Source organism: Salmo salar, chromosome 03 (assembly GCF_965601325.2).
Source record: "Salmo salar chromosome 03, fSalSal1, whole genome shotgun sequence".
NCBI lineage: Eukaryota > Metazoa > Chordata > Actinopteri > Salmoniformes > Salmonidae > Salmo > Salmo salar.
In genome coordinates this window covers 69,960,434-70,101,344 of record NC_138293.1, presented here as the reverse complement: position 1 = coordinate 70,101,344, position 140,911 = coordinate 69,960,434, and the positions used below count along the sequence as shown (strand labels likewise).

The window sequence follows — 140,911 nt, the reverse complement described above, 5'->3', positions numbered from 1 at the left end:
AAAGGTAAGTCAAGGCAGGCAAAGAGTCAGGCAGGATCAGGGTCAGGATAGGCAGAAAGGTCAGAATTGGGAGTCTAGGAAAAACAAAAACTAGAGCACAGGAAACACGGGAACACGCTGGTAGGACTTGATGGGACAAGACGAACTGGCAACAGACAAACAGGAAACAGGAGACAAAGGGCTGTGAGACGGGTTTAATCCTAGACACATGAAAAGTGGGATGTATACGGAGGGTGCGGGGCAACAGAAGACGAACAGCAGAGAGGCTAAGGATTTTAGAGATGCGGAATGGACCGATGAAATGGGGGGAAAGTTTACGGGACTCCACCCGGAGGGGCAGGTCCCAAGTGGAAAGCCATACCCTCTGCCCTAGCCGATAGCGGGGAGCAGGGTTCCGGTGGCGATCCACTTGTCGCTGATACCTGGATGTGGTCTTCAGAAGAGCGGCCCGGGCTCTCTTCCAGGTACGACGACAGCGGAGGACAAACATCTGGGCAGAGGGTATGCTGACTTCTTCCTCTTGCTCAGGGAAAAGTGGGGGCTGATATCCCAAGGAACACTCGAAGGGCGAGACACCAGTGGCCGAGTAGGGAAAGGTGTTGCGGGCGTATTCCACCCACACAAGTTGCTGCCTCCAGGTGATGGAGTTGGTGGAGCCGTCTCCAGGTCCTCATTGGCTCGCTCCAACTGGCCGTTAGATTGGGGGTGAAAACCAGAGGACAGGCTGGCCGACGACCCAATGAGGGTGCAGAACGCCTTCCAGAACTGGGACGAGAACTTCGATTGGAGACCATGTCGACCGGAAGTCCATGGATCTGGAAGACATATTGCTGAGCCGTCTCCTTGGCTGAGGGTAACTTGGGAAGGGGAATAAAATGGCCGGCTTTAGAAAACCTATCCACCACAGTCAGGATCGTGGTGTTGCCATCTGATGGAGGAAGACCAGTAACAAAGTCCAAGGATATATGGGACCAGGGGCAATGAGGAACAGGGAGTGGTTGAAGAAGGCCAGATGGAGCTTGCCGCGGAGTCTTATTTTGTGCACACAAAGTACAGGCGGCGACGAATGCGGAGACATCAGGAACCATGGAAGGCCACCAAAAGTGTCATCGGATGGCAGGTCAGTCTCGAGGAATGTGCCCATTCCAGGACTGGGGATCGGGCAGAGTCCGGGACAAACATCCAGCTGGGAACGCTGCACCTTACGGACAAGGCTTTCTATACCCCAGACGAGTGCAGCCGCTAGACAGGAGGTTGGGAGGCTGGTCTCGGGGTCAGATGGAGTAACAGCAGGGCTATACAAACGCGAGAGTGCGTCAGGCTTAACATTCTTAGACCCCGGGCGGTAGAAGAGAGTGAAATTGAAACGGGTGAATGACATGGCCCAACGAGCCTGCCTAGAGTTCAGGCTCTTGGTGGTGCGGAGATATTCCAGGTTCTTATGGTCAGTCCACACTAAGAAGGGCTGTTCTGCCCCCTCCAACCAGTGCCTCCACTCCTCCAATGCCATCTTGATGGCAAGGAGTTCTCAATTTCTCACACCATAGTTCCTCTCAGCAAGGGTAAGACGATGGGAGAGAAAAGCACAGGGGTGCTGGGCAGAACACTGGGACAGGAAGGCCCCCACTCCGACATCCGAGGTGTCAACCTCCACCACAAACTGATGGGGCAGGTTCGGGATGGATTAAGATGGGGGCTGTAGTGGATCGATGTTTGAGGTCCAAGAACGCCCAGTCAGATGCTGGAGACCACGTGAATGGAACCTTGGGAAAGGTGAGTGCTGAGAGAGGGGAAGCCAGGGTGCTGTAACCCCAGATGAAGCGGCAGTATAAGTTAGCAAATCCCAGGAAACATTGCAGCTGCTCTCTGGATGTGGGTTGAGGCCAATTCACCCCCGCTCTCACCTTGTCTGGATCCATCTGTATATGTCCTGCAGCGATGACTTATCCTAGGAAGGAGATGGTGGAGTGATGGAATTCACACTCCAGGAGACACTGAAGGATCTGTCGGACGTGGAGGACATGCTCTTGAGCTGAACAGGAAAAGACAAAGATGTCGTTGAGGTAGCCAAACACGAATCTGTTCAGCATGTCCCAAAGCACATCGTTGACCAGGGCCTGGAACATGGCAGTAGCATAGGTCAGTTTGAATGGCATAACCAAGTACTCATATTACCCTCTATATTACCCTCTAGCTGTCTTAAAGGCTATCTTCCACTCGTCTTCTTCCCGTATCTGAACGAGATGGTTGGCGTCCCGAAGGTCCAACTTTGAGAAGATGGTCGCTCCCTGTAGAGGTTTGAAAGCCGAGGAGATGAGTGGTAGAGGGTAACAGTTTTTGAGCGCGATGTCATTAAGGCCCCGGTAGTTGATACATGGGCACGGGGTTTTGTCCTTCTTCTCCACAAAGAAGGACCCTGCACTGGCAGGAGAGGCAGATGGACGAATACTCCCTGCAGCGAGAGAGTGTATGTACTCCTCCATAGCCTTGGTCTCCAGACCCGACAGGGAGTAAAGCCGCCCCCGAGGTGGTGTAGTGCCCGGGAGAAGGTCAATGGTGCAGTTGTAGGGTTGATGTGGAGGGAGAGACGTAGCGCGGGCCTTGTTGAAGACCTCCCGGAGGTCCAGGTACTCCCCGGAAATGCAGAGAGATCCGAGGCTTCTCCCAAGCCTGCAGGAAGACGTCCCGACTTAAGACATAACGGGCTCCAATCCACCATAAAACCAGTAGCCCAGTTGATCAGGGGATTGTGCTTCTGGAGCCATGAATACCCCAAAACCACGGGTACATGGGGAGATTCTATGAGCAGGAACTGCATACACTCACTGAGATTTCTTGATACTTGTAAGTTGATAGGAACCGTATTTCAGGTTCAATGAGCACCCGGAGAGATTTGGCCTGGTCACCCCACAACAGGGTGGCATGGAGAGGAGTACGAGTAATGGGAGATTGGAAAATCCCTGTACGGCTCACCAGAGTACTCAAACCTACTGATGAGCCTTGTCTTTTTAATGGACAGGTGGAAATATAATGTCCTGTTGTCCCGAAATACAGACAGCTCCTGGTGCTCAACCTGCGTAAACGTTCATCCGGACACAATCTAGCCCTTCCCAGTAGCTTGGGCTCTGGAGGAGGCGAGTTGACTTCCCCCGGTGATTCCCGTGGGCACTCTCGTGACCTACGATTCTCTCCATAAGTTGAACAGCGGGAACTTCCTGGATTCCTTGGAGGCGAGGTGGGAGCAGTGGTCAAGCGAATGTGACCGGGAACAGACCTCCTCTCCCTTCTACATTCCCGTAGCCGCCCATTGATCCGTAAGGTCAAGGCGATGAGTGAGTCGAGATCCATGTGACTCTCCCGGGCAAGCTCGTCTTTAACCTCCTCCGATAATCCGTGAAGGAATGTGTCGAAAAGAGATTCCGGGTTCCAGGCACTCTCAGCCGTCAATGTGTGAAAATCCACCGCGTAGTCTGCCACACTACAGGAGTCTTGCCATAGTTGGAGCAGCTTACAGGCAGCCTCTCTCCCGGACAATCGAACACTTTATGTACCTCCGTAGCCCAGGCAAGTGCCCTCCCAGACATCAGCGTTATCAAATATGCTATCTTCGAGCGGTCCTAGGGCAACGAAGAAGGCTGCAGCTCGAAGATTAGGGAGCACTGGGAGACGCCCAGCAGGTTCCTAGAATCTCCAGCGTAGCGCTCCGGAGGAGATAAGCGAGGATCTTGGGACACCGGGGTAGGCTGGGAAGAAGCGCTGCAGGTGGCGGGTCGTTGAGAGTCTGGGGGATTACTGTTGTGGCTTGGTGCCTAGTTGGGAATCCGCGGAATTGCTCCAGCAATGTATCGAACCGTTATGGTTATGGCATTCTACCAGGGTATAGATTCCCATCAAAAGGTTTTGAAGTAACTCCTTGTGTCTTCCAATGGTGGCTCCTTGGGAGGAGACAACATTGTGGAGTTGGTCCGAGTCTGTTGGGTCAGTCATGGCAGTTCATACTATCACGGCTCAGGCTAAGACCTAAATGCAGACACAGGAGGCAGATAGTACGAGTGTCAGAGTTTATTATAGTACAAGGGGCAGGCAAAAGGTCATGTCAAGGCAGGCAAAGAGTTGTGATCCAAATCAGAGTCAGGAGGTACAGGAAGGCAGGCAATCGGTAGGTCAAGGCAGGCAAACAGTCGTAATCCAAATCAGAGTCAGGCAGTTACAGGACGGCAAGCAGGATCAGGACAGGCAGAAAGGTCAGAACTGAGCACAGGAAACACGGGAACACGCTGGTAAGACTTGATGGGACAAGACAAACTGGCAACAGACAAAAAGAAAACGCAGGTATAAATACACAGGGGATAATGGGGGAAGATGGGGGGTGGAGACAAGCACAAAGACAGGTGAAACAGATTAGGGTGTGACAAGCAGACACTCGACACTCCATGGAATGAGTTTGACACCCTGCTGTAGGTTCTATTTGTTTCTGACTTCTCCTTCTGGAATCCTAGCAGAGGTGGATCCTCATATGGTGAATAACTTTGTATCACACAGTAAATGTCTATGTCTAGTGAGACAAGTAGATGTCTAGCGAGACAAGATGGCGCCGAAGAGGATGGCTGAAGTTTTACATGCTCCTGACCAATTGTTAGTTTTTTTGTGTTGTTTGTAACTTATTTTTTTACTTATTTTGTACATAATGTTGCTGCTACCATCTCCTATGCCCCAAAATAACTTCTGGACATCAGAACAGCGATTACTCACTACAAACTGGAAGACACTTTCCATTTAATGAGTCTGACGAGAAGGATATACTGCTCTCCCGGGAACAGGCCCAAATCCCTGTCATTTGCGTGAAGAAAAGACAGAGGAAAAGAGGATGCAGATCGGGCTGCCTTCTGAGACTCTGAAGGTGAGCGAGTAAATTCCCACTGCCTTCCGTTTTACTTGCTAACATGCAATCATTGGAAAATAAATGCGATGTCCGCGATGTCTAATATTAAAGAAGTCTCGAGGTATTGCTCGCCTGAGGTAGTGTACCTTACGATAAGCTGTAGACCACACTATCTACCAAGAGAGTTCTCATCTAAATTATTCGTAGCCATCTATTTACCACCACAGACCAATGCTGGCACTAAGACCGCACTCAACCAACTCTATAAGGCCATAAGCAAACAAGAAAATGCCCATCCAGAAGCGGTGCTCCTAGTGGCCGGGAACTTCAATGCATGCAAACTTAAATCAGTTTTACCACATTTTTACCAGCATGTCACATGTGCAACCAGAGGAAAAAAAACTCTAGACCACCTTTACTCCACACACAGAGACGCATACAAAGCTCTCCCCCGCCTTCCATTTGGCAAATCTGACCATAATTCTATCCTCCTGATTCCTGCTTACAAACAACAACTAAAGCAGGAGTTACCATTGACAACGACGTCCTCACAGTCACCGTACGTACATATCCCAACCAGAAGCCATGGATTACAGGCAACATCCGTATCAAGCTAAAGGCTAGAGCTGCCACTTTCAATGAGTGGGACACTAATCCGGACACTTATAATAAATCCTGCTATGCCCTCAGAAGAACCATCAAACAAGCAAAGCATCAATACAGGATTAAGATTGAATCCTACTACACCGGCTCTGACGCTCGTCAGATGTGGCAGGGATTGAAAACTATTACGGACTACAAAGGGAAACCCAGACACGAGCTAACCAGTGACGCGAGCCTACCAGATTAGCTAAATGCCTTTTATGCTCGCTTCGAGGCAAGCAACACTGAAGCATACACGAGAGCACCAGCTGTTCTGGATGACTGTGTGATAACGCTCTCGGAAGACCTTTAAACAGGTCAACATTCACAAAGCCGCGGGGCCAGATGGATTACCAGGACGTGTACTCAAAGCATGCGCAGACCAACTGGTAAGTGTCTTCACTGACATTTTCAAACTCTCCCTGACTGAGTCTGTAATACCTACATGTTTCAAACAAACCATCATAGTCCCTGTGCCCAAGGAAGCAAAGGTAACCTGCCTAAATGATTACCGCCTCGTAGCACTCACGTCGGTAGCCATGAAGTGCTTTGAAAGGCTGGTCATGGCTCACATCAACGGCATCCTCCCGGATCCCCTAGACCCATTCCAATTCGCATACCGCTCCAACAGATCCACAGATGACGCAATCTCAATAGCACTCCACACTGCCCTTTCATACCTGGACAAAAGGAACACGTACGTGAGAATGATATGCATTGACTACAGCTCAGCGTTCAACACTATAGTGTCCATGAAGCTCATCAATAAGCTAAGGACCCTGGGACTAAACACCTCCCTCTGCAACTGGATCCTGGACTTCCTGACGGACCGCCCCCAGGTGGTAAGGGTAGGCAACAATACATCTGCCACGCTGATCCTCAACACTGGGGCCCCTCAGGGGTGTGTACTTAATCCCATCCTGTACTCCCTGTTCACCCACGACTGCGTGGCCAAACACGACTCCAACACCATCATTAAGTTTGCTGACGACACAACAGTGGTAGGCCTGATCACCGACAACGATGAGACAGCGTATAGGGAGGAAGTCAGAGAACTTGCAGTGTAGTGCCATGACAACAACCTCTCCCTCAATGTGTGCAAGACAAAGGAGCTGGTCGTGGACTACAGAAAAAGGAGGGCCGAACAGGGCCCCATTAATATCAACGGGGCTGTAGTAGAGTGGGTCGGAGTTTCAAGTTCCTTGGTGTCCACATCACCAACGAACTATCATGGTCCAAACACACCAAGACAGTCGTGAAGAGGGCACAACCAAACCTTTCCCCCCTCAGGAGACTGAAAAGATTTGGCATGGGTCCCCATGGGTCTCCAAGTTCTACAGCTACACCATCGAGAGCATCCTGACCGGTTGCATCACCGCCTGGTGTGGCAACCTCTCGGCATCTGACCGTAAGGCGTTACAAAGGGTAGTGCGTATGGCCCAGTACATCACTGGGGCCAAGCTTCCTGCCATCCAGGACCTATTTAATAGGCGGTGTCAGAGGAAAGCCCATAAAATTGTCAGAGACTCTAGTCACCCAAGTCATAGACTGTTTTCTCTGCTACTGCACTGCAAGCGGTACCGGAGCGCCAAGTCTAGGACCAAAAGGCTCCTTAACAGCTTCTACCCCCAAGCCATAAGACTGCTGAACAATTCATCAAATGGCAACCAGACTATTACATTGACCCCCCATTTGTTTTGTACACTGCTGCTACTCACTGTTTATTGTCTATGCATAGTTACTTCACCCCTACCTACATGTACAAATTACTTCAACTAACCTGTACCCCCGCACACTGACTCGGTACCGGTACCCCCTGTACATAGCCTCGTTATTGTTATGTTATTGTGTTACTGTCACGTCCTGACCAGCAGAGGGAGTAATTGTATTAATATTGGTCAGGACGTGGCAGAGGGGTATTTGTTTCTTATGGTTCGGGTTGTGTGTGTTATTTAAGGGGTGTTTGGTTTATGTAGTCTGGGGTTTGAGTAATTGTTCTAGTGTTGGTTTTCTATGGTTTATCTAGTTGTTCTGTTTCTTTGTTAGTCTGTGTGGCTCCCGATCAGGAACAGCTGTATGTCGTTGTTCCTGATTGGGAGTCATATATTAGGAGTGTGTTTTTCACCTGGGGTTTGTGGGTTGTTGTCTTTAGCACTGCTGCTTTATGTTAGCCTGCTAAACTGTTCCTGTATTGTTTCTGATTTTCTTGTTTTTTCGTGTTCATGTTGTTTAATAAAATAATGATGAGCACTCAACCCGCTGCGTATTGGTCCAGCTTTTCCGACAGCGATTTCTCTATATCTTCAGACGAAGAGGAGCATTACAGAACAACCCACCAAACAAAGACCAAGCAGCGGAGAAAGGAGCAGCAGGTGAAGTACATGGACTATAGAGAGAGATGGACTTGGGAGGAGATTCTGGACGGGGCTGGACCTTGGCACCAGGCTGGGGAATACCATCGCCCACGGGAAGAAATAGAGGAAGCTAAGGCAGAGAGGCGGCGGTATGAGGCCATGTACGCGCTGAGGGAGAAGCACGAGAGGCACCACCAATCATTTTTTTGGGGGGGGGGCACACGGGTAGTTTGGCTAGGCCAAGGAAGAGCCATAAGCCAGCTACCCCGTGCTTACATGGAGGAACGTATGGAGTGGAGGGCGCTGAAGTTTGAGGAAGTGCGCACGATCTCGCCCATACGTTCGCACAGTCCGGTGCGAGCTATTCCAGCCCCTCGCAGATGCCGTGCTAGAGTGGGCATCCAGCCTGGTAGGAGGATTCCTGCGCAGCGCGTCTGGTCGCTGTTACGCCTCCTAGGACCAGGCTACCCTACGCCCGCTCTACGCACGGTAAGCATCAAGCCCCTGCACAGCCCAGTTTGCCCTGTACTAGCACCCCGCTCGTACAGGGCTGCTAGTTCCATCCAGCCAGGATGGGTTGTGCAGGAGGTGCGATCAAGGCCACCTGTGCGCCTCCATGGCCCAGTTTTTCCAGTTCCCGCCTCTCGTGCTGGCCCAGGAAGTGCGAACCTCTAGTCTGGCACGTCCAGTACCAGCACCACGTATCAAGCTTCCAGTGAGTCAGCCTAGTCCTATTCAGCCTGTTCCCGCTCCTCGCACTAGCCATGGGGTGCGTGTTCTGAAACTGGCAGTTCCAGCACCACGCATCAGGCTTCTAGTGCGTAATAGTAGTTCCTCTCGGCCGGTTCCTGCTTCCCGCACTAGCCCTAGGGTGCGTGTCTCCAGCCTGGTACCTCCTCTACCAGCCCCACGCATCAGGCTTCCAGTGCGTCAGCCCAGCCTCGAGAGTCCGGAGACAGTGCCCCGTCCAGAGTATCCGGCAACAGTGTCCAGTCCAGAGTATCCGGCAACAGTGTGCAGTCCGGAACCGAGTGTGTCTGCCTGCGATCCGGAACCGAGGGTGTCTGCCTGCGATCCGGAACTGAGTGTGTCTGCCTGCAATCCGGAACCGAGTGTCTGCCTGCGATCCGGAACCGAGTGAGTCTGCATGCGGTCCGGAACCGAGTGTGTCTGCCTGCGATCCGGAACTGAGTGTGTCTGCCTGCAATCCGGAACCGAGTGTCTGCCTGCGATCCGGAACCGAGTGAGTCTGCATGCGGTCCGGAACCGAGTGTGTCTGCCTGCGATCCGGAACTGAGTGTGTCTGCCTGCAATCCGGAACCGAGTGTCGCCTGCGATCCGGAACCGAGTGAGTCTGCATGCGGTCCGGAACCGAGTGTGTCTGCCTGCGATCCGGAACTGAGTGTGTCTGCCTGCGATCCGGAACCGAGTGAGTCTGCCCGCGACCCGGAACCGGGTGAGTCTGCCCGCGACCCGGAACCGGGTGAGTCTGCCCACGACCCGGAACCGGGTGAGTCTGCCCGCGACCCGGAACCGGGTGAGTCTGCCCGCGACGCGACCCGGAACCAGGTGAGTCTGCCCGCGACCCGGAACCGGGTGAGTCTGTCTACGATCTGGAACCGTGTGAGTCTGCCTGTGATCCGGAACAGAATGAGATTGAAAGTAACTGTGAACTATGTGAGTCTGCCTATAGCTTTGAACCGAATGAGTCTGCCTACGACCCGGAACTGAGTGAGTCTGCCTACGGTTCGGAATCAAGAGACTCTGTCTTCAGTCGGGAGGACAGTAGGCCAGAACCAGAGCCTTCTCCAGTATAGGTGGGTTGGGGAGGGGGGGTGTAGCACAAGTGCCGTCGTTGACGGCAGCCACCCTCCCTTCCCTCCCTTTAGTTTAGGGGGATTTTTTTGGGGGTGGTTTCTTTTGTGTGTTTTCTTTTGAGGTGCATTCCGGGGTCTGCACCTTTAGGGGGGGGGGGGGGGGGGTACTGTCACGTCCTGACCAGCAGAGGGAGTAATTGTATTAATATTGGTCAGGACGTGGCAGAGGGGTATTTGTTTCTTATGGTTCGGGTTGTGTGTGTTATTTAAGGGGTGTTTGGTTTATGTAGTCTGGGGTTTGAGTAATTGTTCTAGTGTTGGTTTTCTATGGTTTATCTAGTTGTTCTGTTTCTTTGTTAGTCTGTGTGGCTCCCGATCAGGAACAGCTGTATGTCGTTGTTCCTGATTGGGAGTCATATATTAGGAGTGTGTTTTTCACCTGGGGTTTGTGGGTTGTCTTTAGCACTGCTGCTTTATGTTAGCCTGCTAAACTGTTCCTGCCGTGTTCCTGATTTTCTTGTTTTTTCGTGTTCACGTTGTTTAATAAAATAATGATGAGCACTCAACCCGCTGCGTATTGGTCCACCTTTTCCGACAGCGATTTCTCTATATCTTCAGACGAAGAGGAGCGTTACAGTTACTTTTTATGATTTTTTACTTTAGTTTACTTGGTAAATATTTTCTTAACTCTTCTTGAACTGCACTGTTGGTTAAGGGCTTGTAAGTAAACATTTGTTGTCTACACAAATGTTTCAGCACCCCTTTCTGTATAACAACAAGTCTACACTTGTTGTATTTGGCACATGTGAGAAATAAAGTTTGATTTGATATCAACTGCTGGGGTTACTGTGGAAAGTGGTGCAGAAAGTGGTGGACATCACAAACTTGTAGCTACTGTCCATGGTTGGTTACTATTGGCCATGTTTTGTGGTGTGTGAACAAATACTTAAATCTCAACCCTCTGGTTTCCCTCCCAGTCTCTTAGATAGTTTGTTGGCAAATGGTTTTCCATGTTTATAATAACAACATCTTAAAAGAGTTATTATTTTGTCAAGATTAATTTAGTCATGAAAAACTAAACATTTAGTAAGGATTGAAAGCATTTTTATACATACTTGGCTTTTGTTAACATTAAATATTGCTTTGTTACTTTAGGCTCCCATTTTTTGGTGACACTTAACTTTCCTTTCAAATTTCTGTGTTGAGGGATGCGTTTCCCACCAGATGTAGTGTGAAACTCTGACAGATGGAACCCATGGGATGTGGACTGGAGATGTTTTAGAGGAAAATAAAAGGGTCACTAACCCTGCAATGAATAGAATGGGTTGAACCAAACAAAGAGGCAGCCAAAACAGCGAGGTGGTGTAACAACAACCAGGAATATTGTTCTACGTTCTGTGGAAACAGGACGGGTAAACAACAGGACTCAGCCACCCGCGCAAACAGATGATGACACTAAGATCAGGGGCCTTCTTTTGGACTGTGGGAGATGCAGTACCAACCTGACCAATCAACCAATCTGAGGGGGGGGGGGGGGGATGTGCAACTCAATGTTACGTGTTGGTATACTCTATATTTATTTATGAAAAATGCAGCATTTTTGTAAACAAGGAAATTATCTAACATTTTTAAATGTTGACATGTGAAGAAATATATTACAGGATGTAATTTGTCAGTTGACACATACTAGAGAAAGCTTTTGTATACATGATACATAAACAACACAATGAATCCTTCAACTTGCCAAATGCGTAAAAAGCCCATGTGATCAGATTTATTTTAGATTAATTCCTGGATATGTTTCATATCCAGGATGGGTAAACAACAGGGCTATCCAGCCACCCGCACAAACAGATGGTGACTAAGGTCAGGGGCCTTGCTTTGAATTGTTGGAGATGCAGTACCAACCTGATCAATCAATCTGACTGATGTCCATAGACTACACGAAGTCACTGTATCTGTCAGACAGATTACTTTATACTTGACGCCACACCTTACTCATAAATCTTTCTTCTATTGTATTTATCAAAAATTCAGCATTTTTGTAAACAAGGAATTATATAACATTTTGTAAATGTTGAAATATACAGAAATATATTACAAGATGTAATTTGTGAGTTGGCACATACTAAAGAAAAATGTTGTATGCATGATACTACATAAACAACAAAATGAATTGTTAATCATGCCAAATGTGTGAAAAGCCCATGTGATCAGACTAATTCCAGGATATGTTTCATAGAGCGTCTCCCAGAAAATTACAAATGCATTCTGTGTTGGTGCAGAAGGCAGCATTCCCAGCTAGCACATTTGGTTCCTTGGAAGTTGTAGGAACATAGATTTTTGGAATCACATTGATTGTGGTAATGAAGCCATAAGTTTCCTGACCTGTAAACCGGAACGTTTTTTTAAATGTTCTGAGAACAGAAGTTACAATTTTGCCTGTTCTGGGAATGTTTCTTTAGGTTGCAGGGAGGTTCTGAGAATGTTTTACTCTGGTTCCTTGAAAATGTATGCTCTCACTACTGTCAGTCGCTTTGGATAAGTGTGTCTGCTAAATGTAAAATCTTAACATTTAAAGTTTTCCTGGGAGGTTTTAGTAACAGTCAGAAAGGAAATTATAGGTTATTTGGAGGTTTTTTCAATAGCACTGCTAGCTTATTTTGGATGAACTTTTCTGAATTCAAAGCATAGATATGACATACAGAAATTAATTTCCTTATACATTAATCATTCAAACACATGTATTTTTATTGTGAGACAGCATTGGTGAAATTTAAACCTATAATCTTCTGTTTTCTATCCATGGACTTAGTCCTCTGGGCCACTAGCATGGAGCTAGCATGTCATGTTTTTTTATGGATAAAAAGCCGTTCATTTTTGTCTATTTAAACAGACCCCATTTCAAACGAAATAAGCACTCATTAAGATCAAGTGTGGCCAATTAGTGGCCAATTGCATTTCGCTATACCCGTAATAACATCTGCTAAATATGTGTATGTGACCAATAAAATTTGATTTGATTCAATTTTTTTATTTGATTTAACAAGTTAGAAGAAAGAGAGAGTTTTGTTGATGCTGAGAATGGAATGTATATGTTTTTAAATAACATTTTTAGAACGTTCTCTGAATGTTATTAAAGTTTTCTTGTAGTTTTTATGGAAAGTTTTCTTAAAATTCTCGGAACAGTTTGAGAGCATGATTTTAAATAGAACCATGAGGAAACATGTAGGAAACGTTATGCTAAAAAATTTAAATTCCCACAGAAGAACGTTGTTTCTTTACGTTCTCTGAACTATTTGAGAACATTCCTGGAACATTACCAAAATTGAAATAAAATGTTTGACATTTTTGGAAATGTTCTGTTAAAGTAATGAAATACCAAGAAAATAATTTTTTTTTTGTCAAGTTCCTTAAATGTGCTGAGATTGTTCCTAAACCAAGCAACTATCCTTCACCATTACTCGAAAGTTCCGGCAAGGTTGTACGGAAAATAACGATAGGACAACCACACTCTCACCAAGCTCCAAGAAATGGTTCTCAGAACGTTGTGTGCCAGCTTGGTTGTCCTCATGTGTACTTTCCCATTGACTGGATGGAACAAAGCATTGCTTGAATCAAGCTATGTAAATATAGCCCTATTATGTTTGAGGACATCTGAGATGTTTCAGCCTATTTACTGTGAAAGGAGGAACTGCAGAAAACTGATACCATCTCAAACTCCGATAAGAGATGTGAATTATTTGAAAGGCAGAACAAAAGAAAGGACAATCTACTAGGTACATTTGAAGCAGAAACTATAAAGGCCTAGCCTATGCCATGGCACGCGACTGCTACCTGATACCTACACAAGGTCTGCTTGTGACTCTACTTTGTCCCTTGTTAAAATAGCACACCCCATCAGTGAACTGAATGCACAGCAGATTGTCTGAGGTCGCTATCTGTTTTCACATGTCAGAGATAGTACACATATAAATGTACACAATTCATTAAATATGGCCTATAATTCCCACTTTAAGCTAACCATATAAACTCAGCAAAAAAAGAAACGTCATCTCACTGTCAACTGTGTTTATTTTCAGCAAACTTAACATGTGTAAATATTTGTATGAACATAAGAAGATTCAACAACTCAGACATAAACTGAACAAGTTCCACAGACGTGACTAACAGATATTCAATAATATGTCTCTGAACAAAGGGGGGGGGGGGGGGGGGGGTCAAAATCAAAAGTAACAGTCAGTATCTGGTGTGGCCACCAGCTGCATTAAGTACTGCAGTACATCTCCTCCTTATGGATTGCACCAGATTTGCCAGTACTTGCTGTGAGACGCTACCCCACTCTTCCACTAAGGCACCTGCAAGTTCCCAGATATTTCTGGGGGAAATGGCCCTAGCCCTCACCCTCCGATCCAACAGGTCCCAGATGTGCTCAATGGGATTGAGATCCGGGCTCTTCGCTGGCCATGGCAGAACACTGACATTCCTGTCTTGGAGGAAATCACACACAGAATGAGCAGTATGGCTGGTGGCATTGTCATGCTGGAGGGTCATGTCAGGATGAGCCTGCAGGAAGGGTACCACATGAGGGAGGAGGATGTCTTCCCTGTAATGCACAGCGTTGCGATTGCCTGCAATGACAACAAGCTCAGTTCGATGATGCTGTGACACACCGCCCCAGACCATGACGGACCCTCCACCTCCACATCGATCCCGTTCCAGAGTACAGGCCTCAGTGTAACACTCATTCCTGCGATGATAAACACAAATCCGACCACCACCCCTGGTGAGACAAAACCGCGACTCGTCAGAGAAGAGCACTTTTTGCCAGTCCTGTCAGAGTCCTGACAACTCACTTAGCTATTCCTGAGATATTCACTTACTAGAAACAATTTTAATATCAAACTCACAAAAATTATAATTAATAATTATACACACTTCTTTTAAAATGTCCATAAAATGTGAAAATGTTGACAGCAGCCATTTATTAAAGAACCATCAAGATACAGTTGTCAAGGTCACACGTGATATAATTGAAAAGTCCAGAATCCCAGAGTCCTCTCAAAGGGACAACAGGACTTAATACAGTGGCTTGTATGGCCTCTGAGATACAGACCAATAACTGATGTGCACAAGATCTGGGGTTGTATGATGGATGTCATGGGATAAGCTGGTCTCTGGTGTCTCCTCTCACATACAAGCCATCAGACATTTGATACCAGACATGTTTTAATCCACAGTGATTTATTCGTTTCATGACTTGGCTGCAGGTGTATTTTCAGCTCTCTCTGCTATGACTGAAGATTCTCTGGGATGCTGACAAATAGACCTCTTCTTTAAGGAATACTTTATCATGTGTTTTTATATTGATATTGAGTTGTTTAAAAAAAGTACTTGGATTGATTTCGCGAACATCTGCATCAATGAAATGTTTCTGAGTTATCTGAATCCAAATCTCAGACTAGTATACAGTTGTTTACTAGATCCCTTTTTATATGATGACTTACCTAGCTTTTGAGTAATCTTTTTTATAATGTTATTGGAATGACTAATAATGACAGTAGATGCAGAAAGAGTACTGCTTCAATAAACCTCTGGCCAAACTGTTCTAAACTTAGCTATTTTCCTCTGACTGTCTTTAGCCAGAGACTAGATATTTTGCTTTAAAATGAAAGTTAAGACATTGTAATAATACAAAATTATTAAACACAATTTATCTAGCTATTCAACAGGTTGTTTTGTATTAGCAATTCCAGCCATTTTGAAAGAATAATCTCCTCATCCTTGGTCCCATTTTCTCGCACGCAACCGTTAAACCAAGGTTCAGGGGGATTATACTGTATGTCTGTACTAATCCAAATGTTTCAATAAATGAATCCATTTCAGGACACACTTTGGGCCTTGGGACCTTCTTACCTTGATCCTCAGCCTCACAAAGACATTTGTTTCTAATCCAAAGAGCAAAGATTTTCCATGGTAATTTAAAACAACCAAGAGGAGTGAGAGAAAAACAGGAAGCGCATGTGTCTTTGACCGGACATCACAGATCTTAGGACCCCTGGGGCACTACTTGGGTTCCCAACTGGACCTATTGTTGAGTACCATGACCAGAGAGAGGCTGGCATACGGTACAAAGAAACAGTAACATCATTGGTTCCACATCAACAGAGAAAAAAAATGTATAGTATAATTTCACAATAATTTCTACAAAGAGACATAGCTTGGAATTAATTATTCTCAACTAATGTTGAGCTATACTTTATAATTACACCTGTCACTTAAACAAGAGAAAACAAAACCAAATCCAGTCTGTTCTATAACCCACTATATTCCTCTCTCTTGTGTAGTTGAGGTTTTCTCTTACCGAATGTACAACATACCTTAAAGATGATAATCATCCAAGGAACGGCTCAGTGGGATTCCTCAATATGGTACTTCATAAGGTAACGAGGACACAATGTTCTTGAGGTCAAACAGTCTGGGAACACAGTCTCTCCCGTGTTGAGTCTACTGACCAATGCATGTCAGCACTAGAATAGGAATCTGACATGGAATGAAGTTCTGGACTGAAGTTAGCTCTCCCTTCACGTCTGTGCTTTCTTACCATTCTCGCAGCTCTCAGCTCGTGCATTATTTATGTATAATGGACAAATATCCCTGTATTCCTGTAAGTACCTCTCCTCTTTCATCCTTTTCCCCACTATGAATATCAGACTGTTCCAAATGCCAGACAGCCTTCACACTGCATTCCTGCTGAATCAAGGAACATGGATGCATATCGGAGGAGGCATGATGAATTGAATTCTCTTGGATGAGCAAATCAGACACCAACATAAACATTTTTACCTGAAGAGTGTTACACAGGTATATAAAAGAATGGGTGTAGTCAGGGCCAGGTCAAGGTCATGTTATGTCTGACTGTTGTGTCTGTTCATCAGGTTTTTATAAAAAATAATCAAAACAATTGCCAAGAACAGCATCAACAATATGGCATGAATAGGGTCAAAAGTGTGGAGTGAACATGCTTCTACAAGTAGACTTAGTATGATTGATGTTGCCTCCCTTGTATACTGAACAAAAATATAAACACAACATGCAACAATTTCAAAGATTTTACTGAGTTACAGTTCATATAAGGAAATCAGTCGACTGAAATAAATAAATTAGACCCTGATCTACGGATTTCACATGACTGGGCAGGGGCGCAGCCATGGGTGGGCCTGGAGGGGGGGGGGGGGGCATAGGCCCACCCACTTGAGAGCCAGGCCCAGCCAATCAGAATCAATATTTCCACACAAAAATACCTCTCAGTTTCATCAGCTGTCCGGGTGGCTGGTCTCAGACAATCTTGCAGGTAAATGTGGAGGTCCTGGGCTGTAGTGGTTACACGTGGTCTGCGGTTGTGAGGCTGGTTGGACGTACTGACAAGTTCTCTAAAACGACGTTGGAGGCTGCTAATGGTAGAGAAATGAACATTGAATTATCTGGCAACAGCTCTGGTGGACATTCCTGCAGTCAACATGCCAATTGCACGCTCCCTCAAAACTTGAGACATCAGTAGCATTCTGTTGTGTAACAAAACTGCACATTTTAGAGTGGCCTTTTATTGTCCCCAGCACAAGGTGCACCTGTGTAATGATCATGCTGTTTAATCAACTTCTTGATATGCCACAACCTTCAAGCAGATTGATTATCTTGGCAAAGGAGAAATGCTCATTAACAGGGATGTAAAAAATAAGCTTTTTGTGCGAATGGAAAATTAATTCTCATGAAACATGCGACCAACACTTTACATGTTGCATTTATATTTTTGTTCAGTATATTATGTCAGCGTAATATTTAAACTTGCACCAGTACACACCCTTGTGCCAATACCACAATTTTTCAAGAGAAGAAGTCATTTATTCACCATGTGTGTGTGCAGATGTGAAGGATGTCCGAGAGTTGGTTTTAATTAAGCGATTAGAAGGCTGTGGAAAAGCGTGAGGGATTTTCAGTCCTTCTCTTGGCAACATTTTGGGAGAGAGTCCAAAAGAGTTTCCCCTTTGCTCATATCGGCTAATGAAACCTAAGCATTTAATGATAATAGAATAAATATTGTGAAATTATTTTCAAGAAATCTTAGTCAACATTCACTTAGCATGATATTATGTGTGGTTCACTGGTACAGCTTGGATAGGTTGAGATATTGTCACATATCGGCAACAAGCATCAAACATGCTGTCTCTGAAAAATATGTCCAATGAAATACTCTGTAATAGCAATTTGCCGAGATGTGGTTGAAACCTCATCTTAGACGTAGAAACTCTACTACTCAAAATCTCTACCAGTCCCCCTTGCCTTGCCACACTTATCTCAATAATTTGTTGACAGAGACCTACAGCATAGCGTTGGCGTGAAGAAGTTCAGCCGTGAGCCAGTCAGAGTTTGGCAGTGGTGTCTCCAGAGGCCCAGTGAGAGCATTCAACAAACATGATTATGTGAGTGGGCTGTCTGACAAGGCTTCTAAACAGAGAGAGTGTGAAGATGAAACCTTCAGGATCTGTTTGTCTCTTTGATGCGGTCCGCCTCCAGACAGTCCCAGAAGAGAAGGCCTGCTCTTTGTCACACGCTAAACCTCCACACCGTCAGCCTGAGCCTGTATGTGTTTCTCTCTCTCAGGATGTCTAGTTCTATTTTCTTCAGCATCTTCTCCAACTGAAGGTGTACTTGACATCTCTGGTGTGTTGTCTAATTGGACACACAAAACAAATATTTTTTGTGCCGTGCCTCCAACCTCTTTTCCTCTGCTTGAGCCAAGACACCCATTCAGTCTGAAAGGCACGCAAAAGCAACACGTTTGCCTGGAGTTCAGGACAGCAAGCTCACTGGCAAGGTAACTCACCATTAAATGGAAACAGGCTGTCCACTCCCCGGGACACGGCACAAGGACGCAAGGCCTTGTCTTCAACCTTTCCCCCAAAACACCCAACCAGGCACCAAGCGGAGGGAAGGTGAAGGGGATCTAATGTCGCAGTCATGACCTAGCTGCACCTCTCTCTCTCTCTCTCTCTCTCTCTCTCTCTCTCTCTCTCTCTCTCTCTCTTAGTTTGGCTCAGGAAGAAGTGTTTATGCTGGCCACAAGCTGGTCCTGTGACTTATGCTGAAAACACTACATTCTGTTTAGAGAAAAACACACTGAGGAGTTTTCTTGTCTCAAGAGAGCACATTTGTTTGGAGAGGATAGTCTCGTGTCTAAACAAACCTGACAGAGAAATAGCATCCACCTCAGTAAATTGTCATTCATCGCTTCTTCACTTTGTTAAATTTAGAAGGTGATAGTATACATTATCTCCTGCTTTTGGGGTAGAGAGATCCTCTGACATTAGTTTAGGTATGAGAGCTTTCTTTGCTTATTAAAATAGATTATGGAAAATGTTTTCGTTGGCCAAACATGATTGCGTACTCCTTTAAATAAAAAAAACTATGTTTCAATGAAAAGAACGTCCTAAAAAGTAACTGAAAATATGTTGAAGGAACCCATCAATTTCACATGAATTGCAGTTCACTGATTGTGAATTTTGCCTCAAAACATTGACCTCTTCTAGATATAACCCTTTAGGGAAAGACAGTAGTAAGGGACTTCTGATTAGGATCAGCAACCAAGGGACTAATAGTGAAGGAAATTGTTACGTCCTGACCCTTGTAAGAGGCCATTTTCTATAGTAGAGTGGTTAGGGCGTGACAGGGGGGTGTTTTGGGTGGTTTTCTTGTTTTCTGTTTCTATGTGGGTTTTCTAGATTTCGATTTCTATGTTGGGGTTATTGGGATGATCTCCAATTAGAGGCAGCCGGTTCTCATTGTCTCTAATTGGAGATCATATTTATGTAGGGTTTTCCTTTTGGTTTTGTGGGTTGTTAATTTTTGAGTAGTGTGTTTTCCTCTCTGCGTCACGGTTTGTTTTGTTATTTCAAGTGTTTGGTGTATTGCATTTAGTTTCACGGTTAATAAAGATGTGGAACTACGAACACGCTGCACTTTGGTCCGATCATTTGAACAGCCGTGACACAAATTATTTGTATTCCCACTATCAAAATGAACTGGCCTCTTCCAAGATGCAGAGGGGTTTAAAACATCTGATTGGGAGAGAAAACCCCGAAAGACCAGCTTTTTTCTGCGGCCAAGTCTCTGATCACTCGAGCGGAACATTAGAGCAACACATTAGTGTCTGAAATGTGGTTTTATGGTTCAGTAATTGTCACTTGTTCCATTAAGTGCAGCAGAGTTCAGATCTCTTTCTCGTAACTCTGATTCATGCCCTTGGCTCTCTGTACAGGAGTCAGAGGAATCCCTCTTTGATAATCCTTTTCCATATATCAGACCAGAACCTTTGGAACAGAGGACTGGAAGCCTTCAAATCATTGTTCTCTGCTCCATTGTTGTATAGTAGAGGAAATTAAGGCATATGTCATATTCAGAGACATACATCTGGTCATACATATACATGGACAGTGTATGTATGGAAAGTTCATACAATACAGATATTACTGATATGTGTGCTTTTGCTTCATCCATCACAGTTGGGATGGAGAGTTGGGTCAACAGAGGCTACTTCCTCATATCTCCTCTCTGCACATCAAACAATGAGTATAGAGTACATTAGCAGTATAGAGTACATCAAATCAAATTAAATCAAATTCTATTAGTCACATGTGCCGAATACAACAGGTGTAGACCTTACAGTGAAATGCTTACTTACGAGCCCCTAAACGATAGCACAGTTTCAAAAAATACGGACAAGAATAGATATAAAAGTAACAAGTAATTAAAGAGGAGCAGTAAAAAATAACAATATATACAGGGGGGTGCCAATACAGAGTCAATGTGCGGGGGCACCGGTCAGTTGAGGTAGTATGTACATGTAGGTAGAGTTAATTAAAGTGACTATGCATAGATGACAACAGAGTGGCAGTGGTGTGGAGAGGGGAGGTGGGGGGGGGGGGGCAATGTGAATAGTCTGGGTAGCCATTTGACTAGATGTTCAGGAGTCTTATGGCTTGGGGGTAGAAGCTGTTTAGAAGCCTCTTGGACCTAGACTTGGCGCTCCGGTACCGCTTGCCATGTGGTAGCAGAGAGAACAGTCTATGACTAGGGTGGCTAGAGTCTTTGACAATTTTCAGGGCCTTCCTCTGACACCGCCTAGTATATAGGTCCTGGATGGCAGGAATTTTGGCCCCAGTGATGTACTGGGCCATTCACACTACCCTCTGTAGTGCCTTGCGGTCGGAGGCCGAACAGTTGCCATACCAGGCAGTGATGCAATCAGTCAGGAGGCTCTCGATGGTGCAGCTGTAGAACCTTTTGAGGATCTGAGAACCCATGCCAAATCTTTTCAGTCTACTGAGGGGGAATAGGTTTTGTCGTGTCTGCTTCACGACTGTCATGGTGTGCTTGGACCATGTTAGTTTGTTGGTGATGTGGACACCAATGAACTTGAAGCTCTCAACGTGCTCCACTGCAGCCCCGTCGATAAGAATGGGGTCATGCTCGCCACTCTTTTTCATGTACTACACAATCATCTCCTTTGTCTTGATCACGTTGAGGGAGAGGTTGTTGCCCTGGCACCACACGGCCAGGTCTCTGACCTCATCCCTATAGGCTGTCCTGTTGTTGTTGGTGATCAGGCCTACCACTATGGTGTTGAACACTGAGCTGTAGTGAATGAATAGCATTCTCACATAGGTGTTCCTTCTGTCCAGGTGGGAAAGGGCAGTGTGGAGTTTAATGGAGATTGCATCATCTGTGGATCTGTTGGGGCGGTATGCAAATTGGAGTGGGTCTAGGGTTTCTGGGATGATGGTGTTGATGTGAGCCATGAACAGCCTTTCAAAGCACTTCACGGCTACAGATGTGAGTGCTATGGGTCGGAAGTCATTTAGGAAGGTTATCTTAGTGTTCTTGGGCACAGGGACTATGGTGGTCTGCTTAAAACATGTTGGTATTACAGACTCAGACAGGGAGAGATTGAAAATGTCAGTAAAGACGCTTGCTAGTTGGTCAGTACATGCTCGCAGTACACGTCCTCATACTCCGCCTGGTCCTGCGGCCTTGTGAATGTTGACCTGTCTAAAGGTCTTACTCACATCGGCTGCGGAGAGCGTGATCACACAGTCTTCCAGTACAGCTGGTGATCTCATGCATGTTTCAGTGTTATTTGCCTCGAATAGCGGGATAGCGGGATTTCTTTTAAGCTTCCAGGTTAGAGTCCCACTCTTTGTCAGCGGCAGCTCTATTCTTTAGGTCAGTGCGGATGCTGCCTGTAATCCATGGTTTCTGGTTGGGGTATGTACGTACGGTCACTGTGGGGACGATGTTATCGATGCATCGATGCACTCCAGTCTGTGCTAGCAAAACAGTCCTGTAGCTTAGCATCTGCTTCATCTGACCACTTTTTTATTGATCTAGTCACTGGTGCATCCTGCTTTAAGTTTTGCTTGTAAGCAGGAATCAGGATGATAAAATTATGGTCAGATTTGCCAAATGGAGGGCGAGGGAGAGCTTTGTATGCATCTCTGTGTGTAGAGTATAGGTGGTCCAGAGTTATTTTCTCTCTAATTTGAAATGAGGTAAAACTGATTTAAGATTCCCTGCATTAATGTCCCCGGCTACTAGTAGCGCCGCCTCTGGGTGAGCGTTTTCTTGTTTGCTTATGGTGGACTACAGCTCATTCAAAATGTCTTGGTGCCAGCCTCTGACTGTCGTGGTATGTTAACAGCTACAAAGAATGGAGATGAAAACTCTCTTGGTAGGTAATGTAGTCTGCAGCTTATCATGAGAAACTCTACCTCATGCGAGCAATGGTTCGAGTCTTCATTAGATATCGCCGCCCCTTGTCTTACCAGACGCCACTGTTCTATCCTGCTGGTACATCGTATAACCAGCCAGCTGTATGTTGATATTGTCTTCGTTCAGCCACGACTCCGTGAAGCATAAGATTTTACAGTTTTTAATGTGCCACACATTTTTCTGTTTCTGCCCTTCTGTTTTTCTTCACACCCCACTGGTGGTAAATCTAGTGTGTGGGATATAATATTCCCTGAAACACAAAATAAAAAAACACATAGATGTTATTTAAACATCATGTCTGTGAGGTTAAAAGCTTCTTTAATGTGTTTCCCATTGAAGACTTGGTGAACATCCATTTCTAACAGCAGGAATGGAGAGAGTAGGTTTTACACATAGAGATCCTAATTGTAATTCCTAATTATATGGTTCTACATACATCCCTATGGAGTAACACTACTGTAGTATAATGTGATTTTGAGTGTATTGATGATTCATTTATATGTCGTTTAGAAGCAATCATGTTTTCATTAAGAATATAAATCCACTCTAAGATCTGTTGAAAGGACAGGAAGAGAAAGAGTCACCAGACGTCTGAAGATGTCTCAGGCCACAATAGATAGTCTGACTCACGTCACTCCTGATCAATTATTTTTACAGCATCATCAATCAACTGTTAGTTCAGCAGATTACCTCCTATGTTTATGTGGATCACAGTTCTACATATTTCTATACCTCCTTTCTTCTCTAGAGTCCAATTCCCTAACCCCTTTGCCTCATTTTGTGATCTTAAAAACGACATCAACCATAATATCTATCATTTATTTCATACATGGAATCTGATGGAAGTGTTGTTGACGGCGCCACAGGGCATCAGAGCTACAGATGTCGGATCTTAATTTGATCACCATGTTGCAGGAGAACCTTCCTGCAATGCAGGGACTTTTAAAACTTATTTTAGGTTTAAAAAGGCTTCTGTAGTTTGTAATTTCCACTTTGAAATTTTAGATTAGATTTTCCCTAACGAAAAATGTATCAACCCGGACAAACATTTCCATTAATTATAATCCACATAATAATTCACATTTCCTGTTGCTTCAGGATTATTTTCCTGCTGTAGCAAACTGCCGCAAATTAAGATCCTACACCTGTCCTGTACATGTGCTGTGTGGGATAATGATATTTGCAATGTCCCTTGTAGGGATGGCAGCCAATGCACTCAGATGTCTCCATTGACAAGATGTTCAGAACGCCACCCTGTGTGATGCCTATTCTGGGAAAGCCCTGATTGTGAAGATTTGCTCAATTGTGTCCTCCATGCCTTTTTCCTCGAGGTCTCGTCCCCATCCCGTTTTAATTGCTGTCTGGGGCTCGTCCACACGGGACACCATCTTTTATTTATAGGCTGGGCTTCTTCCTGGCTGTGATGGGAATCAATTAGGTAGTTGAGCCCCATGGTAAGCTGCAATCTAATGAACTCCCATTGAGACATCATATAGTATCAGTGTTCCAGTTAGCTGCTGCTCTCATGAGTCCATGTCTCATTACCTCAACATGCATAATTGATAGTGTCGTATTTAGCAGCTACATTTTGCTGAATGCTGCATTTCAATGCTTATGAACGTTGCCTGTGAGCAAATTTAAATTGGGGCTGACTATGTTGTTGGCTGTAAGCACTTGTTTTGAGACATTTCACAACCCACTGGCCACAGACGTTAGTTCAATGTCAAGTTTTGATTTACGTTTGGCTGAGTTGTCAACCACTGTGGATTCAACGTGAAATCAACAAAACATGTCACTGTGTCATTGGATTTAGGTTAAAAGGTAGGTGAAAATAAATTCGAAATGCCCTTATGTTGATGAGTTTTTGCAAATCCAATGAGTTTCCACGTTGATTCAATGTCATCTCATAGAGATTTTGGGTTGAAATGACGTGGAAACAACGTTGATTCAACCAGTTTTTGCCCAGTGGGTAGGCTCATCGCCAATCAATATTTCTGTGGTCACTCACAGTTCGGCATGATTTAGTTGGGACTGTTCTAGTAGTGATGGTCTCTCTCATCACAGTCCAATAAAACAATATAAACTAAATCACCAGGATTATCATTTGCTTATTTTCTCCTATTTGACTGAAATAGCATGTTGGTTTATTTATGATAGATTTAATGATTCCACTAAATTCTCAACCTAACTCGCCTTTCCCTTTCCAGCCACCGTTGACCCTCATATTGCCTCACCACAAAGTTATTCTCATGCGCCTGATTTATTTAATCCCCCATAGGGAAATTCCTCTGCCTCATTACATTAAAATGTATTGGAGTCATCAAGGCCCAAACAGGTTGCTTAAGATATTGAGCCAAAAATGTATTCCATGGGCATGATTCTCTTATTTCTTTTACTGAGCCAAATGAGAAGAGTTGTCAGATTTCCGTCATAAAAACATTCTGACTACTGGTACGTCATATGTCGAGGTGCTTCCTGCTCTCACTGACTGACATAATCATACATTTTATTTAATGTTGGATTAATGTAATTTGTTTGATTGACAGGTCATGCCGTGTCCTCATCTAGTTACAATGTGATACATTTGTGTGTGTTTCATGAAATGATTGAGAAACTGCAGTAACTGCAGTTCCCCCCACCTCCTGGAGAGGATAGTGGGACATTGAGGCAGCTGGCAGTCAAATGCAACTAAATAGAGTGAACTAAGAGAAGCATTTAGTTTAAAGTAATGATTAAATATAAAAAATAATTGAAAATAACTGAATATCTTCAAAATCAAACCAGGAATGGCTCAGTATGCAACGTTTTGCCATGTACTGTATCCTTGGTTGAACCCAAATCTTTCCCTCAGGAAGGAATAAAAGCGGGAATGTATGGAAGTTCTGCTAATAACAGACTACATAAACCTTATCATTCCCTAATGGACTACTGCTACATCACAGTGACACATAGCGGGTGCCTTGGTTGAGACTTTAAACAGGACTGTACAGTTTTAAACACAGAGCGTAAAAATAAAACCAGTACAGGGGGTGATAAAATCTTCGTTAGAGTGCTGTATTTTGGGGTGTTTACTCTATCTTAACACAGAAACATTCCGCACAGATATGTAACACCCAGTCCCTACACTCTACTCTATTACTGTAGCGGAGTCTATTCAGAGAATTGCGTAGCCATTATTCCATCCTATATAGATACTGTACGTATCTTGATGCATGGTTAAATATAAACTCCCACATTGAAATAGAGGAATGCCAAAAACGAACTCAGTGGTTCTGAAGTAAGAAGGAATGTGAAAACTGAATCGCTACCTTCCAGCTCATTCACCCAGAGAGATAGAAGATAGTGTTCTGTCACTCGCTGTTTTGTGCATAAGACCTTTAGCCTGGTCTATTGGCTAACTGCCGACAGACAGTTGTAATTTAGGTGCAGTCATTGACAGTCGATGGATCTGAGGAGAGGAAAATCGGTTGTACGTGAGAGATAGGGAACAACGCGTGTGGACAGAATAGCCAGCCAAACTTTAAAGACCATTCAATCAAACCCTGTAACTAGTCCTATTTAGATTTTCTGTCACATTGTGAACATTTTTCCGTTGAGTATTTATATCCTCTTAATTTTGTCATTATTTTCACATGAATTATCTTGAATCTTCAGTTACAAAATGACCCAGATGTTGGCCAATGCGTGGTTGTTGATGAATGAAGTCCATATAAGGTTGCGCCGGAAAAGTATGATTCTAAATGTCTCTGTTCGTCAGTCCCCCCCCCGACTCAGAACACTGTGTGGGATGCAGTGTTAGCCTTCTGCCCTCTTTTTTTCCTTCATGTGCGGTTGCACAGAAGTCCGCCTGAATGACACTATCCAGCTGTGTGGATTAGTAGGGCCTCTGACCGCTGCCTGACCACAAAAGGACACGAGGAACACATAGTGAATGAGAGAAGGCTGATCACTGCAGATTTAGAGCCAGATTAGAGTTTTATCTGTGGTCTGTTTTGGTCTATACTCATATCAGGAGATCCAAAGATATGGATATACTGTATGTAATGACTCCCGTGGTGGATAGAAAGAACAGTGTGGGATTTCCCATGCCTCCTCTCACTTGAGACTTATCTCCATCCACGACTAACACACACACACACACACACACACACACACACACACACACACACACACACACACACACACCACACACACACACACACACACACACACACACACACACACACACACACACACACGAGCATTGGTGGTCACTATGAACCCATCAATCTCCAGAAAGGCTAGAATGATGCATTGCACCACAAAATCCAGATGGCGTCCCAACCTGCCTAATGTTGCCCATCTTTATGTCAGACTTTGTATACACTATGTACTGTATAGATATTGTGTATTATTTCCCTCCTCCATGCAAACATTAGTCTGTCTATTTGCTTTCCGACTTATAATTTTTTTTTCATTTTTAATTTCTTTTAGAAGGTGTATCTATTTCAAAGCTATCATTCAATAGGTTTCAGTGCTACTGTATGCCTGAGGTAACGGACTAAAGATGAATTATTTGCCGTTTTCACGATGACCCAGTAGTAGCCTCTGAACTCCAGAAGAGCACATACTCTACTGAATAATTTGACAGGATGATCTGGTATCATGCAATACTGAGTGAAAAGCTTTATGATGCCATGTTATTTACAAGGGACTTGGACATCCAATCGTTGAGCTCTTGAACAGACAGATGGAAGCCTATCGCTTATAAATCCAAAAGTATTGAAAACATGAAGTCATTGGGAAATATTGCTTTTAACATGTCATCCTCAATAGAAGTCTTTCAAATGGAAAATTCTTGTAAAGAATTTGATTTAAAGTAATACAAAGGGCTTCTTGTGCTTCATAAATGTTTTTCGGACTTAACAACAATAACAATGATGTAAATGTCAAAATTATTTATTTATTTGGAATTGAAATTTCAGATTTACATGACATAAGAGTTGGTAGGGTGACTTTTTAACAGGTTAGAACAAAACTTTCTTAGTGGTTTCTTTGAAGTTGCAACTTTCACTCCAAGCCATATCCTCCATAAACTCCACTTCTACACAGACTCCCCATTCCAGGATCAGCAGGTGCACGCCATTCAGAACGTGCCCAGCTTTAACGTGCACAGCTCTGCGGCTGAAAATGACAATTTTTGGGGACTTCAAATGGCAACAACTGATACATTCACATTATAGTAACTAGGCAAAACTATTTACCATCATGTTTCGTTGTACCAGAAATGTGTTCCCCATTAATAACATTACTCTCTTTGCTCTCTTTACTCAAAATAAGGAATAAAACATGTTTCCATTTAGTATTTAGCCTTTATCCAGTGCCAGTCGAGGCGCAGCTCGAGCTGTTGAGTGAAGTGTAGCCTAATGCACAGACCCACCCTGCTCTGTTTATCTCCATCTTTATCTCTGACCAAGGCTCCCAGGATCAGTGCTGTTATTGCTTCTGAGTGATCAAATTACCTGGGTGAGAGGAAAACAATGGAATGAGGAGATAAAGTAGGCAGTTATGTGTATACTGTATCTTAAGTGCATATTGTCTTCATATGATGTCTATTGTTTCACACTCTTATCCGTTTCCCATAAGGCCTTATGCTTACTAATGAGGTCACTGGGTTATGCAGGGTGAAGTCACATGTTGATTCATAAAGCTATGCAGGTGGGAGAGATGAGAATCATGACGGTTGAATGGTCAACGGTTTGCATGTCTTTTCAACATAATCATCGATACTGTTTTTTCCATGATTGGTTTGAACCAATTAAAGACCAATTATACATATCAGCTGGCTTTTGGTTTCAGTGGAAGTGCATGTGTCACTGTTTAAAACTGTGTGACACTAACCAGAACTCGGCAATATGCACATTGGATTTTGTGACCTAAATCAAAACAATTTGTTTTTGATAACAGATCTAATGGACTGACACCTGTGCTCTATTGTGAGTGTGCCTGTTTGTTGAAATCAGGGGATCTGGAAAGACAGATGTGGGTCTGGTCCAGAAGCTTAGAGAACAGTCGGCCTGGCCAAAGGGGATGGGCTGCAGAACAGAGCACAAATAAAATGATTCCACCCCTCATACTTTTGGCTGAGAAAAAGGAGCTAAATCCTGCAGGAAATAGTTTGGTATTTGACTTTGTTTAGTTTCCTTGATGTCATAATGATGGATGAAATCTTTGGGGTCCACTTCCTCAGCAGTGTCTTCCATTAGTTACAGTATATGATGTTTGTGTTGTCAGTTGGACTGTGATTTAAGGATTCATTAAGAAGTGTACTCTTTCATCAGGTTGCACTCCTATTATATGCCCTGCAAACAAAAACTGTTGTTAGGACGTCTCCGGAACCTCACGAAATGGTCGCCTAAAGTCGTCAGGACGTTGTTTCATGGGCCTGTGGAGGTTTTGTCTAGTTCCTGGTGTCACGTCCTGACCATAGTAAGTTGTTATTTTCTATGGTAGAGTAGGTCAGGGCGTGACAGGGGTTTTTTCTAGTTTAGTTTTTCTATGTTGTTATGTTCTAGTTTTGTATTTCTATGTTGGGTTGTTCTATTTTTTTTATTTCTATGTTGGGCTTTCTCCAATTAGAGGCAGCTGGTCATCGTTGTCTCTAATTGGAGGTCATATTTAAGTTGGTGTTTGTCCCACCTGGGTTTGTGGGAGATTCATTTTGAGTTGTGTATGTTTCACCTCTGCGTCATGGTTTGCTATTTTTTGTCATTCAGTTTATTTATGTATTACATAGTTTCACAGTATAAATAAAATGTGGAACGACACACACGCTGCACTTTGGTCCGCTCATTCCTACGACAACCGTGACACTTGGTTTGTTCCGGGGACGTCCCCAAAGATAATTTTAGAATGTTCTCAGGGCGTTGTGTCATGGTCGTGTGGAGGTTTTTGTATAGTACCCGGTTTGTTCCAGGGACGTTCCCAAGAATAATAATAAGACGCTCTTAGAACGCTCTGTCATGGTTTTTGTCTAGTTCCCGGCTCGTTCTGTGGATGTCACCTGATGGTCGCAAAGAAAAGTTCTCCCCCCCAATAAAAAAACATTCCAACCAGGGCACACGCACGCTAGTTTCATTACACATCACCCCTTGTTACTGTTGTCAAGCCCATCAAGGCCCTGCTGGTGAACCACTGATCCATTCACAGCTTTCTGTCTGTTGGCAATGTTAGGGACATCCCCCCCACACACACTTTGCTTTTAACATACATATTTGACACACATGATTGTTATTGTTCATTTATACACAAATTATTATTTAACATGTCGTAACCTGGGATTTGAACTCACAACCTCTTGGATCACAGCATTCTGATCTTCCTGCTACGCCACCATGTCTGTTTCAATTACTGAGTTCACCTGTATTCCTACACATTGCACTTCATAGTAAATCTCAGTTAAAAACACACTCAAGAAAGCCTATTACATTTATCATAGTGATTCAGGAGTAACATTAAAACAAAATCATATGCCTCACCCATACTAAACAACTATACAGAAACTCTCAAATTGCTGAAATAAGTCAATTCAATCAATGACGAGAGAATAGTCAGATTAACTGATAACTAAAATAGCAGTACAGAGAGCACTCTCCGGCTAAGTGCAGAGATGTATTATTAGTAATGAATATGTAGGGGACTTCTGGGAATACTCCAGACTTTGTGGTTCTTTGTTAAAAAGTCAGTACTAAGTGATCATGTCAAATGTAATTATTTTGTCATTGATTAAAGCTTTTTCACACTATTTTAATTGAACAGCATACCACTTACCTTAAAACCCCCAAACTATTTGCTTACTTTATTTATAATGGTTTGGGACACCTGGAACCATCACGTGACATTCTGAAGACTAATAAAATGAAAGTCCTGATAACGTCCTAAAAAGGTCCTGACATGGTCCTCAATGACGTCCTGGTTACTTTCAGGGAACTAAACAAAAATTCCCCATGGACCATGTCGTCTCATGGTCCAGAGGTTAATGTCATGTTTTAATGTTCCTAGAATGTTCTCAGAACGTCAGAGGGATGACGTCTCCCCGAAACTCTTAAAGGGACATAATGGGAACGGTGCATAATGTCTTTGTTTGCTGGGTCCTCTCTGGTCACAAGACAGACTGAAGTCTAGAGACACAGGGTGAATAACTCCAAACACTTAAGCCAAGAGCCTGTCAAAGCAACCAGTGTCTCACTTCACATCCAGAAACCTTTTCAACTCTGCTGTCAAGTTGTTGGCCGGCTTGCCCATCATCTCATAGGTACAGTATTTAATCTGGTGCCGCTTTGCTTCCAACGCTGTGCATGGGCCTATCCTTCCAATACTTCATCTGCAGCAATGCCGACAACAGAGCATCAGGATAACATGCCCTATGATGATGTTGCAGATTGAAGCATTAGTTACCTCACCCAAGTGGTACAGGGAAAATGAGCTCATCATCATACTCTGATTGTCTCTCAGCCGTTAGGTGATTTACTGCATCGCCGCTAAATGCCAAGGCATCTGGAGGCATGGCCAGTTCCCCATAGGAAAAATAGGCTCACGCCATGACGTGTTCCTCAGACCTAGTTAAAAGTGCGGTTCAAAGTGCAAGGCTGTGAGCCCCACCAGTATTTTTGCAAAAAAAGAACTCAGACACGCATTCCAATAGTAGAGATTTGTCAGATGATCTCTGTAAGCTAAGGTTTGGGATGGGACTGATGGTAAAGGAGCTTCTAGAGTCATTGGTGTTTTACAAGGGTTAAGTCAGTGGGGTAACTTAGAGAGCTTTACGGATATTTATAAAGTGCCTTAAGAAAGATCCCATCATGGTTAGCAACACACCAAGGAACTGTGACTGATACACCCGCTGAGCAGTCGTCTGTAAGACTCTGTTTCCCCAAATGACCTGCTCACACATTATGCTCAATGCTAATGACATTGATAAGTTATGTGTTTTCAGTTTGAGGTGTTTGATTGCCGAGGGGTGAAAATCTTCTGAAGTGGTATTGAAATCTGCAGTCACTCAGTTAGATAAGAGCCTTGAACGTAAACACTCTCTCACTCTGAAGCCTAAGTTTATTTAAGAGATGGGCACCGGATGCAGAACAGGGTTCAATATGTTCAGTATAAGGGCCTTCACTGCTGTAGACAAACCATATTTGATTGGTGGCATTAGCTCTCAAGGCGTTTCTGAATGGACCGAGTGATTGATTACACCTCTGATTACTTGTACACTTGTTGCGCAAGAGTCCTCCAGCTCCAGGTACCACAGAGAGTTTGTGGAGGGTGTCAGAACACTGTGATTGATCAATCAAGCCTTGGCTGCTGTTGACAGCCTTGTTCACAGCAGATTCCCAGGGACGGTGAATCAGTCAGAGGAGCTGCTGTTTGTTTGGGCTGGTTACCTCTTCACAGGCGTCCTGTAGCCTGCAGACTGCAGCCAGCATAATTTACTTCCCCCTGCTCTTGTTTTTATACAGCATTAGCCAACTGGAATAAACAAAGATGTAGCTTGCGTCCCTTGATACACAAACCCATGCAAATAGGATGTCCTGGAAGCTCCCAAATTATCCCATGATTGCGGCGCAGGATGAGTTGTTTACCCCCAATGGGGACGGCCCATTGACCTCGGGGATCGAGAAGAAAGGCCACTGCTAGATCAAATGAAAGATTATATTACATAGAAATGGAGAGTGACTGTTAATCAGACTTAGTGGTATTACAAGGAAAGTGAACTGTACCCTTCCCTTGATTATTTAGATATGCTTTTTTTCGTGCATTGTTCAAGCACTGAGGTTGAGCCAAAAATAGCCAATACGGATAGGAGGGTAACTTCACTTATCAAGCCAGGAAAACAGTCTGATTACCTCAACTATATCTGAACCTTTAAGTCATAGAATTGTCTCTGACCAATTTCATAGTACAATTTCATATGCTAATATTATGTCTTAGGCATATATGACAACTTATTTGGTTACATGATGACTTATGTGGACTAAAAGCAGGAATGAATAACCATGAAGATGTATCGTTGATTCATTGATGTGTCATTGAACACATCATTTAGAAATGCTATAGGACCCAGCTTTCCACTGGGGACTGAGGGAGTAGACTGAGGAAGTATCTACGTATCCCCAATGTTCAATCACTCTGCAATCAGGCACAACTTTGATAGACTGCAACACTCAGGACACGTCATCGAATGGTAAAAACCAGACAGTGATAATTTTGCCATTACATCTCTCTGGCATTGATTCGGCTAACCCCAAAACCCCCTCAGGTGCAGCCTCGATGTTGACCCAGCATTTTAATTCATTGTAAGGTACTGCAGGGAGTGATCCAATCACAAGGGATAAAGGGAAAATAACAGGCATGTGGGAAACACTTCAGAGTAGATGAGAGTGGACCAGGGGAAGTTTTACATGGATGCACAGTGCAGTGGAGGAGCCAGAGCATCTGGTTTGAGTTCAGTCTGTCCCAGGGACCCTGCAGGCAGGAGATGGCTGGCACCTGATGAATGGGGCTATTATTGGAGTCTTGGACTCAGCACAGCACAAACACCCAGTTCAAGCCACACTCTGATATATACAAATAAGCACTTCACCATTAACACGCATGCACTGTGCACACAGACACACACATACACATACCCTATACATCATATGATGCATGCAGTAGAAAAAAACATTCTGATATGCACAAATTTATAAACACAGCATGCAACAATTTCAAAGATTTTGCTGAGTTCCAGTTCACATAAGGAAGTCAGTCAATTTAAATAAATTCTTTAGGCCCTAACCTATGGATTTCACGACTGGGAAAACAGATATGCATCTGTTGGTCACAGATACCTTAAAAAAAAGGTAGGGGCGTTGGACCAACATGGGACCAACACTTATACATTTGTTCAGTGTACATTTGATATACACTCAAGCACGCTACATTCCCAACAACAGTGCCAATGATGGTAGTGGGAACTGTAGGTTGCCGTGTACATTCTACAGACTGAGGATGAATTGAGATATTATGGCCTATTGAGTGGTGATGTGTAAATGTGCTCCTTTCTGTCAGTATTATAAAGTGCGTTTTTGTTGTGTTGAATCCACAGTTCTGGTAATAGTCCAGTACACCCCTTGACCCTCACTCCCCTCCACTCATCAATCAATGCTAAAGCCAGATTTCTCTTATGATTCGACAAATGTACTTGCCTCATGGGGTTATCGAAGACCACCTACACAGTGCGTTGAGCATTATTCCAAGAAATTACATGAGCGATGCATTGTGCGCCAAACAAGCAGGACTGTGTGCACACCTGTGGTTTTAAATATCCTGTATGGATGCAGTGTCACACAAGGGAGTCAACAAGAGGACTTGCTGGGAAATACTGTCAAAATAGAGACTTTAGAGTAATCTTTCCTGCAGTTGGAGTCTATTAGAACCTGAAACTGAAAATGTCTGGATCATCAAATACTCAGCTGCAGTCTCTGTTAGTAAGATACCTAACTTGAATGTCTTGGTTGGTTTTAGTAAGATACCTTACTTGAATGTCTTGGTTGGTTTTAGTAAGATACCTTACTTGAATGTCTTGGTTGGTTTTAGTAGGATATCTTACTTGAATGTCTTGGTTGGTTTTAGTAGGATATCTTACTTGAATGTCTTGGTTGGTTTTAGTAAGATACCTTACTTGAATGTCTTGGTTGGTTTTAGTAGGATATCTTACTTGAATGTCTTGGTTGGTTTTAGTAGGATATCTTACTTGAATGTCTTGGTTGGTTTTAGTAGGATATCTTACTTGAATGTCTTGGTTGGTTTTAGTAGGATATCTTACTTGAATGTCTTGGTTGGTTTTAGTAAGATACCTTTCTTGAATGTCTTGGTTGGTTTTAGTAGGATATCTTACTTGAATGTCTTGGTTGGTTTTAGTAAGATACCTTTCTTGAATGTCTTGGTTGGTTTTAGTAGGATATCTTACTTGAATGTCTTGGTTGGTTTTAGTAGGATATCTTACTTGAATGTCTTGGTTGGTTTTAGTAGGATATCTTACTTGAATGTCTTGGTTGGTTTTAGTAGGATATCTTATGCACCGTTCCCATATCCTTATAACAGTAAATAATTTTAGTCAAGGCCTGAGAGGTATATTACAAAACAGAAGCAATGAGTTAGCCAGCTAACTTTCCTAAATATCCTGAAATAACTTTTTATTTTTCAAGAAAGATACATTTGAAATGGGCATGGTCTGTCACGCTCTGACCTAGGAGAGCTGTGTTTTCTCTGTTTAGCTAGGCCAGGGTGTGATAGGTGGGTGGCCATTCTATGTTTTGTTTTCTATGTTTTCGCCGGGTATGGTTTCCAATCAGAGGCAGGTGTCTATCGTTGTCTCTGATTGGAAGCCAAACTTAGGCAGCCTGTTTTTTCTTTGTGTTTTGTGGGTAGTTATTTTCCGTTTAGTTGTAAAGTACCTGACGTAACTGTCTGCTGTCATTTTTTGGTTTAATTTGTAAGTGTTTATTCTTCTTTCATTAAAACTACAAGAAGAACATATTCCACGCTGCACCTTGGTCTACTCATTATGACGCCTGTGACATGGTCCAAGTGACTCAACAACCAAAAACACATATCTAAGTTTAGTTTTGCTAATTAATCAGAAAATCTATAGTTATTTCTGGTTGTTTATCTAAGTCAGCTGGGTAGCTCGTTGATCCTGCTTTGTAGTATACCCCTCTGTAATATCCGTCCTGGGTTTTTATGTGCAGTGCAATTCATGTCCCTATCTCTTCTGAAGCTGACGAATATATCGAAAGAACAGCACACAATGTGGCCATTTGTACAGTATCAAGAGAAAGTCAAACAGGCGGAGAGATACATGGATCCCATTACAACAAGCCTAAACACAGAGTGTTTACTGAACACCGCAGAGGAAAATGCACCCATCCTGACACGTCTTCTGGTCCCGTATTTTATTGAAGACCATTCAAAGCTTATTTCCATCAATCAGACACAAGATGCCTTCATGTTGGAATGTTGTTCTCTGAAGGTATTTATAAAGCTACAGTTGAAGTCAGAAGTTTACATTCACTTAGGTTGGAGTCATTAAAACTCATTTTTCAACCACTCCACAAACGTCTTGTTAATAAAATATAGTTTTGACAAGTCAGTTAGGACATCTACTTTGTGCATGACACAATACATTTTTCCAACAATTGTTTACAGACAGATTATTTCACTTAAAAGTCACTGTATCACAATTCCAGTGGGTCAGAAGTTTACATACACTAAGTTGATGGTGCCTTTAAACAGCTTGGAAAATTCCAGAAAATGATGTCATGGCTTTAGAAGCTTCTGATAGGCTAATTGACATCATTTGAGTCAATTGGAGGTGTACCTGTGGATGTATTTCAAGGCCTACCTTCAAACTCAGTGCCTCTTTGCTTGACATCATGGGAAATTCAAAAGAAATTAGCCAAGACCTCAGAAAAACAATTTGTAGACCTCCACAAGTCTGGATCATTCTTGGGAGCAATTTCCAAAGGCCTGAAGGTACCACGTTCATCTGTACAAACAATAGTAGGCAAGTATAAACACCATGGGACCACACAGCTGGCATACCGCTCAGGAAGGAGACGCGTTCTGTCTCCTAGAGATGAACATATTTTGGTGTGAAAAGTGCAAATCAATCCCAGAACAACAGCAAAGGACCTTGTGAAGATGCTGAACGAAACAGGTACAAAAGTATCTATATCTGTAAGGGTTGCGGAACTGGTGGCAGTGAAGTCAGACGCAGGAGAGCAGAAATAGGTAATAGCCGGAGCAGTTTAATACAAAACCCACAGCAATACAAAAAGAACCTACATGGGTACAAATGTCACGTCCTGACCAGCAGATGGAGCTGTTGTAGTAGTTTTGGGGTCAGGACGTGGCAGTCTTGTGTGTGTGATTGTTCTGTGTTGGTCTTGTGACTCCTGATCAGGAACAGCTGGGGATCGTTGTTCCTGATTGGGAGTCATATATGTAGGAGTATGTTTGTCACTTGGTTTTGTGGGTAGTTGTTTTTGCACTGCGTTGGTGAGCCTGCAAAACCGTTTAGTGTTGTGGTTATCATTTATTGTTTTGTCAAGTGGATGCTTTACTCTTTTTTTGTTAATTAAAATATGAGTATCCACAACTCCGCTGCATTTTGGTCTTCCCTGCAACATAACGAAGGATTTTGTGACAGAACTACCCACCACCAAAGGACCAAGCAGCGGAGAAGAGGACAGAGGCAAGTGAGGGAGGAATGTTGGAAGCAGCGCGCTCGGGAGGTGATGGATTCCTGGTCGCTGGAGGTGTTGACGGAGAGGATTGACTGGACATGGGAGCAGTTGCGGGTCCACTGTGACAACCTGCCTGGGAGGCAGGTAGAACCCGAGAGGCAGCCCCAATAATTTTTTAGGGGGGGGCACAAGGGCTATTTGGCGGGGCGAGATTACAGCCCCAGGCCAGCTCCCCGTACCCTTGTAGGGCAGACTGGACAGGTCCCGTGCTTTGGGGTTGGGGCTGTGGTGAGGCCTGGGATTTTCAGGCCGGGAGGCAAGGTACCAGCGCCCCGCATGTGCCAGGGCGAAGTAGGCATCGAGCCGGAAGGGGTGATGCCAACCCTGCGCTCAAGACCGCCAGTGCGCCCTTTCGGTCTGGTGTTTCCCGCTAGACGCACTAGCATGGAGGTGCGTGTCTCCGGGCTGTCATGTCCAGTACCAGCCCCACGCATCAGGAGTCTAGTGCGTCAGCCCAGCCTCGCCAGTCAACAGTCGCCAGAGCTGCCCGCCAGTCAACAGTCGCCGGAGCTGCCCGCCAGTCAACAGTCGCCGGAGCTGCCCGCCAGTCAACAGTCGCCGGAGCTGCCCGCCAGTCAACAGTCGCCGGAGCTGCCCGCCAGTCAACAGTCGCCGGAGCTGCCCGCCAGTCAACAGTCGCCGGAGCTGCCCGCCAGTCAACAGTCGCCGGAGCTGCCCGCCAGTCAACAGTCGCCGGAGCTGCCCGCCAGTCAACAGTCGCCGGAGCTGCCCGCCAGTCAACAGTCGCCGGAGCTGCCCGCCAGTCAACAGTCGCCGGAGTGGCCAGACTGCACTGAACTGCCGGAGTGGCCCTCCTGTCCCCCGGCCCAGCCCGAGGGGCCCTCCTGTCCCCCGGCCCAGCCCGAGGGGCCCTCCTGTCCCCCGGCCCAGCTATCGGCGCCACCGAAGTGGGCGACGCCGAGGGTGGAGCAAGGTCCACGTCCTGCACCTGAGCCACCTCCAGGATAGGTGGGTTGGGGAGGGAGGGTGTAGCACAGTGCCGTCGTTGACGGCAGCCACCCTCCCTTCCCTCCCTTATTGTTTAGGGGTTATTGTTTATGGGTTTTGTTGGGGATTTTGTTTGTTGGTGTTTTTTGTTGTTAGGTGCATTCCGGGGTCTGCACCTTGAGGGGGGGGGGGGGTACTGTCATGTCCTGACCAGCAGATGGAGCTGTTGTAGTAGTTTTGGGGTCAGGACGTGGCAGTCTTGTGTGTGTGATTGTTCTGTGTTGGTCTTGTGACTCCTGATCAGGAACCGCTGGGGATCGTTGTTCCTGATTGGGAGTCATATATGTAGGAGTATGTTTGTCACTTGGTTTTGTGGGTAGTTGTTTTTGCACTGCGTTGGTGAGCCTGCAAAACTGTTTAGTGTTGTGGTTATCATTTATTGTTTTGTCAAGTGGATGCTTTACTCTTTTTTTGTTAATTAAAATATGAGTATCCACAACTCGGCTGCATTTTGGTCTTCCCTGCAACACAACGAAGGATTTTGTGACAACAAAACCCGACTCGCACCAGTAACATAGAGTACAAGCACTTACAAACAAACAATTCCACACAAGGATATGGGGAGAGCAGAGGGTTAAATACACAACAATTAATGAGGGAAATGGAAACCAGGTGTGTAAGAAGACAAAACAAATGGAAAATGAAAAGTGGATCGACGATGGCTAGAAGACCGGTGACGCCGACCGCCGAACATCGCCCGAACAAGGAGAGGAAATGACTTCGGTGGAAGTCATGACAATATCCACAGTAAAACGAGTCCTACATCGACATAACCTGAAAGGCCGCTCAGCAAAGAAGAAGCCACTGCTCCAAAATCGCCATAAAAAGCCAGACTACAGTTTGCAACTGCACATGGGGACAAAGATTGTACTTTTTGGAGAAATGTCCTCTGGTCTGACGAAACAAAAATAGAACTGTTTGGCCATAATGACCATCGTTATGTTTGGAGGAAAAAGGGTGAGGGCTTGCAAGCCAAAGAACCCCTTCCCAACCGGGAAGCACTGGGGTGGCAGCATCATGTTGTGGGGGTGCTTTGCTGGTGCACTTCACAAAATAGATGGCATCATGAGAAGGAAAATTATGTGGATATATTGAAGCAACATCTCAAGACATCAGTCAGGAAGTTAAAGCTTGGTCGCAAATGGGTCTTCCAAATGGACAATGACCCCAAGCATATTTCCAAAGTTGTGGCAAAATGGCTTAAGGACAACAAAGTCAAGGTATTGGAGTGGCCATCACAAAGCCCTGACCTCAATCCTATAGAAAATGTGTGGGCAGAACTGAAATAGCGTGTGCGAGCAAGGAGGCCTACAAATCTGACTCAGTTACTCCAGCTCTGTCAGGAGGAATGGGCCAAAATTCACCCAACTTATTGTGGGAAGCTTGTGGAAGGCTACCCGAAATGTTTGACCCAAGTTAAGCAATTTAAAGGCAATGCTACCAAATACTAATTGAGTGTATGTAAACTTCTGACCCACTGGGAATGTGATGAAATAAATAAAAGCTGAAATAAATCATTCTCTCTACTATTATTCTGACATTTCACATTCTTAAAATAAAGTGTTGATCCTAACTTACCTAAGAAAGGGAATTTTTACTAGGATTAAATGTCAGGAATTGTGAAAAACTGAGTTTAAATATATTTGGCTAAACTGTATGTAAACTTCCGACTTCAACTGTATGCAGTCTCTGGGGAAAAAATGACACAAAAAAAGAAAGTAAGTCAGCTTCAGAAACACAGTATGTTTTAGTGTTTTAGGGGGTAGGGACTAGAGGACAAAGTTTGAAAACGTATAGTTTCGTAATCATCTCCCATGAGCGTGTTTATTTGATAAAAATAAATCAATTAATGACTAATAAGCTGTTAATATGGACAGGAACAATGGAACCATGCATACGATTTGGAATTAAACAAGCAGCATCTGTGTGCCTCTCCTAACTGGGATCTAGCCACTGACTGGTTGGGTGGTGTACACAAGCTCAGTGTGTTTCCACCAGAAATTAATGGCCAGAAATATTTCAGAACTAAAATGCAGGAAATGGGTTTATTACCTCACTGGTACAGTCTGAGTTGAGGTTTGTATTTATTTTTATTTTACCCCTCCTCTCTCAACCATCCGTTACTTCTCGAAAAACCCTATTATGCACACCATCGCCTGGCTCGAAGTTCAGTATGAACAACAACCATTTCTAGCCCATACAGTCGGACCTCCCCCAGTTCTGTTACTGGCACAGTTTAGAGACATGGAATAATTTAACACTACATCATGATGCCAGTGTTCTAAACTAAACTTTCCAGAATTTAAAATATCCTGGCGGACATATTGGCCTGTAACTAAACCTCACTCTCAAGCAACTGCTATGTTAGATTTCTGGTCAAACCTCACTAGTTAATACCATTGCATGAGGCATCTCAAATACAGCTATCCATAATTTCCCCCAACATTGAAATGTTTGCAAATGGTGTATATTCAGATGGATAGAACTGGAACTCTATCAGCGGTGGCCTCTCCTACCCCAGTCTCTTTTGCCCTTAAAAGTGAAGGTATATATTTATGTACCCACAATTTACAGGCCTATCTCTTGGAAACAGATGCAGGCTTATGTTTGTCAACATGTCACTGCAGAGATTCCTCACAGGCTCATTACTGCATTGGGACTTTATGAGTCCTGTGGAGCGCTGCACTACCCTGCCTCTGCCAGCATATTGGGCTATCTGGCTGGGTGTGTGCACTGTCTGTCATTAAATTCCAAGCTTGTATGGATTATTAGCCTTGGATAGTGATTCAACGCCTTTATGAGTTATCCACTCAGATCGTTGGCCTACAGGGCATTTCACTGCTGATGGCTCATTGTGGAAGAGAGAAATATTATTATTACACAGACTGTTCTCTCTAATACCGCACGGCATGTGCTACTGGAGCGCCAAGTCTAGGTCCAAAAGGCTTCTTAACAGCTTCTACCACCAAACCATAAGACTGCAGAACAATTAATCAAAGTGCTACCCAGACCCCTCTTTACGCTGCTGCTACTCTCTGTTTATTATTTGTGCATGGTCACTTTAACTCTATCTACATGTACATATCACCTCAATTACCTCGACTAACTGGTGCCCCCGCACATTGACTCTATACCGGTACCCCCTGTATATAGCATCACTATTGTTATTTTACTGCTGCTGTTAAATTATCTGTTACTCTTTCTATTTTTTTTTTACTTATCTACTTTTTACTTAAAATGTTTTTCCTAACTTCTTAAAGCATTGTTGGTTTAGGGCTTGTAAGTAAGCATTTCGCTGTAAGGTCTACACATGTTGTATTTGGTGCGTGTGACAAATACAATTTGATTTGATTTGATCACATATGAGCTCTAAGTCTGGGTAATTCCTCCCACGGGCCTCATCCACATATGGTACATCTGGCACTAAACTGTAGCAGAGTTATTATTCCTTATTGTTCCATGACAAGTGTCATGACTGTCCTGTAAGGATCCAAATAGGTCAGATCAGCTTTGCAATAAATAACTTCAACCAGACCCCCTCTCATCCGCAGAGGGGGGAGAAGGGAATTGGTGGGGGGTTGACAGCTCACGCCCTTTTGTAAATCAAGGACAGAACATTCAACTATCTCCCTCTCCAAATTCACCTAAGGAATGAGTCTTTGTTTCAACAGACATTTTCCCGCCAAAACTCTAACACGTTCTAAAGCGAATACTGGAACAACATTTTGAACATAGAATGTGGGGAATGGGCAGAGGTGACCTACAAGAACACTGATGTTGGTCTGGTTGTTATTTTGTGATGTTATTAAAAATGTTATAAAGGAAATACTGTAACTTGAAAAGTATACACACTTTATGTGTGAAGTGTCCATCTGATGCGTTGTGCATGAAATATGAACAATTATGAAAGCGTTGTTGTTAAGAGAGGGATGTGATTTTAGAAACTATAAGAGGAAATTGTTTCTATAACTTTGTACCAGTAAGTAGTCACCACCCCCTTGAGTGAGGTCAGAGAGCGTGTCAGCCGGATGGAACCGCCCCTTTTGAAGAACTGTATAAAATGATGGGTTAAGAATTAACATATCAGACCAGAAAGACATTGAGCTGCAGCTTACATTTAAAGTGGTTTAAACTTTGAATCTCAACACGAGGTAGAGACAATAAAGTTACTTCCCGTACAATCACTGGTACGGCTGATTAGCAGTCCTAAGTAAAGTATCTAGAAAAGCGAATTTAAGTGGGACCATTCTACTACTCCCTTCAAACCATCGTATTATACTACTCTCATCACCCCACTGAGAACCATCAACATGGCTGGTAAGCCTATCTTCAAAGAAGCATTTTCCAGAGCGAATGGAAGTAGAATCAACTCTGTAGTTCTGTTCAGGACTAGACGACAAGTCACCGGATACCAGACGACAACATAGGAGAACAACAGTAAAAGATGGTTGGGAACCCTTTTTGGACAATCGGAGCCTTACCAGCATGCCGCAAATGTCACGTTCTGACCAGTAAAGGGGTTATTTGTTATTGTAGTTTGGTTAGGACGTGGCAGGGGGTGTTTGTTTTATGTGGTTCGGGGTTTGTTGGATTATGTTATTATGTAAGAGGGGTGTTTGTTTAGAGTGTTCCGGGGTTTTTGGGCCAGGTTCTTGTTAGTTTATTTCTATGTTAGTTCTAGTCGTTCTATGTCTATGTTTAGTTAATGGAGTTGACCTTCAATTGGAAGCAGCTGCTCCTCGTTGCTTCTAATTGAAGGTCTTATTTGAGAGGGGTGTTTTTTCTATGGTATTTGCGGGTAGTTGTCTCCTGTTTTGTGTCTGTACACCTGACAGGACTGTTTAGTGTCATTTATTGGTTTTGTATGCGTGATTTGTTTGTTTTCCTTCTTCAACATTAAAAAGATGATGAGTATACACGTTCCTCCTGCGTTTTGGTCTGATCCTTACGACACCCGTTACAGAACTACCCACCACCAAAGAACCAAGCAGTGGAGGAAGGAGCAGCAGGTGGACTACAGGGAGTCGTGGACATGGGAGGAAATTCTGGACGGGGATGGACCATGGCACCAGGCTGGTGAATACCGTTGCCCACCGGAGGAGATAGAGGCAGCCAAGGCAGAGCGGCGCCGTTATGAGGCTTTATACTCGCCAATTGGGAAGCACGAGAGGCACCCCCAATAATTTATTTTGGGGGGGGGGCACACGGGTACTTTAGCTGGGCCAAGGGTGAGCCCTAAGCCAACTCCCTGTGCTTATTATGGGGAGAGTATGGAGTGGAGAGCGCCGGAGTATGCGGAAGTGCGCACGATCTCGCCCATGCGCATGCACAGTCTGGTGCGAGCGATCCCAGCCCCTCGCAAGTGCCGTGCTAGAGTGGGCATCCAGCCTGGGAGGAGGATGCCTGCGCAGCACATCTGGCCACCAGTGCGCCTCCTAGGCCCAGGCTACCCTACGCCTGCTCTACACACGGCAACCATCAGGCCTCTGCACAGCCCAGTTCGCCCTGTGCCAGCACTCCGCTCGTACAGGGCTACTATTACCATCCAGCCAGGACGGGTTGTGCAGGAGGTGCGCTCGAGACCGCCAGTGTGCCTCCAAGGCCCAGTGTATCCTGTTCCCGCTTCCCGCACTAGGCCTGAGGTGCGTGTCTCCAGTCTGGTACCTCCACTACCACCCCACGCACCAGGCCTCCAGTGCGTCAGCCCAGTCCAGCTCGTCCTGCTCCTGCTCCTCTCACTAGCCCTGTGGTGCGTGTCCTTAGTCTGGTGCATCCTAAGCCAGCCCCACGCATCAGGCCTTCAGTGTGCAGTCCCCGTCCAGAGTTTCCAGCAACAGTGCCTCGTCCAGAGCTTACGGCGACAGTGCCCCGTCCAGAGTGTCCGACGACAGTGCCCCGTCCAGAGTGTCCGGCAACAGTGCCCCGTCCAGAGTGTCCGGCGACAGTGCCCCGTCCAGAGCTTCCGGCGACAGTGCCCCGTAGAGAGATGGCCCACAGTCCGGAGCCAGCAGAGACGGCCCACAGTCCGGAGCCGAGAGAGACGGCCCACAGTCCGGAGCCGAGAGAGACGGCCCACAGTCCGGAGCCGAGAGAGACGGCCCACAGTCCGGAGCCGAGAGAGACGGCCCACAGTCCGGAGCCGAGAGAGACGGCCCACAGTCCGGAGCCGAGAGAGACGGCCCACAGTCCGGAGCCGTAGTTTGGTTAGGACGTGGCAGGGGGTGTTTGTTTTATGTGGTTTGGGGTTTGTTGGGTTATGCTATTATGTAAGAGGGGTGTTTGTGTCACGACTTTCTTCGTCGGAGGACGATATAGCGAAATCGTCGTCTGAAAATGTGGACCAATATGCAGCAGAGTTGGTGTTCATTTTCTTAATTTATTAACGAACGTTGAACACGAAAAAACAAGGAAACAATAAGCACGACAAATGACAGTTTTGCAGGCTATACATACGCAGTGCAAAAACAATCTCCCACAAATACAAGACAAACACACCCAACTAATATAGGACTTCCAATCAAAGGCAACACCAAACAGCTGCCTTCAATTGGAAGTCCACCCCAATTAACTCAACATAGAAACACACTCACTAGACTACACATAGAGATACATAGACCATAACTCAAAACCCGGAAATAATAAATCAAACACCCTCCTAACTAACACACCACCCTGAACCACATAAAACAAATACCCTCTGCCACGTCCTGACCAAACTACAATAACAATTAACCCTTATACTGGCCAGGACGTGACAGTTTGTTTAGAGTGTTCCGGGGTTTTTGGGCTATGTTCTTGTTAGTTTATTTCTATGTTAGTTCTAGTCGTTCTATGTCTATGTTTAGTTAATGGGGTTGACCTTCAATTGGAAGCAGCTGCTCCTCGTTGCTTCTAATTGAAGGTCTTATTTAAGAGGGGTGTTTTTTCTATGGTATTTGTGGGTGGTTGTCTCCTGTTTTGTGTCTGGACACCTGGCAGGACTGTTTAGTGTCGTTTATTGTTTTTGTATACGTGATTTGTTTGTTTTCCTTCTTCAACATTAAAAAGAAGATGAGTATACACGTTCCCGCTGCGTTTTGGTCTGATCCTTACGACACCCGTTACAGCAAAAAGGCCCAACACCCTTTCCAAGAAGGCCTGGTTCCAACAGAAATACACGAAGAACCAAGGCATTTACACGTAAATACATTCATGATTTCTTATTACTGTGAGTAGTTTCTAAAATGTACCAAAGTATTATGTCTCTGTCCCTCTCTCTCGCCCTCTCCATGTCCTTTGTAACGAGCCACTATAATGTATCAGTCCGCTAGGGACCTGTTTCTAATGTACTAAGTGTGTATGTTCATCCTGTGTTACCATTTAGTTAGCTAGTAAATAAATAATTGAACCAATTTGTGTAGTACTGAATCACAAGTTAAGCTTGAGTTTTTGCAGATGCAGGAGGTTACGACTGTTCAGAATGCTGATATGATACGAGGTTATGATTAATAAGTTGACTGTTTATAGATGTGATAGGTTAAGACCTTTAGAGTTTAATTTGGGAGATGGTAACTCTTTAAAGAGGGCTCCCGAGTGGCGCAGCGGTCTAAGGCACTGCATCTCAGTGCAAGAGGCGTCACTGCAGTCCCTGGTTTGAATCAAGGCTGCGTCACATCCAGCTGTGATTGGGAGTCTCATAGGGTGGCACAAAATTGTCCCAGTGTCGTCCGGGTTTGGCTGGGGTAGGCCGTCATTGTAAATAAGAATTTGTTCTTAACTGACTTGCCGAGTTAAATAAATAGAAGAACCACTCTCCCGGTGCCCCAAATCCTAATGAGTCAATTGTTACATTATTAATTTAATCGGGTAACAATTAAACATAGTTAGTTGATTAGATAAATAACAGTCATCAGATTAATGAAAATAAAGTCACGACACAAGCAATTGTGCTCTTTTTTGATATTGCTCCTTTTTGTATATGTTATTATTATTGCACATAATACCAAAACAAACATACTCCCGTAAACCTCGAGGGAGAACGGGGCATACCAGCAGGATGCTGGAGCAGTCACCAGTACTTTTTCGATGACAAACAGGCCTTGATTATTGTTTTCTGTGCTGCGTATGAACTGTGGGCTGAATCCTAACTAATCTTAATGGAGAATTATAGATTGATCAATCAGAATGGGAGGGCTGATATTAATAGTATTACCGCATTAATGGCATTATCTGATTAATGGGGAAATGGTTTGGGAATGGGGTCAGGGTGGAGGAAGTGAGTTTTGGGGTGGCTGGTCGCAGACATGGTTGGTTGATCCTCTGTGCCAGCCTCTCTGCAATGGGAAGCTGGTTATGTGCGAGGAGGGAGTAGATATATCATCGATATATCATCATATCATCGCAGAGACAGATGGGAATATGGAGTATATAAAATAAATGGAAACAACAACACTATTAATGACCATTTTAAAAGCGTCTATGAAAATAAATCAGAATTTAACAACAGATGGACTGATCCTACAGCCTTCTTAGACTCAACAACCCTGAAGCAACTATCAGCAGAGAATGAAAAAAATAAAATTGAAATCACCCAAAAATAAATATTAGACACCAGGTATTGACAGCTTTCCCATAGAATTATGGGAAACATCATGTCTAGTTTAGTCAAATTAAATCAAATCAAATTTTATTTGTCACATACACATGGTTAGGAGATGTTAATGCAAGTGTAGCGAAATGCTTGTGCTTCTAGTTCCGACCATGCAGTAATATCTAACAAGTGATCTAACAATTTCACAACAACTACCTTATACACACAAGTGTAAAGGAATGAATAAGAATATGTACATAAAGATTAATGAATGAGCGATAGCCAAACGACATACGCAAGATGCAGTAGATGGTATAGAGTACAGTATATACATATGAGATGAGTAATGTAGGGTATGTAAACATTATATAAAGTGGCATTGTTTAAAGTGGCTAGTGATACATTTATTACATCAATTTTTCATTATTAAAGTGGCTAGAGATGAGTCATCCACTCAAAGTTAGTGATGGCTGTTTAACAGTCTGAGAGTCTTGAGAGCGGTCCCCGCTTTGATGCACCTCGCTTTTGATGCACCTCGCCTTCTGGATGATAGCAGGGTGACCAGGCAGTGGCTCGGGTGGTTGTTGTCCTTGATGATCTTTTTGGCCTTCCTGTGACATCGGGTGGTGTAGGTGTCCTGGAGGGCAGGTAGTTTTCCCCCAGTGATGCATTGTGCAGACCTCACTACCCTCTGGAGAGCCTTACAGTTGTGGGTGGAGCAGTTGCCGTACCAGGCGGTGATACAGCCCGACAGCATGCTCTCGATTGTGCATCTGTAAAAGTTTGTGAGTGTTTTTGGTGACAAGCCGAATTTCTTCAGCCTCCTGAGGTTGAAGAGGTGCTGCTGCGCCTTCTTCCCCACGCTGTCTGTGTGGGTGGACCATTTCAGTTTGTCCGTGATGTGTACGCCGAGGAACTTAAAACTTTCCACCTTCTCCACTACTGTCCCGTCGATGTGGATAGGGGGCTGCTCCCTCTGCTGTTGCCTGAAGTCCACGATCATCTCCTTTGTTTTGTTGACATTGAGTGTGAAGTTATTTTCCTGACACCACACTCCGAGGGCCCTCACCTCCTCCCTGTAGGCCGTCTCGTCGTTGTTGGTATTCAAGCCTATCACTGTAGTGTCATCTGCAAACTTGATGATTGAGTTGGAGGCGTGCATGGCCAGTCAGTCATGGGTGAACAGGGAGAACAGGAGAGGGCTGAGAACGCACCCTTGTGAGGCCCCAGTGTTGAGGATCAGCGGGGTGGAGATGTTGTTACCTACCCTCACCACCTGGGGGCGGCCCGTCAGGAAGTCCAGGACCCAGTTGCACAGGGTGGGATCGAGACCCAGGGTCTCAAGCTTAATGACGAGTTTGGAGGGTACTATGGTTTTAAATGCTGAGCTGTCGTCGATGAACAGCATTCTTACATAGATATTCCTCTTGTCCAGATGGGTTAGGGCAGTGTGATTGTGTCATCTGTGGACCTATTGGAGAAGTAAGCAAATTGGAGTGGGTCTAGGGTGTCAGGTAGGGTGGAGGTGATATGGTCCTTGACTAGTCTCTCAAAGCATTTCATGATGACGGAAGTGAGTGCTACGGGGCGATAGTCATTTAGCTCAGTTACCTTAGTTTTCTTGGGAACAGGAATGGTTGCCCTTTAGAAGCATGTGGGAACAGCAGACTGGGATAAGGATTGATTGAATATGTCCGTAAACACACCAGCCAGCTGGTCTGAGCATGCTCTGAGGACGCGGCTGGGGATGCCGTCTGGGCCGGCAGCCTTGCAAGGGTTAACACGTTTAAATGTTTTGCTCATGTTAGATGCAGTGAAGGAGAGCCCGCAGGTTTTGGTAGCGGGCCGTGTCAGTGGCAATGTATTGTCCTCAAAGCGAGCAAAGAAGTTGTTTAGTTTGTCTGGGAGCAAGACATTGTGGTCCGCAACGAGGCTGGTTTTCCTTTTGTAGTCCATGATTGACTGTAGACCCTGCCACATACCTCTCGTGTCTGAGCCGTTGAATTGCGACTCTACTTTGTCTCTATACTGATGCTTAGCTTGTTTGATTGCCTTGCGAAGGGAATAGCTACACTGTTCGTATTCGGTCATGTTTACGGTCACCTGGCCCTGATTAAAAGCAGTGGTTCGCACTTTCAGTTTTGCGCGGATGCTGCCATCAATCCACGGTTTCTGGTTGGGGATGGTTTTAATAGACGCTAGGTACAACATCACCGATGCACTTGCTAATAAACTCGCTCACCGAATCAGCGTATTCATCAATGTTATTGTCCGACGCTATGCGGAACATATCCCAGTCCATGTAATCGAAGCAATCTTGAAGCGTGGAATCCGATTGGTCAGACCAGCATTGAACAGACCTGAGCACGGGCGCTTCCTGTATTAGATTCTGTTGTCACGGCTCCTCCTCTGCAGTGCAGGGGCGGTTCCTCCTGCAGGCAGAGGAGGGTCGTCAGTGATTGCAGCTGGTGTGATTGGAGCCACCTGGGCTCAGGGTATTTAACAAACTGCTCCACTCCTCTCTGTCCTCGGGCTCGCTTGGCTTGCTCTCTCTCTCCCTGCTCCTCCAAGTATGAGCCTGTTTTGTTTGTTCCTTTGTTGTTTTTTTTGTTTCCATTCAGTCATGTTTACACACACATATTCACGCATCCATGCACCCTACATACACCTTACATTATGACATTTCCACACCTCATTCCTTTTTTCTTTGTTTAGAATTAATAGTTTTGTTTGATAATAAAGAACTTTTGAATTGGCCTTTACCGGTTGTTTATGTCCTCTCATTTTTGCCACAGGCTATGAGCCGGCCTGTGACACTGTCTATAGACTGGGAGCAACAAAATGGAGTCGTGGTCAGATTTTCTGAAAGGAAGGCAGGGAAGGGCTTTGTATGCGCCGGGGAATTTAGAATAACAATGATCCAGAGTTTTGCCAGCCCGGGTCGCGCATTCGATATGCTGATAAAATTTAGGGAGCCTTGTTTTCAGATTAGCCTTGTTAAAATCCCCAGCTACAATAAATGCAGCCTCAGGATATGTGGTTTCCAGTTTACATAGAGTCAAATGAAGTTCTTTCAGGGCCGTCGATGTGTCTGCTTGGGGGGGATATACACGACTGTGATTATGATCGAAGAGAATTCTCTTGGTAGATAATGTGGTCGGCATTTGATTGTAAGGAATTCTAGGTCACGTGAACAAAAGGACTTGAGTTCCTGTATGTTGTTATGATCACACCACGTCTCGTTAATTATTAGGCATACACCCCCGCCCTTCTTCTTATCAGCGAGATGTTTGTTTATGGGGAAAGTGGTATTCCTGGTCGTAATGTTGGTGAGTTGACGTTGTTCTTATATCCAATAGTTCCTCCCGACTGTATGTAATAAAACTTAAGATTTCCTGGGGTAACAATGTAAGAAATAACACATAAAAAACAAAATACTGCATAGTTTCCTAGGAACGCGAAGCGAGGCGGCAATCTCTGTCGGCGCCAGAAGTAGTGTTCATGTCTGTGAAATGTTAAGTTGTCTATTGTCTATTGTCTTTTGTCTGTCTATTGTCTATTGTCCCCCCCCAAAAAATATTATAATTGTACACAAAGAAATTAAGCAAGTGGATGGACATGTTTTTAAATGGGAGCAGCTTGATGCATTGACGGATGATGTTGAATGAAGGCCCCCAGTCATCCTTTCTAACTCCTGTCAATCTGTTTTTCTGTGGAAAAAGAAATGCGGGGAAGGAAGGGCTGGTGTGTGAGAAAACAAACACAAATCAAATCAAATGTATTTTTATATAGCCCTTCGTACATCAGCTGATATCTCAAAGTGCTGTACAGAAACCCAGCCTAAAACCCCAAACAGCAAGCAAAGCATGTGAAAGAAGCACGGTGGCTAGGAAAAACTCCCTAAGAAAAACTCCCTAGAAAGGCCAAAAACCTAGGAAGAAACCTAGAGAGGAACCAGGCTATGAGGGGTGGCCAGTCCTCTTCTGGCTGTGCAGGGTGGATATTATAACAGAACATGGTCAAGATGTTAAAATGTTAAAATGTTCATAAATGACCAGCATGGTCAAATAATAATAATCATAGTAGTTGTCGAGGGTGCAACAAGCACGTCCGGTGAACAGGTCAGGGTTCCATAGCCGCAGGCAGAACAGTTGAAACTGGAGCAGCAGCATGGCCAGGTGGACTGGGGACAGCAAGGAGTCATCATACCAGGTAGTCCTGAGGCATGGTCCTAGGGCTCAGGTCCTCCGAGAGAAAGACAGAAAGAGAGAAAGAGAGAATTAGAGAGAGCATATTTAAATTCACACAGGACACCGGATAAGACAAGAGAAATACTCCAGATGTAACAGACTGACCCTAGCCCCCCGACACATAAACTACTGCAGCATAAATACTGGAGGCTGAGACAGGAGGGATCAGAAGACACTGTGGCCCCATCCGATGATACCCCCGGACAGGGCCAAACAGGCAGGATATAACCCCACCCACTTTGCCAAAGCACAGCCCCCACACCACTAGAGGGATGTCTCCAACCACCAACTTACCGTCCTAAGACAAGGCCGAGTATAGCCCACAACGATCTCCGCCATGGCACAACCCAAGGGGGGGCGCCAACCCAGACAGGAAGACCACGTCAGTGACTCAACCCACTCAAGTGACGCACCCCTCCCATGGACGGCATGGAAGAACACCAGTAAGCCAGTGACTCAGCCCCTGTAAAAGGGTTAGAGGCAGAGAATCCCAGTGGAAAGAGGGGAACCGGCAAGGCAGAGACAGCAAGGGCGGTTCGTTGCTCCAGCCTTTCCGTTCACATTCACACTCCTGGGCAAGACTATACTTAATCATAGGACCTACTGAAGAGATAAGTCTTCAGTAAAGACTTAAAGGTTGAGACTGAGTCTGCGTCTCTCACATTGGTAGGCAGACCATTCCATAAAAATGGAGCTCTATAGGAGAAAGCCCTACCTCCAGCCGTTTGCTTAGAAATTCTAGGGACAATTAGGAGACCTGCGTCTTGTGACCGTAGCGTACGTGTAGGTATGTACGGCAGGACCAAATCGGAAAGATAGGTAGGAGCAAGCCCATGTAATGCTTTGTAGGTTAGCAGTAAAACCTTGAAATCAGCCCTTGCCTTAACAGGAAGCCAGTGTAGGGAGGCTAGCACTGGAGTAATATGATCAAATAATTTGGTTCTAGTCAGGATTCTAGCAGCCGTATTTAGCACTAACTGAAGTTTATTTAGTGCTTTATCCGGGTAGCCGGAAAGTAGAGCATTGCAGTAGTCCAGCCTAGAAGTAACAAAAGCATGGATTAATTTTTCTGCGTCATTTTTTGGACAGAACATTTCTGATTTTTGCAATGTTACGTAGATGGAAAAAAGCTGTCCTTGAAACAGTCTTGATATGTTCTTCAAAAGAGAGATCAGGGTCCAGAGTAACGCCGAGGTCCTTCACAGTTTTATTTGAGACGACTGTACAACCATCCAGATTAATTGTCAGATTCAACAGAAGATCTCTTTGTTTCTTGGGACCTAGAACAAGCATCTCTGTTTTATCCGAGTTTAAAAGTAGAAAGTTTGCAGCCATCCACTTCTTTATGTCTGAAACACAGGCTTCTAGCGAGGGCAATTTTGGGGCTTCACCATGTTTCATTGAAATGTACAGCTGTGTGTTGTCCGCATAGCAGTGAAATTTAACATTATGTTTTCGAATGACATCCCCAAGAGGTAAAATATATAGTGAAAACAATAGTGGTCCTAAAACGGAACCTTGAGGAACACCGAAATTTACAATTGATTTGTCAGAGGACAAACCATTCACAGAGACAAACTGATATCTTTCCGACAGATAAGATCTAAACCAGGCCAGAACTTGTCCATGTAGACCAATTTGGGTTTCCAATCTCTCCAAAAGAATGTGGTGATCGATGGTATCAAAAGCGGCACTAAGATCTAGGAGCACGAGGACAGATGCAGAGCCTCGGTCTGACGTCATTAAAAGGTCATTTACCACCTTCACAAGTGCAGTCTCAGTGCTATGATGGGGTCTAAAACCAGACTGAAGCGTTTTGTATACATTGTTTGTCTTCAGGAAGGCAGTGAGTTGCTGTGCAACAGCTTTTTCTAAAATTTTTGAGAGGAATGGAAGATTCGATATAGGCCGATAGTTTTTTATAATTTCTGGATCAAGATTCGGCTTTTTCAAGAGAGGCTTTATTACTGCCACTTTTAGTGAGCTTGTTACACATCCGGTGGATAGAGAGCCGTTTATTATGTTCAACATAGGAGGGCCAAGCACAGGAAGCAGCTCTTTCAGTAGTTTAGTTGGAATAGGGTCCAGTATGCAGCTTGAGGGTTTGGAGGCCATGATTATTTTCATCATTGTGTCAAGAGATATAGTACTAAAACACTTTAGTATCTCCCTTGATCCTAGGTCCTGGCAGAGTTGTGTAGACTCAGGACAATGGAGCTTTGGAGGAATACCCAGATTTAAAGAGGAGTCTGTAATTTGCTTTCTAATGATCATGATCTTTTCCTCAAAGAAGTTCATAAATGTATTACTGCTGAAGTGAAAGCCATCCTCCATTTGCGAAGGCTGCTTTTTAGTTAGCTTTGCGACAGTATCAAAAAGAAATTTCGGATTGTTCTTATTTTCCTCAATTAAGTTGGAAAAATAGGATGATCGAGCAGCAGTGAGGGCTCTTCGATACTGCACGGTACTGTCTTTCCAAGCTAGTCGGAAGACTTCCAGTTTGGTGTGGCGCCATTTCCGTTCCAATTTTCTGGAAGCTTGCTTCAGAGCTCGTGTATTTTCTGTATACCAGGGAGCTAGTTTCTTATGACAGATGTTTTTAATTTTTAGGGGTGCAACTGCATCTAGGGTATTGCGCAAGGTTAAATTGAGTTCCTCGGTTAGGTGGTTAACTGATTTTTGTCCTCTGACGTCCTTGGGTAGGCAGAGGCAGTCTGGAAGGGCATCAAGGAATCTTTGGGTTGTCTGAGAATTTATAGCACGACTTTTAATGCTCCTTGGTTGGGGTCTGAGCAGATTATTTGTTGCAATTGCAAACGTAATAAAATGGTGGTCCTATAGTCCAGGATTATGAGGAAAAACATTAAGATCCACAACATTTATTCCATGGGACAAAACTAGGTCCAGAGTATGACTGTGGCAGTGAGTAGGTCCAGAGACATGTTGGACAAAACCCACTGAGTCGATGATGGCTCCGAAAGCCTTTTGGAGTGGGTCTGTGGACTTTTCCATGTGAATGTTAAAGTCACCAAAAATTAGAATATTATCTGCTATGACTACAAGATCCGATAGGAATTCAGGGAACTCAGTGAGGAACACTGCATATGGCCCAGGAGGCCTGTAAACAGTAGCTATAAAAAGTGAGTGAGTAGGCTGCATAGATTTCATGACTAGAAGCTCAAAAGACGAAAACGTCATTGTTTTTTTTTTTGTAAATTGAAATTTGCTATCGTAAATGTTAGCAACACCTCCGCCTTTGCCGGATGCACGGGGGGTATGGTCACTAGTGTAACCAGGGGGTGAGGCCTCATTTAACACAGTAAATTCATCAGGCTTAAGCCATGTTTCAGTCAGGCCAATCACATCAAGATTATTATCAGTGATTAGTTCATTGACTATAACTGCCTTGGAAGTGAGGGATCTAACATTAAGTAACCCAATTTTGAGATGTGAGGTATCACAATCTCTTTCAATAATGGCAGGAATGGAGGAGGTCTTTATACTAGTGAGATTGCTAAAGCGAACACCGCCATTTTTAATTTTGCCAAACCTAGATCGAGGCACAGACACGGTCTCAATGGGGAAAGCTGAGCTGACTACGCTGACTGTGCTAGTGGCAGACTCCACTAAGCTGGCAGGCTGGCTAACAGCCTGCTGCCTGGCCTGCACCCTATTTCATTGTGGAGCTAGAGGAGTTAGAGCCCTGTCTATGTTCGTAGATAAGATGAGAGCACCCCTCCAGCTAGGATGGAGTCCGTCACTCCTCAACAGGCCAGGCTTGGTCCTGTTTGTGGGTGAGTCCCAGAAAGAGGGCCAATTATCTACAAATTCTATCTTTTGGGAGGGGCAGAAAACAGTTTTCAACCAGCGATTGAGTTGTGAGACTCTGCTGTAGAGCTCATCACTCCCCCTAACTGGGAGGGGGCTAGAGACAATTAATCGATGCCGACACATCTTTCTAGCTGATTTACACGCTGAAGCTATGTTGCGCTTGGTGACCTCTGACTGTTTCATCCTAACATCGTTGGTGCCGACGTGGATAACAATATCTCTATACTCTCTACACTCGCCAGTTTTAGCTGTAGCCAGCACCGTCTTTAGATTAGCCTTAACGTCGGTAGCCCTGCCCCCTGGTAAACAGTGTATGATCGCTGGATGATTAGTTTTAAGTCTAATATTGCGGGTAATGGAGTCGCCAATGACTAGGGTTTTCAATTTGTCAGAGCTAATGGTGGGAGCCGTCGGCGTCTCAGACCCCACAACGGGAGGAGTAGAGACCAGAGAAGTCTCGGCCTCCGACTCCGACTCGCTTAATGGGGAGAACCGGTTGAAAGTTTCTGTCGGCTGAATAAGCGACACCGGTTGAGCATTCCTACAGCGTTTCCCTCCAGAAGCCATGAGAAAGATGTCCGGCTGCGGGGACCGTGCGAGGGGGTTTATACTAACGTTACTATCTGTACTTACACAACCAATGAGCATTCATGTTTTTGGGGTACTTCGATTCCTCATCTTTCTTCGGCTGGTTCCCAAGCCGGGCTGTGTTCATGGTATGCAAAAGAGTACTGTCTAAACATTCTTCGCTATCTCAACTTTATTTGAGGCGACAGTACAGAACGCCACCTTTTTTTTAGGGTATTATCATACATATCTGTTTTACCGCTTAGAAATTAAAGCACTTTATGTATCTTGTCCCCCCATTTGAAGGTGTCATAAGTATATGGACAAATTCACTTATGGTGTATTAAAACATTCTAAGTCAAGAATTTGGTTGCATATTCCTACTGGCGATTTTGTCATGGGAATCTTAGTTGGGCAAAGCCACTACAAAACATAACACAACGCTAAACAATACATAAATTGCACTATAACGGGGACAAACGGTGCCCACAATCTGTTAGGGCCTACATATAGCTGTCCCAACAGCAGAGCTTTCTTTTCAGCACCATGGAGTGAATCCTTACCACCGCTACACCTGGCTATCGGCAGAGCCTTGTCTAGCATCGAAACAGTTCATTCAGCCTCATTTACTGCCTTTTTAAAAACATAGCTCATATGGCTGACTTGCTTAAACAAATGTGGTTTCTAATGACAATTGAAATCCACAAACTATGGCATAAGGGAACAATGAGAGACAATCCGTAACTTTGATTAAGACACTAATGAGGGATCTAAAAAGGACGTAGTCAATATAACTAATTGTTCAGCACTTTTAAAATGTACAGCGACAGAATTGAGAACATGGGCCGTTCTTACAATATTCTCTCTGTACAAGTCAGAACTGTAGGATAAATAAAGAGGCATATACGCAATCAATAAAAGTTCTTACATTATTCGATGATGATATTCCTCTAAAACAGGCTATAGGCTATATGTGCACCACAAAGTCAGAACAGTAGGCTAAGTTATGAGGGGGAAAGGGACCAAATTATTAAGTTGAGGCACACAGGCTACTAACAGTTTACTACACAACATACACTTAGTATTACCTTCTTAGCTATAGTATACATATCTCCCTGGCATATTACATAATTTATGCAGCAGCATACAAGACATTTCTGGTCTCACCTTGTTGTGCTGTGCTCACTTGAAAATGAAGGCGGCGCGGCGGTCCTTCTTGTGGGCAAATTCTGTCATCAAACTTTGTCATCAAAGTGTGGCATTCTCTGGACTTATGATGCTTTTAAGACAACTGGGAACTCGGAAAAAAACAAGGTTGGATCATGATGTCAGTGATCTTCAGGTCAGAGCTCTAGAAAGAGGCCTGAGTTCCCTATGTGGAATTCTGAGTTGGATGACCGTTCAAAACTTGATTTCCCAGTCGGAGGTCATTTTTTCAGCTGTATAAGGAAATAAGCAAACAGAAAACCACTCACCCAGAGGCGGCGCTCCTAGTGGCCGGAGACTTTGATGCAGGGAAACTTAAATCAGTTCTACCAAATTTCCATTAACATGTTAAATTTGCAACCAGAGGGAAAAAAATTCTAGATCACCTGTACTCCACACACAGAGACGCGTACAAAGCTCTCCCTCGCCCTCCATTTGGTAAATCCAACCACAACTCTATCCTCCTGATTCCTGCTTATAAGCAAAAATTAAAGCAGGAAGCACCAGTGACTCGGTCTATAAAAAAGTGGTCAGCTGAAGCAGATGCTAAACTACAGGACTGTTTTGCTATCACAGACTGGAACATGTTCCGGGATTCTTCCGATGGCATTGAGGAGTACACCACATCAGTCACTGGCTTTATCAATAAGCGCATCGAGGACGTCGTCCCCACAGTGACTGTACGTACATACCCCAACCAGAAGCCATGGATTACAGGCAACATTTGCACTGAGACAAAGGGTAGAGCTGCCACTTTCAAGGTGCGGGACTCTAACCCGGAAGCTTACAAGAAATCTTGCTATGCCCTGCGACGAACCATCAAACAAGCAAAGCGTCAATACAGGGCTAAGATTGAATCATACTACACCGGCTCCGACGCTCGTCTTATGTGGCAGGGCTTGCAAACTATTACAGACTACAAAGGGAAGCACAGCCGCGAGCTGCCCAGTGACACGAGTCTACCAGACGAGCTAAATCACTTCTATGCTCGCTTCAAGGCAAGCAACACTGAGGCATGCATGAGAGCATCAGCTGTTCCGGACGACTGTGTGATCACGCTCTCCGCAGCCGACGTGAGTAAGACCTTTAAACAGGTCAACATACACAAGGCTATGGGGCCAGACGGATTACCAGGACGTGTGCTCCGGGCATGTGCTGACCAACTGGCAGGTGTCTTCACTGACATTTTCAACATGTCTCTGAGTCTGTAATACCAACATGTTTCAAGTAAACCACCGTAGTCCCTGTGCCCAAGAACACAAAGGCAACCTGCCTAAATGACCCGTAGCACTCACGTTCGTAGCCATGAAGTGCTTTGAAAGGTTGGTAATGGCTCACATCAACACCATTATCCCAGAAACCCTAGACCCACTCCCAATTTGCATACCGCCCAAACAGATCCACAGATGATGCAATCTCTATTGCACTCCACACTGCCCTTTTCCACCTGGACAAAAGGAACACTTATGTGAGAATGCTGTTCATTGACTACAGCTCAGCGTTCAACATCATAGTACCCTCAAAGCTCATCACTAAGCTAAGGATCCTGGGACTAAATACCTCCCTCTGCAACTGGATCCTGGACTTCCTGACGGGCCGCCCCCAGGTGGTGAGGGTAGGTAGCAACACATCTGACACGCTGATCCTCAACACTGGAGCTCCCCAGGGGTGCGTGCTCAGTTCCCTCCTGTACTCCCTGTTCACCACGACTGCATGACCAGGCACGACACCAACACCATCATTAAGTTTGCAGACGACACAACAGTGGTAGGCCTGCTCACTGACAATGACGAGACAGCCTATAGGGAGGAAGTCAGAGACCTGGCTGGGTGGTGCTAGAATAACAACCTATCCCTCAACGTAACCAATACTAAGGAGATGATTGTGGACTACAGGAAAAGGAGGACCGAGCATGCCCCCATTCTCATCGACGGGGCTGTAGTGGAGCAGGTTGAGAGCTTCAAGTTCCTTGGTGTCCACATCAACAACAAACTAGAATGGTCCAAACACACCAAGACAGTCGTGAAAAGGGCACGACAAAGCCTATTCCCCTCAGGAAACTAAAAAGATTTGGCATGGGTCCTGAGATCCTCAAAAGGTTCTACAGCTGCAACATCGAGAGCATCCTGACTGGTTGCATCACTGCCTGGTACGGAAATTGCTCGGCCTCTGACCGCAAGGCACTACAGAGGGTAGTGCGTACGGCCCAGTACATCACTGGGGCTAAGCTGCTTGCCATCCAGGACCTCTACACCAGGCGGTATCAGAGGAAGGCCCTAAATATTGTCAAAGACCCCAGTCACCCCAGTCAGACTGTTCTCTCTACTACCGCATGGCAAGCGGTACCGGAGTGCCAAGTCTAGGACAAAAAGGCTTCTCAACAGTTTTTACCCCCAAGCCATAAGACTCCTGAACAGGTAATCAAATGGCTACCCGGACTATTTGCATTGTGTGCCCCCCCCCCCCCCCCAACCCCTCTTTCTACGCAGCTGCTACTCTCTGTTTATCATATATGCATAGTCACTTTAACTATACATTCATGTACATACTACCTCAATTGGGCCGACCAACCAGTGCTCCCGCACATTGGCTAACCGGGCTATCTGCATTGTGTACCACCCACCACCCGCCAACCCCTCTTTTACGCTACTGCTACTCTCTGTTCATCATATATGCATAGTCACTTTAACCATATCTACATGTACATACTACCTCAATCAGCCTGACTAACCAGTGTCTGTATGTAGCCTCGCTACTTTTATAGCCTAGATCACCTGTATATAGCCTGTCTTTTTACTGTTGTTTTATATCTTTACCTACCTATTGTTCACCTAATACTTTATTTGCACTATTGGTTAGAGCCTGTTAGTAAGCATTTCACTGTAAGGTCTACACCTGTTGTATTCGGGCACGTGACAAATAAACTTTGATTTGATTACGACCCCTGCCTGCCTTGACCTGTCGTTTGCCTGCCCCTGTTGTTGTAATAAACATTGTTACTTCAAAGCAGTCTGCACTTGTGTCTTACCTGAAACATGATAACCCCACCTGCCCTGAATGACAGGTCGCTACTGCAAATTCCTAGTACGCAATGACTACATCAAGCTTGTGACTTTACAAACTCGTTGGATGCACATTTGCAGTTCATTTTGGTCGTGTTTCGGATTATGTTGTGCCCACTAGAAATGAATGGTAAATAATGTATTGGGACATTTTGGAGTCAATTTTATTGTAAATAAGAACAGAAAATGACTGTGTTTGAAATCTGGCTTGTCTACTACTTACTTAAACTGCATGGGCCTACTGTGTACTAGTCGTATTACATAGTATTTAGAATGTACTGTTTAGTAAAAATGAATGTAGTGATTAACAAATATCATCTAATGCTCAATTACGATGATTTCTGCCATTCGCTAATTTTGTACGTCGTCAACAATCTAAGCCTTTGTTTTGCCCCATAGTTGCACACGTGTCAGCATTGACTGATGAAGTTGAATGAAGGTCCCCAGTCACCCTCTCTAACTTCCCGTCAATCCATTTTTCTGTGGTAAAAGAAATGCAGAGAAGGAAGGGGTGGTGTGTGAGAAAACAAAAATGACCAATGAGCGTTCATGTTTTTGGGGTACTTTGATTCCTCATCTTTCTTCGGCTGGTTCCCAAGCTGGGCTGTGTTCATGCCAAAGGGTACCACCTTAACAGCCTTTGCAATCCTCACTTACTCACTAATTCTCCATTAGCAATGACCTCATATGAGCGGTGTAGTGTGGCCCCTTATCACCATTTAAGGTTGGTAAAAAAAAATGTAACTACCCATTTACAATGTATCATGAATGCATTCATAGGGGTTTATTAATTTTTATGTAGCCACAATCTTTTTTGAATGTTTATAGCAAGTGATAATGCATGAAAAGACCATTGCAACACAAGGTTAGGGATGAATGCCACTATGGAGTATTGATTAGAGAGATCAATAAATACATATACAATAATATCTCTGACATTATGAAAAATGTGTCATTGAGGCAGACCCTTGGATGCATGGCATAGACAGTACATACTGTATCTCTCCCATGAGCCTTGATACCTTATAGGTCCTGAGTGGTTGATGTCATAAAACACTATCAGAGATTGTTTATCGCTGGTTCCATAAACCAATGTTATCCCTCAACTCTATCAGAGTAGCTACCAGAGCGAGGCTGAGCCCCAACTACAGAGAGATATGCCTGGGACTGAAGGGACTATTATTCATCACAGCTTTATGCCACAGGCCACTTCTCTTTAGCTGACCTTTAGCAGTTTCCCAGTCTCTTATTCAGCCTGAGTTTATTTTCAGCCACATTCAAATCCGCTGCTAATGACATTTTCAGCTGATTTACAGTTGAAGTCGGACGTTTACATTCACTTAGGTTGCAGTCATTAAAACTTGTTTTTCAACCACTCCACACATTTCTTGTTAACAAACTAAAGTTTTGGCAAGTCGGTTACAACATCTACTTTGTGCATGACACAAGTCATTTTTACAATTGTTTACAGACAGATTATTTCACTTATAATCCACTGTATCACAATTCAAGTGGGTCAGAAGTTTCATACACTAAGTTGACTGTGCCTTTAAACAGCTTGGAAAATAACAGAAAATGATGTCATGGCTTTAGAAGCTTCTGACAATCATTTGAGTCAATTGGAGGTATACCTGTGGATGTATTTCAAGGCCTACCTTCAAACTCAGTTCCTCTTTGCTTGACATCATGGGGAAATCAAAAGAAATCAGCAAAATTGTAGACCTCCACGAGTCTGGTTCGTCCTTGGGAGCCATTTCCAATTACCTGAAGGTACCACGTTCATCTGTACAAACAATAGTAGGCAAATATAAACACCATGGGACCACGCAGCCATCATACCGCTCAGGAAGGAGACGCATTCTGTCTCCTAGAGAAGAACGTACTTTGGTGTGAAAAGTGCAAATCAATCCCAGAACAACAGCAAAGGACCTTGTGAAGATGCTGGAGGAAACCAATACAAAAGTATCTATATCAACAGTTAAACAAGTCCTACATCGACATTACCTGAAAGGCCGCTCAGCAAGGAAGAAGCCACTGCTCCAAAACCGCCATAAAAAAGCCAGACTACGGTTTGCAGCTGCACATGGGGACAAAGATCTTACTTTTTGGAGAAATGTCCTCTGGTCTGATGAAACAAAAATAGAACTGTTTGGCCATAATGACCATCATTATGTTTGGAGGAAAAAGAGGGACGCTTGCAAGCCGAAGAACACCATCCCAACTGTGAAGCACGGGGGTGGCAGCATCATGTTGTGGGGGTGCTTTGCTGCAAGAGGGACTGGTGCACTTCACAAAATAGATGGCATCATGAGGCAGGGAAAATGATGTGGATATATTGAAGCAACATCTCAAGACATCAATCAGGAAGTTAAAGCTTGGTCGCAAATGGGTCTTCCAAATGGACAATGACCCCAAGCATACTTCCATAGTTGTGGCAAAATGGCTTAAGGACAACAAAGTCAAGGTATTGGAGTGGCCATCACAAAGCCCTGACCTCAATCCTATAGATATTTGTGGGCAGAACTGAAAAAGCGTGTGCGAGCAAGGAGGCCTACAAACCTGACTCAGTTACACCAGCTCTGTCAGGAGGAATGGGCCAAAAATCACCCAACTTATTGTGGGAAGCTTGTGGAAAGCTACTCAATACGTTTGACCCAAGTTAAACAATTTAAAGGCAATGCTACCAAATACTAACTGAGTGTATGTAAATGTCTGACCCACTGGGAATGTGATGAAAGAAATAAATGCTGAAATAAATCATTCTCTCTACTATTATTCTGACATTTCACATTCTTAAAATAAAGTGGTGATCCTAACTTACCTAAGATAGGGAATTTTTACTCTGATTAAATGTCAGGAATTGTGAAAAACTGAGTTTAAATGTATTTGGCTAAGGTGTATGTAAACTTCCGACTTCAACTGTATGTCCTAATGATTGCAGGGACTTTGCTCTGCGTTACGGCTATTTCACACTCCAGTGAGTCAGTGGAGGGTTGTTCATGACAGGTTTGGTGAAAGACAGGAATGATAATGTTGTCATCTCAATAACTGTGGTTCATTCAGGCACCTCAGACTACATTGCCGACATGCCAAGCAGGCAAGGTGGACAGGGATAGAGTGGAGGGAGGAGATAGGAGGAGAATAATTGATATGCAGGGCACTGTACCATGACTTTTCATATTGGTTCTAACCATGCACATCGAGATTACTAATATTGGAGAGTTGCGTTTTAAATGTGAGGATATGTTTTGACTTCTGAGAGCTGCTATCTGTCTTCTGGACAGCCTCAAAGAGAGATTACATTAGGCAGTTTCTGCTTAATGTATATATTTATATTTATCAATGAAAAATGGATGACAAATTGATCTTGTGGTTAATAAGAGAACTGAAATACACAAATCTCTATTAGAGCCCTGTTTTATGGAAATCATATACAGTATAAGTCTGCTTGCACTCCCTGACTGAGCATTGATCATGCATAATGCATTGCATTAGATACGACATTAAAGAGATTTGGTATTTGGTATTTTATTAGGATCCCCTTTAGGTGTTGCAAAAGCAGCAGCTACCTTTCCTGGGGTCCACACAAAACATGAAATATAATACAGAATGGCATAATACAGAACATCATTAGACAAGAACAGCTCAAGGACAGAACTACATACATTTTTAAAAAGGCACACGTAGCCTACATATCAATGCATACACAAACTATCTAGGTCCAATAGGGGAGAGGCGTTGTGCCGCGAGGTGTTGCTTTATCTGTTTTTTTAAACCAGGTTTGCTGTTTATTTGAGCAATATGAGATGGAAGGAAGTTCCATGCTATAAGGGCTCTATATAATACTGTACGTTTTCTTGAATTTGTTCTGGATTTGGGGACTATGAAATGACCCCTGGTGGCATGTCTGGTGGGGTAAGTATGTGTGTCAGAGCTGTGTGTAAATTGACTATGCAAACAATTTGGGATTTTCAACACATTCATGATTCTCATAAAAAGAAGAAGTGATGCAGTCAGTCTCTCCTCAACTCTTAGCCAAGAGAGACTGGCATGCATAGTATTTATATCAGCCCTCTGATTACAATTAAGAGCAAAGCGTGCCACTCTGTTCTGGGCCAAATGCAGCTTAACTAGGCTTTTCCTTGCTGCACTGGACCACACGACTTGACAATAATCAAGATTAGACAAAACTAAAGCCTGCAGAACTTGCTTTTTGGAGTGTGGTGTCAACAAATCAGAGCATCTCTTTATTACAGCTAGACCTCTCCCCATCTTTGCAACCATTGAATCTATATGTTTTGACCATGCCAGTTTACAATCTAAGGTAACGCCAAGTAATTTAGTCTCCTCAACTTCTTCAAAAGCCACACCATTCATTATCAGATTCAGCTGAGGTCTAGCACTTGGGGAATGATTTGTACCAAATACAATGCTCTTAGTTTTAGAGATGTTCAGGACCAGTTTATTACTGGCCACCTATTCCAAAACAGAGTGCAACTCTTTGTTAAGGGTTTCAGTGACTTCATTAGCTGTGGTTGCTGATGCGTATATGGCTGAATCATCAGCATACATAGACACACGTGCTTTGTTTAAAGCCAGTGACAGGTCATTAGGGCCTAGAGAGCTGCCCTGCGGTACACCACACTTTACATGTTTGACATTAGAGACACTTCCATTAAAGAACACCCTTTGAGTTCTATTAGATAGATAGCTCTGAATCCACGATATGGCAGAGGTTGAAAAGCCATAGCGCTTAAGTTTTTTCAACAACAGGTTATGGTCAATAATATCAAAGGCTGCACTGAAATCTAACAATACAGCTCCCACAATGTTCTTATCAATTTATTTTTCCTTTATTTAGCTAGGCAAGTCAGTTAAGAACAAATTCTTATTTACAATGACAGCCTAGGCTGTCAGGGGTAGAACGACAGATTTTTACCTTGTCAGCTCGAGGATTCGATCTAGCAGCCTTTCGGTTACTGGCCCAATGCTCTAACCACTAGGCTTCCTGCTGCACGTCTTTCAACCAATCAGTCATTTGTGTCAGTGCAGTACATGTTGAGTGCCCTTCTCTATAAGCATGCAGAAAGTGTGTTGTTAATTTGTTTACAGAGAAATAGAATTGTATTTGGTCAAACCCAATTTTTTCCAACAGTTTGCTAAGAGCTGGCAGCAAGCTTATAGGTCTGCTGTTAGAACCAGTAAAGGCCACTTTACCACTCTTGGGTAGCGGAATTACTTTGGCTTCCCTCCAGGCCTGAGGACAAAGACTTTCCTCTAGGCTTAGATAAAAAATATGACAGATGTGTGTCACGGCTGTCGAAAGGAGCACACCAAAGTGCAGCGTGGTTGTAGTTCCACATTTGATTAAATCCGTGAAACTTTGCAATACGTAAATAACTGAATATGACAAAACAACAAACCGTGACGCAGAGAGAAACAAACACTACTCAAAATATAATAACCCACAAAAACCCAGGAAGAAAAACCCCTACTTAAATATGATCTCCAATTAGAGACGAGGACCAGCTGCCTCCAATTGGAGATCAATCCCCCAAAAAACACAGAAATAGAAAAACTAGAACTTAAACATAGAAATACAAAACATAGAAAAACACCCCCTGTCACGCCCTGACCTACTCTACCATATAAAATAACCTCTTACTATGGTCAGAACGTGACAGTACCCCCCCCCCCCCAAAGGTGCAGACTCCGAATGCTACCAAACAAAACATAAACAAAAGGGAGGGTTGGGTGGGTGGGTAACTCCTATGGCAGCTCAAATGCAGTCCACATAACCTTAACCTCCAGCAGAGGAGGCTGCTCCGGTTCGGGGCATAATCCCCGCTCCACCCGCTGATCCTTCTGCTTTATTACCACCTGACCGTGGATCGTCGTCGAAAGAACCGGACTGTAGATCATTGCTGGAGGTTCTGGGCTGCAGGCCGCCACTGAAGACTCTGGGCTGCAGGCCGCCGCTGAAGACTCTGGGCTGCAGGCCGCCGCTGAAGACTCTGGGCTGCAGGCCGCCGCTGGAGGTTTCGTACTGGGGAGCGTCGCTGGAGGCTCCGGACTGGGGAGCGTCGCTGGAGGCTCCAGACTGGGGAGCGTCGCTGGAGGCTCCGGACTGGGGAGCGTCGCTGCAGGCTCCGTGCCATGGATCATCACTACAGGTTCCGGGCCATGGATCATCACTACAGGTTCCGCGCCATGGATCATCACTGGAGGCTTTGTGCCATGGATCATCTCTACAGGCTCCGGGCCATGGATCATCACTGGAGGCTTTGTGCCATGGATCATCCCTACAGGCTTCAGACCATAGATCATCACTGGAGGCTTCTTTCGTGGAGCTGGAATAGGTCTCACCGGACTAGAGAACGTCGCTGAGAGTTCTGGACTAGGGAACGTCGCTGGAGGCCAGGTGCGCGGAGCAGGCACAGGGTATACTGGGCCGTGGAGGCGCACTGGAGGTCTGGAGCTTATGGCTGGCACAACCCATCCTGGCTGGATAACCTCCGTAGCCCGACAAGCGTGAGGCGTTGTGACAGGTCGCACAGGTTTGTGTTGGCGAACTGGGGGTACCGTGCGTAGAGCTGGCGCAGAATAACCTGGGCCGAGAAGACGCACCGGAGACCAGGAACGCTGAGCAGGCATACTCCTTCCTGGCTGAATGCCAACTCTAACACGGCACCTGTGAGGAGCTTGCACCGAGCGCACCGGGCTGTAGCTGCGCACTGGCGACACAGTACGTATCTCATTATAACATGGTGCTTGCTCGATCACTCGCCCCCCACAGTAAGCACGGGGAGTTGGCTCAGGTCTCCAACCTGACTCTGCCAATCTCCCGGTGTGCCCCCCCCCCAAAAAAAAACATTTTTGGGGCTGTCTCTCGCACTTGCCTAGTGGTTTGTACAGCGCCTCATAATAACGCCGCTCCGCTTTAGCTGCCTCAATCTCCTCCCTCGGACAGCGATACTCCCCAGCATGCCTCCAGGGTCCTTTTCCGTCCAGAATTTCCTCCCAGGTCCATTTCTGTTGCTCCTGGGCATGCTGCTTGGTCCTTTGATGGTGGGTTATTCTGTCACGGCTGTCGAAAGGAGCACACCAAAGTGCAGTGTGGTTGTAGTTCCACATTTTAATAAATCCGTGAAACTTTGCAATACGTAAATAACTGAATATGACAAAACAACAAACCGTGACACAGAGAGAAACAAACACTACTCAAAATATAATAACCCACAAAAACCCAGGAAGAAAAACCCCTACTTAAATATGATCTCCAATTAGAGACAACGAGGACCAGCTGCCTCCAATTGGAGATCAACCCAAAAAACAACAACATAGAAATAGAAAACTAGAACTTAAACATAGCAATACAAAACATAGAAAAACACAAATCACGCCCTGACCTACTCTACCATAGAAAATAACCTCTTACTATGGTCAGGACGTGACAGAGTGGCTATAGAGACAGCCACCATCTTCAGTAGCTTTCCATCTAAGTTCTCAATACCAGGAGGTTTGTCATTATTGATCATTAATAATCCTTTTTCCACCTCTCCCACACTAACTTTACAAAATTCAAACTTGCACTGCTTTTCTTTCATTATTTGTTTTTTTATGCATGAATATAATTGCTCACTGTTTGTCATGGGCATTTCCTGCCTATGTTTGCCCACTTTGCCAATGAAATAATCATTAAAATAATTAGCAACATAAAAAAAAAATGTTTTGTGATCAATAAGCCATCTGATTCGATGAAAGATGGAGTTGAATTTGTCTTTCTGCCCATAATTTCATTTAAAGTACTCCAACATTTTTTTCCATCATTCTTTATATCATTGATCTTGGCTTCATAATAAAGTTTATTCTTCTTTTAGTTGAGTTTAGTCACATCATTTCTCAATTTGCAGTAAGCCAGTCAGATGTACAGCCAGACTTATTAGCCACTCCTTTTGCCCCATCTCTTTCAACCATAAAGTTTTTCAATTCCTCATCAATCCATGGAGCCTTAACAGCTAACAGTCAGTTTCTTAACAGGTGCATGTTTATCAATAATTGGAAGAAGCAATTTCATAAATTCATCAAGTGCAGGGTCTGGATGCCCCTCATTAATCACATCAGACCAACAAATATTTTTAACATCCTCCATGTAAGTGTCACAGCAAAATATTTTGTATGATCTCTTATAAACTATTTTAGGCCCAGCTGTTGGAACTTTGGCTTTCCTGGATATAGCCATTATATTGTGATCACTGCATCCAATGGGTACGGATATAGCTTTAGAACAAAGTTCTACAGCATTAGTAAAAATGTGATCGATACATGTGGTGTAAGGCTCGGGCGTCGTAGTGAGGAATCAAACGCAAGAATCAGCGAGCACAGGGTAGTGGCTTTTAATAGTTGCAACAGGCGAGCACACACAAGCCACCCCAAACAGCGAAATAATGCGCACACAAAATAATGTGTCCCAAACACAGGGGAAATAACATGCGGCGCAAAAAACAAACGCACAAGTGCAACCCAAGCACAACAGGAAAATAATCCCACACAATGAACAAGCGGACCAGCTAACACTAATAGCCCCGCTAATCACCCCCACTAAGAACAGGTGCACACAATCACAAACAGAGGGAAAACAAAAAAGGGAAACAGTGGCAGCTAATAGGCCGGTGACGACGACCGCCGAGCGCCACCCGAGCAGGAGGGGGCGCCACCGTCGGTGGGAATCGTGACATGTGGATGATCTCCGGTACTTTTGTATACTTTTTAGACTAGGGATGGGCACCTTTGATGGGGGTGGGTGCCATACCTGCGTACTCACACCAAAACTATTATTTGTCCACGGGCCTACAAAAAGGGGGCCAGTTGCCCATCCCTGTTTTAGACAGTAATTCTTGCCCATGTGGGGGAAAATCTAGGGAAAATGGCACAGCACAGCTTCCAGAGAAATAGTTGTTTTCAAGCTGCTTTTGTGGCTAATTGAGGTAAGACAGTAATTCTGCTCATAGATTATGCATGTATGAACTACACATTGACACATCCAGCCCAAAAAATACTTAGTAGTCGCCAAAGTTCTGCATGTCTTGAAAAAACTACTGTCCTGCTTCAAAGAACAGGATGGAATTTAGCATAGTATAGATCAGAATAATGATTGACATGATAAAGAAAAGGCATCCATCATTCACGGAACATTGCTGTAGAATAGAAAACCAAAAAGGGACCAAACTGGATTTATTAGAGACAGGTACTCTTCTGATAACATTCGGCGTCTTTTTGATATTATTGATCAAGTAAACGCACAGAAGACCCCTGTCCTGCTGGCTTCACTGCATGCTGAGAAGGCGTTCGACAGGATGGAGTGGAGCTTTCTGTTCTCAGTCTTAGACAAGTTCAATATGGGCCCAAACTTTATTAAATGGATTAAGTCCCTATACTCTCATCCAAATGCCATGGTGACTACTAACGGACTGAACTCTGACAGATTCCCTTTGGGACGGGCACAAGACAAGGGTTCTCGCTGTCCCCCCTACTCTACTTGTTGGGGGCGGAGCCTCTGGCAGAGTTTATAAGGAGCAATCCAAGTATTATGGGTGTTTCTGCAGGCGGCCTGCAGCACAAGATTTCGCTCTACACGGATGATGTCTTGCTCTATATATCCAACCCTGAGAAATCCCTCCCTCCCATTTTAGACACAATTGCTCAGTATGGCAAGTTTTCAGGATATAAGATACATTTGAACAAATCCACTGTTCGCCCTCTCAGTCTTACACTCACCAGCTCTATGAAGGCACTATGTCCGTTCCAATGGAAGACACAGGGGTTTCAATACCTTGGGATCTCCGTAACACCAGATCTGAATAGCCTTTTCAAGGAAAATTATCTTCCACTCCTGGATCGAATTAAGAACGATCTCCAAACCTGGATCTCCCTCCCAATTAGCTTAGTAGGAAGAATTAATGTCATCTGTATGAACATCCTCCCTGGACTGAACTATTTATTTCAGATGCTCCCATGCAATCTCCCAGTTTCCTTTTTCAAAACAACTAACCAAAGCATCACTAAATTTATATGGGGCAATAAAAGACCTACGATCAAGTTCTCCACTTTATCAAAACCTGAATCTAAGGGTGGTCTTGCCCTTCAATTGTACTACTGGTCTGCCCAAATCCGCAACATGCTAACATGGATCACAAACAGACAAGAGTCAACGTGGATTCAGATAGAAGCCCAATCCTGTGGTTCATTGCCCCTAAGCTCAATTATATTCATTAATAACTTTAGTGAAGTGGGCAACATAGCCAAAACCTTTGTGATTTACAGCACCCTACTAGTGTGGAGGGACTGTAAGAAATACCTGGGAATTTCCTCCCAAATATGTTCTCACTCGCCTATAGTATGCAACCCAGATTTGCCAAAAGCCCTGAGTGATGCCAACTGTAATCTTTGGCATACTCTAGGAATCAAGACTTTTTCAGACCTATTTCATCAGAAAACCACTACACTGAAATCCTTTCAAGAGCTCTGCAGTGAATTCAATGTGCCAAGATCTCTTTTTTTTTTATATCTTCAAATTAGACATGTCATTTCCTCATTTACTTCCAAGAGGAGGTTTAGAGCTCAGCTGAATGAAGTTGAAACCCTTCTTGCTACAGCACAGTCCATTAAAGGCAAAATCTCCTATCTCTATAGGCTCCTTTCTGAGAAAGGAGGCTCCTCCTTTACTCCTTTGAAAATAATCTGGGAAAAGGACCTTGGTCTGACTATCAGTGATGAGTTATGGGCGGAGGTTTGCGACAGGGTATACTGCTGCTCTACTAATGTTAAAATGAAAGAATCTAATTACAAATTGTTGTACAAATTTTATTACACTCCAATGAGACTCCATAGAATGAAAACAGACATTTCTCCTAACTGTAAAAGATGTACCTCTGAAGGTGGAACCTATATGCATGTATTTTGGAGCTGTAGAGAGATTGCCAGATTTTGGCAATCTATACATACTGCTGCAAAGAAAATACTAGATGTACAGTTTGATATGACACTGTGTCTCTAACTTCTTAATGCCCAGCAGGACTTTGTTCTTGATCCTGACAGAGAAAATTTGTTTAACTATTACATACTTTGCTAAGAAATGTATTCTTCTATTGTGGGCCTCTAATACTTCTCCTACATTTAAAATGTGGATTGACCAGATTGTTGACTTTCTCCCTCTTGAAAAGCTCACTTATGACCTCCGCAAGAGACAGCCCAAGTTTGATAGGCTCTGGTCTCCACTACTCAACTATATTTCAAATTGGACAGAGTGAATGGGGTGATTAGGGAAATGAGCAGATACATGTTGTGTAAGGTGCTGTAAAAACTAATTATTTGCTCGTCATCTCAGCTAAGGCTGGAAATAGCTAATAAGAACCTTGATAGTGCTGCTGCAAGTTTTTATATAAATATATATTTTTTATTATTGTTTTTTATTATGTTTATTATATTTTTATTATTATTGTTATTTTTATTTTTTTTAAGTCTGTCACATCTGTGAATGTGGAATGTGTTTTGTTGGTTGATTGAAAAACAAGAAAACTTAATAAAACTTTAAATTGAAAAAAAAGAAAAACAAAAAGAAGTCCATGCAGCGTGACTAAGGTTAAGTTTGATTTTACACCTAAACATACGGTCACCAAGACCTATGCAAGCACAGGCTCTGTAAAATGACCTGACCTTCCCTGGGCAATCACTCCATACAGACGGAACGAATTTAAGCCAAATGCTCTTCCTGCCTTCCGGGGCTCAGTCGAGAGCCTCAGGGACAGAGGATTCTTTCAATGTGCTAGTTTGGCTGGTTAGAAGAGACTTGTAACTTTTCAAAGCAATCATGCAACCCTAAGTACAGGGAAATGGAAATGGTTTCTGAAGAAACATGCACATGCTCCTAACTCCTGGGCTTCTGTTGATAAGTGGGGGAAATCAGAAGGCTAATCTCAGTGCTCAGCTGCTGATTGCCGTTTTCATAGGCTGTTATTTCTTCCAATATGGGAGGAGGGAGGAAAGACACTTACATTGGAATTGATGACCCCTTCAACATTGACTTCTAAACTACCTGGCACATCTTGTATTATTCATCCTATCCTTAGGTCCTCCCTTCTAACTCTGTGTATCTTTCTCTGTGACTGTGTGCTAGCTTCTTGGTGACAGACCTAGACATCCTGATGCACCCTGCATTTATGAGCTGAATTATCATTCCAACAACTACAGAGTCACTGGATCTTTCTATGAATAGAACTTCAGTCCATGTTTTTTATTCTTCTTCCCATTACTTCAAGAGAAATATTTTAGTCACCCTTGACTTTCTGACCAGTTCTGCAGATCTAAACAGCACTCATCTCCTGGCATCCCACCAAGACAGTGTTCTCCAGGAGCATCCAACCCTTCCCTCCATCTCCCCTCTTTTTCAGACCCCACACCCACATTGGCTCCCTATCTAGGGCCCAGCATGGGAAGGAATTTTTGTTGTTGTTGCGTGTGGTAAACCGATGGGTGGTTAGGAGAGCTTCAGTGCAACTGTCAGGAATCTGTGGGGAGGAGGAACAGCAGTCATTTTAGCTTTCTGTTAACTCTGTCTCCAAGAAATGCCTAGAGCACCTCCTGCTCAAGCCTATATCACAAGTGGATCATTTATACAAGTGGATCATTTGTGTCAAAAAGGTGTTCTGTGAGATGACAGTATGCACTCGTTTAGATGCACACAAGAAGTTGAAGAGTCCACAGACATCATGGCCTGAATGTCACAGTGGACGCCCACTGAACTGCAGACTAAATGTCAGACTCATCAGGCACAGCAGTATCTTCATCAGATAGTTGAAATTTAGGTGAGAGGAAATCACAGTCATGTCTAGAGATCATTTTTGGTCGTGTCCTTTTATCCCAAATCAAGGCGTTCCAGTGTCCGGGTCCAGATTGCGTTGACCAAATTCCCCAAAGTGAGTGATTATGAATGGCATGAAGGTCCAGGAGCCAGACATGCAGCTATAAAGTGGCTGGAGTTGAAGGGTCATGATTACTTTTGTTGATTAACCATATATTTTACCTGACATCATGAAGAGATACAGACACCATGAGATACTGCAACCACGGAGGCTCATCGAGCAGTGTCATACTTGATGACCAAACAGCCTGCCTTTCTTCTGCCCTCAGGAAGTGGACATTGTGACACTCAGGAAGTGTTGTCACAACAGTATATTATTGGGTAAAATTGTGACAGTGCAAAAAATGGAATATGAGCTCACAGATGTAAAGGGAGTGAGATAAATTGGATATTCAATACAGTGCACATTGAAACGCATCAATAAAAATACTTTCAAGAACATATGGCTTTGTTCCAATGCTGCTCCGCTACCAGTTGGATCCCCAGGGCCAGAGATACTGTTGGACACTTGGGTGTTTCACTAAGCAATAGGACGTGTTCCACCGCTCAGTTGCTGTTTAACGATTGCTGCAGACGAGATGAGATGGCATACTGCGTTGTCGCCAACAACCAGGTGAGTCATTCAGCTCCAAAATCTAAAACATGTGGCCCTGAACTTGGCCTTCTGCCTCTCAGTCTGAGGTCTTGAAATGAGGACAAGGCAGCGCTTCAGAAGACAAAATAAGTAATTATGTTAAAAATACAGCCATGTTTATAATGTGTTTCTCTTACAAATGTGGAGAGTTACACAGCTTACATTACAAGTTTCCAAGTTGTCTCTGATTTTGGCACGGCATATGAAAATAACTGTGTCAAGAGTTGATGTTGTGATATCATTATGGTCCTGTACATCATACACATCACAGTAGCAACACTCAAGTCCACCTCTATTAGGGATTTGAGCCTCATGCCAAAAAACGACCACACCTCTCAATGGTGAAACAGCAATCTAGGATCTGTGCCTGCAAGACCAAAATCAAAGGGACCGTTTTTTTTGTCCAATTTATTTCGAAACCACTTCAAAAGCATTGAAGAACAATCTGCATCACTTTGACCATCCTCTCTTATATGTCTTATATGTTAGCAGGTTGAGGTCCTGAAAAAAACAGAGAGTTGCACTGCATGTATTAGTGGTTAGTGAATGGGACAGGGTGAGAGGAGTTAGGTTACAAGGCTTAGACGTGCTGTTGGAGAACCCTGGGGTTATTGGGGCCAAATGGCAATCTTTTCAATCGCTAATCATGGCGAGAGATGGAACAATGGCGTCCACTACAAAACAAGGCAGTGGAAAATGTTGTCTGAGGCCAAGTAATACAGACTCCAGCTTAAGTTAATCCTAAACTGCTGGAGTAAAGTTAGTAGGTAAAAGTGGGGGGCTTGTGTCTGTAGACCACAAACATTGAAGCCCGCAATGTTTCAGAGGGTTCTCGCCTTAGGGTCCAATATCAACAACCTAAAGCACCCAGTGTCGTTCTGAGGGTAACCTCTCAGTGGTGATGGTCCTGGTAAAAGTGCGATGCTATTTCTGCCTTCGTTATCAGATCCTGGCCTGCACCAAACGAATCCTCTCCTACCAATCAAAGTGAAGCACTACCAGTGCCCAAGATGCTTTCTTCGCATGTGTGCCACCGAGTTCATCAAAGCCTCGCTGATGCAAAGAAACGTTCATTGGGACATAATACAGTATCAGAGCATTTGCTCAGTTGCAGTCAAGGCCCTGTCATAGGACATTTATCTGGGCTACCACCTAAAGAAAAGTAAGGTATTAGCTGTTAGCCTTTTCCCACCTGTCTTTGGAGTCTCAGCTGTGGAAGTCGTGATTCTGTTTCTCTAGCTGTGTAAATATAACATTTTTTGGAGTAGAGCACTTTTGCAGGGTGAAAAGGCCTCTCCTTTCTGCTCCCTCTCTTTTCACTACTCTTTCCTCCATGACCACAGAGTTAATACCCTGCCTATAAGGTGTTGATCTTAGCTGCCCTCCAGGTTCCATACTGATTTGACCTGTCAGTTTCTGGGCCTGATTAAGCCAAGCAAATAGCCTCACCTGTCTCTGATGTTGGTCTGTGTAGTATGCTGGCTGGCTGTCGGACTCACACAACCTGATGGATTCCATTGCTTGCTTCATTAGGCTGTCAGTCAAGGACAATGTTTTCTCTGTCTGATTTCGTAGTAGCTGAAAGAATATACAGTAGAATAAGATATCTTATATACCATAGGCCTCTGCTGTTTTGACATAGGATGGCATATCAAAACCAACCCTTGTTTTTCTGCGGAATTCTGATTTGGTAGAAAAGGAATGCTTAATTGTTGATGAAGAGGACATGGGGTATCTAAGGCATTCCCCTGCTACTCAAAAAGAGCACACATAGTACTGTGTATAGGACAACGTCTGAGGGTCTTATAGGTTGACTGTCAAACCGTGGCTCATTATGAAAATATATTGTACTTACTTGCTTATACACAGTAACATCTTAAAAAGGAAGTGTGATACATTGAAATGTAGAATATTTATTGGAGATGCATTTTAATCCAAGACAAGGGTAAATCTCTTTCCCAGAAAATGTGTATTAGCCCAATGTTTACAAGGCCAAAGGCTGAATTGACTCTCTGGCAATCTCACACAGGTTACATGCACAGCACAGCTGTAGCTACAGGCCCTCACCGTATGGATGTTTGCGGAGACAGGGGCAGATCTAGTTTGCGTTGATGATCCTCTTCAACCTCTAAACAGCTAAAATCCAATAGCCTACAGAAACATGTGAGAAGACCGTCTCAACAGAATTTCATTAGCACTAGTTTCCAAAAGCTAAATGGAGGTCAATCTTTTTTCGTAGTTATGGGGTTTTTCCACTGAACATTATGTGACACCTAATGTTCCTATAAAGTTGCTCAACATAACAACTGGCCGACATCTGTGACAGACATCTGTAAAATGTTATTATTTTCATTTTATTTCAAATATACTGTACCTTGCATATCTCTTCTTTACCATAACCCCCAAAAATGTTTTGCAGGAACATGAAAAGTTATCCAGGCTAGGTTTCGATTTCCAAGAGCAGAACCAATAGGCTAGTAAATCCAGAAAATGTAATGTTTGTATACACTAAAGGTGCTTGGACCAACCACTTTGAATATTTTCACTCAAGAATTTTAATTCCTTTAAAATAGATAGTATAGACATGATGGCTATTTGCATGTGGAAACTTGACTGCACCTTTAAAGGGCAACTCCACAACTTTTCAACATTATTTTCATTGTCGCCAGCACAATACCAGTGTCAACATACACTACATGACCAGAAGTATGTGGTCACCTGCTCGTCGAAACAGGTTTCCCACTAGATGTTGGAACATTGTTGCGGCGACTTGCTTACATTCAGCCACAAGAGCATTAGTGAGGTCGGGCACTGATGTTGGGCGATTAGGCCTGGCTCGCAGCGGGCATTCCATTTCATCCCAAAGGTCTTTGATGGTGTTGAGGTCAATCAATCAATTTATTTATAGCCCTTCTTACATCAGCTGATGTCACAAAATGCTGTACAGAAACACAGCCTAAAACTCCAAACAGCAAGAAATGCAGGTGAAGAAGCACGGTGGCTAGGAAAAACTCCATAGAAAGGCCAGAACCTAGGAAGAAACCTAGAGCGGAACCAGGCTATGAGGGGTGGCCAGTCCTCTTCTGGCTGTGCCGGGGGGAGATTATAACAGAACATGGCCAAGATGTTCAAATGTTCATAGATGACCAGCAGGGTCAAATAATAATATTCACAGTGGTTGTCGAGGGTGCAACAGGTCAGCACCTCAGGAGTAAATGCCAGTTGGCTTTTCATAGTCGATCATTCAGAGCAACCCGGACAGGAAGATCACGTCAGTGACTCAACCCACTCAAGTGACGCACCCCTCCTAGGGACGGCATGGAAGAGCACCAGTAAGCCAGTGACTCAGCCCCTGTAATAGGGTTTAGAGGCAGAGAATCCAAGTGGAGTGAGGGGAACCGGCCAGGCAGAGACAGCAATGGTGGTTCGTTGCTCCAGTGCCTTTCCGTTCACCTTCACACACCTGGGCCAGGCTACACTCAATCATTGGACCTACTGAAGAGATGAGTCTTCAATAAAGGTTTAAAGGTTGAGACCGAGTCTACGTCTCTCACATGGATAGGCAGACCATTCCATAAAAATGGAGCGCTATAGGAGAAAGCCCTGCCTCTAGCTGTTTGATTAGAAATTCTAGGGACAGTAAGGAGGCCTGCCATCTTGTGACCGTAGCATACGTGTAGGTATGTACGGCAGGACCAAATCGGAAAGATAGCAGTAAAACCTTGAAATCAGCCCTTGCCTTAACAGGAAGCCAGTGTAGAGAGGCTAGCACTGGAGTAATATGATCACATAATTTGGTTCTAGTCAAGATTCTAGCAGCCGTGCTTAGCACTAACTGAAGTTTATTTAGTGCTTTATCCGGGTAGCCGGAAAGTAGAGCATTGCAATAGTCAAACCTAGAAGTGACAAAAGCATGGATTAATTTTTCTGCATCATGTTTGGACAGAAACGTTGTGTTTTTTGCAATGTTACGTAGATGGAAAAATGCTGCCCTTGAAACAGTCTTGATATGTTCGTCAAAAGAGAGATCAGGGTCCAGAGTAACGCTGAGGTCCTTCAGTTTTATTTGAGACGACTGTACAAGCATCAATATTAATTGTCAGATTCAACAGAAGATATCTTTGTTTCTTGGGACCTAGAACAAGCATCTCTGTTTTGTCCGAGTTTAAAAGTAGAACATTTGCAGCCATCCACTTCCTTATGTCTGAAACATAGGCTTCCAGCGAGGGCAATTTTGGGGCTTCACCATGTTTCATCAAAATGTACAGCTGTGTGTCATCCGCATAGCAGTGAAAGTTAACATTATGTTTCCGAATGACATCACCAAGAGGTAAAATATATAGTTAAAAACAATAGTGGTCCTAAAACGGAACCTTAAGGAACACCGAAATGTACAGTTGATTTGTCAGAGGACAAACCATCCACAGAGACAAACTGATATCTTTCTGACAGATATGATCTAATCCAAGCCAGAACTTGTCCGTGTAGACCAATTTGGGTTTCCAATCTCTCCAAAAGAATGTGGTGATCGATGGTATCAAAAGCAGCACTAAGGTCTAGGAGCACGAGGACAGATGCAGAGCCTCGGTCTGACGCCATTAAAAGGTCATTTACCACCTTCACAAGTGCAGTCTCAATGCTATGATGGGGTCTAAGACCAGACTGAAGCGTTTTGTATACATTGTTTGTCTTCAGGAAGGCAGTGAGTTGCTGCGCAACAGCTTTTTCTAACATTTTTTAGAGGAATGGGAGAATCGATATAGGCCGATAGTTTTTATATTTTCTGGGTCAAGGTTTGGCTTTTTCAAGAGAAGCTTTATTATTGCCACTTTTAGTGAGTTTGGTACACATCCAGTGGATAGAGAGCTGTTTATTATGTTCAACATAGGAGGGCCAAGCACTGGAAGCAGCTCTTTCAGTAGTTTAGTTGGAATAGGGTCCAGTATGCAGCTTGAAGGTTTAGAGGCAATGATTATTTTCATCAACGTGTCAAGAGATATAGTACTAAAAAACTGTAGTGTCTCCCTTGATCCTAGGTCCTGGCAGAGTTGTACATACTCAGGACAACTGAGCTTTGGAGGAATACGCAGATTTAAAGAGGAGTCCGTAATTTGCTTTCTAATGATCATGATCTTTTCCTCAAAGAAGTTCATGAATTTATCACTGCTGTGAAAGCCATGAGGTCAGGGCTCTGTGCAGGCCAGTCAAGTTCTTCCAAATCAAATCAAATGTATTTATATAGCCCTTCTTACATCAGCTGATATCTCAAAGTGCTGTACAGAAACCCAGCCTAAAACCCCAAACAGCAAGCAATGCAGGTGTAGAAGCACGGTGGCTAGGAAAAACTCCCACACCGATCTCGACAAACAATTTTGTGCACAGGGGCATTGTCATGCTGAAACAGGAAATGGCCTTCCCCAAACTGTTGCCACAAAGTTGGAAGCACAGAATAGTCTAGAATGCCATTGTATGGTGCAGCGTTAAGATTTCCCTTCACTGGAAGTAAGGGGTTCTAGCCCGAACCATGAAAAATAGCCCGGGTGTAACGGCTCTCGATGGTGGTAGGAAGAGTAGACCAAAGCGCGGTGTGGAAATGTTCATATTTGTCACGTTCTGACCAGTAAGGGGTTATTTGTTATTGTAGTTTGGTCAGGACGTGGCAGGGGAGTATTTGTTTGATGTGGTTCGGGGTGTGTTAGAGTATGTGTTTATGTAGAGGGGTGTTTGATTAAATTAGTCCGGGGTTTTTGGTTAGGTTCTATGTTGTATATTTCTATGTCTGATCTAGGGTGTTTAGTTCTATGTTTAGTTAATTGGGATTGGGGCCTTCAATTGGAGGCAGCTGTTTCTCGTTGTCTCTGATTGAAGGTCCTATAATTAGGGGTGTGTTTGTTATGGGAATTGTGGGAGGTTGTTTGTGCACTGCTATGTTTAGCCTGCATTACTGTTTAGCTGTCATTCGTTTTGTTGTTTTTGTATAGTGTGCGTCATAAAATAAAGATGAGCATTCACGTACCCGCTGCATTTTGGTCCACTTCCTACGACGGCCGTTACAGAACCTCCCAACAACAACGGACCAAGCAAAGGAGGAAGGAGCTACAAAGGAATTATATGGACTATACGGAAACTTGGACATGGGAGGAGATCCTGGACGGCGCTGGACCGTGGCATCAGGCTGGGGAATATCGTCGCCCACCGGAGGAGATAGAGGCAGCCAAGGCGGAACGGCGCCGGTATGAGGCTCTATACACACGGTTGGCATTTAAGCCTGAGAGGCAGCCCCAAGAACATTTTTTGGGGGGGGCACACGGGTAGTTTGGCTGAGCCAGGGTTAAGCCCCAAGCCAACTCCCATGCTTATCGGAAGCAGCCTGTTATTGGTCAGGTCCCGTGCTATGGGGTGATACGCACGGCGTCGAGGCCGAGCATTCACAAGTCGGTGTGCGAGGTGCCAGCGCCCCGCATTTGCCAGGGGGAAGCGGGAATCCAGCCAGTAAGGGTGGTGCCAGTACTGTGCTTGAGTGCGCCTTCACGGCCCAGTGTATCCTGTTCCTGCTCCTCGCACTAGCCTTGAGGTGCGTGTTTCCAGTCTGGCACATCCAAAGCCAGCACCACGCACCAATTCCTCCAGTGCGTCAGCCCAGTCCAACTCGTCCTGTTCCTGCTCCTTGCACTAGCCTTGAGGTGCGTGTTTCCAGTCTGGCACATCCAAAGCCAGCACCACGCACCAGGCCTCCAGTGCGTCAGCCCAGTCCAACTCGTCCTGTTCCTGCTCCTTGCACTAGCCTTGAGGTGCGTGTTTCCAGTCTGGCACATCCAAAGCCAGCACCACGCACCAGGCCTCCAGTGCGTCAGCCCAGTCCAACTCGTCCTGTTCCTGCTCCTCGCACTAGCCCTGAGGTGCGTGTCTCCAGTCTGGTACCTCCAGTACCAGCCCCACGCACCAGGCTTCCAGTGCGTCAGCCCAGTCCAACTCGTCCTGTTCCTGCTCCTCGTACTAGCCTTGGGGTGCGTGTCTCCAGTCTGGTACCTCCACTACCACCCCACGCACCAGGCCTCCAGTGCGTCAGCCCAGTCCAGCTCGTCCTGTCCCTGCTCCTCGTACTAGCCCTGTGGTGCGTGTCCTTAGTCTGGCGCGTCCTAAGCCAGCCCCATGCATCAGGCCTTCCGGCAACAGTGCCTCGTCCAGAGTGTCCGGCAACAGTGCCTCGTCCAGAACTTCCGGCAACAGTGCCTCGTCCAGAGTGTCCAGCAACAGTGCCTCGTCCAGAGCTTCCGGCAACAGTGCCCCGTAGAGAGACGGCCCACAGTCCGGAACCGAGAGAGACGGCCCACAGTCCGGAACCGAGAGAGACGGCCCACAGTCCGGAACCGAGAGAGACGGCCCACAGTCCGGAACCGAGAGAGACGGCCCACAGTCCGGAACCGAGAGAGACGGCCCACAGTCCGGAACCGAGTGAGTCGGCCTACAGTCCGGAACCGAGTGAGTCGCCCTACAGTCCAAGGTCTACAGTGACGCGCTTCAGGCCGAGGTATTCAGCAGGGGTGGACTGGTTAGGTGGGGGACTAAGGCCAGAGCCTGAGCCACCTCCAAAGTAGGAGGTTTGGGGAGGGGGGGTGTAGCACGGGAACCGTCGGTGACGGTAGCCACCCTCCCTTCCCTCCCTTTAGTTTGAGGGGTTTATTTTTGTGTTCATTTTTTATTTTTTTGTTTTGTGAGGTGCATCGGGGTCTGCACCTTTGGGGGGGGTACTGTCACATTCTGACCAGTAAGGGGTTATTTGTTATTGTAGTTTGGTCAGGACGTGGCAGGGGGGTATTTGTTTTATGTGGTTCGGGGTGTGTTAGAGTATGTGTTTATGTAGAGGGGTGTTTGATTAAATTAGTCCGGGGTTTTGGGTTAGGTTCTATGTTGTATATTTCTATGTCTGATCTAGGGTGTTTAGTTCTATGTTTAGTTAATTGGGATTGGGGCCTTCAATTGGAGGCAGCTGTTTCTCGTTGCCTCTGATTGAAGGTCCTATAATTAGGGGTGTGTTTGTTATGGGAATTGTGGAAGGTTGTTTGTGCACTGCTATGTTTAGCCTGCATTACTGTTTAGCTGTCGTTCGTTTTTTCGTTTTGTTGTTTTTGTATAGTGTGCGTCATAAAATAAAGATGAGCATTCACGTACCCGCTGCATTTTGGTCCACTTCCTACGACGGCCGTTACAATTTTATTTTATTCACAAAACACTAAAACAAAATACCAAAAGGCGAAAAAGAAAGCGCACAGTTCTGTCAGACACAGACACTAAACAGAAAACAAGATCCCACAAAAACCAAAAGGAAAATGACAACTTATATATGATCCCCAATCAGAGACAACGATAGACAGCTGCCTCTGATTGGGAACCACACTCGGCCAAAAACAAAGAAATAGAAAACATAGACTTTCCCACCCGAGTCTTCCCCTGACCTAACCAAACATAGAGATCCTTATTATTCTCTAAGGTCAGGGCGTGACACCGGGACCATTATTCCTCTTCCACCAAACTTTACAGTTGGCACTATGCATTCAGACAAGTAGCTTTCCCCTGGCATCCGCCAAACCCAGATTCGTCCATCGTTTCCACTGCTCCAGAGTCCAATGGCGGCGAGTTTTACACCACCTCAGCCAACACTTGGCATTGTGCATGGTGATCTTAGGCTTGTGTGCAATTTTATACAGCTGTCAGCAACGGTGTGGTTGAAATAGCTGAATCCACTATTTTGAAGGGGTGACCACATACTTTTGCATATAAAGTGTATGTGAATAATTCTGCCCGACAATATCATCAAAACTTTGAACATTTAAAAAACTGGGATTTTCAAACACTATTAAATCTGCAGTGATGCGGGTGTAACAGTATTGCTTCCGTCCCTCTCCTCGCCCCTACCTGGGCTCGACCCAGGGACCGTCTGCACACATTGACAACAGCCACCCTCAAAGCATCGTTACCCATCACTCCACAAAAGCCGCGGCCCTTGCAGAGCAAGGGGAACAACTACTTCAAGGTATCAGACCGAGTGACGTCACCGATTGAAACACTATTAGCACGCACCCCGCTAACTAGCTAGCCAATTTCACATCGGTTACATGGGGAGCAAGAAAATATAAACTAGTTGCAGATTTTGAAATTCACCGTTTTTTACTTTTAACGCTACCCTGTGATGTCACAGAGAAACATTTTTTTAACCACAGATCATAGAAACTCACTGTTTTCACATAAGTAGACACTGGTTTGGTGTTGGTGATTATGAATATAAGGTTGAAAAGTGGCGGAATTGCCCTTTAATAATGCTGTTATAACAAAACATTTGTCAAACTCCTGCCATCTGTTTTGTTTGAACACTGTAAGATACTGTACTTTGACATTAGGCTACATTACTTGATCTTAGGATGTTATAGTTACATGTCAACGTGCAAAGTTGGTTGTTAAATAAAATGGCTGCATTCATAGGATATCTAATTAGTTTCCAATAAGTTATTGGGTAGCACTCCCAGTTCCCTTTCACTGAACTGCTGTAATAAGGATACATGCATTCCTCTCGCGGACTCAAGACGCCCCGGGGCTGCGTCGACGCGGTTCAAGCCTATAAAGAGGGCTCAGCGACGAAACAAACGTTGAATAGTAAATGGTTGGCTGTGCAACCTTTTGGAGACTGTGTCTTGATCTTGGTGACGGATTTCTCGTGCGGTTGCTCGTTTTGTTTTCTTAAGGAGAGAATGAGGCACTCCTCGGGATACATGACTTCACTATCAGCTCAGGTGAACCATTGTTGATAATAAGTAACATTCTCGTGGATGAATCCCTGAGTTTAAGGAACTTTTGAATGTCATGGTTCTCAGTGAAAATTATTTAACATCTGAAAACCAAAGGAATAAATCTTCATTTGTTTCTATGGATTCACTGTTTGGTCAGGTATTATCATTATTACTTATTTCACACCATTAATGATATTCTTGTAGCCTAGGCTGCAGAATTAGCTATGAACATAAATAATAACCGTTTTGACAATGCACACAGATCCCTTTTAATTTGGACATGGTAAATCATTCAGGAAATGTACAATGAACAACTATTGGTATTTTTTTTACAAAATGGGTGAACGTAGGGGGAAATAATTGTTTGCCTGGTCAAACGTTACACTCCATGTAATTAGTCGTTACATACACTGTTCATCCTAATAAGGCTTTTTAGAAGAACCATACATGTTTTTTGTTTTATCAATAATGAGTGCACATGTATTGGGCTGAATTAGTATGATTTCATTTCGATTTTAAACCTGAAATTGTTTTCAACTCTCTCGTTCATCAATGTCTTTGGGTGCGTTCGTAAATTGCCTCCAGTGTGTCAGAATGGCTATGTGTCGATTGTAAATTCAGAGCGTTGTCAGATTGTTTGTTCATAAATTCAGAGGCTTCGCTCTCGGAGTGTTCAGAGCGCACACTGGACGCTCTGGCCGAGGAGTCGGTTTGATCCGAGCGTTCTGACCTCACGACAGCAGTCAAGCACCAAAGCTAACTGGCTAAAGTTGGCTAGCTTGCTTGCTACTTCCAGACAAAATGAGAGAACACCTCACTCTGACCATTTTACTCGCCCTAGCAGAGTTGATTAGCCTGTTTTCATGTTATCTAGAGCGTTAGTGACTGTAACTGTGCTGCTTGCAACATTTAATAACGTATTTTTTTCCGACGTTTACTGACACCGGTCATATTCAACTGGTGTTGCACGTTTGTAAATTAATCAGTTATTCTGTGCTCTGGCACACAGAAGAGAGGGCTCTGAAATCGGAGTAGATAGACAGAGTGAATTTACAAACGCACCCTTTGTTAGACATTTTTGTTTTAGATTAGAAAAGCCAACGGAACAAGGACTGCAAATGCATCCTACAAAAGTGTAGTAGCCTATGTCATGTTTGGCAAGTTCAGGGGCATTCCCTTTGTGTGTGTGTGCGTGTGTTTCTCATTAACAATGGTAAGGTATCTCTGCTACAAATCAATCCAAAATCATTGCTATATCGATTCTGAGTAACTCATGAGAAAACACATTATACAGACTAAGCACAGTATAGGATTTTATGTATACCTCATTTTGGAAGAAGTATTGTGACTCTGTTCTGTTATTCTGCATTGAAGGTTGTGAAGAAGAAGGAAAAGGGGGATTTGATTGGCATCGTGTAGCTACTGCATAGGGACTACGACTATGGGTCTGCTATCATGATAGAGCACCTTTCACAGAACGTGTGCTATGTCACTGTCAGACACGGTCAAGACTTGAAGGAGCACTTTTCACAAGAACTGTCTTGACTTGTCCTGCATTCTCAGGTTGCGGAGTACCATGAGGGGGAAACTGTGTGGCATTTGTCTACAATAGGCATTTTAAAGGACACTAGCTAGGTTTCCATTAAATTCACGACAATTGGCAACAGAATATTCTAAAATCCGAATAAAAACAATAGCTTATGCGCATTTTCCCACCAGAGATGTGTTTCCATAAAATGAATTTGTTGCGAAAAAGGCTGTGCGTGATGACGTAGTGCACATTAAAACAATTTTTGCGGTTATACTCCCATTTACCAAAATAAAAAATACAAGCTAAATGGGTTTTAATCGCATTTTCAACTCTACTGGTTGTTTTGTCCCCCCCAAAGAAATGCTTTATATAGCGAATGTGCCCACTCTTGTCTCGGTATGTGCGCTCTAGCGAACAGCTCCCAGATAGGCCTACAGTCCGGGTAGACTACCTACGTGATGCAATAATTTATGGAGAAGAGCGAGATTATTTTTATTTGTCAAATGATAGCCAAGCACGATCATCATGTCACCAGAATAAGACTATCGATATTTATTGGAAAGGAACATCAAGCTAATCACCTTCCACTTTCACCACCATGTGAAGTTCATCATCTGTTGCCTAATAAACTGCATGCTTTCCCGACTCGATTCCTAGTGGAGAGACATCACACCATATCATCGCGTGACTCCAAGTTTATTTAGATATGATGGTTATTTTTATCAATATTTGCGCATAAAAGCGTTTCCACAGCCATTTCTTGCATAATTAACTTCACCAACTCAAAAAGTTACCCATTTATCTAGCTTATTTTGTTTTGTCCACATTTGGACATTTTATGACACATTTTAAGCCATCCGGCCTGTCATGACATTTTTTATCCAACATATACAGTGCATTCGGAAAGTATTCAGACAGACCCCTTGACTTTTCACATTTTGTTTCATTACAGCCTTATTCTAAAATGGATTAAATCGATTTCCCCCTCATCAATCTACACACAATACACCATAGAGACAAAGCAAAAACTGTTTTTTAGAAATTGTTGCAAATTTCTAAAAAATTTAAATAAAAAAGTGAAAGGGGAAATATTACATTTACATAAGTATTAAAACCTCTTTGGGCTAGATATGCCTGTAGCGCCCCACCTCGACAACATCCGGTGAAATTGCAGAGCGCGAAATTCAAAATACAATTTTTTTTATATTAAACATTCATGAAAATAAAAGTGTCATACATCGTTAAAAATCTTAACTTCTTGTTAATCCAGCCGCTTTGTCAGATTTCAAAAAGGCTTTACTGCGAAAGCATACCATGTGATTATCTGAGGACAGTGCCCCGCGTACAAAAGCATTAAAAACATTTTCCAAACCAGCAGAGGGGTCATGAAAGTCAGAAATAGCGATAAAATAAATAATTTACCTTTGAAGATCTTCCTCTGTTTGCAATCCCAAGGGTCCCAGCTACATAACAAATGGTTGTTTTGTTCGATAACGTCCTTCTTTATATCCCAAAAAAGTCAGTTTAGTTGACGCACTTGATTCAGTAATCCACCTGTTCCCCTCGTTCAAAGGGCATACAAAGGAATCCCAAAAGTTACCAATAAACTTCGTCCAAACAAGTCAAACAATGTTTATAATCAATCCTCAGGTACCCTAATATGTAAGTAAACGATCAAATTTAAGATGTAGAATAGTGTGTTCAATACCGAAGATAAATAACGAAGTGCGCACGCCACAACACTAACGTCAAAATGAGAGCCACCTAGAAGAACTACAAATTCTAGCTCATTTTTCAAAAAACAAGCCTGAAACCCTTTCTAAAGACTGACATCTAGTGGAAGCCATAGGAACTGCAATCTGGGAGGTATTCCTTTGAATCTCCCATAAACAAGGATTTGAATGGGCTGTGACCTCAACAACAACAAAAATTCCGGATGGAATCTCCTCGGATTTTCGCCTGCCATATTAGTTCTGTTATACTCACAGACATTATTGTAACAGTTTTAGAAACTTCAGTGTTTTCTATTCAATACTACCAATATATGCATATCCTAGATTCTGGGCCTGAGTAACAGGCAGTTTACTTTGGGCACCTCAGTCATCCGAACTTCTGAATACTGCCCCCTATGCTGAAGAAGTTAAGACCCTCAATGACATTTAGAGACTTGTCCCGAAGCCACTCCTGCGTTGTCTTAGCTGTGTGCTTAGGGTCATTGTCCTGCTGGAAGGTGAACCTTCGCCCCAGTCTGAGGTCCTAAGCACTCTGAAGCAGGTTTTCATCAAGGATCTCTCTGTACTTTGCTGCTTTCATCTTTACCTTGATCCTGACTAGTCTCCCAGTCCCTGCCACTGAAAAACATCCCCACATCATGATGCTGTCACCACTATGCTTCACCGTAGGGCTGGTGCCAGGTTTCCTCCAGACGCTTGGTATTCAGGCCAAAGAGTTTAATCTTGGTTACATCAGACCAGATAATCTTGTTTCTCATGGTCTCCAAGTGGGCTGTCATGTGCCTTTTACTCAGGAGTGACTTCTGTCTGGCCACTCTACCATAAAGGGCAGATTGGTGGAGTGCTGCAGTGATGGTTGTCCTTCTGGAAGGTTCTCCCATCTCCAGAGAGGAACTCTGGAGCTCTGTCAGAGTGAGCATTGAGTTCTTGGTCACCTCCCTGACCAAGATCTTCTCCCTCTATTGCTCAGTTTGGCTGGGCGGCCAGCTCTAGGAATAGTCTTGGTGGTGCCAAGCTTCTTTCATTTTAGAATGATAGAGAACACTGTATTCTTGGAGACCTTCAATAATACAGACATCATTCTTTTGGTACCCTTCCCCAGATCTGTGCCTCGACACAATCCTGTCTCCGCGCTCTACGGACAATTTCTTCGACCTCATGGCTTGTTTTTTTCTCTGACATATACTGTCAACTGTGGGACCTTATATAGACAGGTGTGTGCCTTTCCAAATCATGTCCAATGAAGTTGTAGAAACATCTCGAGGATGATCAATGAAAACAGGGTGCACCTGAGCTCAATTTTGAGTCTCATAGCAAAGTGTCTGAATACTTACGTAAATAAGGTATTTCTGTTTTTTGTTTTTAATAAATTAGCAAAAATCACTTTGTCATTATGAGGTATTGTTTATAGATGTCAAATGTATTTAATCAATTTTAGAATAAGGCTGTAACGTAACAAAATGTGGAAAAAGTCAAGGGGTCTGAATATTTTCCGAATGCATGTACTTTTCTCGCATAATAAGGTTGGATGGAAACCTGGTTTATGACAGAAAAAAATCTTTATTTATTGTTGTTAGGTAATAACAGAATATTGTATGAGTTTTCGTTTCACCAGTAAAATTTGTATTTATTCTATGTATCATAGGCTATTGGTTAAGTTTGGTTATGGTAGTACTATATATTAGTGAGGTTAGGAGTTCTTCCAGGTCAACTGGTCAGTATATTAATCATAACACCCTTCCTATTTTCAGTGCCCTCTCACTCTGAGGACCCCGATGACTACCTGAGGCCAGTGATGTTGGCCATGCAGCACTACAACTCCTCAGGCCTGGCTGCCCCCAATCTCCTCCCCAACCAGACCTGGGGGGTGGAGGGGGAGCCGGCCATGGCCTGGAGGGCAAACATCACCACAGAGAGGCCCATGTCTCCCCCCAGTAACCCCACTGCAGCTGGCCTCTCCATGACCCTGGGCATCCTGTCCAACATCGTGGCCCTGGTCATCCTGGCGAAAGCCTATGCCCGTCTGCGCCGCCGCTCCAAGGCCACATTCCTGCTCTTCGCCAGTTCTCTGGTGGCCACAGACTTTGCTGGCCACGTCATCCCCGGTGCCCTGGTGTTGAGGCTGTACTCAGCTGGGGCTGCGACTGGGCCCTTAGCTCGTGCTGCCACCGATGCCCCCTGCCAGTTCTTAGGGGGTAGCATGGTGTTCTTCGGCTTGTGCCCATTGTTCCTGGGCTGTGCCATGGCTGCTGAACGCTGCCTGGGTGTCACACAGCCCCTGCTCCATGCCTCACTGGTCACCACGGCTCGCACCAAGATGGCACTAGCTCTCATCTGGCTGCTGGCTCTGTGTGTGGCCTTTCTACCCTTCTTCAGGCTGGGGGCCTACACCTACCAGTACCCCTGGACCTGGTGCTTCATCAGGGTCCTGGGAGAGACTCAGGAGACGGACGTGGCCTTTGTCATGCTGTTCTCTGGACTGGGCCTGGCCTCCCTGACTGTGGCCCTGGTGTGTAATACCATCAGTGGGGTCACGCTGGTGCTTGCCAGACTGCGTAAGAAGTGTAAGACCTGCTACCGTCGCTCAGCAAAGTCCCATGACATTGAGATGGTGGCCCAGCTGGTGGGCATTATGATCACTTCTTGCATCTGCTGGAGCCCCCTGCTGGTGAGTTGTAAATATTCAGTTCACTGAAGCTCACAATTCTGCATGAATCAGGGTAGGGGTCAAAACTATCTTTATTGTGTTCCATTCGGGAATTAAGGTCTGTTTTCAACACTTCGTATGTCTGCTCAATCGGGAAATCCCACATGAAAAAAGACTAGTATACTATGGTATAAATCAGGGCTCTCCAACACTGTTCCTGGAAAGCTGCCTTCCTGTAGGTTTTTGCTCCAATCCCAATCTAGCGCACCTGATTCTAATAAGTATCTAGTTGATAAACTGAATCAGGTTAGTTACAACTGGGGTTGGAGTGAAAACCTATGGGAGTGTCGCTCTCCAGGAGCAGGGTTGGAGAGCCCTGGTTTAAATACTATAGTATGCACTGTAGTGTTTTTTGCCGACTTCACTATAGTATTCACTGTAGCGCTTTGCAAGACATTCATGTAGTACTTACTATGGTGTTTTTGTTTTATTATCTTTGACATAGAAGTAGAGGCTTTCTCCTTCATGAAACCTACTAAATTAGCACAAATTCCATAATCTGTAAATCAATCAGCCAGCCTGAAATCTTAACAAATAATTCAACACCTGTGCTATTTTCTATTACATAATATCTTCTATACTTGGCATGTAGGTTTCTCACTTATGGGTGGCACAAATTTGGATATGGGGGAGGGGAATGGGCAGGGTATATGCAAATTAAATACTGTCGTCTTTACTATAGTAAAAAAGGTTTGTTTGTGCGGACTGTAGTGTTTTTGCGGACATTACTGTAGTATTTACTACAATTTTCTTTTGTGGATCATACTGTAATATTAATTGTAGTATTCTACAGTATACTACAACATTCTATAGTAAGTACTACACATGATTGAGGGATACTACCATGTGTAGTATAGTATACTACAGTATACTACAGTTTACTATAGAATTCTATAGTAAACTGTAGTAATTTTCCATGTGAGTTACATTTACATTACTATTGCGCTTCAGCAATACAAATTGAATAGAGCCTGTGGGAAAAGTTACAGTGGCGAAGAGGGGGGATGAATGAGCCAATTGGAAGCTGGGGATGATTAGCTGGCCGTAATGGTATGAGGGGCCAGATTGGAAATGTAGCCAGGGCACCGGGGTTAACACCCCTACTCTTAAGATAAGTGCATTGGGATCTTTAGTGACCACAGAGAGTCAGAACACCCGTTTAACGTCTCACCCAAAAGACAGCACCCTGCACAGGGAAATGTCCCCAATCACTGCCCTGGGATCTTTTGGTTTTTGACCAGAGGAAAGAGTGCCTCTTACTGGCCCTCCAACATCGCTTCCAGCAGCATCTGGTCGCCCATCCAGGGCCAACCAGGACCGACCCACCCTGTTTAGCTTCAGAGACAAACCAGTAGTGAGATGCAGGGTGGTAAAAGCATAAAATAATATTGTAAAAATGCTCAGCTAATAAAAGTAATTCATCCTCTCAGTAAATTTCCAAGATATTCTGCTCCATAAACTCAAAGGCCTGAAATAATATAGAAAATCTCTGCTAACAATCCAGTAATATTTCATCCTCTTTTTGTACACCTTCTGAAATAGACACGTTCCAGTTCCCAGTCATAAACACTATGATTCAGAATACTGCACCTAAAACAGATGGATAGACATGGTGCACTGCACCAAGGGTATAAATGAATAGTTATGGTGGGCCCTTGCATTGACTAGATGGAATAAATTATAAATTATTTAAGGGCATGCCATTATGAAGGGCTTGAATAACAGATTTCAGATTGGGTGACATTGAAAATGTTACAGCTTCTCTCCTTTTCCAGTCTTCTGGGAAAGAGGAATATTAGCCAACTAAAATAATTTCATACAAACACATGATGATGGTTTGATGATTTTTTTTTAATCAAGGATATTGTTTTTACAATTCTAATACAAACTGTTAATATGTCATATCAATTATTCAGGTCCAATATAAAAGTAACCATTCATTTTGACACAAACTGTGAGAAGTGAAAGAGGACAGACTATAAACCATGCTTCAAATTATGGCGGCCTGTTACTTGTCATCACTGGGTCTGTTAAAACTTAGAGTAGCCTTGAGCACCCCCCACCCCCCTCCTGTTCCTCCTCCCAAAAAGTATGCATTGTTTTTTATTTAGAACATTATGTCAAATTTATTTATAAAGCCCTTCTTACATCAGCTGATATCTCAAAGTCCTGTACAGAAACCCAGCCTAAAACCCCAAACAGCAAGCAATGCAGGTGTAGAAGCACGTTATGTGCATTAAAAGTGTCTATTAATGGATTTCTCACCTGGAAGACATTAAGCCCATTAATGTCAGTAGTTGACCTGTTGATTTGCACAATACTGCATAAAAGTTGGGCCCAAATATAATTACTGATGTGTGAACTAAATAGGAACAGCTTAGCATTCATTTTTTACTGTTGGGGAGATATAAGAATCATTACAGAGGCATTGTTTGTGCTTAAAATCTCTTAATAAGCTGTGGCCAATTGTTATAAAAGTTGTAAATAAGATTTATCAGGCTACAATTTTGAGCCTGTGATTTCTAACATCAGTAAAGCTATTCATAGGAACACGTTGTGAAGATGCATTTTGACTGCTACATTTATGAATTGTTTTGTTAATATGTGGCATTCAACAGTGTCAGGTAATGTAGATAAATTACTAGCAGTGTATGCAGATTGATGCAAACATATATACACCAGCTGAACATATCTATATCCTGCACAACCACTGTAAAACTAACCCAGGTATCTGTGTTACTTGCAGATCTTTGGCCTGATGTCAGTCACACGGTCCTATAGCGGTTCCATAGGCAGTGACCAGGACACATACAGGAAGTTGATGGTGATGGGCGTCCGGCTGGCTTCCTGGAACCAGATCCTGGACCCCTGGGTCTACATCTTGCTGCGCCGGGCCGTGCTGAGGAAGATCTATCGCATCACCAAGAGCCGGGCCAGCTTCAAGAACAGCACCTTCCGCCATTGGGACATCAGCTCCTTCCAGAACTCTGAGAAAATAAACACTGTTAACAGGATCTGAGGGAGAAGAAAAGACACAGACAGAAAGAGACTGGCATCTTATCATGGTCCTTTGTTGTTCTTGGTACTTTATTTACCACCCACCCAACATGCTGGATTGAGGAGAAGACTGAACATCCAGCAGTAGGATCTAACAGCAGTGTTGGTGTATCACACAAAAGGAAATACCTATTGCCTATAAGACCTATATTCCTTTATTAAGAACTGTGTGGGTCTGCCTGACTGTGAAAGTCTATGGGGTTTGGGATTGAAATCATCATCCTCCAGATCTTGGATCTCTTTCAGATTGATTTGATTGGCCAGTAAGACCTGCTTTTGACTGTTGTGTGGAGAAGTCTCATAATTTTATGGGAAACAGCCAAGCCAGACTATAATGTCATAAATGGATTTATAACAAAAAAATATGACCAAGTAAGGACAGTATGCCTCACCTGGATACTGGAGACATAGCACAGATAATTCTGCCCAAGGAAAAAGGTTTGTTGTAAAAGTGTCTGGTAGGTCACGCAACATGAGTCTTTCTCTGTGTACATAACAGTACATGAAATGAAGCTGCCTATAAGATATCAACAACAAACATCTCAAATTATATATACGTGTGTGTGTTACTGTCAGTGTTTTTTGGAGTTCATACTTTGTTTGTTTGTGGAAATGTCAAAGTGCACTTTGACACATCATGAAGTCAGTGGCACTATGCCAAAGCAAAGTAAAGGCTGTGCTTTTACCTGTGCTTGAAGATGTGAAAGACATACAGTATGTGTCAAACTTGTAATGCTATTGACTTGTGAATTGTGTGTGTGTGTGGTGTGTGTGTGTGTGTGTATTTATTGCTTATATTGTTTCCCCAATTGTCTGGGGACCTAAATGAAGCTAAGTGTTGCAAAAGCTATAGAATTTAATGTTGTCTAATAAAGTTTAAGTTGCCGGTTCCCCTTTTTTACTGAAAAAAAAATATATGATTTTATTTTTCTTTAAAAAAATGTATCCCAGCCCCCGTCCCCGCAGGAGGTCTTTTGCCATTTGATAGGCCATCATTGTAAATAATAATTTGTTCTTAACTGACTTGCATAGTTAAATAAAGGTTAAATAGAAATAAAAGAAACCACAAAATGGCCTGTCAGGGTCATAGCACCATGGTGCTAATCCCAGGAGAGAACAGAGGTGTGGAAAATGTCCTCTGACAGGGGAAGTAGAACAGAAATGATCTCAGTATAGGTATGAATTGATACAAGTTTTCATTACTCCATCAATTGCAATGGTTGTAACGAATGTTAATTATTACTGAGTAAAGTGGTCTGTAATGGCTCATATTGATGAACTACCACAAATAATTTCCTGCAATACATACAACGCCTTACAATTAAATTCATTTTCTCTGGAGTTGATGGAATTCTATGAATTCAGAGTTTCTCCTTAAAATGCAGAAACACAAAGGAATTTACAAACAACAGTTTAGAGTGCAACAGTGCTTTCACAGGATTAGATATGTTGCTGACAGTTACACAAAACTGACTGCATTCAAACATAAACAGTAAATATTTTAGAAACAAAAATATAATGAACAAAAATATAAATGCAACATGTAAAGTGTTGGTCCCATGTTTCATAAGTGCAAAAAGATTACAGAAATGTTCTATATGCACAAAAGGCTTATTTCTCTCAAATTTGGGGCACAAATTTGTTTACATCCCTGTTAGTGAGTGTTTCTCTTTCGTCAAGATAAAGTTGATTAAATAGCATGATCATTACACATGTGCACCTTGTGCTGGGGACAATAAAAGGCCTCTCTAAAACGTGCAATTTTGTTACACAACACAATGCCACAGATATCTCAAGTTTTGAGGGAGCATGCAGTTGACATGCTGAATGCAGGAATGTCCACCAGAGCTGTTGCCAGAAAATGTCATGTTTATTTCTCTACCATAAGCCAGCCGCCTCCAACTTCATTTTAGAGAATTTGGCAGTATGTCCAACTGGCCTCACAACCGCAGACCACGTGTATGTCGTCTGTGAGCGAGCGGTTTGCTAATGTCAACGTTGTGAACAGAGTGCCCAATGTTAGCGGTTGACCAGACCGGACACGTCGAGTGCGCGAGCGTCGCAAAAGAAATGTTTAAATCCATGTTATTCAATTATTGCGACCACACTGCTCGCGCGCGCCAATGAGCATCTGCGTTACCAAGGGTTAAAATAGAAGTCAGTTCTATTTCTGACGCAGATCGCGCTGCAAGTCCTGCCTCTCCCATTTCCTCAATGGTTTATAGAAGCAGGTACCCACGTGTCATCTCCTCATTGGTTATACCCATGGGGTGATTGAAATACTAAATGTTTTGCGGTCGTCGTGGTAATACTATGAGTGTAGATGCCAATCACCATATAAATTCAAAGATGAAAAAGCCTGGAAGGAGGAGAGATGACTAGAAACGATTCAGTTGGCCGTTTTATGTGTGGATTAATTGTCGGAGTAGAGGACCTTGTTTGAATGTTAAATGACGAGACAGAGGCGTTGATGTGAGTAACCAGTCTTGTTCAGTACATTACAATACATTCGGGTATCTCAAGCACACCGGTAAAAACACAGGAGTTGCAGTAATTAACATTTACCAACAGATGGCATCACTGTGCCATCTTACACCCATAACAGACCTTATGCATTTCAGGTAAAATAACAACTCAATGTTTATATCCCAGGACAAATTAGGTAGCAACAGCAAGCTAGCTAAATAGGACAAATTAGCTAGCAAGTGCAAGCTAACTAGCTAAATTGCCATACATGTTTAATGCTTTTCGACCTGTCCCCAAATTAATGTCATTGGTTCAGAGTTTGCTTTGATATTTTAACCTGCGTGTCGTGTGATCGCGTTTGGTGTAGGGGGACAAAATAAATGTATGCACGATAGCGCACGCACGCGCGCAGCCGGGTTGGATTCCATGTTAAAGTATGGGCAGGCATAAGCTACGGACAACCAACACAATTGCATTTTATCGATGGCAATTTGCACAGAGATACCGTGACAAGATCCTGAGGTCCAATGTCATCAAATCAAATTGCATTGGTCACGTACACATATGTATCAGATGTTATTGCGGGTGAAGCGAAATGCTTGTAAGTTCCTAGCTCCAACAGTGCGGTAAATAACAATTCACAACAATACACACAAATCTAAAGTAAAAGAATGGAGTTAAGAAATATATAAATATTAGAACTAACAATGTCGAAGTGACATTGAATAGAATACAGCATATACATATGAAATGAGTAAAGCCGTATGTAAACATTAAAGCAGTATGTCATGCCATTCGTCCGCCGCCATCATCTCATGTTTCAACACGATAATGCACAGCCCCATGTCGGAAGGATCTGTACATAATTCCTGGAAGCTCCAAATTTCCCAGTTCTTCCATGGCCTGCATACTCACCAGACATTGAGCATGTTTAGAATGCTCTGGATCGACGTGTACGACAGCGTATTCCAGTTCCCGCCAATATCCAGAAACTTCTCACAGCCATTGAAGAGGAGAGGGACAACATTCCATAGGCCACAATCAACAGCATGATCAACTCTGCATTTGCCACTTGGTGGTCACACCAGATACTGACTGGTTTTCTGATCCACGCCCCTACCCTTTTGTTCAAGGTGTCTGTGACCAAAAAATGCATATCTATTTTCCCAGATGTGAAATCCATAGATTAGGGCCTAATTAATTTATTTAAATTGACTGATTTCCTTATATGAACTGTAACTCAGTAAAATATTTTAAATTGTTGTATGTTGCAGTCATATTTTTGTTCAGGTAACTTTAAGTCACCTTAATGGAGTGCAGATTAAAACATGGTAAATTAAAACACACCTAAAAATCTTGTAATGATTCCTGCATTTTCACAGACCCTGGGTCTGTGTGTATGATTCGCTGCTCTTGTGCAGGGAAATTCATTAACACTTCGATTGTTTAACACCTCTCTACTTTGAAATGCGAACAGCCCCCATGGTTTAAACCCTCTTTCCCCTCCAAATTTGCCAATTACCCACTGATATGTATAAAGGGGCCTGCAAGAAAGTGGTAAATAAGAGGGCTGTTTGAAAGGTGGTTATATAAACATTGCCTCATATTTTTAACAGGTATCTTAAACTGGGTGGTTCGAGCCCTGAATGCTGATTGGTTGACAGCCGTTATATATCAGACCTATACCACAGGTATGACAAAACATTTATTTTTACTGCTCCAATTACGTTAGTAACCAGTTTATGATAGCAATAAGGCACCTCTGGGGTTTGTGATGTATGGCCAATATACCATGGCTAAGGGCTGTGTCCAGGCACTCCGCGATGAGTCGTAGTGAGAACAGCCCATAGCGGTGGTATATTGGCCATATACCACACCTCCTCGGGCCTTATTGTTTAAATATACGACATCTTCTGTCTGAAATGTGGTGTGTTTAGTCACATACTTTAATGGAATCCCCAGATATCAAATTATAACTATTTTGTATCCTGGAATAACAGGGTACGGTGTATAGGGTTAATAATTAAATAATGATTTATAGTAGCTATGTAATTTGGGGAAATTGGCTGGTGATTATCCCACAGTACGATATTGACTCGTGAACTAGCTAGCTAGTCATTTACATTTCAGACTAGACATCGAAAGGTGAAACGGGATTGGCTACTTCTTTGGTCACATGCTACTTTCGCCCAATTAGCTTTCAGAATTTGCTGTTCAGGTGTGTAGTCATTTCTGCTCCTCGGCGAGGAGAGTTGGAGCGAAGCGTCGCTGAATTGGTAAGTCTAGAAGGATGTTTTATTTGGTGTGTTTTTTAACGATGCACATTATATTCAGGTTGATGAAATGATTACCACCGTCCCTATGAAGATGAATTAAGCAACTATATTACCGATTACACTCATTTGGCGTTGTACGAATTACGTCTCGCAATCTAACGTTAGCCTAGCAGCAGCCCTCTTTGTTCAGAACGCTCCCTCAGCTCGAACCACAAGCATGGCAGCACGTCGTAAGGCACCATGCTAGCTACCTAACGTTATGTTATGGAGAAAAAATAAGATACGCGGATAGGAATTGAAAGCAAATGTAGGATTTTGTCCATCGTTATGTATGATTGCCTATGTAGCTATGGCTAGTCAACGTTGGCTACAATGCGAGGACACGACCATCTTGGGCTAGCCACGCCAGCTAACGTTAATCTCATAAAATGTTATCACAATATCATGGCGATCATATAGGGCATTTTATATTTAGCTATCTAGCTATACCAACATAGTTAGCCGTCTAATCGTGGTGTGACTAGTGCAGGGGGAATATTCCAGACTGGCGCACTGAATTAAGGCTTGAAATTAAAATGGCGGCTGGAAGGATTCTATTAGCCAGCACATCCTACCCACCTGCTTACAGCAACACTGACTAGGGTCAGACAGCGTTCCTGTGTAGATAAAGACACTACAGAGCCCGTGCAAAATATTGCTCTATATGCTGAATTGTCGCATTGATCAACTGGTAGTTTTTCAGGAAAACTGTCCTTTTCCTCAGGAAGCATAAACCACAGCAGCCATTTTGGAATATCAGTGTCAGCCAATTGGCTCCTTTGTTGTTCAAGTGACATGCCATTAGATAATGGCTACTGCTAGCTAGCATGAGGACAAACATCCGTTTACTTAAAAATCAAGCAGTCATTCAGTCTTCTTGGTGTAACAGTTTTGATAATGGGACAATTTGGTGTACAACCAGTTATCATCCCAGGATTGAGGTGTGTTTAACCAAGCCATATTTTGTGCAGGCTCCACAGTGTGTAATCTAGACAGGAAGCCTGTCCGACCCTAGTGCCACTGTAAGCAAGCAGGTCAGATCTGCTGGCTAGGCCCTGGGTAGCAAATGGTCATGTAAATGTTCCTGACAAGCCAGAATGTTGAATATAATTACATATAGACTTGTCAGTAGTTTGTCCTTCAGCTGCTTGAAATTTGAGACAAAATATCTACAGGAAAGTACTGTTTACCCAACTTTTTAGATTGAGCAGTAGGTATATGGTTCATTCAGCACCAATGTAAATGTAGTTTTGTATTGGATTATTCGGTTTGCTCTCAACAGGGTTTGCACAAGGTGCCTTAAAGTACTTGAATTTGGTACTCTGAAAAACTACTGGAATACCTTCAAAATCTGAACTTCTCAGGTTGGTACTTGAAAAAGTACTTGAATTAAAATGAGAGAACAGAAAATGCTCATATGTTTATGAAAAACCAAATGGCAGGCAAATTTAGATCTAATCCTGCCTTTTGTGGATAGCAGATTTATTGCTGTCTTTTATTTCAGCTGATGAAACATGGGACCCACAATTGACATGTTGCATTTTTATGTATTTGGTCATTATATATTACCCACTTTTTTCTTACATTTGTTTTTTATAACCACATCACTGGACCCAACCAACCCACACTGTGTAAAGTGCAACAAAAGCATCAGACTGACATTGCGAGCATGGGTGAATCAGCCCTGAAGAGCTATATGAAGGGGGAAAGACAACGCTGCATCCTGCGCTGGCGCCAGTTCTACATTATGACATTTTCCTCTGCAACAACCTCCAGACCTTTGCCGATCGCCTCATTCACAGGCTCCTGCCGCTCACATGCCGTTTTCCTCACACTGCCATCCCGAATAGCGACACTAAAGCTGCCAGTCAGAAGCAAGACACTTTTTCGTAGCTATTAAGTACATGCCCAATAAAAATACAATAGTCATTAAGCTGGAATTGTGTAGTAAATTATGCCAATAGGCATGTCAAACCCTGCTCATCACTACTCAAGTTACATCAGTACTCACTTACCACCATGTATGTAGTGAAACAACACAGTAGAACTTGTAAGGTAGTGATGAATAGTAAGCTGGGGTTTTTTTTCTTCATGTTGTGGCGATATACCGCTATCTGGTGGTGACGAGGAATGATTGCGTAATAGGAACTATTTTCAAATCGATGGTCATTGAAAATAAATATAGGTACTTTTTCAAACACTAAAGTCCATTTTTCATTTGACTGCATCAATATATATTGAACCATGCGTGCCATGATAATCCAACAATATATACGCCGCCATGTTAGAGTATCTTTGTCTTCTCTCATTGAGCAAAACAGGCGCGTGTCATTCAAAGTGACGCTTTATTTCTGCTTTGCTCACACGACGTGCAGAACTTTGGACACCCACCCGTCTTGAACAATGAGACAAAAATACTCTAAGATGGCGCCGTATACATTATTATACCTCTGAGCAAAAATGTATATAGTTTTAATAATGGCGCATTTTCTAAATTCAAATGTTTCTCCTGCAACTAGCGATGGGTTTGGAGAAGACTTTAGTGAATTGGGCAAGTTATCTTAATGTTAGTTGAAAAATTGCTCCTGACATTTTACACTAAGGCGTAACGGCTGTATGGAAGCATTCACATATCGCTGCCGTTACAATGCTAGTTTCCTGAATGGAGGGATTTGACACATCATAGAAATGATCAGTTTGGTTGTGTATCTTGGATGACTTCTCAGCCAGCTTTACTGTCAGACCTGAGCGGCTCAAGCCGTGGGGTACTGCCAGTTTCTAATTGATGTCAACTGCAATGAACCGTTCATAGATTTTAAACTGCAGTGCGCTCATGTGTTAAATACATTTTGACTTTAGGACTGTGCATGTACAGCAGGTCTGTCTGGTAACTGATACCCTTTGCCTCATTTCGAACTGTACACTGACTCTGAAATGTTAATTTCAAAGTCGCGGCTAACTGAAGAACCATGTTTTTTTTTTTAGGTTGTTATTGCTCTCGGGTCATACTGGTATATAGGGGCAGTAGCCCAATTTATCTTCCTTGGTAGAGCTAAGTTTTAGTCACTGACATATCTGGCATCTGCTCCTGCAGAACTGATTCATAATCAAACTGATTGAATCCGTGTTTTGAAAGTGGATGCTGTTGGTTCCCCCAATGATTGTGCTACAGTTGTGTCCTGGCACGGCTACAGCCCTGGTCCAACTTCTCCCATCTTTTATTTTTGGGGGGAAGAATGCGTCCGGTGTCCTGCTCATCATCTGTAAGCCTACAATGATGGAGCTGCCCATTTAAAAAAAAAAAAAAAATCAACAATAGTGATGTCAGATACCTTTTGGCGCTGGGTTTTATACAGTGAGGCTCAAAATAGGATCAACATTTTGGCGTAACCTTGTCCAATAACAATGCTCATTGTGTCCTATTTTTTTCCCCCTCCCCCATTCCGTTCCTACTGAACACAACCCAGGTTTGCTACACTGGGAACGCCTTTCTTACTGCTGTTTCAGCACACTTAGCCTATGGGTAATTCCGTGGTATCAGAATTATGCTGAGACTCCTGTGTAAATTGTTTAAAGCAGTCAATGTGCATAGTTGTTGGTTTGTTAAACTTAAATCAATGGTTTATTTGGTATACATTTTAAAGTGAGAAATTGGAGTCTGTAATTCCGTTAGCATGGAATTTCCCTTGTCATGCAAAGCCACCCTTCACTTTAGGAAGGTGCATCCTTAGGTCTGTTCAAAGAAACCCTATGTTCTGTTACCATTAAATACCATGTTTTTATATTAGCAAAAAAATGACATCTGCTATTCCAGGGGAATCTGGCCTTTTATTGCTTTTCTCATTTTAAGCATGTCCCTTTTGTTCTCAGCAGAACCAAGCAGGAGTGTTGGTGTTCTCTCAGGAAGGACCTGTTCTTGTATCACTGCCATATACACCGGATCGAAGACTCCAAAGCAGCTATGGTACCTCTTTTCTTATACACTAATTTGTAGGAAGGCTATTTTGTGTAAACCGTTTCTATTTGGTAGTGAACATGGAGCGCTTCAATTTTACTAGCCTCACCACTGTAATAATTTGCCTCTACAAACAATCAACTGTATTTGTCTGCCATAATTGATTGAGAAGATTATTTGTACGTTTATTTGTAAGTTAACAAGGACGCGGCATACAAGTGGACCTAAAAAAAAAAATCCATTCCATCAAATGTCCATTGTAAGGGTAATTCATCAAATGTCCATTGTAAGGGTAATTCCCTGGGCATTTGGAACACGTGCACCTGCTTGCATTTGATTGCACTCCTCTAATTGAGCATGACTCTCATCCAGCAGTAGTCCATGGATGCTTATGTAAGGACAGTGAAAGCTGACTAAGTGAAATTACTGTATTTTGAGAATTACAGTGGGGTGAAGGTTATCACAATATGACTTTCTTCCTATCAAAGCCACTTACTGACTACAATTGTGACCTGCTGAAGTCAATTCCTTAAAATAACTCCTCTTTTCCCGTCCAGCCTCCTCCCCTGCGCCACCGCTCCATGCGTATCTTCATGAACGACGACCGCCACGTGATGGCCAAGCACTCCGCTGTGTACCCCACACAGGAGGAGCTGGAGGGCGTGCAGAACATGGTGTCCCACACGGAGCGCGCCCTCAAGGCTGTTTCCGACTGGCTGGACGAGCAGGAAAAGGTGTCCAAGTCTGAGCCGGACGGAATCGAGTCCGATAAAGAAAGGTAAGGGAGTGGGAACCTGTATTCAAAATGGTGCATGGTGTAGAAAATGTCAGTTGCATAGAAATACTTTTTGCACCGTCAAGGCTGGAGTGTTGAAGGCAGCATCACTTTCAGCTTTGAGTTTCAAAAGTAATTGACCTGGGTACCCATGTCTCCTCTGTCAGTGAGCCCAAGGTGTCGGAACAGGCCACACGGTCCCTGCGTGGGGTGATGAGGGTGGGCCTGGTGGCCAAGGGCTTGCTGCTGAAGGGGGACCTGGACCTGGAGCTGGTGCTTCTGTGTAAGGACAAACCCACCATCACCCTGCTGAAGAACGTGGCAGACAACCTGGCTGTGCAACTCAAGGTGAGTCCATTCACCTTCTGGTGTTTTCTGTGTCTTCATATTCAGTTGGCTTTGAAGTTGAAGTTGTTCTTTCGAGAATATACTCTCCTGTATCATTTCAGTTGTGGGGTGATTCATTCATTTGAGAGGAATAGTCACAACTGAATTCAGTAGAAAATAGTTTTTTTTTATGCTTAACCTCTTACATCTAGACGTTCCGCTAGCGGAACACCTGCTCCAATATCCAATGATAGGCGTGGCGCGAATTACAAATTCCAAAAAAATTCCAAAACTACAATTTTTCAAACGTATGACTATTTCACAGCATTTTAAAGACAAGACTCTCCTTTATCTAACCACACTGTCCGATTTCAAAAAGGCTTTACAGCGAAAGCAAAACATTAGATTATGTCAGCAGAGTACCCAGCCAGAAAATAATCAGACACCCATTTTTCAAGCTAGCATATAATAAATATAATAAAATATAATATAATATAATAAAACCACAGCTAAATGCAGCACTAACCTTTGATGATCTTCATCAGATGACACACCTAGGACATTATGTTATACAATACATCCATGTTTTGTTCAATCAAGTTCATATTTATATCAAAAACCAGCTTTTTACATTAGCATGTGACGTTCAGAACTAGCATACCCCCCGCAAACCTCCGGTGAATTTACTAAATTACTCACGATAAACGTTCACAAAAAACATAACAATTATTTTAAGAATTATAGATACAGAACTCCTTTGTGCAATCGAGGTGTCCGATTTTAAAATAGCTTTTCGGTGAAAGCACATTTTGCAATATTCTGAGTAGATAGCCCAGCCATCATGGGTAGCTATTTAGACACCCACCAAGTTTAGCCCTGACCAAAGTCAGATTTACTATTACAGAAGTTTGATTACCTTTGGTGTTCTTCGTCAGAATGCACTCCCAGGACTGCTACTTCAATAACAAATGTTGGTTTGGTTCAAAATAATCCATTGTTATATCCAAATAGCGGCGTTTTGTTCGTGCGTTCTAGACACTATCCGAAGTGTAAATAAGGGTCACGAGCATGGCGCATTTCGTGACAAAAGATTTCTAAATATTCCATTACCGTACTTCGAAGCATGTCAACCGCTGTTTAAAATCATTTTTTATGCCATTTTTCTCGTAAAAAAGCGATAACGCAGATTCCCGGTCGGAATATTTAGGTAAAAAGACAAAAGAAAGCAAAGCATGGGGTCGACTCGGGCACGCGCCTGAGTCTCACAGTACTGTAACCAGCCACTATCCAAACCCGCTACTTTTTTTCAGCCAGAGCCTGCAAAGCCACGATTCAGCTTTTTGCCGCCTTCTGAGAGCCCATGGGAGCCGTAGGAAGTGTCACGTAACAGCAGAGATCCCCTGTAATGGATAGAGATAATCAAGAAGGGCAAGAAATTGTCAGACAGGGCACTTCCTGCATGGAATCTTCTCAGGTTTTGGCCTGCCAAATGAGTTCTGTTATACTCACAGACACCATTCAAACAGTTTTAGAAACTTTGGAGTGTTTTCTATCCAAAGCTAATAATTATATGCATATTCTAGTTTCTGGGCAGGAGTAATAATCAGATTAAATCGGGTACGTTTTTTATCCGGCTGTGAAAATACTGCCCCCTAGCCATAACAGGTTAAGGGTACTTGACTGCTTGGCGGGATAGCCACTACATGGCTATTGCATTAACAATTCCTCCTGTTCTACCTGGCAGACCATCACAGAGGACAAGTATGAGGTCACTCAGGTCATCCGTGAAGCCACCATCGTAATCAAGAGCACCAAGGAGCCTCCCCTGACCCTGACTATCAACATGACGTCCCCCCTGGTCCGCGAGGAGGTGGAGAAACAGGCTGCCGGAGGTAGGCTGCCACACAGGGGCAGACAGTTCACTAGTGCCCCCTTAGGCAGGGAGACTAAACAGGCAGACAGCCAGTCTAGACAGATATTGTTTATTGGGCCTTCAATGGAGCTAGGGGATATGAGGGAACTGTCATGTAATGAAACCATGCTATGTTTATAGCTCTTTACTCTCGTAGTTCCATGTAATGTGATGTACATTTTTGATGGCCCAATACACAGTATAGAAAGGATAGTTACTGACTGAAAAAGGTTTTCTATTCCTTATGGAGTCCAGACATTAACTATATGAAGGCTTACTGAGAATAACAAAAAAACAAACACCACTTTGTTTGCATGTTTTATACTGAACACTGATGAACGGTTTGCATTGCAGCAAAAATGAGTTGCAAAGTGTTGTCAAGTGTTGTGGTTACTAGACCCAGCAGTGGGCTATTGACTGATGTTCATCAGCAGGGAGGACACGGGTTACAGATAACGCCAGGGGCTCTTTGACTCTGCATGGCTGAATGTCACTTCTCCCAGTCACAGTCAAAATCAGGGGACAACTGTGATCGCAGTCTTTTGTAAATCCAATCCATGGGGGTTTGTCCGAAGCAGAGGGAGTCATAAGTTAAATAATAAATGCAAGAAATACTACAGTGCCCTCTGTAATTATTGGCACAGTGAAGCATTTTTTTTGGGGGGCTCTAATTATTTGAAGAAGTTGGATGCACAAATATCATACCACCTCAAAAATACTAACCTCCCCTGTTATTGTAATTGGGAGAGGTTTGCATGTCTTGGGGATATATTTGTGCATCTAACTTTCTCACTCATCATTCACTATTCATTCAGTATTGTCCATAATCATGGTAGCATCCACATTAATGTAGAAGTGTTTAGAAATGTATTCTTATTTATAATAAAGGTTACTCCGAAACGACACGATACATTATTTACTATAAATTTCTATTGAGCACAAAATAATCTGAAACAGAAAATGCATCCAACATGCCAAGTCACAAGCTTTATGTAGTCATTGTGTGCTATGAATATGGGACCAAATACAAAACTTTGTATTTGTACTAAAAGTGCTGTAATTTCTAAACGGTCCACCCGGTATAGATACCCTCAAAGACAAGCTGACAGTCTGCACTTTAACCTCGTAGTCGTTGTTGGATTTCAAATCCAAACGTTTGGAGTACAGAGCCAAAAGAAGACAAAATGCTTCACTTTCCCAATTAGAGGGCACTGTATATTATGGGAAAGGGTACTAGTCGGCGGCGGCCCATGTTCCCCTCAGACGTTCTTAACAGGAAGTTGGATGTACCCACCAGGCATCAACCTAGCCTTATCTATAACTGTGTCAACATTGAAGCCCAGTTTGGCTCTTGAAGGCCATCAGTTTTGCTGCAGTGTGGACTTGTTTTGATAATTTTGTGCATCTGATTCTCTCTGTCAAGCCTTCTAGTTTGTCAATTTTTAGGGACGCTGGACCTTTGACCAACTGGACGCTCTCTGTCTCGGAAGGGGCTAAGCAGTACACCCAGTATAGGGGTGAAGGGGAGGGGCTCTACCTCTCATTGTTATAGCAAAGCACTCAGACTTCATAACTGGGCTGAGGCATACGAGTTGACATTGAGTTAACATAATGGAGACAACCTCCCTTTTGATAATTCACTTCCACTGTAATCTTACATCATACACATTTTTCTCCATATAGGCCTACTGGGAGTGATCTTAAGAAATCACCCACTAAACAGCAGTTTCTGAAGTGGGTTGAAGTTACATATCTTTAGTGTAATTGCAGTTTCACTGAGAGGTTCAGACCATTATGTTCTCCAGGTGGGGGGGTCCCCCTCCCCTTCCCTGTCCTGCCTGTGGTTTGGGAAAGCTGCCTACTCCCCCTGGCCGTGTGACAGAACCCCCCTTGGTCAAACTGTACCTTGTCTTCTTATTCCACCCGCCAATAGAAACGCTATCAGTCAACGATCCCCCGGATGTTCTGGACAGGCAGAAATGCCTTACTGCCTTGGCGTCTCTTCGCCACGCCAAGTGGTTCCAGGTTTGCATCTTGTCTTTATTTGTCTTAAAGTAGTTGAGTTTTTTTCTACATTTGACGCAGTTTCTTTCTTTGGTCGTTTTTTTTTTCCTGTGTTTTTATTTTTAAATGTCCTTTCGAAGTGAATCTATCACCTGTAGTAGACTTCTTACTGTGGTTTTATAGCGTTTCCAAGGAAACCTTTGTCATTACCTTGTAGAGATGCTCTGCTGACTTAACAGGTTTGATTGCAGTGTCATTGAAAATGTTCAATGCTGCTTTTAGAAAGGATGTTCAGCAATCCCCTCAAAGCAACCAGTCTTAAACCACTGCTTAATTTTGATCAGAGATGTGGAACTAACTTGCTACACTCGGGTGCAATATTTCTCAAATATTATCAATCTATCAATCGACAACCCTTTTCTGTACCATCATTGTGTTGAGGTTGATTCCTCGTTGTGGACTATGTTGATTCTTAGTCATCATAGTGAACTGTCATCTCTCGCTCTTAACTGTAAGCGCTCCATTTCTGCAGCCTGTTCTTGTAGAGTGTGTAGGCTCCAATCCCCCATGCTCTGGCTGTTTCAGCTTTCTGTGTGCCACAAAAAAAGGAATATTGCACCTTAGTTAGAAATGTACATTCACTAGTCCGTCTTCTGGGGCCTCATTTATAAACCTTGCTTACACACAAAATATGCTCCAAACCATGTGTGCACCAAAGTTGGCATTAATTAAAAGTACTCTCCTCCCGTGAACTTCAGACCATGCACCAGCACAGTTTATAGTGGTTGAAGTATTACATTGCAAGGTGAAAGTGGTAGCCTTGGGGAATATGACTCTTACTCATAACAAACAGGTGGCCTAGCTTAAAGATAATGCCAAAATCTACCATTAGTGAGAAGAGCAAAACGTTTTTATTTTCTTTGCATTCTAAAATAAAATCCTATTTCACTTACATGATCATTGCAGAATAAATTCTTCACCTTTTCTGACTGGTGATTTCATAGGCTACTTGTGAAATGGTCTATAGGCCTACAACAAGTTAGTATTGGCTACCGTTTTTCCCATCGCTCATTTCCTTTCACTTAAGTCACAGTAGTAAATAGATAAGTTATTTCAAGTATTTTGCTCTGTGATCCATTCCAAAACGCCGTTTAACAGTAGAACAGACTGCTCACCTTTTCATTGACGTTTGTAGGCTAGGCCTACGTCTGAATACTGTAATGTCAAATTTCTCCAGTAGACAATATTTCATTTAGAAGCATAATACATGCATCATAACCGTTGCATAATACATTCCTCAACATTTCTGGCCATGTTAAGACAGTTGAGTTCATATTCCTGAAGTAGCCATATAACAAATTACCATGTCACATCTCATTTAATGGGGCCAATTAGATGGGCTATTTATAATGTCATGTTTTTAGTCTATGCATCCAACAGGAGAATTTAACAGGTGAACAGACAGTTGATCTATTGAAGTGTGTAGGCCTACGGTCGTTCATTTTTTTTTAGGTATTGTAGGTATTGTTTCAGAACTTGTGGACATTGCTACATATTTAGGTTTGTGGGGAGAAAGTCGATACAAAACATTGCATTCAACGATCTGTTTACAGGTCCACAACAATTTGCAATTGATTTTGTCTTTCAGAAAGTCAGATACAGCAAATGTCACTGCAAAAGAAAACATTATGCCAACACAAGACATTTGATCAAGTTCGCTATTGCTATTTAGATACTGTCTTTGCCTAGTTCCAATGCTAGTATACAGCAAATAAGGGCATTATTGTCACCATAAAATGTGAAATATGGGCATTTTTCAGGTGGACTTATCCTACTCGTTAACGCGCACACTATAACATTTTTATCACGGTCTGATTTCTAATGGGGAAAATGCATATGTTTGATATGCACAAAGTTTGTATAAATCTCTTTTTTGTCCGTGCGCAGTCTTTTCAGAAATGGCGCAAATATTTACTGTTAAATTCACGCAATGGTTATAAATGAGGCCCCTGGTATTCCCCATACAATAACCTTTAGAGCTACTGTAAGGTATCACCACTCATTAAACTAAGCACATTATAAATACTGTCATTGTCCTACATTTTTCCATGTCAGCATTTGGCTTTACATTGACTCCCCTTCGCCCTCTAATCATTTAAGAGAATCACAAGTTGACACATTTGATACGGAGCAGCAAGAAGCACAATTAATCAACAATCACCACTCTGTCATACCTATTACAGTACCACTGATCAAATCTGCTGTTTACTTCACACAAATGGAGTTGTCTATTAAAATTCAATAACCACATCTGCAGACAGAACAAATAAATATTTCCCATGCTGTACCACAATAATGACAAAGCAGAGCCGTTAGTCTGTGTGGCTTTCTGATGTAGCTGCTGCTTTGTGTTTTTGTGGGTTCTTGTTTGACTAAGGCTCCCTCTCCCTCCTCCCCCTCCCTGCTTGTGTCTCCAGGCCAGGGCCAATGGGCTGAGGTCCTGCGTCATCGTCATCCGCATCCTAAGGGACCTGTGCTCCCGCGTCCCCACTTGGGCCCCACTGCATGGATGGGTGAGTCACCAGCAGCACTTTCTGCCAGCTGGTTCTTTGAACACCTCCTGACATTTGGTTTGAGAAATGTTTTTCTAATTACAGTGGTCAGGTTTGATGTGCAAGATGGGAATTTATTTAACCTCTCTGGGATATGTGGAACGCTAGTCCTTTGTCTTCAGAAATGAAAAGGAACTCAGCTCGCTCTCACGGCCGGGCGCCAGACTGAGCTCATGCCATTTTTCCAGACACCTGATTCCAATAGCTCTTATTCTCTCCCCATTCACAGTAGAAGCCTGAAACAACGTTCTAAAGAATGTTGACATCTAGCGGAAGCCTTAGGAAGTGCAATATGACCCCACAGACACTGTATATTGGATAGGCAATCACTTGAAAAACTACGAACCTCAGATTTCCCACTTCCTGGTTGGATTTTTCTCAGGTTTTTGCCAGCCATATGAGTTCTGTTATACTCACAGACATCATTCAAACAGTTTTAGAAACTTCAGTGTTTTCTATCCAAATCTACTAATAATATGCATATCCTAGCTTCTGGGCCTGAGTAGCAGGCAGTTTACTCTGGGCACCTTATTCATCCAAGCTACTCAATACTGCCCCCAGATCTCAAAGAAGTTAAGGGGCTTAGTACATCAAACTGCAACAATTTCTTATTTACAGGCTTTTTATCCAATTTGCCAAACGTGGACAAAATACAAACATTAACATTTCTTCCCTTCACCACTTCTAGCCAATAGAGCTGCTGTGTGAGAAGGCAATTGGCACAGGTAACCGGCCAATGGGGGCAGGAGAGGCTCTGCGAAGAGTTCTGGAGTGTCTGGCTTCTGGAATCCTCATGGCTGGTGAGTAGTCTCAAAAAGCAGAGAGGACATGTCCTCCCACCTCTGCTTAATATAGTAGTAATTCCACATCACAAGCCAAAATATGTCATAATTTGCCTGTTTGTTTTTAGATGGTGCTGGAATCTGTGATCCATGTGAGAAGGAGCTGACGGATGCTATTGGCCACCTGGACCTCCAACAGAGGGAGGACCTCACACAGAGTGCCCAGGTGAGTCACATCTACACCCACAGGGCCTCCCGAGTGGTGCAGTGGTCTAAGGCACTGCATCGCAGTTGCTAGCTGTGCCCCTAGAGATCCTGGTTCGAGTCCAGGCTCTGTCGTAGCCGGATGCGACCGGGAGACCCAGAGGCGCACAATTGGCCCAGCGTCGCTCGGGTTAGGGGAGGGTTTGGCCGGCAGGGATGTCCTTGTCCCATCGCACTTTAGCGACTCCTGTGGCGGGCCGGGCACGCACATGCACATCGCCAGCCGCATGCACATCGCCAGGTGTACGGTGTTTCCTCCGACACATTGGTGTGGCTGGCTTCGGGGTTAAGCAGGCATGGTGTCGAGAAGCAGTGCAGCTTGGTTGGGTCGTGTTTCGGAGGACGAGTCCGTCCGGGAGTTGAGACAAGATTAACTACCAATTGGATACCACGAAATTGGGGAGGAAAAGGGGGTAAAAGTATTTATTTTTTTAATCTACACCCACGACAGGGTGTGATTATGGTGGCTGTAGTGAATTGAAAAAATCACCACCTGTTTGTTTTCAGCATGCCTTAAGGCTGTCTGCCTTCGGACAGCTTCACAAAGTGCTAGGGATGGACCCCCTTCCCTCCAAAATGCCCCGGAAACCCAGGAGCGAGACCCCCATTGACTATACAGGTAAGCCAAGCAGCAGACGTGTGCATACAACTTAGTATCCATATTTTGGAAAGGCTCAGCAGTTCCTGTGTTTTTGTTGCAGTCCAAATCCCCCCCAGTACAACCTACGCCCCACCAATGAAGAGGCCTATCGAGGAGGAGGAAGGAGGGGAGGACAAAAGTCCAAACAAGAAAAAAAAGAAGCTGCAAAAGAAATGTAGGTGTTGGTTAGTTCTTCCTGTTCAGCACAGTTCTTCAGTGTTAGCATGCAAATTCAGCTACTCTTTTTAATTTCCCCCTTGGCTGGATCAAAACAATTTATTAAGTGCCAATGTTTTTAATTGTGATCTTCGCTAGCCCCAGATGAGAAGTCGGAGCCTCCCCAGGCCATGAATGCTCTGATGAGGCTGAACCAGCTGAAGCCTGGCCTGCAGTATAAACTCCTCTCCCAAACTGGCCCGGTGCACGTACCAGTCTTCACCATGGCTGTGGAGGTGGACGGCAAGAGCTTTGAAGCCTCAGGCCCATCCAAACGCACTGCCAAGCTTCACGTTGCTGTCAAGGTGAGTGGGTGTATGCGGTAAATGGTGTAGATGTTCTAAGCATTTGGTGTGTTGTCATGAAATCAGAAGATTGTAACTATTGTCTGCTGCGCTTCACATTTTCCTTTCTAATCTTCTGCCTGGCCCAATCATAGGTCCTCCAGGACATGGGCCTACCCACAGGTGTGGAGCTGAAGACTGCTGAGCCAGTGACGACTGAGGTGGCAACGGCCATTGTGGAGGAGGTGAAACCCTGCATCACTCCCATTGCGATGGACACCGCAGCCACAGGGGAGGACAGCGTGGAGGCCACAGACGGTGCAGAGGTATGGGTCCTCTGAGTAGAACTCAAAACAATATTTTTGGACACTAGGCTCAGTTTTGACTCCAGTTTCTTGTATTGGTCTTGTTTACAGAGAAATGTCTGTCTCTCTTTGTCTTAGAGTGCTCGTCAACAGGGACCAATCCTGACCAAACATGGGAAGAACCCTGTGATGGAGCTAAACGAGAAGCGGCGTGGCCTCAAGTATGAGCTCATCTCAGAGACCGGAGGCAGCCACGACAAACGCTTCGTCATGGAGGTTAGTGTCTCAGGAGTGGAAGAAGTGCCCATCCACCCTGCAACCAGACTGATGCCTTTAGGATCGAACAGTAGATATCCAGCTGCTTCGATGATTGGAGAAGTTTACTTTATTTTTACCAAGTCTCAATTTCATGTCAATTTTAGAGGTGTCTTTTTTGTTGTTGATTTGGCTTGGTTTTGAGTATTTACCTCTGCATCACTTTACTGAGAGCTTTGTCCTTTCTAACATTACATTTGGGTGTTTTTGGAGCTTTGTTCATGTTTATCTGTGGCTCCCAAACTGCAGAACGAGCAACAAGGAAGTATATTGGTGAGGGACATTTCTCAAAACAGAGTCTGGACACTTCTTCTATAGCAACATACAATTTAAATCTCAAATTTGGTTCAAATAAAGTGAACTGTGTCCTTTTAAACATTGCCAATAACAACATGAGCTTGGCTTTGACACAAATTCTTGGTCCTATGCTTTCTCCTGTTCTTGCCTGAGTCTATGTATTGACCTGTCTTTCCCCCTGTTCCAGGTGGAGATAGATGAACAGAAGTTCCAAGGGACTGGCTCCAATAAGAAGGTGGCCAAGGCCTATGCTGCCTTGGCAGCCCTGGACAAACTCTTCCCTGAGGGCTCTGTGACTGAGGCAGCCAAGAAGAAGAAACTCCCAATGGTAAGATTCCCTCTGCCTTACTGTATATCTTTGCTTGCTATTGTTTGTAAAATATATTAACTGAGTAATGATGGTTGCTGCTGACCTGTCTGTGAATTTAGTCCTCTCGTGTTTTCTCCAACAGCATGGGTTTGGCATGATGGGTGACCCGACTGGTGACCCGGCAGCCACTCCCAGGGGCAGAGGTAGAGGGCGTGGCAGGGGGAGGGGCCGAGGGTTCAATAATGGTGGCAGCTATGGTCAAGGTAAAACAGAGCTATGTGCTACCTACAGTGCCCTCAAAGTATTCACACCCCTTTACTTTCTCCACGTTTTGTTACAGCCTGAATTTAAAATTGATTAAATGTATATTTTGTCACTGGCCAACACACATTACCCCAGTGTAAAACATTTTCAATGGCTACCCCATCTCTGTACCCCGCACATGCAATTATTTGTTAGGTTCCTGAGTCGAGCAGTGAATTTCAAACACAGATTCAACCACAAAGACCAGGGAGGTTTTCCAATGCCTCGCAAAGACACTGAATATCTCTTTGTGCATGGTGAAGTTGTTAATTACAGTTGGGATGGTATATCAATACACCCAGTCACTCCAAAGATACAGGCGTCCTTCCCAACTCAGTTGCCAGAGAGGAGGGAAACCGCTCAGGGATTTCACAGAGGCCAATGGTAACTTTAAAACAGGTACAGAGTTTAATGGCTGTGATAGGAGTAACTGAGGATGGATCAACATTGTAGTTACTCCACAACACTAACCTAATTGACATTGAAAAGGAAGCCTGTACAGAGTAAAAAATATTCCAAAACATGCATCTTGTTTGCAACAAGGCACTAAACTAATACAGCAAAAAAATGTGGCAAAGCAATTAATGTTTTGTCCTGAGTACAGTGTGTTATGTTTGGGGCAAATCCAATACAGAGTAACACTCCATATTTTCAAGCATAGTGGTGGCTGCATCATGTTATGGATATTCTTGTAATCTTTAAGGACTGGGTTTTTCAGGATAAAAAATAAACTGAGTGGAGCTAAGCACAGACGACAACCTGGTTGGCTTCTTTCCGTCAGACAGTGGGAGACGATAGCAGGACAAAAACCTAACACACAAGGCCAGCTATACACAGGAGTTACTTATCAAGAAGACATTGAATGTTCCGGAGTTGCCTAGTTACAGATTTGACTTAAACCAGCTTGTAAATCTTTGGCAAGATTTGAAAATTGCTGTCTAGCAATGACCAACAACAAACGTGACAGAGCTTGAATAATTAAAAAAAGAAAAAATGTGCAAATATTGTACAATCCAGGTGTGTAAAGCTCTTAGACTTACCCAGAAAGACTCTCAGCTGTAATCTCTGCCAAAGGTGATTCTAACATGTATTGACCCAGGGGTGTGAATATTTATGTAAATTAGTGTGTGTATATATATCTTTTTTTTGTGGGGGGGGGGGGGGGGGGGGGGGGGGTGATTGTGTGTAGACTGTCAGGTCAGAAAAACAAATCAATTTTTAATTCAGGCTCTAATACAATAAAATGTGGAATAAGTCATGGGGTATGAGTTCTTTCTGAAGGCACTACATGCAATTATTTTGTATTCTGTCCCTGAATTGACTTGATGCTGTAAATACTGTTCAACATTAAATGGTAGGCAACATCTCACGTCAGCTGAGAAATGTAATGGTTGGTTTGCTTAACTCCTCAGGTGGCTATGGAAGTTATGGATATGGGAACAATGGAAACTCTGGAGGCTATAGTGAGTATTGATTTTCCCTTACCCTCATCTTCCAATACCTTGAATAGTCTTGACTCCTAGTCTGGTTTTTATTTGATATGTCCACCTTTATCATGAGGACACTACAAGAGGGGTTCTCACTCTACTCGCGTTGTAAGATAAGCAGAAGTTCAGTGTGGTTTGATCAGAGCACAACATGCTCAGCCATCTTGGTGGAGAGTTAGTGGCATACATCTGGAGGTTTCCAACAATACAAGACCTGGAAAAGTTATAAAAAAATCTATAATCAAAGTATCTTTTTGTTTTGGAGAGTATGCCATTGAATGTCATCTAAACAAACTACCAAAGAAGGAACCTGAGTGCTCTTATTCCTGGTTCGATTATGATTTTACATTTCTCTGCTTTGTTAAGCCACAGGACTCAATCTATATCACTTTGACCCCCCCCCCCCCCCATATGAGAGACCCCCCTCCTACCAGCAGCCTGTTCTGAGGAAACACCTTCTTGAGCGTGACAGGAGCAGAGAAATCTAAAAGTCCCAACAAACAAAAAAAGCTGTTTGAAAACAATTTGACCAAGTCATTGACACATGCCACTTTTTATGGCAAAAAACAAACCAATCTAATTCAATTTTTCCTTCTCTGCTCTGTCTCATTCTTTAGGTGACTTTGTCTCAGACTGCTATGGCTACCACGAGTTTGCTACATAGATCATCCCAATCTTTTTAAATCAAAACAAAATGTAGAGAAAGAGGAGCAAACTATAGTGTTCCCGCAACATGAACTCCAATCACTCCCCCGGGGGAAATAAACTGTCCCTTTGCTTACCCGCTACGACTCATGTCCCAACGCCTAGAGAGATGGGAGGCCAGTGAGTGCATGTTGCCTTTGGTCACCTTCCATACCCTCTGCCAACCCTGGGACGTACCTGGACACCTGGATATGCCAAAAGCCACAGGCACACTTTCCCAATAGACTGCCTTCCTTAGTGGAATTGAGACCAGAGCATTATGGTTGGCTGATGGATAATGGCCCGCTGTGATGACATGCATATTGGAGTGGGTCAGACTGGGGAGATTGATCCCATTGTGGCCATCTGTCTTGAATGTCTACACACAAGTTATATTTCTTATGATGTGAATGGTCTTATTTCATTTTGTTGTCTGAACATGTATTATCAATCACTTCATTGTCAACGGTTTTTTATTTGATTTAGCATTTTGTTATGGGATCATAAGGCTGCTTTGAATATTTGCAGTTTTTTTATTAAAATGTCAGAATTGCTCAATTGTGGCTATTGATGCATGATGGAGGTTACATGCTAGTCTTACTTTGAAAATGACAATGTTCACAATGCCCCTCATTTACCTCACACGTGAGGCACCTTTAGGCATCAAAGAACCACAGCGCTGTTGATACTTGCACAAGACTTATTTTGACATTCTGCATTATGATTGTGAAGTAAAAATAGTCTTGTATGTTTTTAAAAAATAAATGTGATATCCCATACAATGTGGTACTACAATTTTAGTGAAACGCTTCACTTTCTTGAAAATGAAATGTATTAATCTTCACAAGCATGGGTGTGACAGCAGTAGAACTCTCTACAAAACCCTCTCTTAATCTAATGCCTCTTTCTTTTAGATTATTACAATAGTGGAGCAAATGGTGGAGCTGCGGCTGCTGGCACTGTTACTGAAGTCCCTGCGGCCAGCACTACAGGCGTGGCAGCTACAGGAACCTACGGTTCATACTACCAGAATGATGGAGGCTACTCCAGCCCTTCTCCAGCTCCCAAAGCCCCTGTCAAAAAGGAGGCCAAGTCAACCTTCCCTGGACCGCCAGGAGTTGGTGGGGGGGCCCAAGGGGCCTACCAGACCACCCCTGGCCAGAGTGCCTATAACCAGTATGGCCAGGGCTATGGGCAAGGCAATAAGACCTTCAATCAAAACCAGGCAGGAGCAGGAGTTTATCCTTACAGCACTGCCTACCCCAGCCAGGTGACGGGCAGCGCTGTTGCCAGCCAAGACTACAGTTATGAAGGTAAGATGGATTCTCGGCAAAGGGGATCACAAGTACACCGTAACCTAAGCAGTTTTATTGAGACTTTCACTAATCAACTTCCTCTTTTCCATAGGTTACGGAAATCAGTCAAATTACAACGCACAGGCAGGAGCCAACCAGAGCTATGGTGCAAATCCAGCTCCATACCACAACCCAGTAGGATACGGCAGGGGAGACCCCACCATGAACTACCAGTACAGATAGACTGAATCCGCCCTCGGCATAGCCCCACAGTACCACCCCACAACCCTGTCACAAACGTTCTCCAAAGAAGCGATGGTGGCTGTCCTGTGATCCATGGTTTATCCATGTCTACGTGCATTTGGTTATTTTTTTAACTTTAAAGTAATAAACTGGACTTATTAGTTGGCAGCTCCCCACAGCTGAATCAAATGGTCTATTTCATCAGTTTGGTCAGTGTTCAAGTTTGTATTTTATTTGTATGCACTCCACCAATTTCCCCACCACTACCACCCAAAAAGAGGGAATGACACATCACTTTTTCTTTTTTTTTTACCCCCAGCTATGATTTTATTTCTGTCCATACACAGTTAACTATGTTGACCAGTTGTTTTTGGCTGAGGATTTGTTAAAATTTTCATTTTACAATACAATGGGCCTGGAGAACTGCTTGCTTGTTGAAGTATTTTCTTGTAATTTTAGACATTTATTTTTCAATGTTTTAGTTGACGTATTTCTGTAGTTTTAATTTTAACAAATAAGTTTGGATATTATTAGGAAGACATTTTAAATGTCAATCACATTTCTGGTCAAAGTAGATTTGGTGGTTGGGATTATTTTATTTTTTCTCAGAACTGTGTATAAGAAACTGTGGTGTTTGTATCAATAAAGGACTTTTATTTTGGAGGAAAGCAAATTGTGTGTCGACCAAGCATTTCACTTCATGAAAGAGGCTCTCTACTAACCTTACGTTCCCTCCCAGATATCAGAAAATACATTTTGAAGTCAACATTGTGCAATGAAATGTTACATTTGTCCTTTTGGAGACTCTCCTATCCAGAGTGACTTAGTACATTCATCTTAAAATGGCTAGGTGGGACAACCACATCTGTCATACATTTTTCCTCAAGGTAGCTGTCAGCAAAATGAGTTACCTGTCCATAATTATAATCAGTAACAACTTTTGGATTACCCAAACTCAGTAATTTATTCTGATTACATTCAGTACTTTACCATAAAAGGCATTGGAAGACAAATGTATGTTACCAATTGAACCACATCTATTGTAGGATAAATCAATGTTAGTTTACTTATTATTATTTTTTTTTAATCTTTATTTTAACAGGGAAAACAGACTGAGACCTGGATCTCTTTTATGGCTGTGCCCTGTGTAAACATGTTGACATGTACAGTTTTAGGCATACAGACAAGAACATTTCAAACATGCAAAACAAAGACACAATTCAACAGAAACAATCACAGACAACATCATATTGATCCTCCATAACATTTTTAAAATGGGCAAGGGACACCAGAGTGTCTAACTTAAGTTGGATCTGCAGTTTGTTCCATAAATAAGGCGCAAAGGAACTAAAGGCAGTCCTACCCAACTCTGTGGAGACCGCAGGAGTCTAATGTAATCCACATCTGTGATCTGGTTTTCAAATTTGTATGTCTAGTGGAAATTAATGATGATATATATGGAGGTAGTTTTAAAAGAAGCGCTTTATAAATAAACAAGAGAGCATGTTGCTCTCGCCTCACAGATAGAGAGGCCCAACCCACATGTTGATATAGGATACAGTGATGAGTTTTGTAACTATCACCCGTGATAAACCTGAGTGCACAATGGTAAATAGCATCCAGTGGTTTTAATGTGTTTGCCGATGCATGCATATAGATAATATCACCATAATCTAAAACGGACATAAAAGTAGCCTGCACAATTTGTTTTCTATTTACAAAGGACAGACAAACCCTGTTTCTGTAAAGGAACCCTATCTTGAATTTGAGGTTTTTTCCCAATTCAGTAACATGTTTTTTAAAAGAAAGCCTATCATCTAACCATACCCCTAAATATTTATATGCAGAGACCTGTTTGATTTGAGTACCATCCAAGCTAGTGATTACAAAAGTGTTTCTAACTGAGAGTTTAGACCTAGAAAAAAACATGACATTTGTTTTCTTAGCATTTAAAACAAGTTTAAGCTGTAAAAGAGACCCCTGTAGTATCCTAAAATCAGACTCCAACTGCATTAAAGCTTGGTCCGCTGTTGGAGCAATAGAGTATATCACTGTGTCATCTGCATATAAATGGAATTTACAATATTTGACATCATCACCAATGTTGTTTATATAAAGTGAGAACAATAGTGGGCCAATTATTGAACCCTGAGGCACCCCTTTAAGTAACTGTAAGGAGTCAGACTTGACCCCGTCGACCATGACGGCCTGAGTTCTATCTTTAAGATAGTCATAAAACCATCGGCAGGCATCAGTGCCCACTCCTATAGATGACAGCTTACTCAAAAGGATAGCATGGTCTACAGTGTCAAAAGCTTTTGACAAATCTACAAACAACGCAGCACAGTGCTTTCTATCATCTAAGGCATTTGCAATATCATTTACAACAAGCATAGTGGCCGATGTGGTACTGTGTTTAGATCTAAAACCAGATTGATTGGTGCTAAGAATACTGTTAGCAGAAAGAAAAGACTGTAACTGTTTGTTGACTATAGATTCTAGGATCTTTGCCAGACAAGGGAGCCTAGAGATGGGTCGATAGTTATCCAAATCACTACCGTCACCTCCCTTATGTAATGGCAGAACAAAAGCTGCTTTCCACACCTTAGGGATAATTCCTGTGCTTAATGTTAGATTAAAAATGTGTGTCACTGAACCAGCAATGATAGGTGCAGCACACTTAAGTAAGAACAGGTCTAAATTGTCAGCGCCTAAGGATGTCTTAGTATCAATGGCACACAGGGCAGCTAGAACTTCTGCTTCGGTTATTTTCTGGAAACTAAAAACAGGGTTAACATTTTTCAGAGTAATGGTTGAAAAGCAAGACGAAAAATCAACTAACTGGCCAGTGCCACAATGGCCACTTTTCCTTTCAAATAAAAAACCAGCAGAGATGAAATGCTTATTAAAAGCATCACAAATATCATTTTTTTCACTTAGGATACAGAAATCTGAGGTAATTTGCTTAGGAAGAGAAACAGCAGAATTCCCCCGTTTCAGTGAATTAACGGTTTTCCAGAATTGTGCAGGATCTCCTGCAGAATCTGTCATAGCATTAAGGAAGTAATTTGATTTTGCCTTTTTGACAGCTGCAGTACATTTATTTCTCAATTGCCTAAAAAACAGCCAATCAGCTGGAGTACCTGTTTTCCTCGCCAAGGCCCAGGCCCGATTCTTTTGCAGGAAAAGACCTGACAATTCAGGAGAGAACCAAGAACTGGTTCGGTTTCTTACTCTGTGATTCTTAAGCGGGGCATGTTTATCAGACATAGAGGTAACAATAGAAGAGAAAAAAGCAAGGGCTAAAACCGGGTCCAGAAAGCAGCAAGTGGATAAAAACTCAGAGTGATATAAGTCAAGGGTAAAAGCTTGCTGTGAGAAATGTTTATAATTTCTCTTAGAGATTATACAGGGATCAGAGTGTTTCAGCCTGGTATCTCTAATACAAGCAATAGGGCAGTGGTCACTGATATCATTTGCAAAAACCCCACTGGCTGTGTATTTATGGGGGGTGTTTGTTAGAATAATGTCTAGTAGAGTAGATTTTACTGGGTTCTTAAAGTTGGGACGGGTTGGTTTAGTTATCAGCTGAGTTAGATTTAGCTCAGTACAAATGTCTTTTAATTTATCGGATACTGGTGAAAGCCAATCCAGGTTAAAATCTCCCAAAATCAGTAATTCAGAGTTTGCATAATTAGACAGTATATCAGATAATTTGCATAGAGTACAAGGAGGAGCTGAGGGGGGGCGATATACCCCTCCTAGAGTTAAACGAGCATTATTACCAAGTACCAAATTTAAAACTAGACATTCATATTGCTTTGGGACAGAGGTTGATATGGACACAGAAACATTTAAGCAGCATTTTACATAAATCGCGATACCACCACCTCTACCAACTCTATCAGCTCTATAAATATTGTACCCAATCAACTGAACATCTGAATCAGGCACAGAATCACACAGCCACGATTCAGATACAACCAATACGTCAACATTTGATTGTGAGACCAAAATTTCAATAAAGTCCAACTTTTGTATCAGGCTTCTAGCATTCAAATGAATTATTCCAATGCCATTGCTACAGGAATTCATATCAGATGGAGTATCCAAGGTAGCACCTGAAGCTGCACTGGATGAGCAATAAACCATTTTCGAGCTATTGACAGAGCTCAATTTTATGGGGACAAGATTACTACTAACAATACCTCTCTGCATGTGAGTAGTATTCGCAATACGGTGATTGGACAATAATCTAGGAATTGCAGAAAGGTTGTTAACTGTAGTTTGTTCCATATTTGCAATTGAGGGACTAATTAATGAAACTGGGAGAGGAGCATTGAACGTAGTCTGATAGGGGAGCGTACAATCCCAAAAGTCAACCCCAGAAAATACCCATATATGGATGTTAAATTGTACTTTATGGTTTGGCTATGTAGGCTTCTTCTAATCTAACCCATCGCTTTCTACGACATAATACGATTATATCCGTACATTAAAAACCAAAGTCAGAATTGCAGTTCTTCCAATAAATGTTATACCCCTTGATCTTCAAGAATAGGACTTGGAAATATGGAAGTATAGATTAGCCAAATTGTTTTACCTGAGCGTAACCCAAAACTAAGGATTTATTAGCCAGCCCTACTCTATTTATGATTTTGTTGTTTGGGCTCAATGATTTGAGTTGAAAAATAAATGGTGTGCTCATGGAATGGCATGCTTTGAGCACTACTGAAAATACTATTTACATGTGAAAAATGAATGCCATATGCTGCATTTGCTATATGCCTATTGTTTACCTTTTTGTTGGTGGCACTTTATCTTGATAATATGCAGCTGTTTAAAGGGCAAATCCACAGATAAAACAATACGGACACCGCCTCTGTTTTGGTAAAAAGCTGAGGGATGGGCCTGGAGAAATGTAACCACTGAGATTAATAGACAGCTATGGATGCAAGGACTGACCATCCATAATACCAAAATTATTGTTTTAACCATGTGAGGCTATACAGTGTTTGTTCACATTCACAATGTTTACAAACATTGTAGAAAAACAAGTGCATATTTTGGGTTCTCATGGAGTATAACAGTTGAATTAAGCTCATGAGGCATTTATTAGCTATACTCTTTAAGAACCAATGACAAATACAGTAGGAAAAGTCTATATACAGTGTGTGCAAATGAGAAGATAAGGGAGGTAAGGCAATAAAATAGGCCATAGTGGCGAGGTAATTACGATATAGCAATTAAACACTGGAGTGATAGATGAGGATGAGGTAGTTGGATGGGCTGGGCTATTTACAGGTACAATGATCTGTGAGCTGCTCTGACAGCTGGTGCTTAAAGCTAGTGAGGGAGATATGAGTCTCCAGCTTCAGTGATTTTTGCAGTTCATTCCAGTCATTGGCAGCAGAGAACTGGAAGGAAAGGCGGCCAAAGTAGGAATTGGCTTTGGGGGTGACCAGTGAAATATACCTGCTGGAGCGTTTGCTGCGGGTGGGTGATGCTGTGGTGACCAGTGAGCTGAGATAAGGCGGGGCTTTACCTAGCAAAGATTTGTAGATGACCTGGAGCGAGTGGGTTTGGTGATGAGTATGAAGAGAGGGCCAGCCAACGAGAGCGTATAGGTCGCAGTGGTGGGTAGTATATGGGGCTTTGGTGACAAAACGGATGGCACTGTGATAGACTGCATCCAATTTGTTGAGTAAAGTGTTGGAGGCTATTTTGTAAATGACATCGCCGAAGTCAAGGGTATGTTTGGCAGCATGAGTGAAGGATGCTTTGTTGCGAAATAGGAAGCCGATTCTAGATTTAATTTTGGATTGGAGATGCTTAATGTGGGTCTGGAAGGAGAGTTTACAGTTTAACCAGACACCTAGGTATTTGTAGTTGTCCACATATTCTAGGTCAGAACCATCCAGAGTAGTGATGCTGGACGGGCGGGCAGGTGCGGGCAGCGATCAGTTGAAGAGCATGCATTTAGTTTTACTTGCATTTAAGAGCAGTTGGAGGCCACGGAAGGAGTGTTGTATGGCATTGAAGCTTGTCTGGAGGTTTGTTAACACAGTGTCCAAAGAAGGGCCAGAAGTATACCGAATGGAGTCGTCTGCGTAGAGGTGGAGCAGAGTATCACCAGCAGCAAGAGCGGCATCATTGATATATACAAAGAAAAGAGTCGGCCCGAGAATTGAACCCTGTGGCACCCCCATAGAGACTGCCAGAGGTCCCAACAACAGGCCCTCCGATTTGACACACTGAACTTTATCAGAGAAGTAGTTGGTGAACCAGGCGAGGCAGTCATTTGAGAAACCAAGGCTGTTGAGTCTGTTGATAAGAATGTGGTGATTGACAGAGTCGAAAGCCTTGGCCAGGTCGATGAATACGGCTGCACAGTATTGTCTCTTATCAATGGCAGTTATGATATCGTTTAGGACTTTGAGCGTGGCTGAGGTGCACCCATGACCAGTTCGGAAACCAGATTGCATAGCGGAGAATGTACGGTGGGGTTCGAAATGGATGGTGATCTGTTTGTTAACTTTGTTTTCAAAGACCTTAGAAAGGCAGTGTTTCCTAGACTCAGTGCAGTGGGCAGCTGGGAGGAGGTGCTCTTATTCTCCATGGACTTCACAGTGTCCCAGACCTTTTTTGAGTTTGTGCTCCAGGATGCAAATTTCTGTTTGAAAAAGCTAGCCTTAGCTTTCCTAACTGCTTGTGTATATTGGTTCCTAACTTCACTGAAGAGTTGCATATCACGGGGGCTATTTGATGCTAATGCAGTACGCCACAGGATGTTTTTGTGCTGGTCAAGGGCAGTCAGGTCTGGAGTGAACCAAATTATATATATATATATATATATACTGCTCAAAAAAATAAAGGGAACACTTAAACAACACATCCTAGATCTGAATGAAAGAAATAATCTTATTAAATACTTTTTTCTTTACATAGTTGAATGTGCTGACAACAAAATCACACAAAAATAATCAATGGAAATCGAATTTATCAACCCATGGAGGTCTGGATTTGGAGTCAGACTCAAAATTAAAGTGGAAAACCACACTACAGGCTGATCCAACTTTGATGTAATGTCCTTAAAACAAGTCAAAATGAGGCTCAGTAGTGTGTGTGGCCTCCACGTGCCTGTATGACCTCCCTACAACGCCTGGGCATGCTCCTGATGAGGTGGCGGATGGTCTCCTGAGGGATCTCCTCCTAGACCTGGACTAAAGCATCCGCCAACTCCTGGACAGTCTGTGGTGCAATGTGGCGTTGGTGGATGTAGCGAGACATGATGTCCCAGATGTGCTCAATTGGATTCAGGTCTGGGGAACGGGCAGGCCAGTCCATAGCATCAATGCCTTCCTCTTGCAGGAACTGCTGACACACTCCAGCCACATGAGGTCTAGCATTGTCTTGCATTAGGAGGAACCCAGGGCCAACCGCACCAGCATATGGTCTCACAAGGGGTCTGAGGATCTCATCTCTGTACCTAATGGCAGTCAGGCTACCTCTGGCGAGCACATGGAGGGCTGTGCGGCCCCACAAAGAAATGCCACCCCACACCATGACTGACCCACCGCCAAACCGGTCATGCTGGAGGATGTTGCAGGCAGCAGAACGTTCTCCACGGCGTCTCCAGACTCTGTCACGTCTGTCACGTGCTCAGTGTGAACCTGCTTTCATCTGTGAAGAGCACAGGGCGCCAGTGACGAATTTGCCAATCTTGGTGTTCTCTGGCAAATGCCAAAAGTCCTGCACAGTGTTGGGCTGTAAGCACAACCCCCACCTGTGGACGTCGGGCCCTCATACCACCCTCATGGAGTCTGTTTCTGACCATTTGAGCAGACACATGCACATTTGTGGCCTGCTGGAGGTCATTTTGCAGGGCTCTGGCAGTGCTTCTCCTGCTCCTCCTTGCACAAAGGCAGAGGTAGCGGTCCTGCTGCTGGGTTGTTGCCCTCCTACGGCCTCCTCCACGTCTCCTGATGTACTGGCCTGTCTCCTGGTAGCGCCTCCATGCTCTGGACACTACGCTGACAGACACAGCAAACCTTCTTGCCACAGCTCGCATTGATGTGCCATCCTGGATGAGCTGCACTACATGAGCCACTTGTGTGGGTTGTAGACTCCGTCTCATGCTACCACATGAGTGAAAGCACCGCCAGCATTCAAAAGTGACCAAAACATCAGCCAGGAAGCATAGGAACTGAGAAGTGGTCTGTGGTCCCCACCTGCAGAACCACTCCTTTATTGGGGGTGTCTTGCTAATTGCCTATAATTTCCACCTGTTGTCTATTCCATTTGCACAACAGCATGTGAAATTTATTGTCAATCAGTGTTGCTTCCTAAGTGGACAGTTTGATTTCACAGAAGTGTGATTGACTTGGAGTTACATTGTGTTGTTTAAGTGTTCCCTTTTATTTTTTTGAGCAGTGTATATATATATATATACATATATAAGTCAAAAAATGCAAGTTGCAATTACAGACAGCCCCTTTAAGCCTATCAAAAATGTGTGAGTTTGAGCATGTGTCCATTAGGCCTATGGATTATTATTATTATTTTTTTATCTGCATGAATTAGATTGAGCTTGAGGTTGAGATTTATTCCATAGGCTGGGATCCGCACTATGCAGCTGTTGCAAGAGCACATTTTTCACTGGCCGTCCACTGGTTTCAAAAATAATGATTGATAGGCAGCTTGACCATTTGAATTCAACCATTATTGGGTTCAAATACACATTTCAATTTGTGAACACCCATCCACAGCAACCAAAATCAGTAAGGCGCAAATAGAGAAATGAGAGAGCAGCAGTGTGATTCACATCAATGAGCTATGTTGATATCCGTATCCCCTTAGACTACACCACTGCTGTCATCCTTACCTCCAAGCGTTTATTCAAATTGGATAATCTTTGGATGCCGACAGCAGTCACACCATTGGAAGACATAGCTTGGACTGTAGCCTACAAAAGCCAATTCCTGCTCTTTTCCCACGATCCATTAAACACATTTGGTGTGTCATCATAGTCCTCTCTGACTTGTGGTCAGACTCGCTTAGGTGGAACAAACTTAAATTTGATTTGAATGTCATTGAGAAAACAGAGAAGTGTCAAAGATTTTTTTTCGCAAACATCCTTTCTGAATTTAAAAGTAATCCTCAAAGTAATCATCTAGTTTTTAAAAAGTATCTGTAATCTGATTCTAATATTTTTGCTGGTAACGTAACAGATTACAGTTACCGTTTTTTGTAATCTCTTACATATAAAGGATTACATATAATCCGTTACTCCCCAACCCTGTTCAGATGTAGCCTGAATGAGGTGAACATGTGGTGGATTGTGATGAAGTGTCATGCTCTGACAATTTCATCAGAAACCAGGATAACAACAGCTCATTGCCCTTACAAAGCTGGGACAGCAGCATATGATCCAGCTCTTTGGTTTGCGACCAACTCCTACAAATGACATTACATTAAGTGTCAAACAGATTGGATGAATCTACATATCGGGTTCTTGATGAAGTGTTAAAATGTGTATCGATACAAAAAGGAAAGACACAGTTTATCAACTGATTCCTCATTAGAGTTGTCTGTGGAAATTGTTTGTGCCACAGCCCACTGAAAGCAGAAAAGCAATGGCATTACATGTCAAAATGTTTGATTTGATTAATACCATTTACAGCCTAACCAGAAGGCCTTTCCATTTGTGGTCAGCATACTCTGCTTACCCCAATTTGAGCTGATCTGGATGTCTCTCTCTGCCCCTCTCTTTCTGCTTCAGCACTGACTGTCAGTCTCGAGGAGCCACGGTGGGATGCCAGCTAAGTGTTCGTACCTTCAGATGGTGGAGTGGAGATGGCTCTGCTACCACCACCACATCAGGAATTACCTGCTCCGTCTTGATGTCTTTCGATGGAGTCGGAGGAAGCTTGGAAAAACGCTGGACTGTCAGGGTGATCATGTCTGCCACCACCAAACACCGTTCTATGTCTGCTATAAAGGTCTCGATTTTCGGGCTATTTTCTGGGGGGAACAACTTTGTATAATCGTCGTACAGCATGCCAGGCTTCTTGTCATTTGTGCAATGAATCTGGTGATACAGTTTTGTCAGATCTCACAAATGCTCTGCTCATATGATCTCTTGACACGAAGCCCAGAACCAAGGTAAGCAGGTGTTCAACTACAGCTTGTTACAGAGTGAAGAGCTTTTGGTCTATGATCTGTGCTTCAGGGTAGATCCTCCCTACAAATCTGCAGAATATGTATTTGAGGACAAACTCATAGTTAATACCAATATCTGGTATCACTAAAACCATATCTTGAAGGACTAGTTTGTTTCCCCGGTGTACCAACAGTCTCTTATTGACAGAAGTTACAAATTCTAAAACCTGCCTTGGTCACAACACAATCAATGAGCTGCCAGTCATGCAAGTCTATGATTTAGTTTTTTTGGGTGTCATCGTATATCTGAATGTGCAAGAGAGAGACATTGCACCTCACAGTGTCTGAGTGAACCAGCAGTCCTCTTCTGTTGGAGTCCTATTCCTAGTAGCCTCCGATAAGAGTCTGAGGGTAGTGCTGACTGTTACATTGAGACTGCTGGGACCCTTAAACACATTCTTAACTTTAGCTGTGATCTCAGCAGTAATGGTGTTGAGCAGGTGTGTGTCACCTGTGTTTAGTTTGTCAGTCAGGAGTTTAGTAGTGCCAAACAGGTGCTCTAGCTTCCTGAGCATGTTTTGGACGATCTTCTCAGCTGTAGGTATGGAAAACTAGAGGTGCATTTAACAAGGCTTTCATTTGCAAACCCTCGCAGCTAACTATGTTTGTTTTCAACAGAGCTTGTTGAATGTTCCATTTCTGTTAGTTATTGGAAAAACTGATATGGATGCGGCAAGAAGAGCAGCTGTGCTTGCTGCAGCTAGAGCAATTGTGGATTTTTCAAATTGATTTTGGTCCCCATCTTATTGAAGCACTGCTTCCCCTACTAGCAGTTGCTTTTGATGGGATTGGAGATGAGTCCGGGAGAATACCTTTTCAAACTGTTAGCTAACGTTAGCAAACGTTCACGGTCAACATCAAGCTAACAGCGTTCGCAGATGTTTTCTATTGTTGAAGGGTTAGCTAACATGCTAAATAGTTGCAAAGTAGCTAAAAAGTAGTTGAAAAGTTGCTAATTAGCTAAAATGCTAAAGTTATTCCGTGATGAGATTCTAATTTGGAACTTTTGGGTTGCTAGACGTTCACCTTACAGTAAGGAACCATGACAGTTTGCCAAAAGGCACCTAAAGTCCTCTGACCATGAGAAACAAGATTCTCTGTTCTGATTAAACTAAGATTGAACTCTTTGGCCTGAATGCCAAGCGTAACGTCTGGAGGAAACCTGGCACCATCCCTACGGTGAAGCATGGTGGTGGCAGAATCATGCTGTGGGGATGTTTTCAACGGCAGGGACTGGGAGACTAGTCAGAAACAAGGCAAAGATGAACGGAGCAAAGTACAGAGAGAGCTTTGATGAAAACCTGCTCCAGAGCGCTCAGGACCTCAGACTGGGACGAAGGCTCACCTTCCAGCAGGACAACAACCCTAAGCACACAACCAAGACAACGCAGGAGTGTCTTTGGGACACGTCTCTGAACGTCCTTGAGTGGCCCAGCCAGAGCCCGGACTGGAGCCCGATTGAACATCTCTGGAGAGACCTGAAAATAGCTGTGCAGCGACGCTCCCCATCCAACCTGACAGAGCTTGAGAGGATCTGCACAGAAGAATAGGAGAAACGTCATACCCAAGAAGACTGGAGGCTGTAATTGCTGCCAAAGGTGTTTCAATAAAGTACTGAGTAAAGGGTCTGAACACTTATGTAAAGGTCATATTTAAGTTTTAGATTTTAATACATTTGCAAAAATGTCCAAACCTGTTTTTACTTTGTCATTATGGGGTATTGTGTGTAGATTGATGAGGAAAAAATAACTATCTAATCCTTTTTAGAATAAGGCTGTAACGTAACTAAATGTGGAAAAAGTTAAGGGGTCTGAATACTTTCCGAATGCACTGTATATACTGCTTTTAGTGATGAACGCACAGCTTTCTTTCTGCATAGACGTATTACAATCAATTGAGCCAAGTATACACTGAACAAAAATATAAACGCAACATGCAACCATTTAAAAGATTTTACTGAGTTACAGTTCATATAAGAAAATCAGACAATTGAAATAAATTCATTAGGCCCTATATCTATGGATTTCACATGACTGATCTGTTGGTCACAGATGCCAACAAAAGAAAAAGTAGGGGCTTGGATTAGATAACTATTCAGTATCTGCTGTGACCAACATTTGCCTCATGCAGCATGACACATCTCCTTCGCATAGAGTTGATCAGGCCTGTGGAATGTTGTCCCACTCCTTTTGAATGTTTGTGTGAAATTGCTGGATATTTGTGGGAACTGGAATATGCTTTCTTACACGTCGATCCAGAGTATCCAAAACATGCTCAATGGGAAAAAGTGTCTGGTGAGTGTGCAGGCCATGGAAGAACTGAGACATTTTCAGCTTCCAGGAATTATGTACAGATCCTTGCAACATGGAGCTGTGCATATCATGCTGAAACATGAGGTGATGGCGGCGGATGAATGGCACAAAAATGGGCCTCAGGATCTCACCACGATGTCTCTTTGCATTCAAATTGCCATCAATTGTGTTCATTGTACATAGCTTATGCCTGCCCATATTATAGCCCCACCGCCACCATGGGGCACTCTATTCACAACGTTGACATAAGCAAACTGCCCGCCCACATAACGCTATCTGCCATCTGCCCGGTACAGTTGAACCTGGGATTCATCCGTGAAGAGCACACTTCTCCAGCGTGCCAGTGGCCATCAAAGGTCAGCATTTGAACACTGAAGTCAGTTACGACACCAAACTGGAGTCAGGTCAAGACCCTGTTGAGGACGATGAGCATGCAGATGAGCTTACCTGATGAGCTTACCTTATCAGTCGTGCAAACCCACAGTTTCATCAGCTGTCCGGGTGGCTGGCCTCAGACAATCCCGCAGGTGAAGAAGCCGGATGTGGAGTTGTTGGGCTGCAGTTGTGTGGCCGTTTGGATGTACTGCCAAATTTTCGAAAATGACGTTGGAGGCGGCTTATGGTAGAGAAATGAACATCCTGTTAACAGCTCTGGTGGACATTCCTGCACTCAGCAAGCCAATTGCACGCTCCCTCAAAACTTGAGACATCTGTGGCATTATGTTGTGTGACAAAACTGCACATTTTAGAGTGGCCTATTATTGTCCCCAGCACAAGGTGCACCTGTGTAATGATCATGTGTTTTAATCAGCTTCTTGGTATGCCACACCTGTCAGGTAAATGGATTATCTTGGCAAAGGAGAAATGCTCACTAACAGGGATGTAAACAAGTTTGTATACAAAATGTGAGAGAAATAAGCTTTTTCTCTCTATGGAACATTTCTGGGAACTTTAATTTCAGCTCATGACACATGGGACCAACACTTGACATTTACATTATTTTATATTTGGTACTGCTATCCATCTGGATTTCCGTGTCTGTTTCTATTAGTCCTTCTTGAATCTCCCAACAAGGAAGATGTGTAGTAATTTGCTTTTGTTTAAAGTAAAATGGTATTATATTTCTATTGAAATATTCGTTCCAGTTATAGGCAAACACGTAGCCCCCTTTCGTGGGACAATTCTGGTGTTGAGAGCCATTCCGAAAAACAGAATTGCAACTGTATGATCTTACATCCATTTAAACTTCACCTACCTATAGCAAGCACAATATTTCCAAGATATATCAGTTCAGTCATTCAACTATATCCATTCATGTGAAGTGCTAATCATTCTCATCCTCAGTCGCAATTCAGTCACTGTCAGTACATTGCATGCAATGCATGGGATAAATCAAATGTGTAGTGGATTTTTTTTAATTCATCAAGATGTCAATTCAGGTATTAATTTTCGCTTTTTCTGATGAGTTTACGGTATTTCAATAATTCTGGCTCTTGTATTCCAGTACTTTCGACATATCCAATACTGAGCTCACTACCGGTCTCTTTTCGGCTTCGCTGTGACAAGCATGGCTGACACTGGTCTTGTAGAAACGCTTCTTCGGCGGGTGGAAAAGGTGGACGGTGGTCTCGACAGTCAGGATGTTGCGACCAGTCTTGGGGTGGACCACCAAGCTATCGTCGGGGCTGTGAAGAGCCTACAGGCACTTGGTGATGTGAGTTTACCTGCTCATGTTGAAGCGGAAGTCAAGCGACCGTCCACTATGTTCATTCGGCGGACACAGATGCTTAAACCGACTAGCAAAAACCTAAAACTGACCATTACCCTAACCTAATTTTAATAAATTCTGTAAATAAATATCGGTTTGGGCGTCAAGTGTGTACTTATAGCATTTTTCTGTTCATCCTATGATGATGGGCAATTGGATAGGAAAGTGATGCAATAGGGACGTAAACGGGATTATGTTAGCCAGCTAGTTAGCAACCTTCTATTGTGAAGAATAAATAATTGTAGACCATGAATAAATACATAATTTAGCTTCTCTTATTGAATATATTGACAATGCTATTACACAGACTTGCATCCCTGTCAAGACACACAGAACAATCCAACAATGCAATGGTCACTACAATCCAAGGCAATGGTGACTGTTCAGTCTGATTGTTCAACTGCACTGCTAGTCAGCAAACTTGACTAAAAACAAAAACTGTTAGACATTTTCAATATTAGCTTTTATTGAATCGTCATTAAGGTAATCTACCAACGTCTGATACACCTAGCTAGCTACTACTTGTATAGGATGGTAATTAATGGAAGCATCTCTAATGTCAAACATGTAAAGTGTGGTGTACCGCAGGGCAGCTCTCTAGGCCCGCTCCTTTTTTCTATTTTTACCAATGACCTGCCACTTGCATTAAACAAAGCATGTGTGTCCATGTATGCTGATGATTCAATCATATACACATCAGAAACCACAGTTAATGAAGTCGCTGAAGCCCTTAATGAAGAGTTGCAGGCTGTTTTGGAATGGGTGGCCAGTAATAAACTGGTCCTGAACATCTCTAAAACTAAGAGCATTGTATTTGGTACAAATCATTCCTTCAGTGCTAGACCTCAGCTGAATCTGCTAATGAATGGTGTGGCTGTTGAACAAGTTGAGGAGACTAAATTATTTGGCGTTACCTTAGATTGTAAACTGGCATGGTCAAAACATATAGATTCAATGGTTGTAAAGATGGGGAGAAGTCTAGATGTAATAAAGATATGCTCTGCTTTTGTGACACCACACTCCAAAAAGCAAGTTCTGTAGGCTTTAGTTTTGTCTAATCTTGATTATTGTCAAGTCGTGTGGTCCAGTGCAACAAGGAAAAGCCTAGTTAAGCTGCATTTGGCCCAGAACAGAGCGGCACGTTTTGCTCTTAATTGTAATCAGAGGGCTGATATAAATACTATGCATGCCAGTCTCTCTTGGCTAAGAGTTAAGGAGAGACTGACTGCATCACTTCTTTTTATAAAAAAACATGAATGTGTTGAAAATCCCAAATTGTTTGCAAAGTCAACTTACACACAGCTCTGACACACACACTTATCCCACCAGACATGCCACCAGGGGTCATTTCATAGTCCCCAAATCCAGAACAAATTCAAGAAAGCGTATAGTATTATATAGAGCCCTTATTGCATGGAGCTTCCTTCCATCTCATATTGCTCAAATAAACAGCAAACCTGGTTTCAAAAAACAGATAAAGCAACACCTCGCGGCACAACGCCTCTCCCCTATTGGACCTAGATAGTTTGTGTGTGCATTGATATGTAGGCTATGTGTGCCTTTAAAAAAAATGTATGTAGTTATTTTCTTGTCTATTGATGTTCTGTATTATGTCATTCTGTTTTGTGTGGACCCCAGGAAGAGTAGCTGCTGCTTTTGCAACAGCTAATGGGGATCCTAATAAAATACGAAATACCAAAATGTCAACTTTGAGAAATTAGACCGAGTCAATAAATTGGGAGCTGTTATTGTCACTGGATCTAAAAATGAGCCCATGGTAAACGTATAATGTGCAGTGATGGCTAATTCATGATGTGTACACCAATCAGACCTTGAGAAGATGACCAATGTGTGGTCCTCTGCCTCAAGGCTCCATTAGGATTCTGATCATGGTTGTTTGTTTTCCTCCGCAGGTGATCTCAGCTGAGCAGCGCTCCGCAAAGCACTGGGAGCTGACTGGGGAAGGCTGTGAGATAGCCGAGCAGGGCAGCCATGAGGCCAGAGTCGTCAGCTCCATCCCAAAGGAAGGGATGCCTCAGAGCCAGCTCATGGTGAGAGGACCTGCAGGGTGCCTGGACAAATAATATGTACCATGATGTTATGTTTATTTGGATGAAAAACATCTGGCTGAAAAATAAAGAATTTAATTAAAGTTGATCTTTACATTGTGATTTTGGGTCATAGCAATATATGCTCTCTACTTGGAGCATTGGGGCAGTGTTTACAGATTGTTTTGTCTCTATTTCTGTGTAGAAACTAGCCTTTGGAAAGGTGGGTTTCAGCAAGGCCATGTCCAACAAGTGGATCCGTCTGGACAAGGGCCACGAGGGCGGCCCCAGGATCTTCAAGACTGTGAGTTTATCTTCACATCTGACTTGGTGTGCTTTGTGATTGAGTGTGAGTGTTGCTTTATAATGGAGAAAATAAGTATGACACACAAACATCAATTTTGTGTGTGTGTGTGTGTGTGTGTGTGTGTGTGTGTGTGTGTGTGTGTGTGTGTGTGTGTGTGTGTGTGTGTGTGTGTGTGTGTGTGTGTGTGTGTGTGTGTGTGTGTGTGTGTGTGTGTGTGTGTGTGTGTGTGTGTGTGCGTGCGTGCGTGCGTGCGTGCGTGCGTGCGTGCGCGCGCGCGCGCGCGCCCAGGTGGAGAGCTTAGAAGACTTGGTGAGGGACAAGTTGCTCCTGGTACAGAAAGGCCAGGCGTCTCAACTGGAGGAGAAGGAGAAGAATGAGCTGAAGAAACGCAAACTGCTCTCTGAAGTGTAAGAATCAGACCGGTTGATAATATTTGACAACTGTGAAAACGTTTGTGAAATGTTAAGTATATTCCTAACTGATATCTACCAGTAGATGGCAATAGATGCCATTCAGCAGTACAACAGTGTTCAATCATCTGGAATCCAGGCATGTTCAGGATGCCCCAGTCACAACTAGCCTCAGCATAGTCTCATGCTGATGATGTTCTCTGACTTGTTGACCCCTAAGTCTTTAGTTGAATAACAGCTGAGAAATGCAGGTTTGGATTAGAATATAAATGATGTCTTATATCATAGTTACATCCTACTTAAATAATATTCACAGATCAGATGTGAGTCAATGTTGTCGCCTTGTCTGAGTCGAGATGTCTAGTTCACCCAATGATATGAATATCCTAACATTGTGTTTATATACATTATTACTAAATGAATGCACCAGCTAAAGGACCACAAGTACTTTTCTGGGTCCAGTCAGTCAGGATCCCAGTGGTGAGGTTAATACTGTACCTGGTGAGACTGTTGGCTCCATTGCTAGCTCAGGCCATTGTTCCCTGAGTTAGCTCTCTCTGTTTTTCATTTGTCTCTGTCTGTCTGTGCCCTAAATGGCATGCTTCCAGCACCAGGCTTTGTTCAATTTTAATATCATAAATGAACAGCAGTATGAGAACTCAACCCTGCGACGTTCCACGCGTCCAGAGTTTAGACGCATTGAGCAACAGATTGTTAATTGTCTACTTCCTATTTGCTAAATAGTGTCCCAGGCCCTCACCACCACCACATGTTCCCAATCTCCAATGTTCCCCAAGATAACACCTCTTGTGGCCTTTGTGACTCATGTGATATAACACTTTCAAATGACCATATTTATGCAGTTTGAATGAGAATGATTGTATTTATTTCTGTGAATTTTAGGACGGTCAAGTCCTATTGGATCACAAAGGGCAGCTGTTTCAGCACCACCATCACCAAGCAGGAGACAGAGCTCACCCCAGAGATGATCGCTAGGTGAATCCTGCTCTGCTTTTCCTGTCAACTTTGTCATGGTCGCTCTATGATTGCTATGATGGATGAGGGATTCCTCATTCTGTATCTCTAACCTGCATGCTGCTGCTGAGTACCCTGTCCTAAGGCAAATGTATGAAGTCGTTCATTCTCTCACAGTGATGTCTGTGTCATTTATATTCATATCACTGCATGTTCTAGTCAAATTGGCAGTGTTTTCATTAGGTACCGCACATGATCCAATTAGTTTTGTTTTTACCTGGAAACTACAGTCTCTCTCAAAATGCAGGTGATCTCTTGACCAAGCCTGGTTTTCATGTGATTGTCTGAAACAATTTGTTAGTTCTCGTACTCCAAAATAGATGAATGAAAATGCACCTGGTCTGCAGTATCACATGAGGGGATTTGGCACAGAACTGTATTCAGGTGTCCCAAAAATTGTGTTTTTGTTTATTTGCCTCCACGTTTTATCTGCACACAGACTTTGCTTGTGTTTGGCCATATACACTCATTCATTTGATGTTCTCTAGAACATATTATATGTTCTCCTCCAAATTGACCTATCTCTGGTCTGAGACAGTGGGAGCTGGAAGGAGAAGAAGTTCAAGCCTTATAACTTTGAGGCCATGGGTGTGGCCCCAGACTGTGGCCACCTGCATCCGCTCATGAAGGTCCGCACGCAGTTCAGACAGATCTTCCTGGAGATGGGGTCAGTCGCCTATCCTCTATTCTGCCCTTGCAAGGAGACCATCAGTATACCCTATGTAACTAATGTATGGTAAGACTTAAGGTCTAAGACCTGTGTGTACTCACTCCTGTCTCCTTCAGCTTCACTGAGATGCCCACCAACAACTTCATTGAGAGCTCCTTCTGGAACTTTGACTCCCTGTTTCAGCCCCAGCAGCATCCTGCCAGAGACCAACACGACACCTTCTTCCTGTCTGGTGAGCGACTGGGTGTCTCTGTGTGTCTGGACTTGATGCCCAGATAAGATAAAATGGTGCATTATTGATGATACGCTGAAAGGGATATCTGGTTTCCCTAGCTAAACAGACTCTAGATTTCCATTAGATAGAACTCATCTGTTTTCCTCATGTACCATCAGTATTATTTCCATTTAATTTACCGGTAACTGTGGCCCCTCCTATTATTATATTTCTCAGACCCGGCTCAGGCCCATGAGTTTCCCCAGGACTACCTGGAGAGAGTGAGGAAGGTCCATTCAGAGGGAGGCTTTGGATCACAGGGGTGAGAGCTAATCTTCCACACAAATGCATACGCATGGACTTACACACACACTCACCATGACCACATCATGTTTTATTTTTTTATAAAAAATTAAATATGAACACCTTTTTCTGAGCCTGTCCAATTGTGCGCCGCCCCATGGGTCTCCCGGTCGCGGCCGGCTGCGACAGAGCCTGGACTCGAACCAGGATCTCTAGTGGCTTAGACCGCTGCGCCACTCGGGAGGCCCAACATGTTCTATTTTTAATGATGTCTGTGTTTGACAGGTACAAGTATGACTGGAAGATTGAGGAGGCTCAGAAGAACATCCTCCGTACTCACACCACAGCAGTCAGCGCTCGCATGCTGTATAAACTCGCTCAGCAGGTAACCCACTATCTACATTTGTTCATGCTGTCTTAGTATTTACTAAAATTAATTAGAAATCAATTGCATGAGGGTGATGTTACATTCTAACTGTGCAGCAATTGAGCAACTCCTCTGTAACCGTTTCAAATGTTCCTTTCTTTCTACCAGGAAAATTTTACCCCTGTCAAGTACTTCTCCATCGACAGAGTATTCCGTAATGAAACTCTGGATGCCACCCACTTGGCAGAGTTTCACCAGATTGAGGGAGTGGTGGCTGACTATGGCCTTACCCTGGGTGACCTCATGGGCATCCTTCATCAGTTTTTCAATAAACTAGGTGAGGGCTCTACTAGTCAGGGTTGGGGTCAATTCCACTCATTCAATTCTCTCCCAGGAAATTTAATTTAATTCAAATTCGAGGTCAGTTTTGAATTCAGAGATAATTCAATATTATCCCCAACAATTCCACAAATTCCAATTAGAAATTACATTTCTTCAGGCTTTCAGGCTGATCATGTCACTGTTCAGACAGCCTAGCTATACTGGAAATATCTGAATACAGGTTGAAATGATTAAAAACAAATCCTACAGTAAATGTTTTATACTATATGCATTAATTCCATTAACTGGGAAATGTAAAAATATTGAATTCCAATTGAATTCCAAAGATTAAATGTTTTTACAATTCCATAACTTAAAAAATGTGAATGTAATTCAACGTACATTCTCATGAATGAGGGAATTCAAGAATTGAATTGGAATTTCAAATTAAATAGGAATTGACCCCCACCCTGCTTCCAGTACCTCGTTCTTTTTTCTTCTTTTTTTTACAGTGGGTTCAGTTGTCTGTACTGAAATGGCTTCTAATGCATCTTAATGCCTGTAGTACAACATGAGCTTGTTTCTCTATCTGTCAGATATAGTATTTCTGAGAAAGTAAATATATTTTCAATTTTCTCCAGGAATCACAAAATTACGCTTTAAACCGGCCTACAATCCATACACCGAGCCGAGCATGGAAGTGTTCAGCTATCATGAAGGTACAGTTCTTGTGAATATCTTCAAACCCTGGCATTTCTCATGTTTGTGTGATATGTGTGTTTCAGCCTTGGTCTTTTGTCTCACTCAAACCCAAAAGCCCATAGACAACGCAGTCCTATCCACATCTTAAATTGTCCATTCCTGCTCTCTCCAGGGCTGAAGAAGTGGGTGGAGGTGGGCAACTCTGGGATGTTCAGGCCAGAGATGCTGCTGCCTATGGGGCTCCCTGAGGGGGTGACGGTCATCGCCTGGGGGCTGTCTCTGGAGAGGTGAGTCAATGACAAAGAAACACATTATCCTCTACAACTAGAACTGATCCTGTTGATGTAATGGAATTGACTGACCGACATTTATCTAATACAAGACCTACAATACACAACCCCTTCTGCCTGGCCTACCCCACTTCAACACTCTCTGACCCCTGTCTCTAGGGCCGGGAATTGCCAGGGACCTCACGATACGATATCACCATACTTAGGTGCCGATACAGTATGTTGTCTAAAACATTGGGAACACCTGCTCTTTCCATGACATAGACAAACCGTGTGAATCCAGGTGAAAGCTATGATCCCTTATTGATGTCACTTGTTAAATCCATTTCAAGGAGACAAGTTAAAGGATTTTGAAGCCTTGAGACAATTGCAACATGGATTGTGTATGTGTACCATTCAGAGGGTGAATGGGCAAGACAAAAGATTTAAGTGCCTTAAACGGGGTATGGTAGTAGGTGCCAGGCGCACCGGTTTGAGTGTGTCAAGAACAGCAACGCTGCTGGTTTTTTCATGCTCAATGGCTTCCTGTGTGTATCAAGAATGGTCCACCACCCAAAGGACATCCAGCCATCTTGACCCAACTGTGGAAAGCATTGAAGTCAACATGGGCCAGCATCCCTGTGGCATGCTTTCGACACCTTGTAGAATTGATTATGTTCTGAGGGCAAAAGGGGGTGCAACTCAATATTAGGAAGGTGTTTTTAATGTTTGTTATATTCAGTGTATGTCTGCTGCAGAGAGACAAGCGAGAGCATGAGTAAACAAGTTTTGATCAGTCAGGGAAATAAGTGCTGAACAAATGTTTGCTCACTATTTAAAAAGAAGATGGAGAACAAGCTATAGGCAGGTACAGCCAACTAGTGCTAGCTAATGCTACCTAGAGTAGCAAAACCATTTATTTATTATTAATTACAAATAAACTTAGATATCGATATAATGTCATTCAAAAATAATATCGCAATATATAACTGTATCTATCCCCCCATCACTACCCACTCTTAAGCCAGCTATCTCACTGGAATTGACTCACATCAGCTCCATATCCCTTACCCTGACCTTAACTCTCTCATAACCAGATGCACAGTCTCAACTGTTAGTGTACTTGAATGGGACATGGGATTTCAATAGGAAAATGTGTCCATAATGTGAAAATATACAATGTTATGCCTGTAATCCCAGTGTGATTTCCCATAGAGGGGTTAAAGGTGGACAATAGTGTGGTCATGTCCCCAGATGTGCAGCCATGCTTCCAGCACACACCACCAGTCTGTTGGCCCACATGTTGACATGTTTACTTCTGGATTGTTAAATCTGAGCAATGAGCATAAAACACCATATCGCCTAATGAGCCTAAAATAATGGTTTCCTCAGATGCAGGTCAGAACTGACCATTTAGATATATTTGTGCTCTACTGCGGGTGCTTGAACCCTGGTGACAGAGAGGCCTTGTATCTATGAGAACAATCACTGCTAATGGCTATAGTTAGTGAGCTGGGAAGGACCATATCATCTACTCTGTGTAATCCCTCTCCTCCATCCCCTCTGTCCATACAGACCTTTGTCTCTATCACCTGTTTGTCCTCCCTTTCTCTTTGCTGTCTTCCACCTCTCCTTATAATGTACTATGTCATCTTCCTGACACTCTTTCCTCTGCCCTTCTCTGTCTCCTTCAGGCCCACCATGATCAAGTATGGCATCAACAACATCCGTGAGCTGGTGGGACACAAGGTCAACCTACAGATGGTCTACGACAGCCCTGTGTGTCGACTGGACTCTTAGATTCTGTTCAGGCTTCCACTTGGACAGGCTCACATTACCATACACATCCCATCCAAGGCCCTTGTCATCAGGACCCCTTTGCTCATTAGTAACCATATGAACATTGAACAATTCCACGAACCCTTAATCTACCCTGGCCAGAGACTGCCAGAGAGACAGATCTGTCTGTTTGAGAGGGAGGGAATGAGGACTTACTTTTCTCCTTATAGCTTGTCTGGGATTCTAGCTGGATTATTGCTGCTGTTTAGCCACGTGATACACATATTATACTTTAAACCTAATTCATGAAACAGTTATAACTCATCATTGGTCCTAATCAGCATCTATGCATGTGCTGAGGGGTAGTGCTAGTACTGTGTTCTCTGCTGATGTGTGCACTACATCAGAGCATAAGGAACTTCACCAGTGAGTCTGTTTTTTAATTGAAATGTTAGAAAACTGCACAGCGGCTACCTTTGAGCTCCTATGTAATGAAATGCTTGTACAGTAAAGATGCTAACTTGAAGCCCTTTAGCCTTCCATACAAAACCAACCAACTCTGTGCTGGGTCCACTCAGTTCATGAGACAAATTAGAAATAGTCAAATAAAGATGTTTGAAAGTAGCACGATATACGTCGTCAGTCTAATGTAATCACCATTGGTGATGCTGAGTTTTTGTTATTCTATTCTGGCTGTGCCAGGTCCGGTTTTAAACCTGTCAGAAGAACATTCTTGTTTTCCTCAATCTTGTTGTGGCTGGTGCGTAACGTGGATTGGTGTGTTGAATGATGTGTGCCAAGGTTTAACCCAGAGGATTTAGGAGTTATTTGTGTCATTCCAGTGAAGGTGGAATTACAAATCACCTTCATCGCCTCTAAGTCTCATGTCATCGTACACAGGGTAGACAATTAGCTCTGTGTGCGCACAGGAGATTATTGGGTTAACACATTAGAGCACTTTGGTTGTAAGTGTAACCTAAAATAATTTGCTGTGGTACTAAATAAAGAGTCAAGTCTATTCCTGTTAGTTTGTTTTAGGCAACGGCACATTGGATGTTTGCTGGTAGCCTAGTTCATCCCCGATCCCTGCAAGATTCAGAATAAATTTGCTGTTGTGAAGATGAGATGTTCTACACTTTACTGTTATGTATTAGTTCAGTCTTCCGTAGTCTGAATCACTGAGACTGTACGTTGTAATGCAAATCAGTATCCTGCTGAGGAGCAATATGAAGTTGTACTTCAGCCATGTGTAATCACTTCACTGGAATTGCTTCTCCTGAATGAACCTGGCACAGCGACGTCGTGGTACATGCAAGTCTGCCTGAGCATCCTGTGCTGTCTTTAGACGCTTACATGGAGCCGAATTTCTGAATTCGGGAGTCTTTAAAAAACCTTGCATGCTATTGAAGCTGACTTGAGGGCCCATAATAGATGCTGTTGAAAGTTTGTGACAAAGAGAGTGATGTTGCGTGCTCTGCCAAGACTGGGAAATCCTGTGTCTGCTGCAATAATGGACAGACAGGATTAAAGGTTGTTTACTTAATCAATTGCAGGAACTCCTTAAGTCTTTCTGTTCAGCTAATCCTTCAACGTCTGGAAATAACATTTTAAACCCGAGTCTGGGAGTGCAGCTAAGGGTTCCCCAGAACAAAACAATATATAGACAGAACAGATCAACCAAGTTTCTCTGTAGAACCTCTAATTCTAGTTGGAACATACTTTTGAATGCAGTTTTATCCTACCAGGTACTAACTATCTTAACTATCTTCACAAGCACTGGGATAGAAAAATGCTTCATAGGTATTTGTATCCAGTTTTATATGCAAATTTCAATGTGTATATATATATATATTTTTTATCCTGTGAAATCTGATCCTGTGTGTTCCGCTGCATCATATCATGTTTGCAGTTTCTAACTTGGAGAAGTTACACTACATACCCAATCAATAATAACAACCGATGTAATAGTCATTTAGTTTGAACTTGGTACAAATATTTACTACTTCATTGAACATCTCAGCTTTGATGTGGTACTGTATATTTGTAGTCCCTTTTCATATTATGTAGATACAGACAGTAAAGTCAAATTCCCCAGTTGGCACAACCAGTGGACAAACCTATTAGCTGGTCCTTAATCGTGTTCACCCTCATACTCTCATTTCAACTACAAAGCCACATCTGGGAGTCATTTTGCACACATTTCCACATATATCACCATGCATGCAATGTTTTGCATTGATCAGAAAATCTGACATTTCGTCAAGTCAATGATTAATACATTTAGGAGTTCATCAAAACATAATCTGAGTCCTGAGAGACTTGCTGAAAGCTTTATTTAAAGTAGCTTAGTTAAGATTTAGCAATAATCAGTTCCCTTGTTTAGACTTTACCCTATAGTTCTCATTATTTCCCTTTGATAATTTTACTTTGATCTTGAAATGAAGCTCAACATTTATATTACAGAGGAATAGCAGTTTTTAGAGGCCTCCAAATCCCTCCATGTTTTGATGGATACTGAAGCAGTATTTAAATGTTATATAAGAAAGAGGGCTGGTGTAAGGTTTGGGATGAAACATGGTAAATCCTTTTCCGTGGGATCAGTCTGGATCATTTTGAATGTGTTGCATATCTTTAAATCATCTTCTCATGGCAATAGCCATTGCTTAACCCCTGTCCTGCACAGGGTCCATT

General features: G+C 43.4%; 3 protein-coding genes and 1 long non-coding RNA gene across 9 annotated transcripts; 3 read left to right on the top strand and 1 right to left on the bottom strand.

Annotated features, from left to right (window-relative positions):
* Window positions 1-70,127: 70,127 nt before the first annotated feature.
* LOC106590840 (uncharacterized) lies at window positions 70,128-75,489 on the bottom strand. Its single transcript, XR_006769404.2, has 4 exons — window positions 75,265-75,489; window positions 74,958-75,041; window positions 74,340-74,468; window positions 70,128-71,903 (listed from the first exon to the last, which is right to left on the bottom strand). It is a non-coding gene; the product is annotated as an uncharacterized LOC106590840 (long non-coding RNA).
* On the top strand, window positions 72,597-92,593 carry LOC106601347 (prostaglandin E2 receptor EP1 subtype). 3 transcript variants are annotated; one of them, XM_045716156.2, is made up of 3 exons: window positions 72,597-72,869; window positions 87,691-88,607; window positions 91,393-92,593. In XM_045716156.2, the coding sequence occupies exons 2-3, from the start codon at window positions 87,735-87,737 to the stop codon at window positions 91,663-91,665; spliced, it is 1,146 nt and encodes a 381-aa protein (XP_045572112.1). In that variant the 5' UTR covers window positions 72,597-72,869; window positions 87,691-87,734; the 3' UTR covers window positions 91,666-92,593. The 3 variants fall into 3 exon arrangements, with proteins under 3 accessions (XP_045572112.1, XP_014048970.1, XP_014048971.1); XM_014193495.3 differs by lacking the exon at window positions 72,597-72,869 and adding an exon at window positions 82,313-82,678; XM_014193496.3 differs by lacking the exon at window positions 72,597-72,869 and adding an exon at window positions 82,313-82,832.
* Window positions 92,594-96,310: 3,717 nt separating this feature from the next.
* LOC106601349 (interleukin enhancer-binding factor 3 homolog) lies at window positions 96,311-116,167 on the top strand. Of its 4 annotated transcripts, none has more exons than XM_014193499.3 (19): window positions 96,311-96,445; window positions 100,358-100,448; window positions 100,997-101,217; window positions 101,382-101,562; window positions 103,286-103,433; window positions 105,387-105,478; window positions 107,935-108,030; window positions 108,758-108,869; window positions 108,980-109,077; window positions 109,623-109,734; window positions 109,817-109,930; window positions 110,071-110,276; window positions 110,411-110,581; window positions 110,699-110,836; window positions 111,360-111,500; window positions 111,625-111,745; window positions 113,198-113,248; window positions 114,871-115,269; window positions 115,364-116,167. In XM_014193499.3, exons 2-19 carry the CDS (start codon window positions 100,446-100,448, stop codon window positions 115,492-115,494), a joined length of 2,535 nt encoding a protein of 844 aa, XP_014048974.1. In that variant the 5' UTR covers window positions 96,311-96,445; window positions 100,358-100,445; the 3' UTR covers window positions 115,495-116,167. The 4 variants fall into 4 exon arrangements, with proteins under 4 accessions (XP_014048974.1, XP_014048976.1, XP_014048973.1 ...); XM_014193498.3 differs by having other exon boundaries at window positions 96,322-96,445; window positions 100,355-100,448; XM_014193501.3 differs by lacking the exons at window positions 114,871-115,269; window positions 115,364-116,167 and adding an exon at window positions 113,890-114,751.
* Window positions 116,168-129,539: 13,372 nt separating this feature from the next.
* On the top strand, window positions 129,540-138,844 carry LOC106601350 (phenylalanine--tRNA ligase alpha subunit). The gene is made up of 13 exons (XM_014193503.2): window positions 129,540-129,741; window positions 131,709-131,846; window positions 132,049-132,147; window positions 132,439-132,557; window positions 133,464-133,556; window positions 134,134-134,262; window positions 134,382-134,497; window positions 134,717-134,801; window positions 135,068-135,167; window positions 135,318-135,486; window positions 136,112-136,189; window positions 136,345-136,459; window positions 138,136-138,844. Exons 1-13 carry the CDS (start codon window positions 129,595-129,597, stop codon window positions 138,239-138,241), a joined length of 1,494 nt encoding a protein of 497 aa, XP_014048978.1. The 5' UTR covers window positions 129,540-129,594; the 3' UTR covers window positions 138,242-138,844.
* The last annotated feature ends 2,067 nt before the right edge of the window (window positions 138,845-140,911 follow it).

Excerpts from the sequence above, each read along its gene's own strand:
- LOC106601347 (XM_045716156.2), top strand. The coding sequence starts at position 87,735 with ATGTTGGCCATGCAGCACTACAACTCCTCAGGCCTGGCTGCCCCCAAT. Across the intron at positions 88,608-91,392 it reads TCTGCTGGAGCCCCCTGCTG|ATCTTTGGCCTGATGTCAGT; the intron begins GTGAGTTGTAAA and ends TGTTACTTGCAG.
- LOC106601349 (XM_014193499.3), top strand. Across the intron at positions 109,931-110,070 it reads AAAGAAGCTGCAAAAGAAAT|CCCCAGATGAGAAGTCGGAG; the intron begins GTAGGTGTTGGT and ends GATCTTCGCTAG. Across the intron at positions 110,277-110,410 it reads AGCTTCACGTTGCTGTCAAG|GTCCTCCAGGACATGGGCCT; the intron begins GTGAGTGGGTGT and ends GCCCAATCATAG.
- LOC106601350 (XM_014193503.2), top strand. The coding sequence starts at position 129,595 with ATGGCTGACACTGGTCTTGTAGAAACGCTTCTTCGGCGGGTGGAAAAG. Across the intron at positions 132,558-133,463 it reads CGCAAACTGCTCTCTGAAGT|GACGGTCAAGTCCTATTGGA; the intron begins GTAAGAATCAGA and ends TGTGAATTTTAG. Across the intron at positions 135,487-136,111 it reads TCAGTTTTTCAATAAACTAG|GAATCACAAAATTACGCTTT; the intron begins GTGAGGGCTCTA and ends AATTTTCTCCAG.